This window comes from Rhipicephalus sanguineus, chromosome 9, assembly GCF_013339695.2.
Source record: "Rhipicephalus sanguineus isolate Rsan-2018 chromosome 9, BIME_Rsan_1.4, whole genome shotgun sequence".
Classification (NCBI taxonomy): Eukaryota; Metazoa; Arthropoda; class Arachnida; order Ixodida; family Ixodidae; genus Rhipicephalus; species Rhipicephalus sanguineus.
In genome coordinates, this window is record NC_051184.2 from 30,017,290 (window position 1) to 30,161,468 (window position 144,179).

Sequence of the window (144,179 nt, forward strand, 5' to 3'; positions counted from 1 at the left end):
ATTAAGGGGAAAGCATTAGACGCCTCATCAAACGTGATAATTGACCGTGAGATGCAAAAAATCATAATCACGTGATGACGTCACCGTATGACGCCATCGTGACGTCACAGTTCGCCAGTACTTGTGACGTCATCATGGCGTCATCACCTGATATCGTCGCCGGTCAAAGGTGGGCCTATCATGGAGGCAATGCATAACCAGGTGAGCTGTAGAAAGTTTGCAATGCCTCCGATCCTGGAGGCAGTACAAAATCGCGTTACGAGCAGAAAGCTTTCGGAATGGGGGCGGGGTAAGATCAATACATCTACTGAGAAGAAAAGAAAAAAAGGTGGCTTTCGCCTTCGAGTCCTCTTAGGCGAATACATGAGGGACCCTGTGAATTTCTTAAACTATAGCGTCCCACCATGTTCCTTTTGCTGCTAACCCGTCAATATCCTTCGCGGTGGATCATTGGCTACGGGGCTCGGTAGCTGACCCAAAGGACGCGGGTTCGATGCCGTCGGCGTTACCACATTCTCGTCCATGGTAGCGCGCTGGTTTGTAAATGTTCCGTGTTTCGAACGTGTTGGTAAACTCTCTAGCCTATAGATGTTCTACAACAGCTGTAACACTGAATAATAAAAAAAAAACGGTCTGCTAGGGATAAACCGCGTGACCTTGGATCTCCACGTAACTGGGGCAACGAGCGAAGAGCGGCGCAGGGTTCACGCAATTCTGGGAACGGTGGTGACCAACACAATGGCGTAACACGATGGTCTGACATAACCAGGTCAATGTTGGCCCCTTACAATATATGTGCTGCTCTGTTGCGCATAAAAGGAGTCGAGAGCAATCCTACATAGCGGGGATGGCGGAAACGGCAAAAAAAAAAAAAGATATGGACTAAACCCTATAGCGTTGTTTGTTGCTTCGCCACCGCTTCCTCTGTGACAGTGCCCTTGCAGTGCGCGCCACTTTCCTCGCAACAAGGGCTGGAAGGTCAAAATCTGGGTGCCTCGCATTATATGCAAAAAAAGTAAAGCAGAAAAAAAGGAACAGGACAAACGGTCTGCTGAAACGATGTGGGAACTGGTTCATGACTGTATCACATAGGTGAGCTTGTTTGTTTGTTTATGCCTCCGAGACGAGAGAGAGAAAGTCGGCAGAAATAAAATTTGAAGCGGCGTAAACAACCCACCCTGAACTCACAAACATCGCCTTTGTGCTCAACACACACACACACACACACACACACACACACACACACACACACACACACACACACACACACACACACACACACACACACACGCGCACACACACACACACGCACGCACGCACACACGCACCAAATAAAGGCAGGGTGTGTACTGTACGGATGAATGGATTTCGACGCGTATATACCGGAAACGGTACACGGTTAAGCTCTATTTTGGGGTGGGACTCCGAGATCCGTCAGCCAGACGACAAACAGACGGCATAAAATGCGGGCGACAGACGGCAAAAGCGAAGCAGACGACGACTACAGAAGTAAACACGTAGCAGTGTGTGTCTGGGTTATCTCGACAAATACGGCACGCGGAGTTGCGTTTGAGTTAAAGAAAAAAAAAACTTGGTCAAATACCGCTAAAGGCAGAATAAAAACGATCCCATTGGAGTTGTCGGGTGCTGGAGGTTCTTTGACAATGTCGAGTTGGATAATCGCTCACCTCACGGTTTTCTTTCATCTTTCCCCGCACTACGGCTACACCCTCTCGCCCCTGCCTCATATTCATGGATACTCTTGTTCTGCAACGGTTGCGGCAGTTATTTAATATTGTCGGATCTCGAGTGACTCCCCACCGCAGACGGGTATTTTCTTTTTCTTCTTCTTGCTCCTTTCAGACATGACACCCTTTGTAGGAGAATAAAGCCGAGGAGGAAAGGTTCCGACAGTAGTAGTAATACTTAAAGTGAACTGAGGCAGCACGCCCCTTAGTGTGACCTCCCGTCCCTACGTATGTGGCTGTCGTCTGTTACAACACCTCCCGCGTAGCAGACGACAGCCGCACAGCGTGCGTAAAGTACGTAACTACCCCGTTTTCGAGCCTTAAAGTAAAAAGACGGAAAGACGGAAATACAAAACAACGAACAAGTACGCGGACGATGCTACTTAGATATTCGCGTTTATTTGCGTTTGATCCCTCGCTTCAGTGTGTTTACTTTGTCTGCCTCATCCCCGCTGACAAGCCACCAGAAGCCAAGTGCGGGTCTTTTTTTTATGCAGTGGGTGTAGACGGGAACCGTAAACGGGGTCACATCGCAAAACACGAAAAAAAGCAGGGGAACAATGGGTAAATACGGGGCTGTAAAGGCTTCTTTTGATGTTGTATTTAGGCGGGGTTGGCATGAAAAAGGTAATAAAGATAGACGCAATGCGCGGAAAGGTAACCCTCCAATGTGCCCCCGCGTTATCTGTAAATGACAACACGTAGAAAAGCGCAGACACTTTCCATATGAAAGCAGACGAAACGTGCCCTGGCGAGTTTCTTTTCGTCTGCTTGTGAAAAAGAAACGGCAATACAAGTGGGGTGGGACGGGTCGTAGCGCGTAGCTGGAAGGGGGCTGAAATTCTTTCAAGAAACGGCTCGTGGCCGGGGTTTTCTTGAAAAGAAGGATGGTTGTGCGGAGGGGAGGGGGGTGCAAGGAGTGGCTCTACGGTAACAAGTAAACAAAGTAAACAAGCGCCACGTGTATGGATGCCTCCACTCGGTCCTGTCAGACTTCCGCTATGCGGAGGGGTTCCGTAGCAGACGACAGGAAAGAAATCACAAGCAGACGGCGGGCAAAAAATAAAGCAGACGACACGCAGACGAGGAGGAGAGAGATGAGGGGTAGGCGTCGATACACCACGTAATAAAATAACAAAATGGTGTGGAAGGGGCAAGGCTGGTAAAAGAAAAAAGGCGAGAGCTTCGCGGAGTGCACAAACAACAAACAGGAACTCGACAGTTGCGAGAGCACGGGTTGCTCTTCTCTCTAAACGGGGAAGCGAGTGAGAGAGTAGCGTGATAGAGTACGGCACCGAAAAGAAAACAAAAGTGGGGCGTCGGCGGAAAGGAGGAAAGGGAGACTGGCGGACGCCATTTTTGTTTCTTTTTCGTTACTCGCTTCCGTACTGGGCCGCGTGGAATATGGGTTAAGGTTACGCGAACCCGGATGGAAGCTAGAACTTTCCTACGCGCTGATCGCGCGTGGAGTAAGAAAAAGTAAGAATGACTACAGAGAAATAATAAAAACGGAAGTCGCACGCGCCGACCGTATTGCCGCGAGTTCTTGACCCGCTAACGATTGCTCGGTGTTCGTCCGTGAATGACGTGACCCAGAAGGCGGGAAATCTTTTCTCTCCCCGATCGTTTCCTCCCATCTTAACACTTGTTTACGGCACCGTGTGTTATCTATTTGCACTCTTTCTATTCCCCCCTGTATTGTGATTGGTTATTTGTGTTTGTCTGGCACTGTCGTCGCTGCGGCGCATTCTTCGCACCACCTAAACTTCTATGTTGCTCCGTTCTTAAAAAAAAAAAAAAAAGGTGGAGTTTTGAAGAGAGTAGAAGAAGTGTCTGCGTAGAAGCCAACAGGCAAGAAATACGGGCAGTACGTGACGCCGGTCGCTCAAAATGAAACACGTAAGCCTAACTGGGTCACGGCTACGATCTTTAATTCCCGTTTTTTTCGGAAGTGGGTGGCCCGGATGCTCCCGAAGCGAACAAATGCAATACACGAGGGAGTGGTCGTTTCCGATCAAAAGTAGGACAGCGGGGACGGCATGTGTGTGGTGTGTCGCTGTTGTGTGAGCGGAAGGATATTACTTCGGTGTACGTGGCTGTAAAGTGAAAGACAATATCTATAGATAATCCTGGATACTGGTCGTATGGGAGAGGTCCGCCAGTGTATGTACGTGTGTAACAGGTGTGCCCTAGATTCTTTCGCTTCGGCCGATCGGTCGCGACGCACGTCAACACGCGGCCGTTATGGTATTTGGAGTATCGCAGATAACGTCTGTCGATAAGGTAAAAAAAAAAAAAGAGACAGAACAGCGTGCTGTTGTTCCGAGTAAGTTGACTCAGTGCCGTTGCGTCTTCCTCCACGTTACTGATGCCTTACGAAAAGTTTCGTCATGAGTGGTTTGTCGGTGCGGCTTTCGTTTTAGCTCGTGCAAGTATCATCTTCACCATATTGTACCAAGACGAATTTTTTTTGTCCACTCAGAAGCTTTCTTTCCGGGAAATCTGCATATATTTCCTTTGTACCAAATAACGAACTTTGCCTTGCGGAATTCCGCGGAGCTGAATATCCATCATCATCAGCATACTTCATGCCCAACAGAAAAACGAAGGCCTCTCTCGGTTACCAAATTTCCTAATTTTGTCGTAACACCTGAAACCGTAAAATTCCTGGTGTTTTTCGCCCCGAAAGATGCACTGTCGGGTGGTTTATGAGGGAAGTCGTATAGTGCTGTATTAATTCTGCAAGCAGCTGGAGTTCTCTAACGTGCATCTATCTAAACTGTAGCACGGAAGCGATACTACTGCGCTAGAATCGGAAATCGCACCCGCAGCCTCGAGCGCACTGCGAATACACCGTACATCCATTTGGCGACCGTAGTTGGTCTTCACAACAGCTAGTGTTTCCCTGCTCCATATTCAACTTCCGTTTTCTTATCACACATTATCTTATTCCATCGCAGCCGCCCTTATCTACTCCATGTGGCAAATCAATTCTTCAGAAGCCTGCATAGGTGTACGCAGGGTTCCCCATCAAAGGGGGGGAGGGGGGAGATGATGTCTTATCGCAGCCCCCATCCCCATTCCGTTGTTGAGTTCGAAAGAAAACAATCAAGCTTCGCAGTGGACGCAAACGTGAAAATGAAGTGATTACGTGCTTGTCACAACGGCCTGCCTTTGGTCCCTAACTTTCCGGGGGTAATGATGGTGGGAAGTGAACAGCTCTTGGAGGGCAATTGACATCAGTGGTCCTCGGCCGCAATTATCGACAAAAACCCGCATGGTCCTAACCTCGCACTTTAAACAAAGATGGGGCGGGTCCGTCTGAGTGGCGCCCCCCTCAGATGATTAAGGGGGGTGCCCCCCCCCCCCCCCGCTCCCCAACCACCCTCTGTCCTTCTCGTGCGCACGCCTGTGGACGCCAGCAAGGTGGTGGAAGGTTCGTTCGCGCGAACTTACAGAGCGGGCCACCTTAACATATGGCTTTGATTCTGCTATATTGGAGGACCTACAAAGGGATACGCCCACGACATACAATGAAGTCACCAAACATTACTACCTGGGAGGGAGGGAGTTTGCACCCCCTCACATTAGACTAAATAAAGCACAAGCGGTCACACTTAGACAACTATAGACATAGACTTATTATTCATGCCACAGACAAAATAATCGTGTGAGATAGAAGACATGGATACTGTTTGCAAGGCATTCAAGAAATAAATATGCACTCTTGAGCGTATGCTCTAGGAGGGTGGGTCGCTTGGCCCGGGCATTTCCCGGGATGATCAAATCACACGACCATATCGCCCAAGTCATGGCTGTCGGGTACGCCCGTGACAGGGCTAGGAGGCTTGACCTCCTGGTCCCGACGGGGGATTACTGTACAGGACGTGAATAAAGTTCTTTCCATTCATCTATCCACATTCCGTGCAGCTGCTTCGAGTTTTCGATTCATCCGCTTTTTTTTTTTTCGCGGTACCACGGCGCATGTGCTGTTCCCCTAGTGGGAAAGTAGCCAAATGCTTTGGTAGGATGGCCGCACGCCTTCCGATCTCGGAGTCTTTTGTTCTGGTGATCGCGGTTGCTCCGGATCACCCCGCAAAGCTTCGACCCCCTAGAAAAACGGCAGAGAGCAGCACAGGAAAATGAATCTTCTTTTGTTTTTTCCACTATCTTTGGCCTGGAGTCAAGTGACACCAGCCCGTTACAAAAGGTATGGCCACATCATCATCAAAATGGATTCGTCCTCACGCTTCCAACCCCAGCAGTTATCTTGTGACAGGTTGTTACTTTTAATTATTTACTCCATCTATTAGGCACATGAGTCACCCGAGGCCGCTCATGAAGACGATGGTTAGATTGAATTCTTGAAGACACTGGAAAACGTCTTCAGATGAGCAAAAACTTATTGAGAGCTGGTATCTGACGTCACGGACGCAGGTTCTTAACATACTGGTACTCCAGCATGGCGACTTGGATGACGTCAAGGCAGATAATCGCGTGGCGGTTAATCGTGCTTAAGAGTGATAACGACGCCGCTGGAACGGTTTTGGTCTGTGCGCATCTTTAACGAAAGAACCTGCATGCAATTTACTGATAACATTAAACGTGACATCACAAACTGCACGTCCCGTCATGTTGGTACTCCAACATGGCGCCTTCAGTGACGTCAGTGCAAGTCATCCATATTAAATAGGTCTCAATGGTGGTCTCTTACACATTGCGTCACAAGGAGTTGCCAGTGACTCAACGGTATTTTGCTACAAGAAGTCAATAGTCGCGAAAAATGGTTACTACGTTAAAGTTGGTAATTTCAACTAGCATGTATTTTTAAGTGCGCGTAGTCAATTCCTCTCTTTGTGCCTCGTGTTAGCGCTGAGTTTTATTTAGTACTATGTTTGACTCTTAAGTACGAGACACCCGGCTGCGGCTGTCGTATTTCAAAGGAGACAAAATGCTAGAGGCCCGTGTACTTTGATTTAAGTGCACGTTAAAGAACACAAGGTGGCTGAAATTTTCGGAGCCCACCACTAAGGCGCGTAAAACTCCAGATATTATTAGAAAGTTATGCACGAAACTCGCAAGAAGGGCGTTGTCGCAAAAGCCCGGCTATTGTTTCTCGAAATTTGCATTTTCAAAGAGAAGCTATGGAACTTCGGGTCAGGGACCGCGTCGCTTTTACATTGCGGCGACCGCTTTTTTGCGGCACAGAGAGCCGAAATCCGGTCACATCGATACGTCGTTTCTGAATATAACTTCGAGGATTCTTTCCTGCCCACCTGCCCGTTGTTAGGTTAAATTCCTCCCGGCCCTTCCCTTTTCGGGAATTGTATCCCCTAGTTACAGGGTTTTGTGAAATAATCGTTTCGCAACCTGCTAGGTTCACAGAAAACGGTTCTAGATCGCGTAACAGGTTGACAAACGCGTTTCTTTTTACAAAGGAAACACCACAATAGCGGAATTCGGCAACACCCCAAAAACGGACAGAAAGAGTGGGAATTGGAGTGAGAATTTTTTGGGGGGTGTGTCGTAACTTCGGAATTCCGTTTTTTTTTCTTCGTTACGCGCAAGTTTTACAAAAGGAAGAGTGAAGAATAGAAAAAAGGAGGACATAAGGGAAAACGAGAAAGGACACGAATTGCTGGAGGAATGAGGTCACCACTTGAACGAGGGAGGAGACGGAACGATTTCTCGCTACAATTCCCACGTGCCAGTTCTCGTGCAGGAGAGATTCCCGCGAAGTGCAGGGAGCGGGTAAAGGAGGGCGCCACCTACCACCCCTCCTCTGCCACCGGCTGCGCCTTTTCGCTGTCTTTGTTTCTTTTCGCGGCGGTGTCACCGCACGTGCACCCAGCGCTACATTGGAGGGGACGACGAAGGCAAGATAGATAAAGACGCAAACGTGGCGAATGAAGCGCTACGGGAGTAAATAAACCCGCAAAAGGGAAAGCGTGCGCACCGCATTCTTCTCCTTTCCTTTTTATTTCTTTCTTTTTTACTTTATTTTCTTCCCTTTCCGCGCCTATTCGACCGCCGAACAGGCGCGCACGTGTATATATTTCTTCGTACGTAACTGCCTTTTTTTCATTTTTGACTTCCAGTTTTCGTCTGCTACCTTTTCCCTTTTTTGCTTTTCTCCTTCTGTTCCTCGTCTGCTTCTTTACTTGTTGCCGTCTGTTTCCCCAAGCACCGTTTGTTCTCTTTTTCGTCTGCTACATTTAGCTTGGTTCACGTTATTCTACTTGGCCTCCGAGACGCACCGTCATCTGCTTCTTTGCACTTTCTTATCGTCTGCTTCACGTGGCAACCCCTCCTTCTCTCTTTCTCCTCTCCACCCTCTCTCGTTGTTGGGCTCGCCCGCTCTTCTGCTTTCTTCCTTTCTGCCGTCTGAATCACCAAACACCGTTTGTTCTTTTTGTTTTTTTGTGTGCTACGTTTACGTTCACGTTTTTCTACCTGGCCTCCGAGATGTCGTCTGCTTCTTCGCGCTTCTTTATCGTCTGCTTCACGTGGCACACCCCATCCCTCTCTTCCTCTCTCCTCTTCTCTCACTGTTGGGCTCGCCCGCGCTGGCCCTGACTCGTTGAGAAAACGGGTCATTCCGGCCAAGAGGCCTGACCTAGATACTCCCGTATTTTCCCCGTTTCTCCCCCCTCCTCCCCTCCTTTTCCTTCCTCCCTCCCTCCCTGGCGTGCTAGTGGATAAAGGGACACGTTGTTTGCCTTTGGCGTACAGCTTGATAGCTGCTGGACTGTTCCTTTCTCTGTGGCGTATTTCTTCGCCCCTTCCTCCTTTCTGGCCTCTTTCAAGCTACGCGTTTGTATCTATCTATCCCTTCCCTTTCTGGCCTCTTTAGAACTACGTGTTTGTATCTATCTATCCGTTGGATGGCATCCGTGGCCTACATTGCGGGCGATCTGTTCCCTTCCTTCGCGGAGTGTGTTGAAGCGCTATCTCTGAACTGGAATGAGGTTGTCGCTTAAGTTTCTAGGAAAAAAGAAAAAAGAAAGAACGGGAATTCATTGGCGAGGAACAGTTTAACCTACTTTAAAGAGTTTGACAGCACTGACGTGAAGGCGTGCCACCTCTAAATGATTTCCGGAAACCGTTTGAATCGGGTACGCGGAATTTCCCCGCTCAGCATGAGGATTGTGTATTGCGGATTTATCTGCAGGTTCCAATTTTACTGCATGCATTCTTACTTGAGTAATTTTCGTCACAATTGTGCATTTTAAAGTTTTCATTTTGAAACGTATCAAGTGCATTTTTACCTGAAATGACGGTGACAACGTTGCTTATTTTATTTTTTGGCAGCTCCAGAAGTAGAACACCAGTCAAAGTAAAATCATTAATTGAATGCCTGTCCTGTATGGGCCGCGGGGGAAAAGTGATGTCGGTAGACGTGGCCTGCCGCGTAATCGAGCCATATCGAAGCTATTGCTCGCGAATACAGCGCTGATTGCTCCCCTTGCGGCCAAACGCTGCTCAACTCGGTCGCCACACAGCCGCCGACGCGACTTAGCAGCCGACAACAGTTTGTACCTTTCGTCTCAGTTGGGAAAGAAACATCAGTGATGAATCATGAGCAATTTTTGTAATGTCCGATAAGAAGCACTGTGTCACTTGCGATGTACGAGGCAAGCGACGCATTTTAACCCGTGGCGTCTAGAGCACTGCAAGGGCCGTGATTTTCGGCCCGGGCCCGGCCCGGGCCCGGGACTCGTTAATATTTACCAGCCCGAGCCCGGCCCGGCGGCTCAAATTGAGACCCGGGCCCGGCCCGAACCCGATAAAAAATTTCGCCTACCCGGCCCGGCCCGGCCCGACCACAGGTCGGGCCCTACAGAGGCCCGAGCGAATAATCTAGGTGGTGTTGCCCGAATATAGAATCGACCGCAAGGCGTTTTAGGTGCCAAATATCTACGCACGCTGGGCGCATGCTTCGCTAGCAAATATACCATAACCTACGGTACTTTCCTTTAAAAAGGGCCTGGCTCACCGTGGAAACAGTTAACGTAAAGTCCCTGAAAAATTAGTTCAACGGACATACTGGGTACGATCAACGTTTGTTCGGCAGTGGTATACTGTACCAAGTGTTCTTCGAATACAATCGGGATCAAGAGCGTTTTGTAGTAGATATTGTAGGAAGTGATTTGCGGCATGAGTCCGGTTTCAATAAGGAGCGCAATAAAAACAGAGGGGACAGAGAACAGAACGTTCTATTCACTTTGTTTTTATTGAAATTGAAAGGGACACGAAAGTGAAAGAATGAATCCGCTTAGGTTGATAAATCGTACTCTGAGAAATGTAATATCGTTAATTTCGCCAACACGTATGCATTAATAACTGAGAAAATCACGGTCAAAGTTTCGTTTTTAAATCTTGAGCGAAAATATCCACGTGTGACAACACAGATGTCAAAACGTATTTTTCGTATTTTGCGACTTTGGCTAGTCGAAATTTCTGGAAGCTTCGTATGTTAAGTCTATGGCCCCCTCGGTAGACAATGCACGTCATTTTTTCCGATTAGGAACTGCGTAGGCCCTAGTGGACGCCGTCAAAATCTATGATATTCCGGCGTTTGATGCGGGAATTTCAAGGCGGCGTGACCACCCGTAATGTCTTTTTGCGCGTTTTCTCGCAGCAGGCGTGGTGATCTTGGAATTGTGAAAGAGTAATTTACTAATACGACAAAAATCGTTGTTCCCTTTAGTGTCCCATTAAAGCGAGCTATAACGACAAAGCCAACCGTGCACCGTTCTGGATATGTCGCAGCTGTCTTCAGCATAGTAGCACCTTGCCACATCGACAGAAATAGAGGAAAAAAGCCAAATTTATTACATTTGTTGTAAATACACTAACCTAGATAAAAATGATAACGAACCACGCGCACCACGTGCACTTTAGAAATACGTATAAGAAGCTGAATGGAGAGAAATGAACTATTTGTCATAGCATTCTTTTCATATATCACACTACTGCTATCATATACAGCCTCTAAGTTTTTGTGGCATAGTTTATAGCTTATTTGCCTGCATGTTATTGTACAAAAAATCAAATTATAAAGAGATTCCGCTACAAGCACACCATGCGCCGTTGCATCACACGTCCTGCCGCGCTGAAGTTTCTTGCACTGCTTGCGCTAGCAGCAAGGGTGCACATCTGCTTTGCGAAATGTGAAGGCGTCGGCAGTCGTAGTTCTTAACTTCCACCGCTGGAGCAAATTTAGGATGTCTTTTTGGACCCCTCCAGAATGAAAATAGCTGTCCAGCTCATTCCTTCATTTTTCTCGTTTGCGAACGTTGTGCCACTCTTCAATATAATCTATAAATGTCTCTGAGGGCTTCTTGCAGTTTTCAGCAGTGTTTGTTATACACGGCTTGCACAGGGCTCTTTTTTATATTATAATGGCGGATGCCTTCCTAACGATGTTTTACCGGTAGAAGGTGGCCTACGCTGGTAAGACTACACTAGTAGGACTGGCAGTAGGTGGACGAAAAGATTGCGACCTATTTTCGGGGTTCTTTCCAATTTGGTAATAAAGGTGCGAATAAGCTTCTCGACGCTTACTCATTAGATGCATATGATTCGAGGTAAGGGGACATCACCCGCATGGAATTCTTGATTCTTATTCCAAGCCAGATATTTCGTCAAGCGAGTATACTTTGCCTTTAAACATGAATATACATGTTGAATGGACTTATGTTATTCCTGCACATTCCAACGCTGTTGTGGCAGTATCATGTAGCTCTCGCACTATATACTGCAGGGGTCTCAAGCACGCGGCACGCGTACCTCAAGCTAGCGGCCTGCAGTCCGCATATGACTGTCTTCGTCCCGTTTTTTTTTTCTTTATAAGTACATTCTTGAGCTACCCAGGCATGACAGGCCTAAATAATTTTTGTTCGTGAGGCACCGCCTTGAAGCCATCATGTGTTGGTACATAACAGTGAAACAAAACTCTATATTGCAGAATTAAAAAAACCAGATTTTAGTCATTTTTGGAGATAGGTATCGATATGTTGGTGGAATCTTGCCGACAAATACCCTTCAGAAATGACCCATATATGAAATATTAAAAAGGTCTTTCAAATGACAACGTTAGCTGACACCTGGTACAACCTCCCCCCCCCCCCCCCCCCCTCCTCCTCCCCTCCACTCCTACCTTTATCACTGTCCGGGCCCTTGCGGAAGTAAATTTTCTTGAATGCGGACTGAGGCGAACTTGAGACCCATGATATAGCGGAACAAGACGAAAGCTCAGATGTTAAAAATGTAGGCACAGCAGGCTGTGCATGTCCAGCAGGCTGTGCAGGCTGTGCATGTCCAGCAGGCTGTGCATGTCCATATCGCGTCACATGACCTGTGGGAGCCGAGACGGAGCCACGGAAAAAGAATGTCATTATAGGGATTTTATGCAACGAGACTCCGCGCAGTCTTTTCGTTTTAGTGGAGGGCTGGAACTTTTCAAGAACGTTTCCCCGCCTTGGAGTTTCATGATAGCACTTGCGATGATAAGGTAAACGCAGTGTGTCTACTAAATTTTGAGACTGGCTTCATCAAAAAATAATGCAGAACAGATTTTCCCTGATCTGCTGTTATTCTTCAATATATGGCCCTCCTTGTTGAACACAAGCAATTGTACGGCTGTACAATTTCTGGATTCTTTGAGGACCGCGTATTTAGATTTAGGTGCACGTTAAAGAACCCCGGGTGGTCGAAATTTCCGGAGCCCTCCACTACGGCGTCTCTCATGATCATATCGGGGTTTTGGGACGTTAAACCACATATATTATTATTATTATTATTATTATTATTATTATTATTATTATTATTATTATTATTATTATTATTATATTATTATTATTATTATTATTATTATTATTATTATTATTATTATTATTATTATTATTATTATTATTATTATTATTACTGCAATTTCTGGATTCCTTTCTGGAAGTCCTCTTGCCCAACAGTGTTGAGATCTTTCGTCACCACCTTTTGGATGTCTGAAACTTCAACGAAATGTTTTCCTTTCAGCGTCATTTTGACTTTTGGAAGAAGAAAATAGTCCGTTGGAGCAAGGTCAGGTGAATAGGGCGAATTATGGAAACACGTCACCTATTTTTTCCCCAAAAATGTCTGTACTTGAAGTGCTCTGTGGCACGGTGCATTGTCGTGCAACAAGAACCAGTCACGCGAACGAACCATTGTCGGCGAGACCCATGGCATTCTCTGCAGCAAGCGTGCTAAAATGTCCCTGTACACTGTAGTATTCAGTTTTTACTTCTGGAATGAATTATGTATGCACAACACCTTGCCATTGAAAAAACACCACAAGCGACTTCACACGCGACTTCTGGATGCGATGTCTGTAGGGGAAATCTTCCCCACCCATCCTCCTGATTGTCTCTTTGTAGCAGGAGGGTACGCATGGAAGAGTTATTCAACATGAGTTATAGTTTTTTAAACCGATCTGGGTCATTTTCAGCCAGTTTTGACGAAGATACCCAGTGTTCTTTTTCCTCTGTTGTCAGAGCAACTTGATGCGCACTCGCTGCTCCCCTTTGCTATCCATGACGAACAAGCTAAACACTGTCCACTGAAATCACTGTAACTCACAAAATTCGAACCACAACTTCGTGATTTTTTCACACAATGCACAGCATACTCGCCTCTAAAAGCTACAGACAATAGCCACTTGGTGGTTGTATCAGCTATCTTACAGTGTCGCCAGTCTCGAAACTTAGTAGACACAGTGTGTAGGTATAAATTTATTTATTACATTTACTACTGCGATTACATAATAACATTTCGGAAATAAAACAACAACGAATGCAAATAAAGTAAATAATAGTGAGATATTACCTACATAAGCGCCTGGTCTATATACTTTTAGCTCACCCGTTTCAGATAAATCAAGTAGCCCCATATGCAAGAAGCAAAATAAGGTCAGTACTGGTCGCTAATAAACTTCTCCAAATTGCTTTCCGCACATAAAAAAAATAGTTTTATCGAGATAAAATGTGAAACGCATACGTACGCGCAACGTATGAGGAACACACTTGAAGGGACACTAAAGAAAAAAAACAATCCTTCTATTTTCAGTCTTGCATATCTTACAAATGTTCGTAGTGTATATGTCGGGGTAAATCTTGTGATATCGGGAAAGTGACGGGTAGCATATGCAAGATATGGTAGATATGCAAGACACAGGTATCATCGCTCCCTCACATGCTGTGGGAATGTCCCCGTCCAGTACCAGAACGTTACTACCGAGACCCTCTCGTCGAGATGGTGCGCTGCTCTGCGCAGCTCCCACCTCGACGATCAGCTATGGGCCATCCAGCAAGCCCACCAGGCGGCGAAAAGGCAAGACCTCGACGTCCCCACGTGGGAGGCCTAGGCCAAGGCACTTAAATTGCTGGTTGATAATAAAGTTTATTCCTCCTCCTTCTCTATTTTCAGTAAACTACACTTAAAATTCCATGATCACCACGCTCGCTGCGACAAGAGTCTTGTAAGCAAGAAAACGTGCAAAAAGAAGATGCGGGTGCCGACACCACCTTACAAATCGTGGAACAAACACCGTGACGTCATAGATTCTGACGGCGACTAATGGAATCTACGTAGTTCCTAATCGGTAAAAATAAGTACATTGACCTCTGAGAGGGCAATAGACTTAACATACCAAGTTTCAAGAAGTTTTGTCTCCCTAATGTTCCCAAAATACGACAAAGACAGTTTGAAATCCATGACGTCACGCGCGGAGATTTCGGCGCAAAAGTTAAAAATGGAACTTTACCCTTGATTTTCTCCTTATGAGGGTGAAACTAGTTACGTTCGAGTTGTAACAGCATATTTTATTAGTCTTAACCGATTCATTGTATCACTTTAGTGTCCCTTTAATAACAGAGGAAAGTGCAAGCCCGGCCCGACCCGAGCTCGCCACCTCAAACCCGGGCCCGGCCCTAAGCCCGGAGCTTTAGACCCGAGCCCAGCCCGGCCCGGGCCCGCCGAGAAAACTACTTTACCCGGCCCGGCCCGGCCCACGGGCCGGGCCGGGCCCGGGCCCACTAGAGCACTGCCCGTGCAGTGCTCTAGTGGCGTCATTATTTGGCGATTTTGATCGAAAAAAAAAAAGAATTGCCGAAGCTTGCACTAAGCCGCGCAAGGCTTGAAACAGCGAAACTGGACGATTCTTAAGACTAATCTAGTTGCTTCTAGGTTGCTTCTAAGCCTTAGCTAGGTGATGCAGTTTGTTTCTAGGTTGCTTCTGGGTCGTTGCTAGGGTTTAGCTAGGTGATGCTAGGTTGTTTCTACGTTTATTCTCAGCGCAGAGAGCTTCGAGTTAAACCACAGACATTCACAGACACGGCACGGATGTCCAAACTCCCGAGGCAGAAACTCGCGCTGAAATCACGCGTTCGCATTTCTCATAGATCTACGGGCACTGTCGTCGTTGGCGTAGGCCTTGCTTCGCTTCGGGGTCTTCTCGGAGCCGCCGTTGCCTTTCCCGTTACCTAATATACTCTCGTTGTACGTACTTGGGGTTTTCGGCTCGCCGCCGCCCCTTCGCAGTTATTTGTTGTTGGGCTAACTGTTGCCTTCTTCATTTTTAGTGGACCAGTGGTGAGTAGCGCAATTTACCCAATTTCTGTGGCACATTTGTTGGGCTAACTGTTGTCTTCAGTTTTAGTGGATCAGTGGTGGGTAGTGGGGATTTGCCCAATTTCTGTGGCCCATACCCGTTCATGATGATGATAGTCTTTTTGTTCGTCGGATAAGGAACGACGTGCTAAACAGCTTCACTGTGAAAAACGTGATGCCAGAAAAAACCTCTGGCACCAACTTGTGACCCAACACCCACAAGACGAAACACAGTGAAGATATAACACATGGTACACATACACAAAGAGAATAAAAAGATCATACATGTCGGGAATTTTTATTACTTATTCTCCGTACCACTCCCTGATTTGTGGCGCAATCGCGTCATGTAGAGGATAGACAATAAAGTTTTTAAGAAGGAGATATACGGAATGTTAATAAGGGAATATACTTAAATCTATATATGTGTATATCATCTTTGATCATGCTGCAACAAAAAGACTAACACCATGCCGATTGTGATTAAACGGGTAGTGACTCAAAAATTTTGGCCTCGCATTTTTTTTTTCTGCAGTGTGTTGCTGGGGGCCTGTTAGTGATAACACGACACATCGTTTGCTGCAGCGCACGACAGATAATTAATTGCAGGCTCCTCCTTACCGATCAGTGTCAGTTTCGGTTTCAAAAACGACAAGCCTCCGTGTACAACTTTCACCACCTAGCGGGTGCTGCGCTCCATCGCGTCATCACACAGAACTGTGACGCGCTTCCGCGCGGTTCGCGAGCAGCCACCGAGAAGTAGACCGCTGCAGCTTACAAGTTCTATCAACGTTGGCTGGAGCGAATGCGGCAAAAAAATAAAAATAAAAAAATAAAGCGGCTATGATTTTATCATAACTTCTTGCAGCGTGGTCACGTGAGGGAAGTAGGGGGGGGTCACCGAGGGTCACCATTGAGGGTGTCAATAGCGCCAGGGTGTCCATCGCTCACGCAAACTTCAAATATCGTTTAAAATACCTTCCAAGCTATATTCGCTGTGGATATTTTCCAGATGATGTACGCACGTTCACGGGTATCGATCCCGCAGGCTATCCCGGCCGCGAGATATTGTGTCAGTACCCCTTTAACGTCATATATCGTGGGCAGTTCCCGTTCAAAGAGGCTTCGCTTGATGTCTTTATTATTAGTAGTAGTATTTGTTATTATGATCGTGATTCCTTCAACTGACGTAATCGGAGAAAGGCTGTGTTCAGTCCCCGGTTCTCTTTCCTCCTCCTTCTGATAATATGCGACACAGCGCGCTATTTGAACCGAGTACGGTGGATGGGTCACGTGGTTGATTTACGATCCCAGCTGCTGCGCTAAGCTTTCAATGAGTCATGCCGGACACGAATGTGGGCCAGGGTGAACGTGAACGCCTAGGGCTCCGATCCAGCTGTCCAGCCGGGCACCGTTTCCGTGTGTATTGCGGCGCACGCCGTAACTTTAATGCCTCATTAGCATTTCGTCTCTGATTAGTAATTACAGCGTGCACAGAAAGTTCAGTTTTTGTGCAGAAACTTTCTGAAGTTTAGTTTTGCAGTTTATATCAGCGGGGAAGTTTGCCGCATCCACAAAGTTGCACATGCAGAACACGCGTACATAGATGCATACACCAATACATATGCACACACACGCGCTCACTCACTCACTCACTCACTCACTCACTCACTCACTCACTCACTCACTCACTCACTCACTCACTCACTCCACTCACTCACTCACTCACTCACTCACCTATCACTCACTCACCACTCACTCACTCACTCACTCACTCACTCACTCACTCACTCACTCACTCACTCTCACTCACTCACTCACTCACTCACTCACTCACTCACTCACTCACTCACGTCACTCACTCACTCACTCACTCGCTCACTACTCACTCACTCATCACTCACTCACTTCCTCCATCACTCACTCACTCACTCACGTCACTCACTCCTCACTACTCACTCACTCACTCACCTCCGTCACATTCACCTCACTCCTCACTCACCTTCACTCACTCCCTCACTCACCACTCACCCTCCTCACCTCACTCACTCCATACTCACTCACGTCACTCACTCACTCATCTCACTCACTCACTCACTCACTCACTCCCCGATACGTGAGTTTACATGTAGCTTACGTAAATTATTCACAATTCTTAAGTGAATTCTGCAAATGTACTCGCATATTGGCGGTATAAGCTTGAATGGTGCACATTACATATATTTTGTTTGCGTTTTATATGGTACTGTTTACATTAGGTATGGTTTAGAAACTTGTGATACAACCTCTCACTGTGAATTTGAGCATATGTAAACGTCATTTCTGCTTCAGTTGAGAACTTAGCGAATTTCAAGGATCTTTCTTTAAAGTGATGGAACTCAACCGCTTTATATATACACAATGCTAAGAGAAATAAACATGACCATATATCGTGCTTTTGGCACACACCCAAGAGAAGCTCGGATGATTAACTCGCACACGCTTTGACGGTCCGCATTCAACTTTCTGCGCTTAACCGATTTGTATTCGAAGACGCAGAGCTGAACAAAGGAATTCGCCGCTTAAGCACTCGTATAAATCTCCTAAATGTTAACTATACGTCACAGCACACGCACAAGAAATCCTTTAAAGGGGCGCTAAAGAGAAAAACTATTTTTCTCGTATTAGTAAATTAATCTTTCACGACACCAAAAACACCACGCTTACTGCGAGAAGACGCTTGTAAGCGAGAAAACGCACTAAAAGAAAGTGCGGGTGGCGACACCACATTGAAGTCCCCGCACCAGTCGTCATGACGTCATTGATTTTGACGGCGTCTACTAGGGCCTACGTAGTTCCTTATGGGTAAAATGCAGTACATTATTCTGAGGGAGCCAAAGACTTAACGTACCAAGTTTCAGGAAATTTCGGTCGAAATATGAAAAAAAAAAAAACACACTTTGAAATCAGTGACATAACCAGTGGAGCTTTCGGCGAGGTATTTGAAAGTGAAAAGTTACGGTTGTGAAATTAATGACACTACTGTTTGCAGAGTGTAGTTTATCAGCCTAAACTAATTTATTGTTTCACTTTAGTGTCCCTTCAATCGAGACGCGATGGCGACGCGGGGTTTCATGGGATACTCGCACACAAACACGCGGTCATTCGTTTAGCCTTTAGTGCATAGCGTGACATTCGAGCGCGCTATGTACCTCGCTTTTGTTCGTAGGCCTAACAGTTTCTGTCCTTCCGCACTACACAGTTCTTCGGGGAGCCTTCTTCAAGGTCAGCGGAGTCGTTAAAGCGCGCAAATCGCGGAAGTCGTCTGACGAAACGACTCGCGCGCGCGGTCTTGCGCTCGTTGAAAGACTTACAGTGTAGCGCGCAGCTGCCGACTCAGTCTCCCCAACAGCGACGGCCATTTTTGCACTAGCCGCTGGCTTCGAAGATGGAGGGGGGGGGGGTCTCTATAAGCGCTGCTGTGACTCGTAACCAGTGGCGGGTTCCGAAATAAAACAGCGACTTGTGGCGCCACTGGCGTAGCAGCTTGTCTAACGAAAACGGAAACTGTAACGAAGTTTGGAAGCGAAACCCATGGTGCATATTGGAAAAAGAAAGCGCTTTGGAAAGCGCGTGCGCGAGAGAGAGAAAGAGAGAGTGAGAGAGTAAACAGACGATACTTGAGGAACAAAGCAGACGAAAAGCAAAACACCGGACAGACGACGCAAAGGGAGTAGCAGACGATGAAAAGGGCCGGCTTTCTTGCGCCGATAAATCTTGTCGGTCCATTTTTTTTTTCCATGAGTGTTGCGTTCTCTGTTTATTTGTGTTTTCTTTGAAGCTTCTGTTTTAAAGAAGTGCCCCATAGGAGCGCCTCCTTCGTAACTTTCGGGCGATGAGTGGACCTCTTCAGAGAATGTTTGCTTTTTTTTTTTTATGTTTCAACAAGAGAGAAGTGAAAACAACAAGAAAAGTACCAGGAAGGCGGCCGGCAGAGCACCGACTTGAAACTGAGTAGCGAAAAGCTGATGCTTGAAGGATCGCTTTTGGTATGAAGAAAGAGTTGAAGTCGTGTAGGAAAAAAAACAACAACGTAAAATGTGGGCAGCGTTCCCAACGATGACGTAAACTAGCTTCGGGTTCCGCCACGTAATAGCCGGGCATGCGTTGAGAAATGCTGTACACCGAAGTCTCCCTAAGAAAAAAAAAAAGAGAGAGCGAAAGAAAATAAAGTTTCAGGAAACGAAACCCCGGAAAGGCTTAGAGGAGCCGAAATAGCAGACGGCACATACCTGTGCAATGCAATGAGCTGTTCCCTGTACGTCTTGCATGACCATCCGTCTTCTGCTTGGGCAGCGAGTAACATATGACGACTGGGGAGTGGCGCTGCAGCCTATACGCAATTTTCGTCTGCTACGGCCAGCGAGGTAGCCAACCAACCAATCACACGAAAGTGAAACAGTTGGCTTCAGGGGTCGCTAAAGCAGACGATATGGAACTGTAGTGCGTTGCTAAGCCTATGCTTTCGCATTGGGGGTGGGGTTGCGAACGAAGTTAAAAGAGGAAGATTAAAGATGGCAGGCGTGAAGGTAGAGGTGCCAACGTTACGTAGTAGTCGACGACGGCTTGCCGCCTTAGAAGTCGTAAATAATCGCTCTTTCCTCCTTCCGCTCAGCGTCAGCTTGCGCGCATGGCTGCCAACTTGGCTGGTCAGGATGGAGGCGCGTTTCAAAACAGGGCCTGTCACGAAGGCGTAACTCTTTAGCACCATTTTATAGGTGAGTGAGGTGTGGTGTTTTTGTTTGTCGAGTACTTCCACGAGGCTCTCCTCCGATCTTCGTCAGATGCGGAATCGTCTGCCGCAACGGCGGAGAATTGCCCAATGTACGCTCCTCGATAATGGCGGCTCACACGTGTGTCAAGGTTGACTGGATGCCAGACGGCCGTCCGGAATCACCTAACCCTTGTTGAAGATGTCGGAGTGGCGTAGCCAACTTAACGCCGCTGTTTTACGTCGGCGTTAACGCAAACCAGCCAAACCGTGACACGTTTGCTGCGAGCGCCTGTCTCTCGGTTTCCGACAAACGGTCCATTAGGAGTTACTTCGTTTCGCTGCCGAAAGACGGGAGTTCGGTAACCCTGATTCAAGCGAAAACGTATACCAAGACATAATACGAAGAATTCGAACCCTTTACGTTGTTGATCAGGTCACTAGCGTGTTTGGGTGCCCGCCCCTCGCTTACGGTTTCGAAATTCTAAACCGTAACCAAGGTACGCTTGGGTTTGTGTTTGACATAGATGAGTTTGGTAAGTTCTTTGTTGTCCAACTTTGCCGCGTTCTCTCTTCCAGTATGCGAAAGGCGTGCAGAAAAGAAGGGTCGTGGGAGCCGAGGCATTTGATCATGTTATAGTACCTATATGAAGCCAAAGGTAAGCAAGTGAAAGATCAAAGGAAATATAAGTATGACCCGGCTTGGAGTTTTCGTGCGTGCCTGGACGCAATATACTGGCTTCAAATAAAGCATCAACAAAACTTGCTCTAGATATTTCCAAGCATTTTTTTTTCAGGGGTGCGTACCGATATTGCTTACTGCATTTTCCTTTCGTTGATTAATCCTTTCTTGCCCATTCTGTCGGTGGTCTTGCTTCGCTTGCCATTTATGAAAAGAACGAAAATGAAATTTATGAAATGATGTTCTCTAACGCATTACTCTCCTTGCTATACTGTTCCACTCCCCTGCTCACACCTAATTCCTGCGTAGGATATTTCGCAGTTCTGTGGCGGCGACGCTATATGGCCGCAATTTGGAAAAATAACGCAGATATCGGATTACAGGGAAAGTTCGTGTAAACGATGGTTAGCCTGGGTAAGACGCCGGTGTTTTATTGCGATAGCAATTAAGGAATTATATGGATACTTCAGGAGCCGTCGGCGTCGCAGTCGCCGTGAGGTTCCGTATAAAGTCCAAGGGCGATAACGTCGTTCTGCGTGTCGTATGTTCCATGCGCGAGTGCGTGGAAGCGTGCGCGACGATCGCGTCTGTCTTAGTATGTATGTCATCCCCATGATGATGACGATAATAATAATAATAATAATAATAATAATAATAATAATAATAATAATAATAATAATAATAATAATAATAATAATAATAATAATAATAATAACTTCACTTCAGCGCAAAGGCATCTCCCATGTTCCTCCATTTAAAACGGTATGTGCTCTCTGCGGCCGCGTTGTGCCCGCAGACATGTGCCATCCGGAAGTTAGGATGTCACATGTGCCGTCCTAACTTCCGGCCTCCCCATCACTTGCTCGCCTTCTCTTGGAATGCAGTCTGTAGGCACGTACTATGTATGTAATATCTTTCAGGAGTGGATCGGCTGCATCATCACTTTTGTACCAGCGCTGAATCTCCGACCAGCGCCGACCGCGAGAACATCCTAAAGACAGCCAAAGACAGCTATTAGGTTTAGAAAATCTTTTCCGTGCAGCAGCAGTCCTTCGACCAGAGACGCCATTTTAAGTTGGAAAGCAGAAAAACTGTGCTGATTTTACAGCGGTACTGTTAAGCTTTCGCAATGCCGTTAGTCGTCGACAGCTAGCTATCATCATCATGAATCGGCACGCGATCTCTTCGTCCTCTTGCTCTTCGCTCCCTGAACACGTGCGCCGATTTGTCCGGCGTGGGATGCGATAACTCTGGTGGGCAAGAGGACGAGTACAGAGAAAGAGAAAGAAAGAGATAAAGAGAGAAATCCCTGGCGAAAAAAATGTCTTGGTGAGGCGAGATTCGAACCCGCGTACCCGTGATCTGAAGGCGCGCGTCGTACCATCTCGGCTATCCGCACGCTAGCAGCACATAGCATAACCTTGTACAGTATAGTATAGTATAGTATAGTATAGTATAGTAAGGGGTGCGAACGGGAAGTGATGGTGAGGAGCAGGGGAGAAAGTAAAGCATAGCACAGAAAGAAACGGAGAGAGAGAAATAGAGAGAAGGAAAGGGAATAAAGACAGAAATATATATATATATATATATATATATATATTATATATATATATATATATATATATATATATATATATATATATATATATATATAGAAAATAGAAATAGAAACAGAGAAGAATAGAAAGAGAGAGAAGGGAGAGCGATAAATATAAGATATATATATATATATATATATATATATATATATATATATATATATATATATATATATATATAGATATATATATATAAGAAATATAGATATATAAATATATATATACTATATATATATATATATATAATATCCGAGAGAGTTGAGAGAGAGCAGAGAGGCAAGAGAAAAGAAATAGGAACGATATATAAAAATGCAGATACAAATGCTCATCGGAGAGAAGAAGGATCATCAAAAGAGAAGAATAAATCGATAAACAAAAGAAGAGAAGAGAGAACTTCCAAGCATTGAGCTTGCCATAAGCCGAAGCAGGTGTCTGGCACACGCACATTTTTTTTAAAAGTTACATAAGTATGGCTTCAGACGCCAGTTGTATGCCTTGGTTAAGAGTGTATCAGGTGATCCAGCGATCGTCTTGAAAAATGAAACTACACTCACAATAAAAGTGGCTATACACTCACATCGCCAAGCTTAGCACCTCGCGTAATTGGCGCCTAATCAGCATGGCGATGTCCTCAATCAGGGAAGCGTGGTCAACACGATCGGTAGAATACCGTCGAGTTGGACGCCTTCCCCGGACGGTGCGTAGCGCCGGCAGGTAAGCGGGTGTCGAGGAGGCTTGGACGCCGTCAACTGTGCTTCCTGCGGCGGCAATGTCCTAGGAAGCGTGGACGGCGTTCCTTGACTGGCGGCTTAAACGACTGCGCCATTGTAAAGCAAAGACACAGAGAAATAGACACAACGCCTGTTGACTAGGCCGGCTGTTCTATTCTGCTCGCTTCGTCGTTCTCTTTCTTCGCCCAGCCGATCTCGCGCCCGCGCCCGAGCGCCGCTGTCTTCTTTACAATATATATATATATATATATATATATATATATATATATATATATATATATATATATATATATATATATATATATATATATATATAGAGAGAGAGAGAGAGAGAGAGAGAGAGAGAGAGAGAGAAAGATAGAAATAGAAACTAGTGCGAAGGTGCCTTACCTTTTTTTTGTATCTGACTGGTGTATGCGGTTAGAGTGTACAGGTGATCCAACGATCGTCTGGACAAAAGAAACTACCCCGCAATAAAGTAGCTATACATACAAGGCGCCAGCACCAACACCGCGTAATCGTCTGCATGGATGATCGGTTCCTCGTTCGTGCCGCTGGGGAAAGGGGGGGGGGCGCAATGCTGTATTGTATGATGTTCGTCCAATCCTTCTTCACCCCCCCTCCCCTTGCTCTGTATGCCTTAACCCATATGGCGGCGGCTTTCTCCGAGAGCGGAGCGGGGCTCATTTCCATTTAAAGCGTCCGAAGTAGAAAGTATATAAGCAGGGGAGAATACGGCCGACCTGGTTGTGTCACACCCCCTAGCGGTGCAACGACGTTGATACTGCAATAGCGTTCACCTCCCCCCCTCCCTCCCCACCCTTCCCCGTGGCGCAGATGAGGCGTGCATATGCGCCTGTATATGCTGTGCACGCTCGTTTTTCGTCTGCTACGGCGCCGCGTAACTTCTGCTTTTGTTGCGATGTTTCCTTATGTGTCGTCTGTTTGGGGCTCGCGGAGATGCAAGGCGTGCCGTGGTTGCGAGGTCGACGCTCCGTGTAGAAGTATATGCGTACAATACTCGTTTATTTTTCGCCGCTGTGTCGTTTTTTTATTTATTTATTTTTGGCTTTATGAACTTATTATATACTGGATGGAATTTGCAATCATATTTTCTTCCTTGTCGTCTGCATGCTGCAATCCTGCCAAGTTTTCTGCCTGTTCTGGGAGCGTTGCACCTGAGGTTGGCTGTATACTTTGGAATCTCGTTGATACGATTCTGAATAATGTGCTTTTCGGCCTAGTTCCTTTTTTCTTTTTATTCCGGGCCAACGTTCCTTGGAAATAGTGAATTTTCGTGCGTTTAATACGACCACATCTTTGCCCAAAATTGGATAATACGATCTCTAAAGTGGGTTTTGAACGATATATGTGGAAATCGTACGTTTATACATCGGTATAATAGCTCAAACCGCATTCCTACAAGTCACGACGTGCACGCTGCAGAGCCGCGAAGGCCGCAGCAGCGTCGGTTTTGCAGTGAAAGGTCGCTGCCATGCGCGGCCGCTGCGTCCAACGATGGTGGTAATGCGCCAGGCGAAGAATTTTAGAAGAATTAAGAAGAATACTTTTCAAATGAATTGACTCCTAGACGTTGAAAAGAAGCAGGTGCAGCGCAAGTTGACCAGCTACTTCAATGTGGTTCAATAAAAGCGAGTTGCTGACGGAGTATGAATATCTTCGTCCTTTCTTCACCTCTTTGGTTAATACGATTTTTGCGTAATACGTTTTATCTTCCGGTTCCCGTGAAAGATGTATCAACGAGATTCTACAGTGTGTGTATGTGTCCACACACACACACACACACACACACACACACACACACACACACACACACACACACACACACACACACACGCACACACACACACACACACACACATATATATATATATATATATATATATATATATATATATATATATATATATATATATATATATATATATATATATATATATATATATAGAACCAACTTTCCTTTGCGAGGTTCGATTGCTTGAATAGGTTCTTGGTTTGTATGCCCAATGACCAAATCATGCAAATTATATGATGGGTCGACCGTCATCCAAAAGGCAGTTTTAGAATATAGGTTACGCGAAGCTTTGCGCTAGCGTTCGTCGCCACTGCGCATGCGTCGTACCCTATCCCCCAGGACACCCGCGTTAAGTTACGAAAATAGCGTACGTAACCAACGAACACTATCTCCTGAGCGTGCCCTATTCTAAAACTGCCTGTTTCAACGTCGTCTGTCGTGCCGTTATAATAGCAGACGACGCGTTTTGTTTATAATCACGCCGCGTAGTAGTAGCCGACGAAACTGCGTGCTCTCGCGTTTAGTGTATGCGGCAGTGGAGAAAAAAGCACGGTGACCCAACCATGCGGTGAAAGGTGTGCAACCAACGGGCGGCTGTGTGCGAGGCCGTGCAGCGGCGGCGGCAGCGGTCGCTTCCTAAAGTGAACGAACTTGAACCAGGGCAGCGACCGTCGACAGTGAAATCGCGCTAGGTCGTTGACGCCGCGTTGCGGCGCTCGCGACCGCCGCGGGAGGCCACGGACCGATACAGTAAGGACGAAAGGGGCGTCCTTGGATGGCAGAATGCCTTGAGACGCGGAGCTCATTCCGATGCTCGCCATTAGGGAAATCTGCCGCTAATAGTATAGCATTAATCGAGTGTGAGCAGAAAAAAATGGCGCATTCACACACACGCACGCGACACTCGTATGAGCACACGCTTCGCGCTTCCAGCGATCCCTCTGGACAGATGCAAGTCACCAGTGTACACGGACGTCTATACAAAAGTGATCCTTGGCAAAGCGCGACTTGTGCGTTTCGCGTCACGAAAGCGCTGTTGACGTTCTTGCGGGCCACGAGCTTTAACGAAACTTTGTATAAAGTGTAAACTATATGTGTGTGTGTGGCTATATGTCGTGTTATGTGTTTATCAGTGTATATATCATAATCACCACACAGCACCTGGAGTAGCATGTTAAGCGAATAGTTATCTTTCTCAACAAAAATACGTGTGCGTGTGTGAATGTGCCATTTATTATTTTTTTTTTGCACCAGAGTAATTTTATACTAAAATGAACTACCAATTAGCCGAACGACAAGCCGAACGAAAAGTGCTGCTGATAAGGGAACGTTGACACAGCCTACCCCAAAACTGTTGCGACGCTATAAAATTACGGGCCAGAAGGACGCAATGAGTTGGAGAGAGAGAGAGAGAAATGAACTTTATTTTTGGCCAGGCTCTTCGTACTTCAGCCAAATCTTGATTTTATCAGTGAAATTAACCCGTTTCCTCCTCCGGATTGGATGATAACAGAGAGTCCGCCGCTGTTGTACAGTGGTTACGGTATACTCAGCTGCCAAACCGAAGGTCGCAGGCTCGATCCCGGCCGCGGTGGTCGCATTTTCGATGGAGGCGAAAAGCTAGAGGCCCGTATACTCTGCGATGTCAATGAACGTTAACACCTGATGGTCGAAATAACCGCAGCTCTCCACTACAGCGTGCCTCATAATCATATCGTTTTTCTGGCAGATATTGTTATTTGTAGCTAATAGAGAGCTTTGGGAGATCCCATGAAAATATGTTGACACGATGGAACAGCTTGCCCTAGGTGATCATGCGCAGCACGTGGGCAGTTGTCTACAAAAAAAAAAAAAGAAAGCGTGGAAATGCTTACTAAATCTTTCAATCAGAAATTTTGCGCTGAGAAGAGTTGTCGTGGCGTGTGCTTTGCAATACCAGATAAAAAAAAAAATAATCACACGGTCCTTAATGCATTCGCCTAAAACGACTCGAAGGCGAAAGCCATCTTCTTCTCCTTCTGAGTCGATGTACTGATTTTCGTGCTAGACTGTTGACCCGAGGGTCGCGGGATCGAATCCCGGCTGTGGCGGCCGCATTTTCGATGGCGGTGAAAATGCTGGAGGCCCGTGTACTTAGATTTAGGTGCACGTTAAAGAACCCCAGGCGGTCGAAATTTCCGGAGCCCTCCACTGCGGCGTCTCTCATAATCATATCGTGGTTTTGGGACATTAAACCCCAACAATGATTAATATATACTGATCCTCCCCCACCCCACGCCGAAAGCTTTCTGCGCCTAACGTGGTTTTGCACTGCCTCCCTGATCGGCCCACATTTGACCAAGCGATGATTTCATGTGATGACGTCATCACGTGACGTCACGTTATGTGCCGTTATAGTGACGTTATGATGACGTCACACAATTTGGCGATCTTTGGCGTCGTGATGACGTCATATGGTCACGTCATCACGTGATGATTTCTTGCATCACTCGTGCTGACGCCGCCGACGGTAAATTTTCACGTTTGATGAGGCGTCTAACACTTTGGTCTTAATATCGTTGCAAGAAAAAGCAGGCACACGAGTGCAGAGTATTTACAATACGAATAGCACTCAAGCGGCGGTAAGAGTCGTCGTCTTCCTCTAGTTCGAGTGAGCTGCATCGCTCTTTTCAGTGCATCATTATGAGGGTGTCCCTTGCATCCATTATCATATAACTGGTGTAAAGTTTTTCACGCTCTGAAGTTCGAACACCGTAAGGTGCTTCGCGGATTACGCATTCTACAATGGCTGCAACAGGGTGGCATAAATTTAACCCATATTTGTAAAACACCTCGAATATTTTTTTTTCTTTTAAGTTTACAGCGACCGCCTGATTAACGGAGCAAATTTCGTTCCCCTTCGTTGCAGGTTTGCTACGAAGCTGTTTTCATAGAGACGGGTTAAACTACGTTTAGCGTCCTAGTGGAATCGTGCGTGGCCTGGTTTAACGAAACCCCGAAAGATGGAAGGGCTGCGCTTCGTACTTTTTATTATCTTCTTGAGTACCGCTTCTAGCGTCGAATGTAGACGTTGCATGATGGATGAGGCGCGTGGTCGGGACTGGGCACAGGAAAGGGTTGGTACTGTCGGTACCGAACGTGCGGTGTCCAAATTCACGCCTCAACGACCCGTGCCACACGGGCGCAAGAAATTACGTTCGTTCGTTACTGTCGTAAGCTTGAAAAATGTTGGAAATGAAAATGCTTTCGGGGCTGAGCGACCGCGCGTCCTTACAGTTCGACACGACGATATCAATGGTACGACAGTTTAAGAACCCTGTTGGCGGTATGGCGTCTGTTTTCGAACTATTTCTGCATTGTTTTCGTCATTATTTACTATTGTCTTTGCTACTTTTCTACTTGTCACTGCTCCTGAGGTTATATATGGGTGGATGGACCTTAGGCAGAGTTAATCGGCCTGTAGTCCTTTCAACCCACACAGTGCGTGTCTAAGTAATCTCAGTAAATAAAAAAACAATGATAATAAGAGCACGTCCTGAAGGGAGAACTGGTAACGTAATAATTAAAACAAAAAAGTGTGCATTTAAAGTTTATCCCGCCTTCAAGGCTAGTGAAACGTGGAAATAAGCAAACTATGGTACCCTTATCTTGAGTTTGGTCGTGGAGTATGCTTTTGTGACGTTTCGCGTTATCGAAGGATATACTGACATCGAAAGTTGCACGCTACTGTGTGAAGTCATGTTAGTCTCTGTATAACAAGTCGTTACTGTGGTCTAGTGGTTATGGTGCTCGACTCGAAGGTCGCGGTATCGAATCCCGGAGGTGGCCGCTGCCTTTCGATGGAGGCGAAATGCTAGAGGACCGTACGTCGATATAGGTTCTTGTTAAAGAACACCGGGTAGTGAAAATTCGGGAGCCCTCCACTGCGGCGTCCCTCATGATCATGTCGTGATTTTGGGACGTAAAACCCCCACAGTTATATATGAGGAATGACTCGTTATTGTCAATAATGACGGTTGCCTTTCTTCACCTGAGTCATCCTTAACAGTTCAAGTTTTTTTGCTGTCTTTTAGGACGTTGCAGACGACCGTATAGCAACTTCGGCCACTTCGTGATGACCGAAGTGAATCAAGAGGCAAGGCGGCGGCCGTCGCGTCGTAGCCGTTGCAACGTCCACCCGAAGAATAGTTCGCAACTTTGCAAAATAGTTCGAAAAATAGCTCGCAAACTTCAACTTCTCACATGAGCTTTGTTATTCAAAGTTACGTATAACGTATTTCTCCCGTAAGAAGGGAAGTGCCTTCCGTCGTACCCCAATTGGCCGAGCAACGGACGCGTAATTCGAAGGTTGTGGCTTAGGAACCCAGCGACGGAAAAGGTGTTTTTTCGTCCACTTTAATTCGTTTAGATTTACGTCATAATGACTAAACTACAGGTAAAGACAACAATTAACGTACCCCAGGCTTTCGCTGGCCTAATTGTGTGTTGGATTCACTTGGTTATTTCTTGCGTGATAAACACGATCTGAAATGCCCCTTATTATACTGCACTGCGCAAGTAAAATATTGCATCGAGCGTACAGATTTCGCTGTCGAATAAGTTACGTCGAATGCATTAACACGCAAATAACATTAAAGCAAATTGCATTAAAATTGTCCGTGTGTCATCACGCAAATTGCATTCAAACTTAAGGCATTAGGAGGTTAATGGCATTTTGTATGCCCCTGTGACACTGGTGTTGCAGAAAATACTTACTAAGAATGCTGACACCTTTACCGGCATGAAAGGGATAATCGACGACCACCCGTTTGTAGCACGAAGCCGCGAGAAAATCTAATACGGATTTCTCAGGAAGGAAAGCTTCTTAGTTGACGGACGTCCAGAAACAGGTGGTTGTCAATTATCCCTTCCTTCCTCCGGCTTGCTGGATTCCGCAGGACTCATTTCCAGTATCGTGTGTCCATGGGCTTCGATTTATTGACTAATTCGCCCTCGCGCTGCCAATTGCTAGCATCCTGGTTAGCTCAATTGGTAGAGCGACCACTCCGGAAAGGCGTTGGTCCCGGGTTCGATCCCCGGACTAGGATTAATTTTTCTTCAAGAACAAATCTTTCCTTTCTGAGAAATCCGTATTGGATTTCCTTGTGGCTTCGTGCTACAAGCGGGTGGTTGTCAGGTATCCATGTGGTAGCCCTTCCGCCACCTTGCGGAATTTCGCGGAACTCATTTACAACATTTACGGGTTTCTGAGTGGTGTTTGGTTGTTCCGTGGCTAACGTCCTGAGGTGTCTAAGGGGCAGTATTGAATCTTAGATACAGAAATATCGGACACGAGAATTCGGCAGCGACAGCGATGAAAATTTATTTATGGCACTTTTTCGTAGCCTTTTGGTAGACGTCGTCAATGACCTGCATGATGATTCGTTAAGGAAGGAAATTTCATCTGTTCCTATAGTTCTGGGAAGACACATACTTGGCACTCGCCATATTATCGGCCGGATGATCACGGACTTCTGAGGGTTGTGCCGAGAGATTCCTTTGCAAATCAGCCCAATAATCGTCGTCTGCCCTCTTGTACAGCGCGAAAACTCACGAAGCGATCAAAAAACGTCATAGCGCTAGCACAAACGGACGAGGAAGACACAACAGGACAAGCGCTAACTTTCAACTGAATCGCGCTTGTCCTGTTGTGTCTTCCTCGTGCGCGTGTGCCAGCGCTATGACACCTTTTGATGCATTTAACCAACTAGCCCAAAAAAGCGACGTTCACAAAGGGAATCGATACGAATTTCTCGGAAGGGAAACATCCGAGTTTACGCAAAATTCTGCGTGGCGAAAAGTCCCGAAATAGGACGGATTTTTTGGCCAACTATTAAGGTGCTTTCTTTCTGAGAAGTGCGTTCGGATTTCCATTGTAGTTTCGCACCGTACAAGAGGGTGGGTGATATTTTTAAAATTTTTTGTTAGGGATGCATTGCACGGCAGTGGAGCAGAGCCATTGTCTTGTCTGCACACTTGATCTTCATATGAGGTACATGCAGATCCATCCCACTGGCGCTGGACGTTGAAGAAATGGTAGGCACATAGGCATGCGCTGGGCTCTCCATTAGTATGGGCGAGGGCGAAGGGGGGAGGGATTTTTCTTCTCGCCTGGGTTACAACCTAAGCTAGGTTACAACCTAAGAAAACGTGTCAGCTCCGGCCACGAAACCGCGGCGGGCCTGCCCCTCACCTGCGAAAGACAGTCGTGCTAGCTGGTTTCCGCTCGAACTGTAAGTACTTCCTCTCGGCTAATATGAGCACTACGGATATTAAGAGCTAAAGGTTCGTCGTTACGACCTCAAAAAATGCGTTTAGCGGAGGAGCGATGTCAGGATCCCTGACGAAATTTACCGGGACGTTCAAGTTCCCGACGTAAAGCCAGCGACACAAACGTGCGTCTGTGTTGCCAAGTCAACTGTCTGAAACGCACGAGACGTGCATGACGTCACAAAAATGAATAAGCGTGGTTGTGTGGAGTATTTATGCAAATTCTATGTACCGCTGTCCCTCCTACATAGCTGATATGCTTGCTTAGGTTGTAACCGAGTATTGTATAGCTTTCTCGAACAGAAAGCTTTGTGGTTTTGTGTAGCAGAGTGAGTACAGTTTGACCCGTCACTTCTGCCTCGAAAGAAAGGACACGACAGGAGTATTTGCGTACTCGCATGTACAGATATACATATAGTTTTAACTTTTTCTTTTTTATTTTCGATCCGTCGCGAACGCGAACAGGAAGAAAAAAAAATAACCACGCTGACAGACTGTGTACAATACAGGTTTGGACGAACGGTTATTTCATATATGGAGGGGAGGAGGCGTAAACCACACGCAGAAAATTTCCTTTCTGTATTTTTTCTTTATAAACAGAGACATTGTCGAAAGACAGATGCATGGAGGGAATGATGAATGGTGAAACAAATTCGAGAAGCGAAAAATTTTCTTCTACAATTTCCGCGTCACAACACTTCCCACGACATGGCAAACAGAAAAATTTTATGATATCAGCTTTTAAAGTGACAAGATTGAGAACACACATTGGTGATTTATTACGAGACTGACGGGCATTCCGCAAGGGGAAGAAAAAAAAAATCGGACGATTTTTTTTAGCGCGTATGAAATTTTGTTAGCTGCCACGTGTGACCGACGTGCCTGTCACATTTTTTTCTTCATTTGTTATTCAAAATGTTGCTGAAAACAGTCGTTCTGATTTCTCGTCTGGCTGTGCTGAAAAAGCGCGCTGACACTTAAAAAAAACTTCAAATATATGCTACTTCTGCGCATGGATTAACCCTAAACGATAAAATGCGAATTTGCATAGATTCCATTTTAAAGCAGTAGTGCGTTAACCCAATTATGAAAGTCTTGAAAAAAAAAAGACAATGGCAGTTTTTTTTTATATTTGAGAGAAGTAAACGCCGGGTTATCGACGTTAGGGTTAATCGCGCCATGGAAACTGCTGGATTTCTTTTTTCTCCCTTTCGGGCTCCGTCAGTGGTCGCATGGTTTTGATCGAAAAACGCATCAAAAAAGGACACTATAAAAATAAACAGACACACTCCTTGAATTAATTATGTGACAGTGCAGAACAAAGTGAACGCGCGATCGATTACAGAAAGGCACAGCAGCAACGTTTGGTTGAACACAAAAAGCACAAGAAAAACTGCCAGGAAGCGGTATTGCCGTAATGTCGTCTGCAACGCTGCATGTGAATGTCGCAGACGTGTGATTGGCGGAGCGCGGAGACCACGCGCTCTGGACGTCTGTTTTACGTCACAATATCCTCGCCATAGCGCCTTGGCCTGTTAGCAGACGGTCTGTCACCTGCGGCGATCGTCTGCTTGATTGCGAAGCAGACGAACAAAATAAATATCGTTTAAGGGGGAAGGGCTTTTTTAAAGCGTCTGTACAAAAAACAGGCGATCTTGTCGTCTGCTATACACGTCTGCTGCAACCGCTGGGGCTTTTGCAAACAGTTCGACGGTCAAGCTGCCTGTTGGAAAGGCCTCGTGATCCACATCACGTGATAGCCGGGCGTGGCGTTGTTGGCTCGCAACGGCTCCGCCTTGGGGGATGGAATAATCGTCACAGACATCGTCTTAAATTTCAGTCGTAAAAAGATAAGCGGTAAGCTTTTGTAGTTATCTCCAGACTTTTCCAGAAAGTCCAAGTTTTGATCTCCCGAGTGTTTGGGGGCGACGACCTTTTTTTTTCTTGTTACAAAAAATAAAAGTTTTAAATACGCCACGGTGTCTGTCCTGTAGCACCATACGGTGAAATCGATGAAATGTTAAGCAGGATGAATATTCTTAAACTTTAGACAAAATTAAAGAAAGAAATAGCTCGAAAGAAAATAACAGCTGTACGTTTGGACACAAGAGAAAACTCCAAAGAACTTGTTTAACTTAAGTATCTGTAGCCAGCATTGTTTATCTCAAAAAGAACTACTAACGGGTTGCCTTAACTTAGTCTTACTGTGGACGTTAAAGTTACAAAGCAAATAAGAAAATAACGATGTCTGTGAAAAAAAAAAAGATAAAAGCTATAACGGATTTGCTATGAGAGTCTGCTTCGATTGTTGAGATCAACTTGAGGGTGCAGTTTATTTTTTATCTCTATAATCACGCGTACTTGATTGACACTCGCGTGCTTGAGCTACGCTCACGAATGCTCAGGCCACACTTTTGATGTCTCCAATGCAAAAAAGATATGCGCATACAGCTTTTCGTTTTAATTATGTTTCTATTTATTGTAGTGCAACACGAGTAAATTCTTATACAGATCACGCAAAGAATGCTTGCATGAAGAGCATCTAATATAACTTAAAAGTACAGTCCTGTACAATGGTAAAGGGAACGGTCAGTCATTATTAAAACCCAAAACAACTTAATAATTTATGCACGCCAATTGGTAAAAAAGCCCATGATACAATCAAATACGTATACCTTTACACACACAAAAAAATTTATTCTGGTCCTTGCGCCACGTCTCGGCTGTAATCGATGGTAGAAACCAAAACGGAAGTGTTCCCTTTAACAGTGGGCTGGACTGTACAAGCATACAAGAGGTTCAAAACAAAAAGACTAATAAAAAACTTGCACCCATTCTGTCGTGTCGTTAAACGTACACTGAAAGCCAAGGGAGTGCTTGTGACTTTTTTCGCCGGGAGTAACTGCTTTTACCACATTTGACTCCCTTGAGGGAGTTAGTTCACTCCCCCGACGCGGAACGTTCACTCAGCTTGTGCGAGTAGGGGAGCGAGCATACTCCATCAAGGGAGTATAAGAACCCGAAATGCAGGTCATACGCTATGTAACTAGTTGTTACTCCCACGAAAGGAGCCAACAACACTCCCTTCTTTCGTCGGGTACTCCCTTTTTATCGCTGCACTCGGTAGCTGCGCGTTGCGATTCAGCATAGCAAAGCCGGCTGAGCCGTTGTTCGCTATAATCGTGTCTTTACGATCTCAAACGAATGAAGAAGGAATAATAATAAAAAATAACTTGGGCAGCAGGCGAACGAAACAGAAGCAGCTGCTTATATATATTAACGTGGATACGACACAGCAGTGAGGAATAGTGAAGACATTTGATAAAGTGTGAAGAAAAAATGTTGCTATAAACAGGCAAACAAAGCGATTCAGCAGCACCAGCACTGTCCGTGTGCATTGTCCGTGTCGTTTTCTCTTTACAGTACAATAGTGGCACAGTCGTCACTCACCGGTCAACACACACACACAAACACTCACTGACGAGTACACAATCATCATCATAATCACAAGCATCCGACAAAAAACCCAGCATTTGATATCATCTTCATCTCTCTCTTCCAAAAACAGAGACCAGAACAGGTCCGTTCAGCAGGCAGACTTAACTGCAATATAAACAAAACACGTCAATGTCTCTTGCCTTCGCGCGACACTCTGAGAAGATGTAATGAAGAAGAAAAAATAGTGCTGTCTCGCGCGCCTCTCATGTTCTTATTTTTTATCTGCACAAAACGAGACCACCAACCACCCTGTTCACTTTTCTGTCACCGCAGTTTCATCTTGTATAAGCTCACTTGGCCGCTCGTCATATTACCGATTGCTGCCTAGGCCTAGCCTAGGCCTAGTCAGGCACCAGTCTTTTGAAGAAACAGTGCCACTTCTCTGAAATGTTTAAGTGTCTGGCCACCGTCGACACCGTTAAGCCAAAGAACGACCACATTTAAGCTCTTCTCTTTTTGTCTGACAGCTGAGTTCGTGTCGAACGTGGACCGCGAGGCTTAGCATAGAAGTCCACGTACGAGCTGTGACTGTCGTTTCTCATATCGCTAGTTAGTGTAGTGGTTTAAGGACAGTGCAACTTGTGTAGAAGGGACGTTTCGAAGTTGTTGACTTCCACGCAGAGCAAGAAACGACCCAGGAATGACATTTTAGCCCTTCGTCTGCAAGATTGCATTTCTTGCCGTCTGTTTTCAAGCGCGTCGATCGCGAGGCTTAGCGCGGCCGTTGTGTCTGCTTTGGCTAGCTAGCATTCTCGAATGCCTACTCCGCCGGGCGCAGAGCGCAACGTCATACGATAGGGAGATCATGTATTGTTCTGTAGGCTTCGAACACACCACAGGACATAGCCTCGTATCGCCAATGTTGCAAGATTGCGTGATAGGTCAGCTTCTGAGGAAGATAGGTTACGATAACTCTATCCGGCGCGCGGGCATCCCTGAACAACGTCTCGGTCCGAATGCCAAGCTGACAGCAACGTGACCACAGTGAGCTTGATGCCTCTCAGGACTAACTGTAAGACTATTTTTTTCATCTGCTTTCTCAACGACAAAGAGGTGATGTCATTATCAATAAAGTCTGCAGAAGTTTGTCGAGACATTGCCAATTTCTCATTTGCATACGCGACAAAGCTTCTATTCTTAGCTATTTTCATCGTTTAGCTATGTTCAGATCTTACGGGGCATTCGTGGTTTTACATTTGTGGATGCTCTGGTCACCAGAACCGCTCTAGATATCTATGGAGCAAAGAATGTTCGGAGAGTGTACGGTAAGTTTTACGGATCTCTGTAGACTTCTGAGAGAGTCCCTCCCCTGAACATTAATGAAAACATTGCCTTTCACACCTACATCAATGCTTACTGTGGTCAAGCCGCCGAGAGCCTTTTTGGATATGCCCCACTTTTGGATATTTATCACTGTGTTCCAGATACTATAGACTTGATCGCTGTTCGCCTGGAATGGGGCCTTAACCTTTCATTACTCGGGTCTTACACTGGGCTAACTGAGGACAACAAAGCTTTCTTTCGTCGGAACTTCAACGAAGAAAAAAAAAGATAAGGAGGGTTCGACGCCTTGTGATATAGCAAGGTTCATGACATCAAGGTTATGGTTGGGCCCAAATTGCACGTTTGATTTTTTGCTCTCCTGAGGAGCTTGTCGCTGTGTCAAAAAAGAATTCGGACTGGGAACTGAAAACCATAAATGGAGTCAGGAAGCTGAAATCGTCTGAGCTTACATATGTTTTACTGATTGAGAAACTCTCTTCTCCGCAAATAATTATCATCTGTCTTGCATGCTTTTCTTCTCCTTAAAGCTTTGCGCTTGCTAATATTGTTTGCTGATCAGATGCGCCTCAAATTGAGTAAAATTTCCTGCTGTCCAGCATACAAGCAAATTGAAGTGCTTTCATGACACAGCGGCTAGCTGTAGAAAAAAATGACAATTTCATGGATGGCAAGAACGTACGAACATGTCGTGGTAGCGGGTGGGAATAAAGAAAAACAAAATGTAATCAAAAGAAGCATTCCTTATGGGTAGGTACGAGACCCTGCTTGCTGCACCCAACACCACTGAAAGTGACAATGTGGCGTGCACACTCCAAAGGTGCTGACAGATGACGTAGACACCGGCAACACGACGTCAAGAGGTCGAAGCTACCATACTGCAGGCGTATGCAGGGTTGCTGGCCGGTCGTACAGCAGCACCAACATGTCCGTCACGGAAATCAGCGGACAAACTAAATGGGTGACGTAGCGTCGCTGACAGAAGATTCAGCCTTCTCCGGTGACGTCAGAAGAGCAGCCCTATACAGGCCCACTCTGCACGCTCTCGAGGCCAAGGACCAGAAAGTGACTGTTGCTTGTTTGAGCCGATGGTCTTGGCCCAGCTGCCGTTGGTGACCATGAGTTGGCAGACAGACAAGGCACGACGCTGACTTGTCAGAATGTGTTATCTCGAAGACTCGTCGATGTGGGAGTGGCGCGCTGAACCGCTGGCCAGTTGTCCTCTGGTCACGGGAGATGAAGATGGAGGCTGGCTAACTGGCCAGACAGCCAGCCATCCAGAAGGGCGACCACGTCAACACGGGACGCTCCGAACGACGCACCCACTTAAACGAGTGACGTATGGCAGGGTGTCAGTGCGCGTGAGCAGTTTGCCCATTCCTGTTGAGGACCACAGCGTAGTCGGTCTAGCGAGGACCGGGCAGTCGGTGGTGGAAAACCTTGCACACATCTACACGCTCGCGCACACTGCTAAGTTTCTTACTATCACCGCACGAATAGATGGCATCACGTGACAAACTTTGCTACTCATGGGTCAGTCCAGTTTTCCGACATGGCATAGCCGCAAGTCGGCATAGACTCGTAAAACGGGATTACGAAACCGCAGAAGATGACGGGCAGGCGTGTTTCGGTCGTGCTGCGTGACTTACTAGAGGCGCTCCGGAAGTGACGCCCGCGCAGGCTCCGCCTCTGCGCGCATGCGCAGTTCATTCTCGAGTTCGTACTTCACGAGACGGCGGCGCGCGATGGGAAATGAACAGGGCGGTGGAGATAAGAGAGAGCACCTTGGCTTTTCTTCATCTTCGCGAGGACGGAATGGTCCGTTCCGTCAGTGGCTGGGGTTGTCCTCGCGGCTGGAGCCGCCGCCGTTCATGGTCGGCGTCGACGCGCCGTTGGCCGAGCCGTTCTCGTCCGTTGAGACGCGTCCGTTGGTTCCGTTGTGCCTGTGGTGATGGTGCACGAGCGGCGGCGGTGGCGCCCCCTGGGCCATTGACTGCAGGTGCTGGAGGTGCGGCGGCGGTTGTAGGTGCGGCGGGTGGTCGGGACCGTGGAGTTCGGCCGCCGAGCCGTTTGCGTTGGCCCCCGCCTGCAGCGGGTGCAGATGAGGCGGGGGCGGCGCTCCGTTGTGTGGCGAGGGCCCGCCGCTCATCATCATGTCTCGCAGGTTGGCAACCTCGGCGGCGAGCCGCTGCATCTCGGAGCGCAGTTGGAAGTTCTCCGTCTGCAGGTCTAACCGCGAGTGTGCCGACCTGCACGAGAAGATGGGTGTTTATAGATATGCGTACGAGCAGTGATCATTAGATCGGGCATTCATTCAATTGCCCCTACACCATACTTCTGGACTGGTAATCAAGTGCCGAGCAAAGGCCTTTTGTTGGCCTCCTTCATGACACTAAGTACAGACTAGTCTCATCCTACTCTTTCTATTCAAGATCTTGGTCTTGAAGTGTAAAATGCGGCGATGCGGTGCTATGTTCTCCAAACACATCTCGCCATATATATTCCATCATCACAATCGGCCTACTGGACAACCACTGGTCTACTGTAGCACCAATACATCGCTGAGTCGGCATCACTTTGTGCACGAACACTTCATAATCCTGCCCCACCGATATCATCAGTTGTGTTTGAATGTCACTGCGGGTCACCCTTGAAAGGAAGGCGTGATTCTAGCTCAGTTGCTTATTCTTCCTGGCAATCGTGCACTCGGCCCAGCTTACAAGAACCTTGCAGGGTTCGTTACAGCATCGCTTTTTTTTTGCAGTCAAGTAAAGCGCGTTTACTTATATTCGGCTGGTACTTGCATCTAGAGCGTCAGAAATGTCATGGTCACATGATACGGTGTTTTAAATAATCCATTTCCCGCGATACCGGTGACATCGGTCTCATTCGGCAGTCCAGAACGCGATGCCGCGAAAGGTTGCTTGAGCCCGCACCTGTGGTGGTGGTGATGATGGCCCGAGGACGTGCCATTGCGGCTCTTGCGCGACGAGGAGTCGTCCCTGCGCGGCGAGGGGGCGTCCGTACTGGACGCGCCGCTGTCACCGTCCGACGAGGCGGTGTCCTCTCGGCCGTGGAAGGACGACGAGGAGGACCGCAGCTCGGGAGACGAGGAGCCGCCTCCGCTGCCGTTGCTACCGGCGTTGCCGTTTCCGGACACCATGGCGGCGGCGGTGATGACGACCGCGGCGCCGTTGGGCGGCGCCACGCCGCCCTCCGAGCCGCTGATGTGCCACTTGTGCCTCAGCTTGTGCGGTAGGCAGAAGTGGTGAGCCGGTGGACTGTCTTCCGCTGAGGACCACGAACCTACGCAGAGGAAACACCAACAGAGACGTTATAGAGGGCAGGGAAAGTTTGCAAGTTGAGTGCCGATGTGGCCTTAGGTATAACCCCCCCCCCCGCCTTTCTCTTACCTAGTTATCTAAGGGAGGCGCCAAGTCTGCCCCATACCTTTACTCAGTCGCGTCTTTTCCGTCATATCTTAAAGTGCAGGGTTGCCGCAATGTACGTTTTAACGCGGAAGTGGTGTTTTGTGCCGGGGTCTACCAAGACTTCACTGACGTCATTTCCGTGACGGAAATTACGTCGGTAAAATGCACACAAACAGACAAAGCAAACCTGGAAGAAGAAGTTTGGTTGGCGCGGATGATCGGAGAGTGAATCTTCAGGCAAACCCAATAACTTAGTCATCGCCTTTATTCGATATCAATCCCATAACGCTCTCGCATATGTACCGATAATAACCTCAACTGATTCTTCTCAACATCTACGACGTATCTGCGCGTCGACAAAGCCCGGCAATCGGTACATCTAAAGCACACTCACTCTCGCACACATCTCAAGCCGGAACAGTCGAGTTATCGAGTATGTGAGGCTCACCCGAAGACAGAGGCGACGACTCCTGGTCCGTCGCTGCCGTCCTGTGGTCTTCCAATGCCGGCGGCGGCGCGGCGCACAGTAGCGCCGGCTGGTGCTGTTGGCCGTTCAATTGCTGGCTGAGCTGCTGGTGGTGATGGCTGTGCAGGTGGTTCGGACTCTGCGCCAATAGGTGAGCCTGGTGTGGCTGCAACTGCTGCTGCTGTTGCTGTTGCTGCTGCTGCTGTTGAGCTTGTTGCGCTTGCTGTGCCAAGGACGCGGCCGTGTAAGGCGACGGAGAGGTTGCCAGAGGCTGCGGAGGTCCCGCCGAAGTCGGCGACTGCGGCACCAGTGCCGGAAGTAGCGCGGAGAGCAGCTTGTTCCGTCGGCCTCGTAGATCAGTGAGGCCCGCGGCCGCCGCGGCGGCCGGAACCGGAACCGGAACCGCTATTTCGGGCGGATGTTGGGGCGCCTGTTGCTGCTCGACCACGAGCGAACCGCGAATGCCGAATTTGTCCCTGAGGGGAGAGACGTAAATTTGGGGAGAATTTTGAGCGCTGAAAAAGAGAGAGAGAACGGGGGGGGGAGAGAAAAAAGGGGGAGAACGTTGTAGGACGCAACTCAAGGCGAAAACGAAACTTTGCGCGAATGACTAACACAGTAATAGATACGAGGATGGCTTGTTGGGCTAGTATCGCATCTTAGAAACTTTACATCCCACACAGACGGTGACGAATTTTGTTTTTATTCTGTCCCCGTCTGTATTCGCCGTGACGTTATCTAAGTAATAGATAAATGAATGATTAGCCGTCGGGCCTTAAAGGCCCTTGCGGCTGAAGATATCGAATGCGGTTGTGGGACAGGACAATTGGGCTTGGAATTTACGACGCTACGTGTAGTTATGCCTTTGACATGCACTACCACGCTGTCGATCTGCAATAAAAAAATCGCCGCAAGATCGGAAAGCCTACAAAACGTCAAAGCAGAAACATAACAGCACGAATTACGTTACCACGCAATTATGCGCGGGAAGTACAAGTTAGGTGCATAGCCCTTTTCTTCGAAAATGGAATATCTTGAGACGCGACAATGTCATCATAGAATGACCTGAGCTTGTCGGTGGGGATTCACGATAAAAGACGGTATGTGTGCAAACACGAAGTCAGGCGTTTGTGTTGTCCCGACTCCTCTCTCGTGTCCGTGTTTGCACGCCCAGTCTCCTTAACATGAATACCTAAGATGGGAACGTCGTGCGGAACGTTTCAGTATATTTATTTCGGCAAACGACAAACAGTGACTCACCTAAGCGCAGCCAGCTCGGCCCGTAGCACGGCGTTCTCCTTGGCCAGCTCGAGGACTCTCGTCTCGAGGACCATGTCGTTGAGGCGCCTCTTCTCCCGCGACCTCTTGGCCGCCTCGTTGTTGCGTCTCCTGCGGTCCCAGTAGGTGTCGTCCTTCTTGTTGTCCGGTATGAACTCGCGCTGCTTGCGCGTCGGGAAGAGCGGCTCGCGGTTGCGCAGGTCCACGGCTGCGGCGGCCGACGCGGCCACGGCCGCCATCGAGCACAGCCACTCGCCGGGGCGAGGCTGCTTGGCGATGGGCTCTCCTTCAGTGACCATCATGGCAGACGCCCATCGGCTGCGCCGCAGACCGGAAATGGAAGAGATGACGCGAACGTCACACACACGCACATTTCCCCTTCGTTACTCGAAGGTTACTCATTGAGTTCGTTCTATAGAAAAGTTCGGCACATAAAGACATGCGGTTGTATCGAGAACAGTGGTAATGAAGCAATGTTTGAGATTGGGCTAGTTGGTAATCCTTCTTCAACAAACAGCTTAGGAGCAGACAACGGACAAGGAAGGGAACAAAGACAAGCGCTTGTCTTGTCCCCTTCTTTGGGTTTGCTGAAGAAGTGGGAATGAGGATGTCTGTGAAATGAGAGATTAGGCACGTATATCACTCACAGTATACGCATTTCCCCGTTTGTTACAGGCAGGCTACGATCTAATAGGGTCGTTCAGTAGAAAATTTTGTTATATAGAGACACGCTGCTGCGTCAAGAGCAGCGGTAATGAGAAGGTGGGCTGTGAACTGGAAATTAAAAAACAGGCACGCGACAGACCTATCCCATGCGGTACGCAAGTCCCCGTTAGTTTACAAAAATGTTACAATGTAAATAGCTCGTTTGATCGAACAGTTCGTTACATAGAGACATACTTTTGTATTGAGAACAGTGTTAATGGTGTGGGCTGTAGGAAACAAAAAGAGGACGCAAACGTCACACACACGCACCGTTCCCCTTAGTTCATCATCATCACCATCATCATCATCATCATAATCTTGAATAAGCCTACTGCACGGCTTAGACCTCTCCCGTGTTTCTTCAGTTAATTCTGCCCCATATAAATCCATCAAGTAACCCTCGGCACTAGTTCCCCCTTTGTTACGGGAAGGTTTCTCATTGAGTTCGTTCAATCGAGAAGCTCGTTATAGAGAGACATGTCGTTGTATTAAGAACAGCGGTAAGAGGAAAGTGGTCTGTGAACCGGAAATGAGAGAACAGGCAAGCAACACACGTATCCCTTACTACGCACTTTTCAAGGTTACAACCTGATAAGGTCGTTCACTCGAAAAGTTCGTTATAGAGAGTCGTCGTTCTATTGAGAAGAGCGGTAAGAATAAGGTGAAGGTAGGCAGTGAATTGGAAATAAAATAACAGGCGCGCCAAACGCCACTTAAATTGACCTCCCCATTTCTGTGGCAAACAAATTTTTGTGAAATAAAACGTTGAATTTCGTTAAACGAAGAAGGTCGTTATGTCGGGAAATATATCACAGAGGACAGTAATCAACCGTTGGCAGACTGTCAGCCGACGTAGCATAAACATGTTCGTCATAACGAATTTCGCTAACTCGAGAGGTTCGTTTAATTGAAATCATACATTGGATACACAGAAAGAGAGAGAGACTTGTAGCACAAGTTATCACCCGGCTTCAGACAGGGTCTGTCCTTATACCGTCATCAGCATCAGCATCATTATCATTACATTATGGACGTGTGATGAGCACTTGCGCGTTCGTATTATTCTGATGAGCTGTAGTTGTGGGATATGTCGTATGAGGGCGCTCTCTTAGCTTGTACCGCTGATACAACTGCTGCTACAACTACTGCTACAGCCACTACTACAACTGACACTACTGGCTGCATACTACTGCTGTCACCTACGATACTGTTATTGGCTGATACTCCCATTACTACTCACTGCTCGTTTAGCAGCGGTGATTGCAGTGGCAGGGCCAGCAGGCAGTAGTAGCGAAGCGGTGATAGTTCTCTTTGTCCTACTACTAATAGCAGCGCTTGTAGACGCAGCGGCGGCAACGGTATAGTAACTACCCGTAGTGGCTCGAGATGACCTTCCTTCTCGCTCTAACGGTTGGTCGGTGAGCTACCGCGAGGCGCTGTTTTCTCCATTACGGGCAAAATCTACCCGAGGCCGACAAGGATAAGCCTTCTTCCCTCTTCGGCAACGTAGATAAGAAGCGAAAGTAGAAAAAGAAAAGAGAAGGAACGACCTAAAATGAAAAACGGAGTCAGAGAAGCAGCTAAGACGGTGGGGTGGCGAGACTCACTTCCTCCTCGCCCTCTAGCGTGCCCGTAATGGCGGCGGCGCGTGCGCACGACCGAGCAGACGAAAAACGGCGGCTTTCTCGCAGAAGGAAGGTCGCAATTTCACTTTCGTTCGCTTCACGGTCGTGAGTCATTACCGTGTGTGCGCTGAGAGCGACTCTAACCGCCGCGCCCCCTAGGGGGCGAGAGGGTAGCGCTTATTACTAGAGGTTACGACCTTCGCTGATTACGGATAATAGCTGGCCTCAGTGATGCGGCTTCCGCTACTGGTTCTGCGAGAACGATTCACAACGAGGACTAGAGAAGCGTACGGGCTATAACAACTATAGACACATGACTCGTTTCGTCGTCTGGTTTTGTTCCGCACGCCTTCGAAATGGTGGTGCTTGCCGGCTATTGGCTAAGAATCCAACGCACTTAGAATCGAATGTATCCGTCCTTGTTCCTCCCTTTAATTTAAAGCATTCCTTCCTTCGGTCGTTTCTTATTTCGCAATCGGCAAGTGTTCATTCATTCATTTATTTTGTGATTGCGTGTCCGATACCTGTGACATTTTGTGGACTATGGACACTTAACAGCTTCACACACAACTCGTTAGAGATTGATTGATCGATTGATTGATTGATTGATTGATTGAATGATTGGTTGATTGATTGATTGATTGATTGATTCATTTATTCATTCATTCATTTTGTTCATTCTGTTTTACACGTCCGATGCCTGCGAAATTTGGACGACTATGGCCGCTTTAATAACAGTCCCCAAACACTGCTCGTTAGATGTCGATCGATGATCGATATCGCCGACGCTGAATCGATTCATTTGGGGATATCTCGTAGATTTCTTCATTGTCACACCGCCCCGCCGTTTTTTCACTATCGATGGCCGTTCGAGAAGTAAAATGAATCGAGTAGGCGATGACATTGAACGATCTAGGCGTCGTCAAGGCGCCCTACACGGATGTCTCAGATAACTTCGCAGCTCCGTCGCAGTTCTTATCTTTCAGCTGTGCGTCAATCTTCAGTCACCGCCCTTTTCAATGCGCTCAGCGTCATCTGATTTAACTGCTCCCCCTGCCCAACTAAGGCCCGTATTTACAAACCAACCCTTCAGTGTGCCTTGAGGAGACTCCACGATCGGCCTTTTACTGAAGGAAAGATCTTGGGAGCCTTGCTTCACATCTCATCAGCCCATAAATCCGCACGAGCCCTCCCGCAGTTCTTGAAGGCAACGGAATTGAGCCAACGCCTGTGATACGCTGCACTGTGTGTGTGTGTTGTGAAATATGTGCACTGTTGATTTTGTCTCTCTCTTTTAAGGGGAAAGACTTAGATCCCTCACCAAACGCGAAATTTGACCGTCGGCGTCGGGGACGAGTGATGCTAAAAACCATCACAACCTGATGACGTCACCTTATGACGCCATGACTACGTCACAGATCGCCAGAACTTGTGACGTCATTATGACGTCATCGCGGCGTCACTGTGACTTCACGCGACGTAAGGTCACATGATGGCGTCATCACGTGACATAGTAGCTTGGGTCAAAGGTGGTCCGATCACGGAGGCAATGCAAAACCAGGTGAGGTGCAGAAAACTTTCGAAGGGTGGCTTTCGCCTTCGAGTCGTCTAAGTGAATGCATAAGGGACCCTGTGAGTTTTCTCTCTCTCTCTCTTTATTTTACATTCTTATTGCCCTCCCCATGCGTAGGGTAGCAAACGGGACACAGTGCAGTTAGTCCTTCTGCCTTTTCCGTATTCTCTCTCTCTAAACTTATCTCTTGCCCTCCTTGTGGTTTTTGCGCCCTTAACGCACGTTAAGGATAACACAAGAAATGTTGAAGAATGCAAGAGATAAGTATAGCCTTGGTTTTGTGAATACGTGCCGAGGACAGGAAGAGTGTGTACAGGGTATTCCACGAGCCCGTTAATTAAGGGCCGCCATGTTGCGCTGTGAACGTTGAGGTTTTTTTATCTTTAACAGCTGAATGAAAGGTACTGAGGTAGTAGGCTCACTACGCATGGAAATGGCTGTACGGGAGCACTCGGCATTTTGTGACCTCGTTAATTTGACGTCACGAGATACGAGACTGTAAATGAATCGCGTAAAAGTCCAAGACATATGCGCGCCCATGGAGTAAACGATTAAATCGTTTGTAAAGAGTAAGTAAAAATCACCGCCCGAACACTTCGTACAGACGATTGACCAGCGAAACTGAAACGTACGGTCCCAGTGCTTGTCACGAGCTGGGATCTATCGAAATGTTTTTTGTTGGGTTTTCCTATCTCCACATTGAAGAGTTCGTGCTTCAAACTTTTCATTTGGTGACGTTAGCTTAAGGGTTATTAGGAACAATTCAAGGATTTTATGGGTAGCGATTCACGCTGCGGTGGGTATCATCCCTAGCTATATATGCTGACAAAACATGAAGAGAAACTTATGCGAGCTCGGAGACCCTTCGAGGTAGCGCATGCTAGCACTGCTGCTTCATTACAGTTTCTGCGCACTCACGGACTCACGGACCGCCACATTTCCCCACCTAACCACATACAGCTTAGTCGTAAAATGGTGCGAATTCGAAAGAATGGTTACATCTACAAAGGCCTGCCCTTTGGCACACGCAATGTGTCGCGTTGACGCAGCGGTTAAAGGAAGCTCGAGGTGACAGCAGCTCGACGTTTGAAACTAACAAAACCGCCCAATGCCAAAGAAAAAAAAACAGCGAAACGAGGCGACACCTCCGTCAGAAACAGCTCAGCCTCGATCGCCGCGGACGTGTTGGTAAACAAGGTCTTCGGCTTCGGCAACGGCTTTGGCTACATGCCGGCGGCACGACCTGCTAATCGATTCCGATACTGGCCGAAGGTTTCGCTTTCGACAAGGCGGCCGTCAAGGAAGCGGACCGCGAGGCACGCCAGGATGTCAAGGAGAAGAAAGTGGTGTGCACCACGGAGTCTATATTTAGCCCCTCTCCGTTCATGCCTTATCCTTCTTTTCTTGTTCTTAACGATTTTACCTTTCTGCCGTCTTCTACGAACTCTTTCTAGAAAGAACAGGGTCACCACATGCGTGAGTCAATGTAATTGGCACGCGCTGATCGCCCTTGCGATTGTTAGTGACCAACTGTCAGGTAATGTACAGGTGAGCGCAATATGAGTTGCAATATGTTGTCCGTGCTCAAAATGGTGCCAATACTGCAAGGCGGTGCCGACATAGTAAAAATGACTCAAGTAGACACGGTTTAGTTACTGGTATTCTCTAAACCGATGTACCGTTTGCTGGGGTAATCGTTCAGGCTTGGGGCCCCTTCATCTGTGGCCCAGGTGTTGCAACACATATTGAGCGCGACTGTACGTTGAGTACCAGCGCGAACCAAAGTACATATGCAGACTGAAGGAAAAACCACAGTGTTCCCTGCAATATTTACTAGACGGAACTGTGGCGCTGCGATCATTCAGCCACCATGGGAATGATGGGTGGTACGTGGATTTGCCTAGTCTTCGTGCTTGCGGCTTCGAACGCACTTGTGGCTTAGTCTGTCGTTGTGTTTTGGCTTTTGTTTCGGATAAACGAATAGCTCGTTGCGAACCTCATAGGCTGATTTGAATCGGTGACCTTAGAACGGTCAAGGTGGTGTAGTGGGACTGCTGAACTTCTTTAATAATTAGCAGTTTTTGAAAGCCAAAGGCGCACGAAGCCGAAAAAACGAAGCTTGGGCAAATCCATGTACTAACCATTATTCCCATGCTTGATTAATCGCCATGCGTTGCAGCACTCATAGACACTAGCGCCACTTTTACCTCTAACGTATTATTATGAAACTCCACAGGGGAAACGAAGCGATATCAACTGCATGCAATGAAAATTGAAAAGCCCAGCGGCCTTCAGACTTAATCTTTAAATCATTGTCTGTAACTGCCTACCAGCAACAGCACAATACTGAAAGTTTTCCGCATAATGTAGCATCACGCGAGTTCTAATTTTGAGATCGGGCAAAAGATGGTTTCGCCCACATTTGTCCCTTCAGAAAACAAACAAAAAAAAAGGGTATGGTCGGCCATATTTGTTCGCGCATGCGCGGACGTGTATATAAGTCTGCGCCTTGTCGTCTGTTTCTCTCGTTTCGCGCGCGCACACGTTGTCGTCTGCATAGCCTCGACCTGATTGGGACTTTCACTCTCGCTTGCCGTCCGGAAGGCCACGCGCGCCTCACGCCCGAGGCTTCGGTGCTTTCACTATCGCCATTTTTGTTTCGTTATCTCTCTATTTCTTTTCTTACCTCCTCTCCCGTTCCCCTTGAAGCCAGCTCCTCCTTTCCCTCTAGTACCTCGCCACTGTGTAAGCGCGCAAAAGAAAGCAACAAGCAGACGACACACACCGGTTGTTTTCTTTCGTGTGCACGCGCACGTTTGCTCGCTGGGGACAGGAAAACAAAAAAAAAAAGCAGACGACGTTTTTCTCGCTTTATGGCGGTCGTCTGCCACGAGCTCGTTCGCATCTATTTTGTCGTCGCGAGCGCGTCCTCATGCGATATGTTTGCTGTTTCCTCGCATTGTTCCATTCCGAGTGGTTTTGTAGGCCTACGGTGGTCCTTTCCTCACGGAGATAGTGAACCTCTCTACAGAACGAGATCCTCGCTTGAATGTCTTTCACCGAGGTCTTCACTCTTTTGTCGTCGTTCTGGCACTAAACCCACGTGAGTTTAGGTTGGTTTAGTTGGTCTACGTGGTTTAACGTCTCAAATCCAAAATAAGCCAGAAGTCCAGGGGACGATGGAAGCTTGAAGCGAAGAAAAATTCTTGAACATGTGTATGTTTTAAGCATTCTTGCCATGTTGCTGCTTGCTTTTCACGGGAAGGTGGGAATGGTCAAGGTGCCATTATGCTGCTTTTATCCTGCAATCCTCGTTGTTTATCTACGTTGTGCATTTGCGGTCATAGCAATAAATTCAATTCAACACGGGGTATCGATGGAGCCACCGATTCTAAAAGTAGTCATGTCTTCTTCAAGGCAGTGTCCAAGGCCGTGTCCAAGGATTGTTCGTTAACGTTCCGAAGCGATTCAGGCTAGGACAGACGGCGGAGCGGAGGGCTCCGGAAATTTCGATCGTCTTGGGTTCCTTAACGTGCACTGAAGTCGTACAGTACATGGACCTCTAGCACTTCGCCTCCATCGAAATGCGACCGCCGCGGACGGGGTTCGAACCCGCGTCTTTCGGGTCAGTAGTACAGCACCGTAACCCCTAGGCCACCGCCGAGGCCAGTTTAAGACGTTTATGAACTAACTTTATTAGGAGTGATACTAGCGACGGAAAATAAAATAAAATGCTTTCTCTGAGCTACGTTTTAACTGAGTCGTCGTTTTCTCGTCTTAGACACGCATGGAATTATATTTCTAGCAAAAACGGGTTAAGTATTTTAACCAGCTGTTTCACACAACCACAAAACAAAAGGCGACTCTGAGACCTCGGTCAGGTATTGGACATGTTTGAACAGCATCGCCTACTAGGAGGTGATGATTGCATTAATGCAACCATCGCTCCGCAGTACAGAACACATGTAATAAATAACTGATTACGTACATGTAGTTTGCTTTACAACACGAAAGCTTCGTAACGCATTAGCATGATGACACCCAGCCACGAATTGCATTCCTCTAATAATCGTTATATATGCTCGTGAAACATTCTGCATATTCTGCGGCCGAAGTTGACGATTCTTATACGAATGTTTCGCCGTATTCGGCTTTCACAGCATGGTGGCCACACCTTTAATTACTGGGGACGTTCCACTTTTATCACTTGATCAGTTAGGTATCGTAGAAAAACCAGTCAATCGATTCGTACGTTACGATAACGACGATTCAGTTTCTGTCGTAATCGAACGGTGCTAAAAAAATCACGCTATATTTCCGAAGTGAATAATGATTGAGGAGCTGGCTCAGAGATAATCGGGTAAACCGTGAATGCTCCGTACAATTCCTCTACTGTCATATAAAGACGTCACACGCTGTTATAGTAGCGATTGTGTTCAGGTTGTTGTCGAACCACAAGCGGTCGCAGACCTTGCAGCTGTGGCCGAACATGTGGTCGAGGGAATCGAGGAAATGTGGTTTTGCCTGCCTCAATGTCATCATCAAGGCGCTCGAAGAAGAAGAGGACTTCTCTTTCGCGCGAGCTGTGCCTGTAGCGGTCGCCTATGGAACTAAGGTTACGCTTACGGCGCGGGACTTTGCCCCAGCGTAAGAACCTGGCGAGCCAGCTCCTAATAATGTAATTGAAGATATATGCTGGTTAAGTGCGGTGCAAGGGACCCATGTATAGCGGTAGCACAAATGAAAACGGTTAACTAACTTAACTATTTCCTAACGAAACGCGCAAGTCGGCTGTTCCAGCACGCACCATCGCCGCTGCCTGAAAGCTTGCTTCTCCCTGTACACACTAACCATGCGGTGAAGCGTCATTTCCGGTACTACTAGTAAGCTTGTTGGAAAGACGTTATCTGCTGTCCGACAAAGTTGAGGCACGGAAAGGCAAATACATTAGGTTTGCACGAACTCCGCGTTTTTGACATTTCCGCTTACCTTACGTTTACCGCGATTACCTTAGTATGGTGACGACGCATTGCGCTCACAGCATCGGTGGGGTACAGCATGGTACGTTTTCAAATGGAACAGTCACTTAGTATTATGTCACCGACCACAACTGAAATATATTGTTGGATGCATGAAGAGATCAAAGAAATTTTGTGGGCTATGCAACTGGGCGGGCCTAACACGTTGCACCGGAACAATTTGTTTTCGATTACAATTAAGGAATTATAAGACAAGCACAGCGCAGATTGCCAGTAATGGATGAATAATGGATTGTCGACGCGCCCAACCTTACGCCCAGAATTGCTTCGTTCAAGCAAGTTCCCAGTTTTAGAACTCTATTACGATTTTAAAGTATACCTAATAATTCAACAGGCCGGAGCGTTAAGAGTGAACTGAACCACTTAGCAAAGCGATTAGTTTAAGGTTACAACTTTATAGACCTGACCATTCTGTAGACCATACGGTTAAAGTAAACGGAACCATTTAGCAGAACCAGTAATTTAAGGTGAACGGTACTGGTTTATAGACCTTACCACTTAATGAACATTGCCGTGTAGGTAGAACGAATGGTATAACAAAGCAGCCTTCTAAAGCGGTGTAACAAAACTGTGTACAAAAAAAAAAGAAAAAAATAAGGTTGATTCATACTTGAAGGTATAAGCTCGCATTTAATGGCGCATTTATTGGGGCTGATCGGTGAAGTTGCGTTTGTATTTTGAGCAAGATACAATCACGAACGTTGATAAAGCAACTTATCAGGCCACGCATACTTTATCTTAAACTACCCTTGCGAAGAAAAAAAAATACCAGAAAATACGCGCTTCTTTAAACGGATATGGCTTTTGAGTCACTCCTATTCTCACTACTTTCTTAACCTTTCCATCCGGGTCTCCCCATGCATCCATCATCAGCGCGCGCTTAAACACGAGACGGGCGGGAGTTTATTTAAACTCCTCCCCCACGTGGGAGGCGTTCGTTTTGTTCAAGGCCCTCTTATGAAACAACAAGCTCTCTAAAAAAAAACAACTTCTCTTCTAAAAGGCCGCCGCCGGGATCTTTCGCTTTATTTTGCGTTTTGTGTGTTTGTGTTTGCGTGCTTATTTCTTCATCCTCGCCATTTTCCGAGGACTTCGGAGGGACCGCTCATAGAGCGCGGCTTCCGAAAATACTCTCAACGTCTTTCGAAATCATCGCCTCGTCTCGCCTCTCTTTGTCTCGCGGCTTTTTTTGTAGCGATGATGCGAAAGGCTTAAAGAGACATCGGTCTGTCTTTTTCCTCCCGACATCACTGCCTGCTTGAAAAGAGGCATGGTGGGTGATCACGTCCACTTGTGCTGATTGTTAAGTTTGTGTTTTGCTTTTCTATTATATTTAGCGATTGAAGAGACTCATCTCAATGTCCTTAATGTATGTATTTTGTTGTTCGTTGCGGTTACGTTTATACCAGATGTTTTTTTTTTCCTTTCTGGTAGATCACCGCATTTATTTGCCATTTACCTATAAACGTGGGCTTCGTGGACGCTTGCACTTTCAGCAAAGCCGATTCCACATAGCCACATTAAGTAACTGCATTCAATACGAGGCGACTCAATGGATCCAGTGTTTAGCAGACAGACAGTGACGTCCAATAAAAAAAAGAAAAAAAAAGAAGGCTGTGACGCCAGACCTCGACGTACCCACGTGGGCGACCTAAGGCCCGGTCGGTGAAAGCACTGCAGGACTATCAATAAAGTTGTTACCAGCCAACCAAGGAAAGTAGTATGTTTTAGGAATAAAGGCTACATATCTGCGGCGGAGTTGACTCTCACGTCACCCCCCTCCCCCTTATCCGGCTCCCTCGTTCTCTATCCGGTACTCTATCACAGCTTACTGTGATATAATTAGAGGTGTGTGACATAATCGCGCACTAATTAAGACTTATCAGGCGTTCATTAAAAGTCAGCTTAACCTCCGTGTTGATTAGCGACGTACCCCCCCCTTCACCCCCCCCCCCCCTTTCCGTACTCCACAATTTACTAGAACCCGGATGCGTCCCAACGAATCGGTCTGCGCATTTCTACGAAAGAAATTTATTTCAACACACTAATTAAACAGCCTTTCGCTTAATGTGATACAATTAGACGCGCGTAACGTAACAATTAAGCTCAGAACGATATTTCAAGTCCGTGTTCATTAAACTTCGTCTTAGACTTCGTGTTGGCAACGATGTGACGATCCCTTCATACACTATACTGCGGATGTGTCTCAGCGAATGTGCCCGTGCGTCTCCGCGAAACAATTTTAATGGTGGTGTCGCTTACGTAAGCAGGCAGGCCCGCGAGGTAAGACAGCTGTAAGGCAGGCCCGCGAGGTAAGACAGAAGAAGCGAGGGTGAGGGTGTTGAAGGAGGAGGAGTCACGCAATTTCGCGCGTAAGCTTTCCTCGATGCGTTGCAACGACAACAAACCGCATGCGTTCATCGGAGAAGAATGCAGCGCTATACAATAAAACGAGAAGTCGCGGGCGTCCTCAAAGGCGGCGTCAGACCGTCGCCTGAACCGCGGCGCCGAGGTCTCCTCTGAAGATGTAAGTAGACTTCGCGCAGAGCGACGCCGAGACCGCGGTCTCCCGCCGGTCCTCTAGAGGGTTTCGGACCTTGAGCACGCGAGAGGCAGAGGACCTCGTGATGGCGCACAAACAGCGACGCACAAATACGAGCAAACACGCTTACAAGAACGCTGCACCAGCGGAAGCGCAAACACACACACACGCACGCGGGGTTGTTGGAGTCGCATTGAAAACACGACGCCCTGAAGGCGCCCTACAAAGGACCCGAGTCGGCGGTTACAAGGATGCCTCCGGAAGCCTCGACTTGAAATAGGCTCTTGTCCCCGCGATGAAGAAGAACGGAAGGTGTTCGTCGGGCGCCACAGAGAGAGAGAAGAAATAGTAGAGAAGGAAAGGCAGAGGGACGGTTTGCACCCTACACATGCGGGTGGGGGAGATTTAAAGATGAAGAGGAAAGAGAGAGAGAGAGAGAAAGATAAAAAGATAGCCAAACACACATAGCTGTACTCTTGCGTGGTACATAGCCTGGTCGGTCACTCTTGTGTGTTGGTCACTTCTGTGGTACCGACATCTCACAGGCGCTTGGCCAAGTTTGTCGTCCAAAAACCTCAGTGCCTGTGCCTTCAGTTGTGATGTCTTCTGTTGACAACATGAAATTGTTTGAACAGACATTGGTCTATAAAGGCGCGCTAAACGGACGCCAATACTGTCTCTGAAATATACCGAACGCACAGGACGTGTATTTGCAGACAACGAGAGCGTTGTCGGCCATTCCAATTCGAAAGGAATAGGATTTCGTAAATGCCACCCCTAGCCACAAGCGATAAAGCAGTGTGGCCTCTCTTCGGCGGAGTCCAGTTGGCATACAGATATGCATCAAAGAGGACAGGTGGCGTTGACGATTAGTCCGAGGGACGCACGCGACCAAACAGCTGTAACCCTGAAGTGTGACGTCCTCTCTTACGAGCGTTGTGAAAGAAAAAAATAAATAAATAAGAGAACGTGTATTTGCAAAGAACGTGAACAATGCGACGAATGTGTGTAACGAAAATAACATTCATACGCTCAAAACGTTTGTTTTGTATTTGAGAGTCGAATAGAAGCGAATGCGGAACCATCTGATTTGGGCCCCGACCGATCTGACACTTTGTCACTTTGGAATTTCTTGAATGTCGCGGGCTTCGCCAGTGTGGAAGAGACTACTGGTGTCGCTCAAGTTATAGGGGTGACGCAAGGTGACGTAATGAATGCCAGCCGGCGGTAAATAATGACGTAATGAATGCCAGCCGGCGGTGGGCGGGACAAGTTAGTCATATTTCACATCTATGTGGGGCTGATGTAATCATTTAATCTTAATTGTTGGGGTTTTACGTGCGAAAACTACGATATGGAAGCTGTAGTGGAGGGCTCCGTAAATTTCGACCACTTGGAATTCTTCAACGTGCACCTAAATCTATTTTACAGGGGCCTCTAGCGTTTTCGCCTCCATCCAAAATGTGGGGCTAATATAGTTTTAGTTGCAGACATAGGCTTCTCTAAGCTTCCATTGTTGTCTAATAAAGTCAATAACATTTTGAGTGACGATAAGAGCTATTCCCTAAGAAAGCCTGAATAACTGAATATGTTAATAAAGTCTGAGAGAGGTACCGGCATCAGAGCGCTAAAATACCACTTCTGGTTGACCATTTTAAAGTACCACCCAAAGCGATACAATGCTACGTTCTGATCAACTTATACAGCTGAGATGTAACGTTAAAGCCTGAGCACTGAAGTTTCTTGCCTCGGAAATGTAACCGTACGTTTTGTATTAGGAAATACTATTTTTTTTTTCAACATTGGAATTGAAGGTGAGCTGCTGACCTTCGTGTTCGTCTCGTTATATGTGATTTATATGTCCCCTTTGACAATTGACGACACTGTACACTACGCTTGTGGTGTGATGTTGCCGAAGCGCGCGGATTACTGCGCCATCAGCGTGTGCTGAAAGGGTTGCAGTTGGCTTTAACGCGTCGCTTTGGTTTCTTTTGTTTGTACGTAAGAATATTACGAAATGATTTTCACAGCGTTGTGCTTTCCCAGTACAAGCGTCTCGCGCTTCGGAGAGGCCTCGTTATGAATAAATAATAATAAAAAAACTTCCTGTTGACGTCTCATCTGCCAATTCCAACGGGTGTGGTTATGTTGTAATTGAAGAGTACGTCTTTAAGTTTACGCTCCTTTAACAGTTTATTCTTTCGTGAAAGAAGTCTGGAACGTTTTCTTCTGCTTGTTTTCGGGCCTGCATTTGATGGGGACGGGAAACGAGTAGTTAGGCTTAGTTAGGACTTAGAGAAAGCAAGTTAGGCTTAGCGACAGCGTAACGGCAACAAGTAGCAACGCTTAGGCTTGACAATCAGCTCATTAGTCCGCTGTAAATGGACATTATGAATAAAGCTTTATAATCACCCTGCTATGCCCTAATCGTTTTATTACGGAACGCAGCAGTTGAATGTATGACGTCAGCCAAGAATTTCAAGCTCGAACGCGGGATGTATAGTTTGTAAAGTAGAGCCCATGGCTTTGCGCAAGGAGGAAGAATAGTCAAGAGAAGACGGGTGCGGTGCGAGATAGAATTGTTGCACAGCTACGCATGCCCTGCCTTCTAGCTAATTTGCCCGAACAATAAGTTAAGACATCGTAGGCACAACGTTGGCCAAGAATTTAAAACAGGCTCTGTGGGGAAGACTGCAGCAGAAGATGTGGACAGACGACATAGCGTTAATTGCTGGAACCAAATAATAATAAAAAAAAGGCTTCGCTGCACGAACAAACGCTGTGTCGTCTGGAAAGCATTCAACGTGTCTGTCTGACAGTCGCCCGCGCAGACGATAGTCGTTGCCAGCAAGAAAAGCATGAAAAAAAGTGAAATGTTGCCAGAAAAACAATAACAATAAAACGTGAAAGGAGACCTTCACTGGTCCGTGACAGCTGTCAAGTTGACAAATTTGGACAGATTTAGCCCGAGGCAAAAGCCAAAACAATCAGGCGAAGGACTGGCTCTCGTTTCTGCAACCACACGAGACTTGTGAATGTACAGTTGTGAAATGGGGGATATTGTGAAATTTTGAAGGGGAGGGGGCAAACGCATAAAAATTCACGCATTTCGGTCGGCGTTGTCAATGTAAAAATAGTATAGCGCAAAGCTTGCGTCAGGGATAATTACGCGCGATTTGGAAGCTTTCAGGGTAGTGACGCGACCGTATCTCTACTGGATTGAGTTGATAATGAAATATTAGGGTTTTACGTGCATGTCAAAACCACGACATAATTAGGAGGCAAGTTGCAGTGGGGGGGTCTGCGGATTAATTTTTTTTTTTTACCACGTGAGGTTACTTAACGTGCACATAAATAAAGTACATGGGTGTACTTTGTTTGGTCCATTTAAATGCGGCCTCTGTGGCCGGGAGTCGAACCCGCGTCCTCGAGATTAACAGCGGGACACCTTATGCACACTAAGCTATCACGGTGGGTTATAATTGACGTAAAAGCCCTGTTGAAATAGACCTGAAAATTGATTGTTTTACTGTACCCGTGTCTACAGAAGTCCTGCAGAAGTATTTGCAGAAGTACTGCAGAAGTGTTTCGTAGAAGGGTTTAATTGCACTCAGCAGTGCCTTATTCAACTCTGAGGAGCGGAAATCTCCATGGGGGGTTGAATCAGCGTGAGTTAAATTAAGAGAAGCATTTCTACCATCGCGCTGTTTCTTGGCAGCGCACCAGTCTGTGTGGTCGCGTATAACTAAAAAAAAAAAAGAAGCTTTATCTGTTCCGCGTGGGTATTTTCCCCCCTTCACTGCTTTCGGCATCGCTGTGGGTAACCGCTGCTTTGTATGTATTCTGCTTCGTCTTCTGGCAGTTTTTTTTTTTTTTTATGCAGCCACTTTTTACTAGCACGTTTCCCGTCATACACACGTGAAACATTACAAATAAAATCACGTCGACAGTGGCACATTGTTGGCGCTTTTCTTTGCCTTATCCGCCTGATTGACCCTGATATCCGGTGAACGTGTTCAGTTAATATAGCATGCGACATTTATTCATCAAGTTTGGTGATGAGGCCATGAATTTCATGATATGAAACAGCCTTCTTGCGTGTTGTAGCTCCATGTAGCTCTAGAAATCAGGTGTTCTCAAGAACACTGCCTGAAGAAGAAGGCATCTGTGTCTCTCCTACTCATAACCTGACGTTGAAAGTCAAAGCGGTAACTCACATACTGCATGTCCACACAATGCACATCTCTCCAGCACGATGAAGAGTTAATATTAACGGTGATGGTACGTCAAAAAAGCTCACTGACAAGCCATAGGGAAGTGAAGAAAACAAACAAACAAACAAACAAACAAACAAACAAACAAACAAACAAACAAACAAACAAACAAGGACGCATAGTTTAGATGGAAGCTATTGAGAACAACGAAAATGGTACGTGCTTAAGATGGCGGGCGAAAAGCCTTGCGTGCAAGACGAAAAACAAACAAAAACAAACGTACAGCAGACGACGCTATACCGCGCAGACGACCGACCGAGCAGACGCCGTTATACGGAAGAGGAAGCGAGAAAAAAATGGCATGTTTTGAAAAGGACAGGAAAATGGAAGGGGTGGACAAACAAGCGGGTGGGTGACAAGCGTTTCCCCGCGAGCGGACGCACGACGCCTCAACGCTCGCGACGCGAGCACGCGGCGCGCACGGCACGACGCCAAAAGATGCTGCCGCCGCCGCCATCGGCGCGCCGACGCAAGGTTAGCGCCGAGTCGGCGTGACCTCATCAGCACTTTCCGAATCCGGGGCAAGGCAACCGCCGTCGCCGTTGATCCGGCCGCTCGGTTGGCTATACGTACAGGGAGGCCGGAACCATTTTTAAATAGTGCCGCGCTCGCGGCCACAAACATTCCGCCATACGTTGCCGCGCCCTCGAGGCGACTTTTTATAGACCGAGAGAGAGGAGTGTTTGGTGCTCGTGCACGTAAGAAAGCTTTGCAAGCTGGTAAACATTGTTGGTGGGGCGCCCTTTCTTGCGTCATTGTCTCGAAAACATTCCAGAGGGTGACGAGTTTCGTCTGCTATAGACTCTTATAGCAGATGGCGCCGAGCGCGAACCAGACATTTGGTGTCGTTAAGGGAAGTGCGGAAGGCTGAGAAAGACTGAGAAAGAGAGAGGAGTGTTTGTAGCTCGTGTACGTAAGAAAGCTTTGCAAGCTGGGAAACATTGTTGGTAGGGCACCCTTTCTTGCGTCATTGTCTCGAGAACATTCCAGAAGATGACGAGTTTCGTCTGCTATAGTTCCAGCAGACGGCGCTAGCGCGAAGCAGACGATATTCGGTCTTGTTAATGCGGAAGGCTCGCTTAGCTGAGATAATGAACAACGATGCCTGGCTACCGTAATCTGACATCGTGTGGGCTTTAACAAATTTAATTTAGTAGGCTTCCGGAGGACTATGCTGCTGCGAGTTTCCCAATAGATCCTTGAACACAAGAAAAATCTGTAGTAGCATTATTTTTTTTGTGTGTGTAGAAAAGCAATACATTCTATATTTCAAAGGCATCAAACCTGAATATGTTCCACTAGGACCTTCAGAATTCAAGCGTTATTGAAAATTTAGGTGTTGTAGATGTTCAAATACGCTCTTGAATCAAGCATGTATAAGACAAACCCCGGCAAAGGCGCGTACGATACAAAGCACATCATATTTCGGAAACATTCACTTCTTCACGAAAGAATTTTGTGCAGCGTTAGGTTAGCCGTCGAGGATTCTCGCTTAGATTACTTGAGAACGTCCTCGCACCTTGAGTGCATGTTAGAGGCAAGAAAGAAGGAACTATGACGTACAGATGGCATCGATACTATACTATACTATACTATACTATACTATACTATACTATACTATACTATACTATACTATACTATATTATACTATAAGATAGATAGATAGATAGATAGATAGATAGATAGATAGATAGATAGATAGATAGATAGATAGATAGATAGATAGATAGATAGATAGATAGATAGATAGATAGATAGATAGATAGATAGATAGATAGATAGATAGACAGAATTATGATGACTCATGCCGACGGCAGATCTCGCAAAGTAACTTTCTTTTCGCAATTATCAGCAACAGGAACTGATTGCCTCCATTAGTGAAGCAGCCTGTGCAAACAGACCAAAGGCGATCCTGGAAGCGTTTCCAGGTTGATTCGCTCGGTAGCTTGCGGTACACGGCTTCCTTTCATCGATTCCCGCGGCTACTCGAAAAGGCGGAACAAATAGGCTTCACGAAGTAAGTTATTCGCGCCGCTGTCCACTAATCGAAGCGCGCCCTCGCGGCTATTCCCGAAACTTTGTGTAGCCTCAAAAGGCACGCAGTAAGCAGACGATAATGACTTCTGGCAGGCGTCGTCTGTCTGGCTTCCGCGTTTGCTTCCAGCAGACGATATACACATTCTGTCACGCGAAGTTCTTGTGAAGCAGACGATGTTACGGTGATTTCCATTGCGTTGCGCAGAAGCAAGGTCCCCTGCTCATGCATCGAGCTCTGTGTAAAAGGCATCGAAGGTGCGTGTGTGATGGCTGTGTGTGTGTGTGTTTTTTTTTTTTTTTCGAGGGACGAATTATGCAGACGCACGGTCGGGAAGCAGGAAGGCGATAAATCAAAGAACAAACAATAAAAAAACGGAGGCGAGGCCTAAAGGGAAGTCGTGGTGGGGCCGCGGTTTAGTTCACTGACCTTTCTCTCGCGCACCGTCTGTCTTCTTCCTGGTTTACCGCCCTACTGACGGTGCACGGGAAGCGAACCTGCCTTGTTTCGTCATTAGAAATCTCGCTTGCCACGAGACGCGCGTTACCGCGGCCTTTATGTAAAGTGGGCGCTTTTAAGTTACCCGCTGCAATGATTTCACCGGTTCCCGAATTGCTGTAATCAGATGAGAACGAAACGAATGCGGGTCGTTGCACAGTGATGGAGACGCAGCGGCTCAGTTGATTTAATAAACCTTGTTTCTTTATTCGTACGCTGTTTCGAGGTGAATGACCTCCTGTGCAGGATTGACTGAAATGGAGTGTCAGTAGTGCCTAACGTAAAAAAAAAAATGTTTGAACTAGGATGCTTTGTCGTTATCATTTGCAGCAGGATAGAAATAACTTGATCGCGCGATAAGAGCACTGTCGCAGAACGACACAAATATTGTTGCAAGTAAACATACCCTGCGACGCCTTCTAGCGGCAATCCTCGGCTATACTTCGCGAAAATTCCCTTGAATTAGGATCCCAAATGATCAAAATTCCAAGCACAAAGCTGAAGTTAAAGTGTTCAGCTGGCTCCAATTGGCTCGTAATTTGCCTCGATTATCGACAACGCCGCCTCACGAGTTTCGACGTTAGCGTATACGGCGTAGTTGATAGCGCACTCTGCTTCGCGTTTCGTTCGCAGCACGCTGTTAGCGAACAACGCCGAATACATATACTCATTTACCGTTCTAGCTTCGCTCCTTGTCTCAAGGCTATACCCTACGGCAATAACTAGGGCTATTTAAAACGCACGTCCCTTGCACACGGTCGCCCGTTAAGTGCTCACGAACTAAAGCGGCGGGGCCGGGCCAATTTCCATTTCAATGGGGCAGTGTGGGTGCCTCGTTTCGGTAAGACACAACGAAAAAAGAGGCGAGGGACAAAAGATCAAACGAGAACATTCATGCTCTCGTTGCTCCCCCTGTCAGCGGAGGTAACTGACCGACAGACCCCTTACCCGGTGCATCATGAAGCGCACGGACACACATCGCAGCAGAATCAAGCGCCACCGGTCAGCACGGCGGGATGCTAAAGAACTACGAAAAATAAAGGCAGAAGTGGCGTCGAAACAAGCAACCACCAAGCGCGAAGCTAAGACAACAACAACGGCTTCAAAACAGAAAAACAGAAAACAACCGACAGTGGAGACAAAAGAAGCGGGGCATGGCGGGGGAGAAAATGGGTTTGTGCGTGCATCGACCCGCCTTCTCGTACTACGTGCTGGCGGTTTTCGCGTTTGTTTTTGTTTTTGTTTACCGGTTTGCATCCAATGACGCAACCGGCTCACTTTTTCCTCCTCCTCTAACGTCGTCGTCTGCATTCGCAGCGCGAGAAAGCAGACGACGACGCGGTTCAACGACCGGCTTCGGCTCGTACCGGCTTCGTTTTGTGCTACGAAAAGAAGGTTACGCGGTACGTGCGTGCACCTTCACCCTTTCCCTTTTGTGCCGTCCCTCTCCCGAACGCAACGGCATCAACGGCGCGTGTGACTTCTGATGAGGTGGAAGGGGGGGGTGCACAACCTGGTGGCAGCGGTGGGAAATAGGGGGAGGAGGGTAACGATAACCGCGCTGGCATATACGCTGCCGGCCGGCCGTCAAATGTGGACCACTGCCGCGTTGCGACGCGGCCTTCCCTTCCGCGAGTCAAGGAACCCTGTATGGAAGAGGCGACCAGGGGGCGTTGACCGCGTACCGTTACACGGCCTGAGCGTCGCTTGCAATGTAGCGCGACGTTTTAGGCGGAGGGATCGCTTTATGGAGCGATGACAAAATGTGAACGGGTTCTGGCGTGACACGTATGGGAATTAGCGTTACGTCCGTTACAGAAGTCACGGAAATACGGGCGGTAATGATGATAATGGTGATGGGCATCTACTTCAAAACGAGGTGGAGACAAGTAGCCATCTATGATCATTGGGCATACATGACGGCACAATGTTGCTCATCTTGGTGAAGCACTTGGCCCACAGGGTGCAACTTCCCTGCAGAAGCTCATTTGTTTCATCCGCGAGCTGCGCGAAAATCTTCTTTTGTGTTAAGTTTTTCCTTCCATCTATCCATCCATCACTATGAATTAATATAGCACTCCTGCATATGCGTTATGTACTTAAGTGTAATATTGTTGCCAGAAGAAACAAATGAGCGAATGTTGTCCCTGACCGTTAACGTTTAGGACGCTGATGTCTAGTTTTGCGTGCAGGTCATAACGGCGTTCTTCGAAGCGCGTAAGGATGGTCGACCATATTTAGAGGAAACAGGCCCAAGAGCTCATGGCAATTACTGTTTAGCATGCTATGATGCTATTAAGAAAACACATTTCCCTAGTGAAGAAGAAGTGTCTTCCTTTCACAGCCATGAATTCGGGTCGCGAAAACAGGGAATCGAACCAACGACGTTGCGATCTATAGCGAGTACGCCCTATACAGTGACAGAGATGCGGCTAACAGAGGTACCGCGGTAGGTCCAACGTAGATTTCGGCACCCTACGAAAGTGACACCGTTTTTTGAGGCGTAATCCTCGCATCCACAGTGGATCACTGTGCACTGTGCCCTCTATGCTGTGCCCAGCGAGTCGTATAACCCTTCGCATACAACGCTCGAATAATTACGCTCGTACAAACAGACAAACAAACAAAGCGCTTGTTACACGTGAATCGAACGTGTCGCCCCTTTTACTGAGAACTTAAGTGGTTTAGGGGGGGGGGGGGAGTGGAAGTTGCGAGGAGGGGAGTCGTGGGCGTGGCAGTGCAGGAGGCCTGAGAGCGCTTATTATGCGACGACCCTGACGCGTCAGAGGTGGTGCGCATCCATTCTGCGTCTCAGCGGGGGGTGGTGATGGCGGTAACAACGGCCTTTCGCGGCGGTCCGCACGCTCCAATTGTTATTCGCTGCACGCGGATACACCCCGCTAGTGACATCGCCCGAGAGCTTTTCTTGTTCATTTGTTTGTTTGCTTGTGTTGTTTTCGCGAACAGCGTAAGCAAGGCTTTTTTCCTGGTGTTACTACTGACGTACGACTCGAAAAACGGGTCCACAACAGCGTGCGTCGGCACCGTGCAAAACGCGTAGCAAAACTTCGACCTCCCCGAAAGACTTGATGAATTAAGGCGCGTGGTGGGCAGCGTGAGCTAATCCAGGTCGGTGGGATGTGCTGAGACGTAAGGCTGCTACAATGTAAGCAAACCGGCCGTTTCGAGCTGGCTACTCTGCATGGGAGGGACTAGAAGAACAATACATGAAAAAAAGAACAGGTCGTTATGCAAATGCGCGCCCATACAAGTAACGTTTGTCTTTATATGTCTCAAAGCGGTTGAGATGGGTGCAGCAGTACAACGAAGAAAGAAATCGCATGAAAGAAATGGTGCTTTTTGGGGCTAGGGCGACCATGAACTAAAGGTCACCGACAGGGGTCGGCTGAAAGAGAGGTAAAAAAAAAAAGAAAATTGCGACCATAATTCTTCTGCGAATTACAAAACAGACGAAACGCGGCAACCGGTTTATGAAGCGTGAGGAATTATGTATCGTCTACAAGCCAAAAAAAAAAAAAAAAGAAGAGAAGGGCGTTGTCTGCTAGCGCAGAAGCAGACGACCTACGTGCGCTGGAATGGTTGTTTTGTAAAATAACGGACGAAATGTACGAAAAAAAAAAAACAACAACTTCATTTTAGCAATGCGAAGACGGGAATAGGGTCGCGCTCAGTGGGTTTACGAAAGAAAAATTTGCATCGTGAGAACTGTAAACCAGACGAAAACACGGCGCAGTTTGTTAACCTCTTGATGTAACAGATGAGTCTGTGTGCCTACAAAAATGAAGAGATGAAAAGATGGGAGTAGTCTGTGCGCAGTAACAGATGATGAATGCGTGCAGTGCATGCCGTACGTTTACTCACAGTGTCACAAGGAAAGTACAAAACGGCAGTGGGCAGTTTGAGCACCGTTTTCGGCTAGTGTGTCGAAACCGGGCGGGAGATCCAGAATTTTTAAGTGAATTATTTGCTTCCCATCATAATCTTTTACCGTTGCCCTAAAGTACTCTATTTTGTCCTGGCACGATCTGTGCTACATGCTGATAATGTGATGTTCTTTCATTTCGGTATTTGCAGGAGTTTTATATGCTGATCGCTTGAAAAGCAATGCCGAATTGGTCACTCAGAATGCAATCCCGGGGACTCCATGAGGTAAGCGAATGTATAGTTTGCAGCGTTTTGTATGCCTGAGTGTTAAATGTTACAGTGTGGACAGCCTCGGCGTACATATGTACCTCCAGCTGTGGTACTAAAGCACAGCGTTTAGGTTGAAAGTCCCAAAAGACGTGGTCAAATCCTGCACTTGCTTATGTTTGGAGCTTGGACTATAGGTACACTATTACGAGCACAGTGTTACTCTAGCTGCCATTAATTTTAGCGAGACAGATGTCGGCCATTTTGTATTCAGGTCACTTGCTTTCATCAACGGCTGATTGGGTATAAAAGCTATTTTGACAAGTTATCTACCGCACAGGTTAGGTTTTCGAGTGAAACTCCGTGCGGCATTGTGACACTTTTTCGTGGGTTTCCGAAGCCTTATCAAAATGCAGGTAAGTCATTCAAGGTACGTGAAGCGATCTTGTCTCCTAAACCGTAATACATTGAAAGCATGTGCCGATTTTCTTTGCATAACGTCTTCACAGCGCTTCAAAGTCGGACGTTATGTTTAATGACTGGAAGATGAAGTGGAAGATGAAGAGCCAAATGTGGAGATTAAATATAAGTTTCAGTCTAAGCATCATGTTAAAAACTGTCGGTCATGGTGACTTTCATCACCGGTTTAGTGTAAGAGCTCGCCTTACGTGGTCCACAGTCATCAGCTGCTCGGCACGCTGGCAGGAAGGTCACTGACCCCGTGAGCCTACGCTCTAGCGTGGATGCGCCGTTATATATAGCGCCTACTTACCAGTGCACCTGCCTCCACAAATCGCCATCTGACGGGTAAATTCGCGATATTGGTACGTTCTAAAACATAACTTCCAAGCACGTTTGTGGTCAAATTGGGGAGACAAAATTGTTGTGGGGAGAACCTGACTGACCCGCAACACGTCATGAAACACTATCGAAGATGGAGGAAATGCCTGACTGAAATCCGGAACGAAAGAGTTAACAGAGGACCCATTCGTCAGCATTGGCAAAGGCGTAAGCTGCTAAGCCTAAGTATAAGCGAGCACAAGGCTTACGCGTGGATGGCGAGCTTACAAAAAGCCGTTCGTCCGTGGAAGCAATCGGGTCTACGCAACTGATCTTGCAGCGGTGCCTAAAGTTAGACGTAATTACTTGAAGGCCGCACAATGAATGAAACGCAAAGGAATAACCAGAAAATAAAAGAAAAGGAAAACGGCCACTAGCTCAAAACGCGTCTGGAAATAGCCCTCGCCGTTGCAGACGACAAAAAGAAGCGCGAAGATAACTGCGCGCAGACACAGTTTGCCTGTTCCTAAGTAAGTCAACAACGCGTCGTGAAACGAACACCTCGAAGAAAAAATGTTTCTTTCTGCTTTGCTCGCTCAAGCAAAAGCGAAAAATCAAGAACCTGGCGACGACGGCATAGCGCGGCGAGCAGTGATGCGAGGCCAGTGACCGTGCTCCCCTTCCCCACCCACTTTCGGTTTCAAGGCTTCGGGCAAGGCTTGACTTGGCTTTCTCCTCTCTCGACCGCTAGAGAGATAGCACGCGGGAGAGAGTAACGCGGAAAGGGGGTGGAGAAGGCCTAAGGAAGGAGGCAGGAGAGATAAAAGGAGGGAACAAAAACAAAGAGAAGCGGAGAGTTACCAGGAGGAACGCTCCGTTGGATTTTGCGAAAGGTCGTCGAACCGCCAGCGCTTGCCGCAACGGGACTTTGCTGCCGTTGAACGCGCTAGCGCCAAGTGCAACGACCTCTCACAGGGAGCGGTAGCAGACGGCGCGCTGAGCAGACGACGCTGTTGCTGTCTGCCATACGTCTGCTACGCGGCAGCCTGTTGCAGATGACGCGTCGTTTCCCACGGGGGTCGCCAAAGTCTGGGAAACTTGCGGAAGGATTAAAGAACTGCGCGAATCAATATTTGATTTAAAAGCGATTCTCGTCGAGTGACATCTTTCTTTTTGCGTCCTAACCGAAACCTTCAAATAGAGTATCGGCAGAGTTACGAGGAGACCAAAAATCGATCGAATCAATTGCTGATTGCCAGACGAAATAAATAAATAAGGAAGTGTGATGGCGGCGGAGCACTTGTTGCTCTCTTCCGAGACCCCCCCTGTGATGAAACCTGGCGCGACATGTTGACACATTGAGCAATGCGTTTTTTTTTTTTCTTTTTTCGAAGCTGCGATGAAGCGTTCAACGACATCATTTTGCTGATTATCGTCGCACAAGCACGGAAAGTGCTCGCTTGGTCATAGTCTCTTGACTTTGCTTTTACTCAAAAAAAAAAAAAAAAATGTCTCGCCGACAGGTCTGGCCGTCTACACCGATTTCGAAATCTATCATATCGCCAAGCTTTTAACGATGAAATGGTTTAGGGCGCTTGTCATTGCATGCCCGTAAAATAAACGATAACAGACGAAAAGATGACGGCGACTGAGTCATTCGTCGCTACAATGACAAAAGAAAGTACTGAGTGCGAAGATTTGGCAAGACGACTGTATACTATGCACGTACACAGAATGGTTATCTGTATGTGAAAGAAGAGGTGAACGCACGTTTTCGCAATAACGAGAATTCGCAAAGACAAGAGGTATATCTATATCGATGTGGGGCAATATCAACTATAACGTCGTAATAAGAACGCTCGGACCTTTTGCAGGGCAGTCGGTATAGGCATAGGATAAGTGCATTAGAGGGCGGCGAAAGCTGCAGCATGTAAATTCGGGCCAGCGGACAGTCTCTTACACAATGGGCAACGCACGATGGTCTGCAGTACACGAAATTCTACAGTACGTCTGAGTTGGACTTCGCGTTGCGCAGACAGACGAAGCGGTTGCTTCACATCCGAGCAGACGAGTAGAAGCAGACGACGCTGTGAGGGCAACAGACGATGCTATCTACTTCTGCTTTTGCGAGGACGTGTTTATAATCCGAGGGACTTCATAATGCGAGTAACTTTCAGACTAGGAATTTCAGAAATAACGCCGGCGCAGGCAATTTATAGACCTATTGCGTCAGCCTGTACGAACGAGACGGGGCGTTTTTTGAAGAGCAACGGCGATTAAACGAAAAAGTGGTCAGGTTTCAGAGCAGACGGATAGGGGAGACAAGCGCGACATGTTATGAAGGCAATGTATTTATACTCGTGAAAGCGATGCCTGGAATAAGCGTGAGGAAAACTTGGCGACTACTTTGGCAGTGATGGTGAAATGAACGCTGCTGTCAACGTCCTCCATACCTTTATGAGATGCTTCTGTTCTAAAAATATCAACAAGTAAACGCAGCAGGCAGCAACTATTGTGTTTTCTTGTGTCTTTCTTAGGCCTTGTTTTGTGTGCTGCTTAACCCACACGGAATGATGAACAAGTAAACGATTTCTAATGCTTAAAGGATATCTGACTGAGCTTCGAATTATGCCAGACGGCGTTGGCCTTTGTTCCCGCAAACCACAAAGGCAGACGACACACCTCACTAGACGGCACACCTGATTAAGCTTCGAGCTTCAACATACCGTGCATCGTCTGCAAATTGTTGCTATCGCAGATCACTTCACCGAAACAGACGACAGGGCTGGCAGCTCGTCTGCTACGTTTTGCTCAGACAGAAGTGAACGCGAAGAAGAACGAAGTTTATCCTGCGTGCGCACGAGCGCACGAGTGACAGGTTGAAAAAAGAGAGAGAATGAAAGAAGGGTGAACACAGAGGGGCGGCATGCAGACGTGGAGTGATGGAGCCCGCAAAACCCGGTGACCCAGTGGCGTTACAAAACCAGTAACACCGCGCAGCGGAATGAAGGGAAGGGGAAGGGGGAGAGACAACGGCTCCCCAGTACGGCGGCACTCAGACAATAATACCCCGCCACAGAGAAAGACAGGCAACACCGCAAGTTATAAAAGCAAAAAGACAGGTGCCTCACAGCGAAGGGAGGAGGGAACGGAAGACGAAAGAAAGAAACCCTCCTCTCTCACCCTCGGTTCTAAGAGCAGCCGCAAAAAACCCGGGAGCGAAAGATAGCCGGAGAGAAGGAAGTCGAGAGAAGGAGAGCTTTAATGTGGAGAGGGTGGAATTCACTTTCGCCTACGCGCTTGGCCTGCGTTGCCTAGGCGCTTCCTCTAGCGCTCTCCTCCCCGAAGCGCTCAAACAGGTGTGTGAGTGAGCGAGTGCGCTGCAAGTTCGCACACCGTTACTCCCCGGCGCGGTCGCGACTCCTCTCCCTCGAATCTCGCCCTTTCTCGTTCCCGCTGGCGTTACGGTACGACGTAGGCCAACGGCACCGTTGTGCTGCGGCGGCCCTGTCAATGACCTCGACGCCGAGTGCGTTGACCTTCGAGCGTAGGAGGTCTCTGGCGTGTTGCACCGAGGTGTAGTCGACGGCATGCCTCGTTGGGTGTTTATCCGTCGAGCTGCTCCGAGGGCAACTTGTTGCGGGGCTTCCGCGAATGTTACACGAGTGTTGAGCGCGGCAAAACTGCCGCGTGAATAATTATTGTGCTAATAATAACGCTGCTGGCTGCGTCGACAGTTTCACGATGCCACAGGCCTCGGCAAAATGAATTTCGATAAGAAATCGCTCACGTCCGTGACAAACCAGCTTACGTCTGCTGATGCTCACTCATTCGCGCCATTAATCATTTAGTGTGCCAGGATTGAATAGATAGATAGATAGATAGATAGATAGATAGATAGATAGATAGATAGATAGATAGATAGATAGATAGATAGATAGATAGATAGATAGATAGATAGATAGATAGATAGATAGATAGAATGCTTATTATTGAAAGGTAGAGTGATTATCCAACGCATATGTATGTCCCGTGGCATCCACAGGTATGACTGCCACGTCACAATCCTACGGCTTCCCTCGCCTTTGGGGACCTGAAGTCAGCCGCAAGATTTCGCTGCAAACATGAGTTCCATGGCAGAGTTGAGATTCTTTTTATGGCACGGCGCTTCTAATTGAACCCCACCAGGGCCCCAAACACAGGCCCCCAGTGAATAAACTTACAACATTTTAAACTTCATACATCTATAGGAAAGGTATGCATTCGGTACAAGAAAACAATTCGAACTTAACGGATAAAAATAGACTATTAGACTAGTTAAGACGGCAGTCAGTCGTCAACTACCCACAAGTGAAGACTTGCTCAAGGACACTGAAAACTCTATGATAACTGTAAGGCTTGCGGTACGGCCTGTGGTGTAGCGCCTAGAATATTCTAGGCAATATACCTGTGGTTCGTGTTCGGAGTTTGCGCGGGGCGTGGAACCGTATAGTTACGCGCCCTGCGAACTTCTTTGACCGACTGTGTTGTGACAAGAGGTTCCACAACCAGTGCGGCGATCCGGGTTTCTATGACTTTACCGGTGTGTGCGTAAATGCTAATAATTTCCAGATTCGCGTGCTTGCTAGATATACGCAGTAGCACTAAACGTATAGCGTAAGCATATGTGCGAATGCAGCAGCAGTGCGAATGCCATTGCCCAGGTGTTTCCTAACTCAGTAAGACACTACGTAGGTGCGTTTATCGATGTGCTGGTGTACAGTCGCGTCAAACGTTTAGAGACCATGGGACGCAAGAAAAAGCTGAATATTTCCGCTGCATCTGCGAGCAGCCTTGAATTTAGATTGCCAGCCTTTTTTAAAACGCGCTAACAACGTATAGAGTGCAGTTCGACCGAATAGTCACAAATTTCTGGGAAATTCCAACTTTTCTGAGGCGCAGTGCTTTTTCAACTTCCGACACCGACTGTACGTATTTCCAGAAACCGCGCAGCGAACAGCTATGTCACTATTCCATATGCCATTTTGCAGAAAAAGAGATTCATACAGGTTTCGCTGTATAGAATGTGGGCAGGTGACACCTAGCTGTTCCACAAAACTTTACAGGCATCAGAAACGTTTTGCTATACCTATTGAGATGTTGGGTCTTGTGTGATTAGCGAATGTACTACAGCTATTTAACCGTCCAGTGTGCGCGTTTCGTAACGATGCTTTTCGTATTTCTTTCAAATCATTTTTCGGTTTACGTCAATGACTGTCACGCTGTCATGCCTCCGCTATCTTTCCTTACAAGCCATTCGACGGGAAAACGTGACGAAAGGAATTTAATCACAGAAAAATATTCATTAGAAAACACGAGCCCAGGACCGGTATTTTTTAATGATTCATTTTCTTTTGTTTTTCGCCTACCTTCATTGGCTGGGATAAAGCGGCACCACTGCTATCGTCCGCGTGCAGCCCGTCAATTCCATAGAGTTTCATAATAGCAGTACGACGAAACGAAAGCCAAAACGCAACATTAAACGAAGCCACAAGTAAGTTGAAAGCCCCAAGCACGAAAATCCGTGTACTACCCATCATCCCCATGGTGGCTGAACGATCGCAGCGCCCCACTTCCCTCTAGTAAATATGGTAGGAAACTGTGGTCGGTGCGGCCAGTGATGTGAAAAGAAGGAAGGTCCATGAAATCTATTGTGACAAAATACACGACCATGCCTTGTACGGCTGGTGCACTCCAATCCGATCATTGTGCGGGCTCTGAACTTCTGTGTGCCCTTTATCTCACATAAAAAAAAAGAAAGAAGGAAAGAACGGGGAAATGATGTTTATCGGCAGACAAGGAAGCGGCAGTATAGAAAGCAGTGGAAACGGCCAGTCTTAGGCGAGCGACATCTGTAAGCCGGAAAGCGAAACCAAAGCCGCCCGTTAGCTGGCGGAACGCGGAGCAGCATCTGGAAAGCGAGAGATGGCGGGGGGTAGGGTCTAGCGGCGCGACGGGGGTGAAACGGTACGCGGCGGAAAGGAAAAGAAAAATGGATCCAAGGTCGTTTTACACTCGCACTTTCGTTTGGGCTCGCCGCGCGCGCTACGCGGCATACGCCAAGGACGCTCAAGGCCACTCCCCGCCGCTCCGCTCGCGTGCACCGCACCGGCGGGCGCGTTTGAAACCACGTATAAGTAACGCTAATCGAAAAGATGCGATGGAATGACTCGCTGGCGTGTATCCAAAGTCAATACCAGGCGCCCGAGTGGGGGATATTCCCATTAAACGTCGGAATGCGTCACGATCAAACCGCCCCTCCAATCTTCAAGCGCCGGTGTATATAGCCAATGGTCGCTCGCAGTAGTTGCCTTCTGTGTTTTGGTTGCGTAGCAGACGACGTGCGCCAGCGTTTACTTCTGCTCGCCCTACGAACTTGCAGACGTTCCTAAATGCTATGAAGCTGTGCCTGAAACCCGCCGACGTTCATTGTTGTCCGAAGCACTATAAAGCGAGCCGATCTCGGAGGCAGTTTTATCAAATGCCCTGCTGGACTGCTTGTTACGCCGGTGCCATGGTGTACCTGCTCTGAGACGGCTTTAAGCTGCTTTCAGAAAACGGGCGTCTGCGGAAATTGGTCACTTTAATCGTAATAACTCGAAAACTACTTCGTTGTCGAGCATTTTCTCGGTAATCTGAGTCTGGGAGTTGCGACATTTGATACTCAACCTACTTGAGCTGTCATTTACGTGCGGCATTTGAATTCGTCTGTAAATGTCAATCGTGCAGCATGGCTGACGTATACGAGTCTAATCTTCGACATTTTGGTTCAAGCGCAGCTTTTAAAACATGATTTCGTAAATTCGTTACATGGTTTCGTAACTGGCAGTGTTACATAATCTGTTCGTGTATACAAATAGAGCACAGGCAAGGACGTTATACAAAAACTTTAACCTCCTTAGGCGTTGGCATCATCGCGAGCTCTGCGTCCGCCATGATCTGCAGAGCCTGGCAGGCGGCTGTCTTATCTTACTACTGTCTCGTAGTTTCGCAAGCGAAGAGTCTGTGCTTGTCGCGCGTTATCTTGTACATTGCAGATTAAATATGGGAACAAGCGTGTAAACAGAAGGCAGGCAGAAGTAAATTAAGAACAGCGCAGAAGTGTGTTTACAGTCATCTTGAAGGTTTCTCTTCTGCCAGGTAGGTTTCTCTCGTGACTTTTTTTAATGCGAAGTTTTAACGGTAGACGGCCGCAGGCGCCGTATGTGCAGCGAAAGGTAATGAAGGAGCGAAGGATTGAACGGAGCGAGAAAGGGACGGTGGGAAAAGGCAGCGCCGTATAGGCATCGGCATTTTAGGCCAAGGTGAGGACGCGTCAAACGTATCTTTCATTCTTCTTGCGCGTTTGTTCATATTTTCTTTCGTTATCACGCAACGGCCGCGTTGCCGTGTACTTGCTGTAATCGTCGTATAACGTATGCGACGTAAGCTTCGCGCCCTAATTGCAAGAAGGGCGAGGTTGTGTACCGCCGGTTGGAGACAGGGAGCTAGGTGAGCTTCTGTTTAAAAAGAAAACCGTGCAGCAGACGTCAAGCAGACGGCAGACATACGACCAGCAGACGATAGACAGACAACGCTTATTTTCTAGTATTTTTCCGATATACGGCATGATAGTGTGCTTCGTCTGATCCAGCCTTATCGCAGTGAACTGATAGCTATATAAAGGCGATCTGAAGCAAACCCTGGTTATTAATTGATTGGCCTAACTTGGCCAAACCAACATGAGGCATGCGCCGCAGTGTGGATGGGCATTCGCATTAAATCTAACCAGTTGGCGTTTTCTGAAGCACGCAAACATTAAGCACACCAGTGTCCTTAAACTCCGTCCACACGCGAAAGCGGCTGGCAATCGAGCCGTCGACATTTTCCCGCTTTTGTTTGCCTGTAACACCTTTCCAAGGATGGGAAGCAATTGGAAATGATATCACGAAAGCTCTGCATACATTGAATTTCTAGCGCCTCTCACCTGTGGGTGACACAGCACTACGTGATAAAGAAATATTTTTCTCAGAACGACGGAAAGTTGAGCTAGTTGGTAGGGATTCATCATAAAAAAATGGCGGACGTGCAAACACAGAAGCAGTAGCATAGTATAGAAGAGAGGAGAAAAGCATAAGAAAAAGTAGAATACAAGAGAGAATAGAAGACTTGATAATAGAGGGGAACAGCACAGAAGAAAAGAGAGAAGGGCATAGAAGAGAATAGTACATATGATACGAGAGAATAGTACAGATGATAGAAGAGAATAGTACAGATTGTAGAAGAAAATAGTATAGAAGGCAAGAGAAGAGGATATGAGACATTAGTATAGATGATAGAATAGGCTAGTATAGAGGAGAATAGGACAGAAGAAAGAAGAATAGAAGGCAAGAGAAGTGGATAGATGATATTAGTATAGATGATAGAAGAAACTAGTAGAAATGACAGGAAAATAGTATAGAGGAGGATATGACAGAAAAAAGAATAGAAGACAAGAGAAGGGGATAGAGGATATTCTAGTACAAATGGTAGAAGAGAAGAGCATAGAGAATAGGACAGAAGAAAGAAGAATAGAAGACAAGACAAGAGGATAGAAGATATTAGTACAGATGATCTAAGAGAGTAGTAAGAATGATAGAAGAGATTAGTATAGAGGAGAATAGGGCAGAAGAAAGAAGAATAGAAGACAAGAGAAGAGGACAGAAGAAATTAGTGCATATGATATAAGAGAGTAGTACAAATGATAGAAGAGAATAGCATAGAGGAGAATAGGGCAGAAGAAAGAAGATTAGAAGACAAGAGAAGAGGATAGAAGATATTAGTACAGATGATATAAGAGAGTAGTACAAATGATAGAAGAGAATAGCATAGAGGAGAATAGGGCAGAAGAAAGAAGATTAGAAGACAAGAGAAGAGGATAGAAGATATTAGTACAGATGATATAAGAGAGTAGTAAGAATGATAGAAGAGAATAGTATGCAGGAGAATAGGACAGAAGAAAGAAGATTAGAAGACAAGAGAAGAGGATAGAAGATATTAGTACAGATGATCTAAGAGAGTAGTACAAATGATAGAAGAGAATAGCATAGAGGAGAATAGGGCAGAAGAAAGAAGATTAGAAGACAAGAGAAGAGGATAGAAGATATTAGTACAGATGATATAAGAGAGTAGTAAGAATGATAGAAGAGAATAGTATGCAGGAGAATAGGACAGAAGAAAGAAGATTAGAAGACAAGAGAAGAGGATAGAAGATATTAGTACAGATGATCTAAGAGAGTAGTACAAATGATAGAAGAGATTAGTATAGAGGAGAATAGGGCAGAAGAAAGAAGAATAGAAGACAAGAGAAGAGGACAGAAGAAATTAGTGCAGATGATATAAGAGAGTAGTACAAATGATAGAAGAGAATAGCATAGAGGAGAATAGGGCAGAAGAAAGAAGATTAGAAGACAAGAGAAGAGGATAGAAGATATTAGTACAGATGATATAAGAGAGTAGTAAGAATGATAGAAGAGAATAGTATGCAGGAGAATAGGACAGAAGAAAGAAGAATAGAAGACAAGAGAAGAGGATAGAAGATATTAGTACAGATGATCTAAGAGAGTAGTACAAATGATAGAAGAGATTAGTATAGAGGAGAATAGGGCAGAAGAAAGAAGAATAGAAGACAAGAGAAGAGGACAGAAGAAATTAGTGCAGATGATATAAGAGAGTAGTACAAATGATAGAAGAGAATAGCATAGAGGAGAATAGGACAGAAGAAAGAAGAACAGAAGACAAGATAAGAGGATAGAAGATATTAGTACAGATGATATAAGAGAGTAGTATGAATGATAGAAGAGAATAGCATAGAGGAGAATAGCACAAAAGAAAGAAGAATAGAAGACAAGAGAAGAGGATTGAGGATATTAGTACAGATGATATAAGAGAGTAGTACGAATGATAGAAGAGAATAGCATAGAGGAGAATAGGACAGAAGAAAGAAGAATAGAAGACAAGAGGATAGAAGATATTAGTACAGATGATATAAGAGAGTAGTACGAATGATAGAAGATAATAGCATAGAGGAGAATAGGACAGAAGAAAGAAGAATAGAAGACAAGAGGATAGAAGATATTAGTACAGATGATATAAGAGAGTAGTACGAATGATAGAAGAGAATAGTATACAGGAGAATAGGACAGAAGAAAGAAGAATAGAAGACAAGAGGATAGAAGATTTTAGTACAGATGATATAAGAGAGTAGTACGAATGATAGAAGAGAATAGCATATAGGAGAATAGGACAGAATAAAGAAGAATAGAAGACAAGAGAAGAGGATAAAAGATATTAGTACAGATGATATAAGAGAGTAGTACGAATGATAGAAGAGAATAGCATAGAGGAGAATAGGGCAGAAGAAAGAAGATTAGAAGACAAGAGGATAGAAGATATTAGTACAGATGATATAAGAGAGTAGTACGAATGATAGAAGATAATAGCATATAGGAGAATAGGACAGAATAAAGAAGAATAGAAGACAAGAGAAGAGGATAAAAGATATTAGTACAGATGATATAAGAGAGTAGTACGAATGATAGAAGATAATAGCATATAGGAGAATAGGACAGAATAAAGAAGAATAGAAGACAAGAGGATAGAAGATATTAGTACAGATGATATAAGAGAGTAGTACGAATGATAGAAGATAATAGCATATAGGAGAATAGGACAGAATAAAGAAGAATAGAAGACAAGAGAAGAGGATAAAAGATATTAGTACAGATGATATAAGAGAGTAGTACGAATGATAGAAGATAATAGCATATAGGAGAATAGGACAGAATAAAGAAGAATAGAAGACAAGAGGATAGAAGATTTTAGTACAGATGATATAAGAGAGTAGTACGAATGATAGAAGAGAATAGCATATAGGAGAATAGGACAGAATAAAGAAGAATAGAAGACAAGAGAAGAGGATAGAAGATATTAGTACAGATGATATAAGAGAGTAGTACGAATGATAGAAGATAATAGCATATAGGAGAATAGGACAGAATAAAGAAGAATAGAAGACAAGAGGATAGAAGATATTAGTACAGATGATATAAGAGAGTAGTACGAATGATAGAAGATAATAGCATATAGGAGAATAGGACAGAATAAAGAAGAATAGAAGACAAGAGAAGAGGATAAAAGATATTAGTACAGATGATATAAGAGAGTAGTACGAATGATAGAAGAGAATAGTATACAGGAGAATAGGACAGAAGAAAGAAGAATAGAAGACAAGAGGATAGAAGATATTAGTACAGATGATATAAGAGAGTAGTACGAATGATAGAAGAGAATAGCATAGAGGAGAATAGGACAGAAGAAAGAAGAATAGAAGACAAGAGGATAGAAGATATTAGTACAGATGATATAAGAGAGTAGTACGAATGATAGAAGATAATAGCATATAGGAGAATAGGACAGAATAAAGAAGAATAGAAGACAAGAGAAGAGGATAAAAGATATTAGTACAGATGATATAAGAGAGTAGTACGAATGATAGAAGAGAATAGTATACAGGAGAATAGGACAGAAGAAAGAAGAATAGAAGACAAGAGGATAGAAGATTTTAGTACAGATGATATAAGAGAGTAGTACGAATGATAGAAGAGAATAGCATATAGGAGAATAGGACAGAATAAAGAAGAATAGAAGACAAGAGAAGAGGATAGAAGATATTAGTACAGATGATATAATAAACTAGTACAAATGACAGAGGAGATTAGTATAGAGGAGAATATGACAGAAAAAAGAATAGAAGACAAGAGAAGATGATAGAGGATATTCTAATACAAATTATAGAAGATAATAGTATCGAGGAGAATAAGACAGAAAAAGATATAGAAGAGAAGAGAAGATGATAGACGATATTAGTACAGATGATAGAAAAGACTAGTACAAATCATAGAAGAGAATAGCATAGAGGAGAATAGGACAGAAGAGAGTGAAACAGAAGACAAGAGAAGCGGAAGAAGGTATTAGTACAGATGGTAGAATAAACTAGTAGAAAGGGGAATAGGACTGAAGAAAGAAGAATAGAAGACAAGAGAGAGGATATATGAGAATAATATGGGGTTAGAAAATGAGGATGTAATAGAGAATAGAACGGTAAAATAGAGAACAGAATAGGATGCAAGATCTGAGAAGAACATAGAAGTTAACAGAATATTACAGAAGACAAGAGAAGAGGATAGAAGAGAGAAGACATGAGAAGAGGACAGAAGATGATAGAAAACAGGAGAACAGAATAGAACAGAAGAGGCATTTGTGTGGTCTTATTCTCTTCTCTTGCATCTGTGTTGGCACGTCTTTCGTTCTTTTGTTTTTCTCGAACGAAAAAAGTTCTTAAGAAGTAATGTGCGAGCTCTCTTTGATTTATCTTTTGCCCTGGTGCACAGGAATCACCATCGGGCACCGTGAATAAGTTGCTCTCAGTGAAGCACTGCGAAATATTTATCTCAACTGAGTGATGTTGATAAGCTCGGGCTTTCGGAACGAAATGCCTGACATATCCAAAACAAACTTGGCATAGCTTTCTTTCTTGCACTGTAGTGGAAACGGAGCAATTTAGTCAAGACAGTGTCACGAAACGAGCCAAAACGACTGCCTGCCGTCCAACACGTGCTTGTTCACTCTAGAAAGACGCCAACCGCTGCCACAACTTAGCGAAACGCAAAACACACACATTGATCAAGGCAGATGAAACTTGACGCCAGGCGATTGCATGGGCACGACCGGCCAATACACTATAGTTGCCGAAGGAGGCCTCGGTTATGCCAATGCAATCCATGGCAGCAGCATTCGATCACTTACGCAATCGCAACCTCCCCTTGCCAGCTTCTCCACCCCCTTCCCCTTTAGACTTTATAACTTGCTGCGGTTCTCGAGAAATCCAAAGTGTTGTCGTGCGCCAAAAAGGAAAACGTAATCTGCGCTCACAATCGGCCTTTTCTCCGCGCCCGTAATACGTCGATCGGAGCCACCGTATCGGCGATTACAGCACGCATAGCTCTCAGGACTGAGCTGAGTGTGATAAGGCGATTAGAAAAGCAAAAATATCGACAACGGAACAGCCGTTCGCGTTCTCTTTTCGTTGCCCGTGAAGTGTCGATCGCTTTCGTGTGTATTTGAAAAAAAGAATTTCGATGTCAAGGCAAACGTGCCTCGGAGAACGCCTCGTGTGCCAGTCGTCTGCTATACTGGGCTCTATGTTGCAGACGACAAGTCAAGTCTCGCTCGCTAGCGAAAATAACGGGAGCATGACGTCGCATTTACGAATACTCGTTTTAGCCGAAGGTCGTCGTCTGCTACTGTGTGAAAGAACGCAGACGACTTTAACTGCAGAGGTTTCGCAGGCCGCCATCTTGGACTATGCATGACGTTTAGATCTGCGCGATAAGCTTTGACGCCCTCACTGGGTAGATAAATCGGTCGGTTCATTGTAAACTTATGCAACGATGAGGTATTTTAGAGACAAGTTACCTTATGGCTTGCGTCTAGCAAGAACGAAAGCGTGTCATGATTGAATGGTTCAACTGGTTGGGATGCGTATTGTGAGCGTATTGCAAAGACTCCGTAACAATATACACATGAATCACATGCATCAATTTTACTTCAGGTCCTCCTTCTCTTCGAACACTTATCCACTGAGACACGTATCATGATGGGTTTGCATTAAACGTCAGACTTCTTTACGAAAAACTTCAACAACGCAAACGAATCGCAAACCAAGACGTAGCACTACGGCAACTGAAGCTTTTGATGTCATTGAACGTACCAGCGTGGCAAATTAATGTGAAGTCTTAACCCTCCTAATTTTTTAAAATATTGTTGTTGTTAATGCTGAGAATTTTCACGTGGTATGCTTTCTTCAATCCATATTTCTTCTTAATTTTTAAAGCTTTAACAATGTACATTTCTCTGATCTGGCTGCCCAATTTACCCTCGGAATGACGCCTTCACATGTGTTTAAAAGTTATTCTTAACATTAGTTGTCTTTTTTAGAGATATTAAATGAATATTAAGTTACCCACTTTTTGCCAGTGTGGGTGCATGCTATGGTTTATATGAACATCATCATCATACCGACCATCATCAGCAGCACCACGACCAACACCACCATCAGCCGCACCCAATATTCTTGGTAAAACGTTTTGCAACGCGAGGCGCTGGGAAGCGTTCAAGTTATTAGTGGATGATAGTTGATGACATAAAATGAATTAGCATGCGGAAAAACAACCAGATGGCAGATTGAACGGAAAACGTGTACACCCTGCCCATCAGCGCGAATGACAAAACAATCGCGCGTAATGTCTTTCGACATTAAACATCATATCGTTACAACAGACGACAGCAATCAGAGGAGCATTAGCAGAAGGCCTCGTGAAATGGACGGATGAGACAGCGAAAAAAAAAGAGACATGTTGATCGCAGAGTGCCGTATGATTTATGTCGATAAGTTCGCGTGAAAAGGTCACTGGGACGCAATAACATGCGCTTAAATTTGTCACGCTTAAACTGAATAGCTCCCGACACGGTGGTATTGTGGTTATGGTGCTGGACTGCCGACCCGAAGGTCGCGGTATCGAATCCCGACCGCGGCGGCCGCATTTTCGATGTAGGCGAGAATGCTTGAAGCCCGTGTACTTAGGTTTAGGTGCACGTTAAAGAACACTAGATGGTCAAAACTTTCGGAGCCCTCCACTACGGCGTGCGTCGTAATAATATCGTGAAAAGTAATCCAGATATATATACACTACGCTGCGCCCCTACGGTAACTATAACATAATGATAATATTTATTCTGTAGTTATTTGGAAGTTGAGAAATTACACTCATCTTCGAAGTTTGCAAGGAACTCAGTTTTAAAATAAAGGAACGTACCATGTATTTTACTAAAACATTAGTGGAAACATACGGCGCAAAAGGGGTCACCGCGTCAACTTGGCCAATACCGTCGACGCTTATAACTTTTTTTCAGCGAGAACATTTGAAACAATTCGGCTGAGAAGTACCGATAGTAGGCGATCTTTCAATTCGCAAATTGAACAAGGGCGTCTCAGATCTAAAATAGTAAAGTCACATTTCCAAAATACTCTTAAAAGTTGTAATTGTGAAGTCCACAGCTGAAACTCTTCGAGTTATATTAGCGATGTATTCGCGCATCCACGAGTGGTACCGAAACTGACATTTCTGAGGTTTTGACAGAAAAGCTTCGACTAACTTCGCGAAGTGGGCACTTAATATTTAGGTATGTTGGCTACACGCAAAAAAAAAAAACTAAAAAAACTGGAATTTTCTCCGAGTCCTTAACCACCGGTGAAATACCATAACGTCATCATTTCCCTGTAATTAGAAAAAAAAACATATAATCGCAAAATTCAGAAACGCAGGCACATGGTCCGCGTCAAGTCTAACGAACTTCAACTGCTTATGTGGAACTCAGGCAAAATTAACATGGTTATCGTTATTAAGCCGAAGATAATGTCAAGCTTATGATAACGGCGATGATAATAACGTGCGGCGAATACATAACATAACAGTAATAACAATCGCAACAACCTTCAACATGCGAATGGAGCGCTATGGTGTCATTAAAGTTTCCCAGACAACGCAATCATTGCACCTTGATAAGCAAGGAGGCAAGCCGCTAAGCCTAAAGTGGGTAATAATAGTTTCTGTCACGTGATCTCACTGAAGAAAGATGGAAAGCTATGACAGTGTGGCTATGTTGGAATGATCGAGAAAGAAAAGAAGTGTTAATAAATACAACGAAGTCACTGAGTAAAACAGGACCAGCGGCGGCGCATTCGGGATTTCGAAGGTCATTCAACTGGGAAGCGGCTCTGACGTCACGGCAACTCGCCGGCGCTACCACGTGGTCAGGAAAGCGAAACGAACGCCCTCCCCTTTGCCGCAGCTGCGATAATTTTTTTTTTCGCACGGTAGGCTTCGAAATGATGTCAAGCGTAATGGGATGTTGTCAGGGTCGCAAGTGTCGGTGCAATTCAGTGCTACACGAGTTTTTTCAGGAACAGGTTGTGATCATAATAACACCTTGCGTTTAAAACGTTGTAAAAATTCAGGGAGAAAAACAGAACTGGGCATTATACGTTGACGGAAATGTTCGCTGCGCCAGGCTGTTACACTTAGTTTGGTAACGGTTGAGAAGTGAAAATGCCAGCGAGGCAACGCGGCTCGTACAAGCTGGTCAAGACGCACATTGATCTATCGGCTTCCTCTGTTAGCGCTGTTTATGATCTTGCGTATTCATGCATTAACCGACGCATTTCAATGAACGCCATCTGAAATTTACTCAATCTATATGCATTTCATTCTATTGAAATTGAAAGAAAAAAAAACTGGTTAGCGATTTCTCGTGTTGAAGTATTGTCGCGAAATTATCGTCTGTCTGTAAAGTTTCGGAATGTACGTGCACCAATCGCTAGCAGTATTGCCTTGTGCGCAACGAAGTAATTTTGGATTTGACCCGCAAAATGCATTTGAAAAAAAAAATTCCGTTGCGTAAGAGTGAGCGTTGCAAATCCAGCGCGTGGAATCGAACTCACCTTAAATGAGAAGAATCGATGACTGTTTGAAGAACGGCGACACAGAAGAAAAAAAAAAGTAGTACCGGTGTTCAAATCCTCAGAGAAACACCACGATGGAGATATATATTGCCACGAAGACTAGGTGCTGTCGGTTCTGTTCTCCGGTCCCTAGCACTTCACATGTTTGACGAGCACCACAGACAACAAACACACTTCTCGAAGTCCCTTAAGTTTCTACGCCTGCACTCAACCGTTAACATCGAAGTGTTCACTTTCGAAACGGTACCTTAAGTACATCTCTTCACCGAACGTCACGCGGCACAGCTATTCGTTTTCCTGACGCTGGAACAACCACAAGCGGGATCACTCTCCACGGAAGATTCTCGAAGCAAGCATTCTGGGTGCAGACGGACGATTTGACCGCAGCCGACGAACTTCCTTTAAGTCCAGGCACATGCGAAGTAAGCGTCGTTTGCTGCACAAAGTACGTTTTTTTTTTTTTTCGCTCCTTTAAACCAAAGTGGTCGTTCAGATGAAACACGTTGCGGCGTTGAGAAGATTGCGGACGATCACAGGTTGGAAGCGCACGCTGCTAGCAGACGACGCACACACACACCGGCGTTGCAGCAGACGACACGCGCTCGCCGCCTAGCAGACGGACACACAGTTTTTAGCAGACGACGGAAAATTAGCACGAGAATTCACTATAGTGCTTCAGAGATGACGACGGGTTTTCGCGGGAAGTGGAGGGCGGTACCCGATTGAATGGAAGACGTTCACGTAAACCACGATCACGGGTTGCGAACGCCGGGCGCCATCGAAGAAGCGGTGAGGCGCGCGGCCGATCTTTTTCTGGCAGCAGCCGGGGCCGTTTCGCGAGCAGCAGGCACCCAAAGAGAGCGAGAGCTCACTCGGGGGGCGCGTGTGTGTGCGTGCTCCATGACCCAGTTTCGGGGGTGGCGGGGAGAAGGGAAGCAGGTCAGGGGAACCGGCGCTCGGCACCCCCACCCCCCTCCGCTCGCAAGCGGGCCAAGGCCCTCGCTCGTTGGTGTGTTGCCGCTGGCGGCAGCACACAACGCCGCCGCTGCGCGCTCCTCCGCGGCGCGCGAGGGAAAGAGAACGCCGAGAAGGGCTCGGCAAGTGAAAGCTTTTTTGCTTCGTAGAGGTCACTGGTCGACGGCGCTTCGCGCAGCTTTGCGCCGCGGGTCTGAAGCGTGGTGGTAGTTGGTGGTGCGGACCGTTGTTGCCGCCGCTGTACGCACACCCTCCTCGCACATCGCGATCGCGAGCAGACGATGACGCCGCCCCGGCGGCGTCGTCGTCATCGTCTGCTTGTTTCGTTGTTACTTTTTTGTTCCTGTTTACCGCGGAAACAAGGGGGGCTGGGAAGAAGATTCCCGCTGCTTGTATTTGTTTCCGATAGCTCGTCCTCGACCCATAAGGATGGTGACCTGTTTCGCACCGATCTTAAGGAAGGGCGGTGCAGGCCCCTGATGAACCGGAAGTGGCTTGCTCGCCTTTTGATCTGGTTCCTCGCGTTGGACCTGTTTTCTTGTCGCTGTCGTCCACTTCCGGTGGCAGAACACGTGCGCATTGTCGTGTGACGACTGTGATGCTAATAGACGTTTACTGGACGTCTCAGTGTCTTCATTTTCTAAACTTCTTGTAGACATCTATATACCGGACTGCCATCCAACCCGTTTCTTCATTTATTTGTCTATTAAGCGCACGTACGCCTTGAGCTGATATTGGGTTGATCTGTCGTTTCGGACCTGTGTTCTGAGCGGTTGCTGCTGCTCGTCCGCGCTTCCGACTACAAGCAGACGAACACGGGCGCATAGTTGCGCGGCTACTGTGTTGCTAACAGACGTCTAATGGACGTCTGTTCCGTCAGGCGTATCTTAGACGTCTGCTAGACGTCTACACCTTGGGATGGTATCTATAATATATGTAGCCTTCGTTTGTTACACGGACGTCCAGTGACAGAGCGATGACGCACACCACACATATAATAAGCGTCTATTAGGCATGTGCGTCTAATAAGCGCTCATGAGAGGTTCGAGGTCAAGATTTGTCGTACGCACAAAGGAAAACGAAGTTAACCGCCTCATAGAGTTTTTATGACGTTTTACTTATGAAATAAAAGTACGCTAAGGTCCAAAATATAATTACATCGGTTTTGTGCAGTATTCTTCTAAAACATCATTTTCACTTGTCTGGCATTGATTACTCGGAAAATGTATATGCGATAAAGTTCGTGCGCGTCGCTGTGACGTAGTTGATTTCACTGTAACTTCCCGAAGAATTTCCCTGCCGTTATCGCGGCATTTCTGTTACCGCGTCGTCATAATGCAGAGTTATAGTCCCCGCCCAAATATACATTAACACACATTTTCTTGTAAGTTAGGCAAGATATCTCGCACTCAGTATTTGGACTATGAAACCTCATCCGGTATTTCTTCTTTGGTGTGCATCTTAGTAGCATAAGAAGAAACTTGAAATTTAAACGCGCAGTCCGAAACAGCGAAACCGAAGAACCACGAGTAACTGTCAGTTGCCACTTTATGAACAGCTCAAGACTTGAGATTACCTGAAGAAAAAAAAGAAAAAGATTGTCAAACAAGGCAATGAAGCGGCGATTGCTTTCATTTACCTCTTTTTTTATCGCTTTAAGCCCGTCACTATATCGATAAAGAAGAGATGCGCCTTATATTGACACAAACGCCGCGGAGCTGTTTTTTCCGCTCTTCCCAGGAGTCCCTTCGGGATCAGTCGATGACCTAGATTCGGGGAGAAAGTTCAGTGTGTCAATTCATGCCTGCGTCATCATTACTGGCCTTCTCTCTTTTCTTTTTTTCGTCTGTTTCCGCCTCCCTCCGATTTTCGTCTGCTAGCTCGTTATCTCACTCTCTCGTGAATGCCCGCATCGGAAGCAGACGACGCGCAACGTTTTCGCATTTCCCAACGCTGATAACCGCGTACAAAAAACAGACGATATAACGCTTAAGGCCAGGTTATGCTTTGAGGTGGAAGGGAGGTTCCTTATCTCATACGGGGATTTCCTGTCTCTCCACTGTTTACTTCACTGGTTTTGGAGGGTGGACTACTTTTGGCTTCGCCGGAGAGATGATAAGCGCTGCGGTGTGCCATGATTGCTTATCGTGGCGTGCCAAAGGATGTCTGACACGATTTTTTAGCAATCCGGTGTTCTACGTTCGTTGGGCAGTTCCTCCTCCCTTATTAGAGTATCGGGGAGATAAACGAAACGAGGGCTGAGTTTTAGAGAAACGCCCCAAGCTTCTCTGATTGACAGGTATAAGGATTGTGAGGAAGGTTTCCATTGGCATTCCGGGCCGCCTCTCAATATTCTCGATAAGTTATGCGGTGATTCTGGAACATCGAGTTCAGTTAGGGTATCGCTCCAATTAACACGTAATTACGAGTGTCAGTTTCACTAAAGCGCAACCTAAAGGGACACTACAATGAAGCACGAAATCAATTTATACCAATAAATTATTGTTCGCGAACAATCAAACAATCTCTTATGATGGCACGAAACTGTAATGCAATTGGACGCCTCGCGTCTCTCGTTACGGACTGATTCTACTATTTTGCTACATTTATCATTAATGAGGCGATTATAAACTCTTTCATTTTACTGCTCGTAAGTTTTGAAGCTTACTTCGCTTTGCTTGTTACACAGCTGCAATGAAATGTTGAACAGTATTACGACAGTCATATTTCCTTTTTTTTTCGTTCTTTTTTTGGATCGTTATCCTTCAAACATGTGGTAGCCACACAGCATGTTCTCGTTATGAATGTCAATGCGATTGACCAGGCTAATGACTCCCACGTATCATTAACATTGGCTTATCTCTCTTTCGCTATGCATGAATGGATGAACAGTCGTACGAACAAAATGGTATGTGACCGATCGATCAGACCACTGATCAATTGTCGACTGGAATGACTGCCAAAGTTATTCATTCCTGCACCGACGTACGCTTTGATTTATTGGTAACCCATGCCCGGGGATGATTTTCAATACGATATTGTCACAAGTTACGTTATACCCATATTTACAGCCAATCATTGATCGCTTGGGTAAGTTCGCCGGCAAATGTTTCTTTTTCCAGTGAAGGCCGCTTTGCTGCCGAGCTGTCCAGAACTTTATTAATAATTGTTGGGGTTTTACGTCCCAAAACAACGATATGATTATGAGAGACCCCGTATTGGAGGGCTCAGGAAATTTCGACCACGTGGGGTTCTTTAACGCGCAACTAATCTAAGCGCACCGGCCTCTAGTATTTTGTAGAAATGTCCGGAACCTCCGTTCTAGCGCACCTTGACAATAGAGAAATGTTTGTTGAAACTATTCTTGCATGTCGTCGACAGAAGACATCGCAGCTAAAGGCGACAGAACTACTGGTGAGGTTTTTAAGAAAAGCGGACTTGGACAAGCGGCTGTGACATTGATGTCGCGCGGTAGAGTGACGGACTGGGACTGACTGTATGTGTGCTGTGTTATGCGCTTTCTTTCTTTCTTTCTTTCTTTCTTTCTTTCTTTCTTTCTTTCTTTCTTTCTTTCTTTCTTTCTTTCTTTCTTTCTTTCTTTCTTTCTTTCTTTCTTTCTTTCTTTCTTTCTTTCTTTCTTTCTTTCTTTCCTTGCTCTTTAGGTCCCCCCCCCCATCCTGTTCCCATGTGTAGGGTAGCAAACCGTTTGTCCTAAACTGGTTAACGTACCTGCCTTTCCTTCTCTACTATTCCTTCTCTCTCTCTTAAGCTTTGAATTCATTTCATTATATATGTTAAGAAACGCACAGTACGTAAAACTGATTAGACCCATAGAGGCACAAGCTCGTCCTTCCATTGAAATGCCTAAAGGGGTAGGAGTCGGAGTATGGCCTTCATTTTTTTTTTTTTTTTTGTAGTGTCCGCAGCAGACAAACGTGGGCCTTTCGGAAGGCGTTGGCGCCGCTTCTCGATCGACAGGTCTAAACTGGAACACTGACGCGTTTCTCGCGTACTTCTCATATGCGCGCTTTCTCGCGAAAGACGTGAGTCAGCGTGGGCAGCGAGGCGATCGTCTGCTATACATACGATGACGTGCGTGGGCAGGCTGGACAGCAGACGACATGAGTGCGGTTTTCCATTCTGGGTGGGCGCATTTTGTTTCCGCCTGGCAGGATAAGGTTGTAGCCGAAGCCGAAGTCAAGTTTACATCCACAAGTGGTGACTTGGATAAGTTTGCTGCCAGATTTGTTTAGTAGGCCGTATCTCCCACCTATTTATAGAGCCATAGGAGTAGCCGGCGCTACATTTGTGCGCCAACATCTCCTTCTATTGTATGAATAATAAATTTTAAAAAAACTGACAGTACTTCTCATGAAGTCATATTATCCATGTTTTTTTGTTTTTTTATCCTGTTTTGGGTGGCCGCATTTCTTAAAGGGCGTTTGTGGTTGGCAGCTGTGAATGTAGCTAAGTGAAGCGCAATTTAAGCCTAAAAAAGTGTGAATAACATTTCACTCTTACTTGTTTCTTTCGGAACGAACAATGCATTGCACTACATCCAGCGTTTCGGTAGGGTGAAACGTGTAATAGGGATTGGGTTCAGGAAGTGACGCTTATCTCAGCAGCCCGTGGGAGCACGACGCAACGATTCCTTGAAAAGTAACTCGGCTCCTTCACTCTGAAGGTACCCTCTTTATTTTTTCTTCTTTTTTTTTTGTTTAAGTGCGGTGTACAGTAACTGTCGACCATGTCGGAGCCTATACATGTGCTGAGTTTTCAGACTGCGGAGAACATAGTTGTCCTTGCCTTTTTTGTTTTTTTGCTTTTTTTTATAGTGTGGCGTACATAAGTGTCGTCTGCTACCCGTGTCCTGCATGCCGCAGCCTGTAGCCTATGCTATGCTGAGTTTTCATACCGCGGCGAAGATTGTTGTCTGTCACCCTTTTCGCGCACCTCGCGTAACTTCCCGCATGCCTATACCCGTTCATGTGTGGGAGTGACCGATCTTCATGCATAGCAGACGATAGCCCGAACTGAGGTCACGCGTGCAGACGGCAACCGGCAACCGTGAGCAGACGGCAACCGTGAGCAGACGGTATCCCGAGCAGACGAAGTAGCGTCTGCTCGCTCGCGTTTCTTTGCTGCTGCCGATCGGTTGCTAAAAAGTGAGAGTGGGCCCCGGGGCTGCTGATATTGGCTGGGCGAAGGTAGTGGGGGGGAGTCGAAGGTGTCCCTCGGAACGGTGCGCCGGGTGAAAGCTGTCCTCGGCCCGGCGCTGCAGAAGTCACCTTGCCTGCAGTAAACAACACACACCGAGCGCTGCTCGCTTGCCGCTTGCAGCCACAGAAAATGGGGTCATACGTCGTAGTCGGAGCCGCGCTGCCGCTGTCTCTCTTGCCCCTCCTCTCCTCTTCTCTTCGACTCTTCGGACGGTGGCTGCTGTGCCTTTTTTTGTTTTGTTTGTTCTTCGTGCCCAGCTTTATATGAACACACACGCATACATACACACGCCTTAAGATTGGGCTGAGCTGCTCGCGAGACCTTTATCACACCTGCATCCCGGCACCCGATGACGCAAGCCGTGTCCCCGAAGGGATAGGTGCATACTTGGCAGTGGTGCGGCTCGTTTTAGGGAGTGTGGGCGTGGTCACGTACACCGTTCACGTACTACGTCGGGATTGTGAAGCTTTCACTCCATCCTGTGCCGAAGCAGTCAAATGCAGGGCAGCGTGATGCAGCTCGGTCTGGGAAGTGATGAACACGTTGTTGTTGCACGCCTCGACGACCATGCCTCTTTCCTAGCGATCAATCTTGGAATGCCGGAACGTACGAGCTTCACGCCAGAAAGAGGCGAAGGCCTTGGTGAAATCGTTGCTGTGGTTTTCGTATTAGTGCTCGTTTATCACGCTTGCGTGGCCGGGATATATAAAAGTTGCCTCCATAAAAATCAATTTGTTAGTCCAGCGTCGTCCCGTACGTTTCTGTTGGTTCATGGGCTAGCGTGTTTGTCTGCTGGAACGTTCACACCGTCATCATTTGGCCGCTTTTCGCCTGGCGGGACCCGCCAATATTATATGAAAGTACATTTTTATTTGATTGATTGATTGATTGATTGATTGATTGATTGATTGATGATTGATTGATTGATTGATTGATTGATTGATTGATTGATTGATTGATTGATTGATTGATCATGCACCAAGTGGCCCAGCAAGCCACCCTACTCACGCTGTTGCGATAAATGACGCCTTGTTGCGTCAGTCTCGCTTTCAGGGCTTTCCGATGTTAAATATACGTTCACGTGGCTCCTACAAGTGCGTCTTCACTGATTTCTTTCGCTCATTTAGATAATTTTGATAGTTGGCTCCATACTACTAAAATAAGAAATAATTAGAAAGTTAATCAGTGAAACCTAGGTAATTATGCACAATATTGTGTAAACTATTTATTATCACAGGCCGCCAATTGTGATAACACTGTTGACAATTCATAAGTTGCGGTCCTGAAGCAGACAAAGTCGTCTAGTCGAAACATTGGCTTCAGCGACGTTTCGTTTTCAACGTTTTTTCATCACGATAATTTACGTGAGCCTAAATTAAAATTGTTTTTGCATCTAATGGAGAAAAAATAAAGATAATGGAAGCACTCGTTATGTAGATGATGCTTTCGTGGTGAACGCCGTTTGTAACCGGTGCACTTTCGATGATGCCTTTCAGTCCGCGAAATTTTGGGACGCGACCTTTTCCGCATCACAGGCGGGCGATGATACGTACGCTGGTGGTTGAGCATTGCGGAGAAGCCCGCTTCAACTTTTCGGAGGTGGGCAGGAAAGCTGAATACGTTACGGCATTTTTTTTTTGTTTTGCGCTTCCTTTCTCTCTTTTGACTCGTCGTTGTCTTTCTCGCGTGCGTGTTCTCAGTATAAGTTACCCGCCACAGTGGTCTAGTGGTTATGGGGCTCGGCTACTGACCCGAAGGTCGTGGGATAAACTCCCGGCCGTAGCAGCCGCATTTCGATGAAGAAATGTGGATGAGCCAGGAGTCTTTTTTCGGTTAGGGTTTGTATGTGTGCGTGTACCCACGCAATGTTGCAGAATTTCGGGGAGGGGTTAGAACCCCCCAACCCCTCCTGGCTACGCTAGTGCGGGTGCGGGGTAACATGTTATTCAAGCTGCCCCCTAGCTCCAATCTTCTCTGTTGTCCAGGCGCTTGCGGTCAGTGGCGTAGCCAGGGGGGGGGGGCACCCCCCCCCCCCCCAATTTTTTTGCCATGAAATACAGAGCTCAAAATGACACTCGATAACATTTGCTTGCCCGACCCCCACTTCAGATCAAGGAGGTGCCCCCCCCCCCCCCTTCGAAAAAAAATTCTGGCTACACCCCTGCTTGCGGTGACTAAATTTCGTGACTGCAGCTCGCTAGCTGAGGTGAGCTTGAGACCCCTGGTCTATGCAGTATTCGGTAAGGAAGTTAGGGTTGCCGTGGTGCGAATAGGACCAGGCCGACCGAGATATCCCTGCCCTTAAGTGCTTCGCATGTCTAAACAAATCACGTATAGATATGCGCCTTGGGCCATTACGAAGGCGTCTCGGGCCGAGTCATTTTCACGCCTCCACGGCGGTGCAATTATGCGGCGCTTTTTACACTCGCAAAAAGAAAAGCTGTGCGCGCGCGCGCCTATAGCTGCAAAGGCTTTTTAACCATGCAGAGAGAAGAGGGGAACGTGTACGCGTATTACAAATGCCCTTGTCCCACAAACGAGTTCCTCTTTCGCACCCAAGGACCGCAGTGTTGTTGTTATCAAGGACCTTGTGCATCTTCCCAAAAAACAGGATGCAGACAGCTGATTAAGCATACGAGGCCTCCGGACGTTCTAAAGTATTAACTCCTTATTATAATCCTACGCCGCTGTTCCCGCCTTGATAAGGAATGCCACACTCTCAAGTGTGCCTTGAGCACACTCGATTATCGGCCTTTTACTGAAGAACATGTCTTACTGAAGCAGGCCCGTAGCCAGGGATATTTTGGAGGGAGGGGGGGGGGGGGGCACTTGCTGAAAACATTGACTATTTGAAAAAAAGAGCTATTTTTATTATTTTTTTGGTAAAACACCTACTTCATCAAAATTTCGGGGGGGGGGGAATCTAGTCCCCCCCCCCCTGGCTACGGGCCTGTACTGAAGTGAGAGAGGAATTTCTTACAGGGGTGCTGACACCAATTTTGGAAATTGAGTTTACTCTGCCGTACAAATCTCCCGTATACAGAGACTGTTCTGAGCAAGTGTGAAGCTCTGTTGATAAGATATTTTATGTGGACATTAAAGTCTGCTTTCAGCATACACTCACGCTTACCAGTACATTTCCTAGGCTCTTGAGGGCTTGGCCTTTCATCTGACGCAGAAGACAACAATCGACAATTTTTGTGTCTTTACCCTTCTAAAATGAAGACTGCTTGGTTACTGAGCATCTTTTGTCTACGGAGGCGATTCGCGAATAACGGCACCAACCACCACAGAATTTCCCAATATTTACTGGAGGGAACTCTGGCGCTGCGATCGTTCAGCCGCCATGGGAATGATGGGTAGTACACGGATTTGCCTAGTCTTCGTGCTTGTGGGCTTCGAACGCACTTGGGGCTTTGTTTATTGTTACGTTTTGGCATTTGTTTCGGATAAAAGAATTTATCGCTTGTGAACTTCGCGACCCGATTTAAATTGATGAGTCTAAGAGGTCAAGGTGGTGAAGTGGAACTGCCGAACACTTGCTGAACTTCGTCTTGCGAAAAAGCGGCTGCAAGCAGGGGCGTAGCCAAGGGGGGGTTTGGGGGGGTTCCACCCCCCCCCCCGAAATTGTTCAATTTTGCTTGCGTATATAGGCACGCACACATACAAACACACGCACGAACATACATAAAGCATGGTTGAACCCCCCCCCCCCCCACCCCGAAAAAAATTTCCGGCTACGCCCCTGGCTGCAAGCGACACAGAGCCAAACGGAGCCAAAAGAACGAAGTTCAGACAAATCCGTGTACCAGGGGCGTAGCCAGAAATTTTTTTCGGGGGGGGGGGGGGTTCAACCAAGCAATTTTCTTTAACCTCCTTGGGTTCAACCATGCTTTATGTATGTTCGTGCGTGCGTTTGTATGCATCGCGTGTATATATACGCAAGCAAAACTGAAAAATTTCGGGGGGGGGGGGTTGATCCCTCACCCCCCTGGCTACGCCCCTGCCGTGTACTACCCATCATTCCCATGCTGGCTGAAGAGCCATGCGTTGCAGCTCCCATAGACACTAGCGCCAGAGTTCCCTCTAGTAAATATTGTAGGAAAGTATGCTCACCTATAGGGAGCCTTGTGTACCTGACGACGTTGTCTCGTTCGGCCTCGAAACACATGGTGAACCTGTCAACCTCGTTCAGCCATGTTCACCTGCTGGACAAGGGAGCCGTACAGGAGCCGAAATGCCGTTCGGTGTCCCTTTAATGTTTTACTTTCATGTGTCTGCTTTTATGCACCATGACGATCCCCACCTGACAAGTATTTATCAAGCAGCTGATTTCAAGAAAATATCTTGGGCGCATGGCCTCGCACCTTATCGGCCCAGGAAACTATACCACCCCGTCTGGCGTTTATGAAGGCGGCAGACGTAAATGTGAAGCATTTCATAAGTTTAGAATGATAAATTATTCCAAAAAAAAAACGCCACTGTCGTGAATTTCGTTATCGTCTGTTGACTAATAAGGGATAACATGAAGGTCAATGTTTCATTTTTGAATATGAGCACGTAGGCGACGTAACGGATTTTGTATGTATGGGCACATTGGCTCAATTGAATTTCCTTAAACTTGCTATGCCAGCTGTATGCTTCCCTTAGAACACGATGAAACGATTAAATGAACTTTTACGGATTACTAACTCCCCCCCCCCTTTTTTTGCCATAAGGGATGGATCCCTTATATTGTGTGATAACGATATCTCGAAGGCCACGCTCTTTCTATACACCAGCCAATGAAAACTGTTGACAATATCACAGCGGTCACCTTTTTTTTTTTTTTCTTCCTTTGTACGTTCGCTATTTCAGTCTATGGTGATCCCATACGGCATTTGTACCGAAGCGCAGGACAGTGTGATAGGCACGTACTTCAGGCTCACATACCCTAAGGGTGGTGCTGGAAACGCAGTTCTTTATAGTGTATGCGTTTATTAGCCACATCTTCGTTCTCTATACGTGTTCATCATTCTGTAGCGTTCTTCTTCATCATCGCGGTTGTGGGCACTCGCCTAGCCCGTGATCTGTGCCTTGGGTGTGGTCGCTTCGCCGTGTCATCGGGGCCTAATGAAGGTCGCTTTAACGGTTGCGCCACACGTGGTGGAGGTGCTGGGTAGCGCCATAACGTCTTCTCAGGGCAGCTAGCGTTACAACCTGACGACACAGTCTTCTCGCGTTAACGGAAACGAAACGCAAGGGCAGTGCATTTGCGTCTTGCGAGTTCCAGAAGCTAATGCAGGCGCCGGAAGCGGAATGATGGCCTCGAACGTTTTGAACGTCACTTTTCAATTTCCATTTAGGCAACACTGGGATCATGACATGGCTTTGTGCTGTGGAGGACAGCGCGGTCCACACTCCACATAAGGGAGAAGAGTGCTGGGTGTGCTTGCTTAAACATCGATAGAAAAGAAAATTGCTAATTATCGATAGCAGCGATACTCTAATAACGCTTTCTCGTTCGCGTGTCCTACACAGTACCCCCACTCCGCCACGTACAGCTCTAGTGGTAAACCCTTCTCCTCTCCCGTTCCTAAACGCACGTGTGGCTATATACAGCGTGTGTGTTGTGCGTCGATGCAAATCGAGCGAGTGTTGTCAGCTCGAACGGCAGGCAGGCATTTTAGGGTCAAGGCGCTCCGGCGCCGTTGCGTCGGCCAGGGTCCCTCTGACCTAGGCCTAGTCAGCGCCGCCTACTAAGCGCCATCTCACCGCAGCAGTGTACGTGTGCTGGTTGCGGGTGTGACCTTCCGCTTTCCGCAACAAACACCCGTGTGTGCCACCCTCTCGCAGCCTTCTCTTCTTCTTCTTCTTCTTGGTGATGATGGTGGTCGTCCCTGTGCACAGTGTTGCAAGTCGGTGTTGTTTTTTCCCGCCGCCGCCCCGTGGTATGCCACCATTGGCGGTTGAGCTGTACGCATGGCTCAATAATGTCGGGATCGCGCTGTTTTATGTACAGAATGAAATGTGCAGTAGTGCTATACTGTCCAGTGTAGTGTAGTGTAGTGTAGTGTAGTGTAGTGTAGTGTAGTGTAGTGTAGTGTAGTGTATAGTATATATGGTGCCTAGTCGAACTGTACTACAATATACTACATGAGACATCATATCATAGTGCAGCATCCTTCGATTCGTTAACTAACAATCAGCGGTGGACGGTGGTGTTCTGGCCCATGCCGTATTTATTAGCGTACTACCAGCAGTGGTTAGTGCTGACTGTGGTCTCAGCTAATGATGTTGGCTAAGTATGTCTTAATGATTACCCATTACTATTGACTAAACGATTAGATGTGCTGGCTAATTTTCGCTAATGTGGTCTACGCGCTGTCTTCATTCAATCACAATGCCATGATGTTTTTGCATATACACGAGCAGCAAGCTGTTCTGCTCTTCTTTCAACTGTCTGGTAGCGCGAAAATGCATTCGGAGTGTTCCGAGACGGCCGAGGAGAATGGCAATTCCAGCGGCGCGTTCTCCGAAGCCGCGCCAGCGTTGCGGCCAAGGCCAACTTTCTCCGCCCGAACAATCGCCACTGCCCAAAATGCCGCGCGAGCAAAAATGCTCCGACAAAGCGACCGGTTACCCTTTCCGAGCTTCGCTACCGGTACGAAACGGACTCGGTCAGCCGAACGTCGAACGAAAACGACCGTGCAATCTGGGTCAAGCGAGACGGCTAGCGACACCTCTCGACAAGCGGACAAAGCGTTTCACCATCGCGACGCGGCTTTGGAGACGCCCGGCAACAATGTTCCCCCGGAGCCTCGTTTTTAACATAGCCTCTGCAATCGACGCAATTAAAAGTTGGTATCTCTGAGGCAATGCAAGGAAGTCCTTGTTTGAGGCGCGGAACGCCGCGGCGAGGCGCAGTGGTCGCTGCTGTCGAGCGAAAGTGAAAGGACCTTGTTTCGGTTTTGCTTTCTTTGTTCTTTGGCTTCTCGTCCCGCGGCGGCGCGCTTCGATTAGTAAAAGCTGACCTAGCCAGGGCGCAAACGTGCCGAGATAAGGGAGGGAAATAAAAGAAAAGTTAAGCACGTAGTTGCAAGGTCAAAGGCTTAAATGACCTCGCCGCTCGAATGGCGCGCGTGTCGTCTGCGACTAAAAAAATAAAACGATCGCGCGTCGTCTGCTCCGCGCCGTCTGTTTTGTAAACAGTGTTTCAACACTGCGCTATGTCGCGCATTAAGGGAGACGAGACTTAGCGCGGCTTGGGCTTTTTTTTCCTTTGCCCGTTAGGCTTGTCTTTGCACACGTAATCCGCAATTTATGGTGTCGTCAGCATTGCGGGCGTTATCGGCTGCCTCCCCAGCCGGAAGGATTTAGAAAAGCCATTGGATTTCCGCATACCGCCGAAGGTCGGTAAATATTTCGACAGTATCCTCCAGTATTTCTTTGTCGCTGCTGGCGTCCTTGAATAGAATTGCGGCGGACGTACGTAAACACAGAATCATAAATCTAGAGTAGAATGAGTTGACTGATATTCGGCCATAGATCTGGATTCATTTCTAAAGTACGTACAGTTAGGCCGACATTTTCTGGAAAGACCTCATCAATGTTCAAGCTAGTATAACTTGAACATTTCTTCCACATTACGAGATAAATATGCTTTAAGTGCTGCATAATGATGACGTTGATGAGGGAAAGAACAAATGTCTTCATTTTGCTAGATAATTAAGCTATGCTGCTATGAGTTTTCGAATTCTAATTAGGTCTCCTAATTAGGTGTTGCGCAAGTTTGGAATGCCAATGAGGTGCTGCATGTTGATATTATTGTGTATGCTGATGTTTTTTTGATCATTTTAAATCTTTCTGCAAACCATCTTTTTGTATGTATGCGTTGTATTTGGGAAGATATCGCGTGCAGAAGGGTGTTGAATTTGCCACATTGTCGCATCTATAATTCTTTATTTGTGTAGCGGTCAGAAACTTGCTTTATGGGTAATTATTTCGCGTTTGTAGTTATTGTGATTGCTTAGGGCGAATTGTACGCATCATGATGCTACGCGAAATCCTCAAGACGTCCTTTCTTGAGTTCCGTTTCTTCATTTTCCTTCGTACTTATTTACGTTAATTCGGGGGCCGAATAGATGCATACAGCAAGGAGCGGTACTGTATCACTACAATTTCATAGAGATCAAAATGGTCATACAAATCAAAATAACCCCACCCATCCCATCCCAACCTAACAGAACCGGGGGTTAGGTCTACGTTCTCAATGCAAATTAACGAGCCCATCCTACGTTTTGCGTTTGGTGGAACGAACTTTGTGCTTTTTGCTTTATTAAGTTACCGTAACGCAAATCCTCCTCATGACATATACTGCTGAGCTTATCCAGCTCATCATGACACAAATAGGCGATCAAAGTTGTAAAGTATAAATAATCGAATTTCTTACAATATATAGTAGTTGTTAAGGGCAGATATCGTGGCTGACGACCATAATGAGAGCTGAAACAAATTGCCATGATCATTAAAGAAATTACCCAATCGGAACATTTATGTGGAGAACTTGCATTTGAACAAAAAAATTGCTTTCGGGTTGGAACAATGGTTATCATAAGTGCTGGCTCCCAGTCCTGTTAGCGTGTGTTTTGAATGATCACTTAGCAGTAGTTGAGCAACTTCAAACATGATCGGGGTTTCACTTACGCGGATAAAGTCTAATTGGAACGCTACCTCGCTGTTCAGGTCTATTGCGAAACTATAGGCACACGCGCGCGTAGGTTTTGTCTTCTTTGTCAATTTTGTCTTTGCCGCGTCTTTCTTGGAGACTTCTGCACGTCAGCAAGAAAGGCGTGACGCTTACAGTTACGTCTCGCTATGGTATTGAAATGGTTAGACTGCGCTCGAAACTGAGCGTCAAATGCAATCGCGTAATAAGATTGCCTTATTTCGTATGGAAAAATAACGACAGTATAGCAACCCTACGCGAGTGAACGCCTGCTGACGCTTTGAAAATTTCGAAAAGTTTGCGAATTCTAGGTCCTTCTGTGGTTTTACGGTTGTTGAGTCGAGTTTTACGAAAAAAAAGACAAATATTTAGTGTTTGAGGTGTTTCGGCGCGCGCAGTGGTGTTTCACGGAATAACGGGTTACCGCTAAAGTTTAGGTTAGCGCTAGAGTTACTGTATATATCGTATACAGTAACTCTAGTTAGCGCATGCTGTTAGCGACATCTTGCGACGCTTCGTCTAACTACACTCATATACACCCGCGGTACGTGAAATCATTTGATACATACATACATACATACATACATACATACATACATACATACATACATACATACATACATACATACATACATACATACATACATACATACAATGAAAGTGGCTGAATGTTCTCTGTGGAGTCGATGCGAGATCTCGCGTAGGTACACGTGCGCGTTTCGTAAACGAAAGCCGAGCGAAACCCGGCATTATACCACGACAAGAAGAAGAAGCCTTCGCGTAGGCGTTGCGGTGAAAGCGGTGGGCGTTTTCTTTCTTTGTCTTCCTCTTTTTATTTATTTTTTTCTTGTTCTCGCTCATGCGCGCCGCCCGCTTAACCGCTTACGAGCCTCCTCGGTGGTGAACGATCTGTGTAAGGCGTAGATGACCGCAGCGGCCAGTCGGGCCACGTGAGTGCTGGCCGGGGCTATTGCGAAACAAGTCAGCGCTGAGGACGAACGAGTTAAAAAAAAAGAGCAATAAGAGAATAAGTAAATGAGCGGTGGGGAAGTGAAATGAAGGACCATCAGAAAGTAATGCTGGCGCGCATATACGCACACACACGCACGCGCGCACACACGCAGAAGGAAGAAGAACGTGCGCGGATGTGGAAAGGAGATAAACGAAAGGACCAAGTCAAAAACAAGAGCAACAAAGAGAACGCCTACGAGAAAGAGGTGACGACGACTGGTCTCACGCCAACAGCCACGTGAGTGTCATCATACACCGCCAACCCCCTCCCAACTCTGCGCCCGTAATCCGGCCTTTCTTCCCCTTTTCTGCCTTGTGTTGAGGCGTGCCATTATTCCATACCTGCGGGATGTACGGCGTCTTCGGTGTCTTTCTTTCACGCTCGTGTGCGTCATTCTTCGTCGTCTTGGGCATTCTGTCTCTCAGTGTGTGTCGATAACAGCAGTTTTATAAGACTCATATATCGTCGCTGCACGACATTTTTTTTTCTTTCGTCAGTTTTCGCTCCGCGGCTGCACACGGCTTTGTGAAGGAAATGGAGTCCGATGACAGCATTGCGCAACGACGTCCTTCTCCTTACTTCAACATTAAACGCAGCGGGATCTTTTGTAATGATGCTGGCACGTTGGAGAAGTCGCGTAAACAATAGCACCCAGCAATGAAAAGAACAAGTGCTCCATACACGATTGTTCTTTTCGACGCGAAAGTGTTTTATGCCGGTATCCATCAAGAAATTACGCTCGTCAATTCCGTCACGGAAGTGACGTCAGTAAATGGGTTCGCGGGCAGTTTAGGAGAGAATACAAAAATTTTTGACCGAGTTAACCCGACCGGGGAATCGAACCCTCAACTCCACGACTTTCGAGTATCACTTCCTCGTTTAATTCAAACGGTTCCTATAAAAGAAATATCAACAGTAATTTTTTCTTTATTTGTTATTGCACTGATCACACTAATTGCTTTATGCAAAGTACGAAGTACAGGCAAGCAGTTAATAAAACCAGCCGTAGACAAAGCGTGATTAACTAACATTAAGGGTTCTCGATTGCGGCCACGCGTGCATTTCTTACACGCTAGAGGGACGGGACGATGACGAAGCAGGTTTGGTGTAGCTGAGTGCTTCCTCCCTTGACGCCGCTTTTAGCGTCGTAATATGTAATAAGCGAAGTTGTTTAACCCTGTAGCCAGTAGCAGCAACGATATTGTGACGCCAGCGAATGTCGTCACACCGAGTGCTAAGGTAACTTATTGCGTCTCCGGCGTTACGAAAAGTTGGTACGTTCGTAAAAGGCTATTCTGGTGTACTGGCCGAGTATGAGCATATAGCTAATTTTGACGTATGTCTAGCGGGCCAAGAGTTGGCACGGAATACGGATTCCTTGAAAAGAGGAGTGACCCGCCACGGTGGTAGAGTAAATACGGTGCTGGACTGCTGACACGAAGGTCGCGGGATCGAATCCCGGCCGCGGCGGCCGCATTTGGACGGAGGCACTATGCTAGAGGCCCGTGTACTTATTTAGGTGCACGTTAAGGAACTCCAGGTGGTCGACATTTCCGGAGCCTTCCGCTACGGCGTCTCTCATAATCATATTGTGTTTTTGGGACGTAAAACCCCACAATTATTACTATTGGAGAAGAAGTCCAAATCTTCGTTACAGAAGCTTTTTTTACAGCAGAGTTGTTATGCTCGAGGTTTGACGTGTGTCGTAGATAGAAAATTATCATCATCATGAACCGGTACGCGCTCAATGACCGCGCAAGCATTCTGTGCAGATGCAAGATAAGCTGAAACGTGGCTACCAGATCTGCTGTGACCCATCCTTGCGCGAATTAATGCAAGCTGCGCAATTTTTTTTCTGTGTGCCTGTTCTTCCCGCATTCTGTAATATGACACACGATGAATATTCGTGACCGAATTTAAATGTTTCGGAGTTGGTTGGACTTGAAGGACAGCCCCGGTCAGTATGATCCGATAGTCCTCCGTCCCCAAACTTCTGAGTTTAGTCTGGACACCTACTCATACAGGCCTAATGGGCGACGAAACGCGACCCACGCAAGTGCTCGAGGTTTCACGAACCGAGCGAAGGCTAAAGCCGAGGGGACGGTTCAGAAGTCGATAATCTCCTCCCCCGCATTCACTTATACGAAGACGGAGGTAGCCGAGCCCTCCCACCTTTAAAGCGTCTGTCCTCACGCAGACGCCAGGTGGCGCAAACTACCGAACTCGCGCTTTTCTTTCTCCTGCCTTTACGTCACTGATTTCACCCGGGAATGTACCGTATACCTTGGCTTGTCCGTTTTGTCGTGTTATCAGAGCGCACCTAACCGACATTAGAGCTTTTTAGCTTGTCCGGTGTTTCGGTATACGAAAATGGTTTTACGGAATACCGAGTTACCGGGCGACGGCACTGACATCGTGTGACGCTTCATGCAACCGCAAGTACGTTTGTTTGTTCAAGCCATGTGTCCTTGAGCAAAACAAGTTTAAAAAGGGGACTCATTCGGTATAAAGCCGCACCCTAGAGATTACAGCAGCAGAGAAGTAGAATGCACTACGTTCTTGCAATAACAATTTTGTGCTTGTCTGGTTGATCTCAGCACCACCAGATGGCACCACCTATATGGCCTCTCACGTTTACGGCTACCGTATCCGGTATTGCTGTCTTGTGTCTTTCAGTGTCTTCCTGTGTCAACGGCTAGTTGTCCTAGCGGTTGTCGTGTACGTGTCTTTCTGTGTGGTCCTAGCGCGTATTCGCTGGTATTATGGAAACATTCAATATAGGGCAGCTGTATAAAAGGCATATGGACTCCATATGGATCCCGTAAGGAATTGTTCAATTATTGCAGAACGGCTAATCGTGGCTAAGGGATGCTAAGTATTGGCTGCTGTTGTTTACTCTTGGATATTCGGCGTTATAAGCGAAAGATTGTCTTCGTTCAAAGGGTAAGTTATCCACCAATTCGTTCCTGATGTTTTTTATTATTATTTAGTGGCACAAGCACCGAGCGATGCTCTTTGCTGTCTTCCAGACCACCCTGCTTAGTGCCGGTGCGAATTGTCCGAAAACCCTGATCAAAATAAAAAGGTATATAAATGGGATGGAATGGATTAAGCTAAGGGTTGCATAGGATAGAGTGGACATTAAGGTATGTGGAAAGTTAAAATTGGATTCGCATAATTATTACAAATTAGTGCAAACAGCACTTACGTCTCAGAAGCCCGTCGCATGGGGCTCGTTGCGGCACCTGACGGATGAAATCTCAGCCAGGCGCTTCCTTCTACGTTTCTTCGGCAGCACGCGAAACACCAACGCCGAAAACGTATATAATAGGGATGCTCAGTGCGAATGCCACAACTTCTAGGCCTATCTGATGGTTAGGCCTTGCTTCTTTTAGTGGACCCTGACTGGGGTTCGTAAACTTTTAATAAAGTTGTTCTCTCTCTCCCAGACACCTGAGTCTTGTATTGAGGTCGCCTTATGTAAATCTTCCGCGTTCTTCGTTTATTCAAATGCTAGGGAGATTCGAACCCGCGACCGTGCACTCGCTCCTCTCTCTCGAATGCCTATCAGCTAGCGCAGTCGTACGGCGTTACGTAACATCGTTAGCGAAAAGTTGGGTAACGAGAGACGATTCTCTTTTCGACGTCGGCGTAATGACGCGAGAAAAAGACAGGAAAAAGGAACAAAAACGTGATAGTGTCGATCGGAAAAGGTAACGATGTCCAGTCCTGGCCCGAGTCGTCTCTTTGCGACATAGTATCACCACGACAGGGAATTTCGTAATGACAGTCCGATCAAATTGTCGACCGCGCTTTCCCTCATCCGAACAAAAAGAAGCGAGAAGGCGCGCATATGGGTGAGTTCGCAACAACATTGATTCGTCGTGCGTCTAGACTCTTGTTAGAAAAGCAATACGCGGTTGCTTTAATCTTTAATCGTCTCCCCCCCCCCCCCCCCCCCTAAAGTGCGCGTTTCGGTTACGCTGCTTGGACGCGTTATCTCTATGAGCAAGTCGCCACGGGTCTTCGATAAGCAGTTCTCACATTTTCCCTCGCAATGTCTGGCTAGACAGAACCTAATCTGGATCTGTTGGGGTTTTACGTCCAAAAACCACGATATGCTCATGAGAGACGCCATAGCGGAGGGTTCCGGGAATTTCCACCACCTGGGGTTCTTTAACGTGCACCCAAACCTAGGCACTCTAGCCGATAGCATTTTGCGTCCTTCGAAATGCGGCCGCCGCGGCTGGGATTCAATCCCGCAACCTTCGGATCGGAAGTCAATCACATCAGCACTAGACCACCACGGCATGTATCTTGCCGATCCTGACATGCGGCCTTGAGCAGCGGCACTAGCGATTCTAGTAAGCGGCGTAAGCATATTTCGTCGCGCATTTTGCTTTTACAACGATTGGGCATCACAGTTTCAGCCGGACGTTCTATACATGTCAGCTTGTCGAAGAACCTACACGTTGCCGGGATCATCACCGCCGCCACCACCACCACCACCACCGCCGCTACCACCATTTTGATCATCAGTGGCAGCGATTGTAGCGAACTCTTGTAGCGCTTAGTTCACCGACAGGGCCTCGAAGAAGTTGCATTTTATCATGTTCTACTTGATCAATAAAATTAATGCATGATTATTTTACTGCTACTATAAGTTTATTCCGCAAGCAAAGCCACTTGTGAAACAAGCTTTGCCTAACCTAACGGTGTCGCAATACAGCGGCACCGGCGGCGCTGTTGATGTCGACACGTCCAGTATTTCGTAAACTTCGTAGAATATGCGGGCAAGCCGGGTGTAACGGACAGTCGAAAACGGGCACGCAAAGCGCCGGAACGCAAGCCTGAAGATCTGTTTGGAGAGAGAGAAGTTCTTTGTTGAGTACTGGAGAGGTTTGAGTGGCCGTACGCCTATTTAGCACGTCATTCTAGGTGTGTATGAGACCTTTCCCAAAGGCCTCTCCCATGTTCCGCCAATCAACTCGGTCCTGTGCTTGCTGTGGTCACGTTATCCTCGCAAACTTCTTAATCTCATCTGCGCCTAACTTTCTGCCTTCCCCTCGCGCGCTTGCCTTCTCATTGATTCCAGTCTCTTACTCTTAATGACCAGCGGTTATCTTGACTTCGTGAGACATGCCCTGCCAATGGCCATTTCTTCTTGATTTCGACTCAGATGTCCTTATAGCACGCGTTTGTTCCCTGAGCCGCTCTGCTCTCTTCTTGTCCCGTAAGGTTACACCTATCATTTTCGTTTTTATGGCTCGCTGCGCCGTCCTCAATTTAAGTTGAACCCTTTTCGTAAACCTCCTGGTTTCTGCCCCAAGGTTTATTCATACGGTTAAACTCAACGTCGCAAGATGGCGCAACCGGCGCTACCTTTTATGTCGACGTCACCGGTATACAATGTGTAATAGCGCGTATTCATGGGTCAAAGCCTTTAATAAGTATCCCGCAATGACTGCCCAGTGTGACGCACATATGACGTGGGCGCCGTTCGTTTTTCCCTTAAAAGTCGTTTGTCGTGTATAGTAAGCGTTACGAAATCTGACCCTTACGAAATTGATCCCGAGAATGCGTCACGAAAATTGCGCATTGCCTGTGCGGAGAGACGATGCCTCCTTTAGCAATGTCGGCCCAACACACGTAGCTCTTTAACACCTAGGTATTATCGTCCGTAACCACGATCAAGGTGACGCACATTCGCATCTGCGTGCCATAACCGCGCTATGCGGCGGATCTTCACGTTACGCTCACTGGGCACCCTGGCTCAGTGGCGTGACGTCATTTGATGGGCTCCCGTGTTTCGTAAGGACTATTTCTTCGTAGAACGAAGGCCTGCTCGCGCAACATAGCGTCAGGGGATGATCGCATTTCCGGTTGGGGCTTCTCATAAGTGCCGTTCCGTCATAACTTATTATTATTATTATTATTATTATTATTATTATTATTATTATTATTATTATTATTATTATTATTATTATTATTATTATTATTATTATTAGCGCTATTATTATTATTATTATTATTATTATTATTATTATTATTATTATTATTATTATTATTATTATTATTATTATTATTATTATTATTATTATTATTATTATTATCACTGCCATCACTTCACTGCCGACGAAATCGCTCTGATCTCTTATTTCTTTACAAGCTAGTCCACGGTATCATATCCTGCCCTGTACTTCTCAATTGTGTAAATTTTCGAATTCCGCGTAAGTTAACCAGAGAGAACAGACCGTTTCATGTACCCGCCTGGTTCTGCCAACACTCTACCGTTCACAGAATACAAAGTCTCTATAATGTTAATTTTCTTGATCTTGACGTTTTTCATAGCCCACAATCATTGTTTTTATCCGAGCTTTGCACTGTTTTGACATAGTGTGGCACAATGTACAAAGTCTTCCCTTCTCAGTCTTTCCACATAGTTGTATATATGCAATCTAATTTTTTATGCCCCGTCAATATTTCTCGTGTTGTCTTATTTTACTCCTCCCCTTTTGTGTTCATTTCTCTTTGTCTACGTGTTTTTGTTATTATTATTATTATTATTATTATTATTATTATTATTATTATTATTATTATTATTATTATTATTATTATTATTATTATTATTATTATTATTATTATTATTATGAAAGATTGCCTTCCTGGGCCGTCTCCGCCCACATTCTGTAACGGATTACGATGTATATCTCTGACCCAATTCAACTACCGCATTCACTCGCATGCTACCAGCACTGCTTGTTACCGCTGCCTTATGTCGGCTGGTGTTGGCTAGAGAGAGAGAAAACAACTTTATTACAAAGAAAAAAAAAACGAATTCTAGTCCGGGTCCAATGAAAGAAGCAAGGCCTAGTTATCAGACAGGCCGAGAAGTTTCAGGTGTTTCAGTAATACCTTCATGATGTATGGGGAGCAGTCTGCCAGCCACTCCTCCAGGGTCGCAGGTCTTAGTTTAGTTGGTATGTCGCTAGATGTCGGCTCTTGTCGGCTGGAGGTTGCCTAATAGTGACTAGCGTATGTGCTTGCACACAAGTACGACTCTTCAGTACTCACGGATTGAAACGCGACATCGTTTCTTTTTAAGTATGACGAGTGCTATCAGTGATTCCTCATGATAGCCGCGTCATGTCGTTCCAAACCTGGCAGCTAATGGTAATGTTGTTTCTGATGTAAGCGTTCGAACCAAAATTACGCCGATATGATACGAACTGTAGACGCTGTAAGCAAAATTACTTACATTACTTAGCTGTAAATTTTCTCGTTTCAATCCGTGGGTACTGTACAGCACTGATCATGTGGGTCAGTTTTCGCCAAACGTTGGCAAGAGTTTGCTATAATGTCGGTTCTAACGATGGCTAAATTATTGCTAACTTTAGCTGACAACCCGCCGTGGTAGCTTAGCACCTTTGTTACACGCTGCTAAGCTCGAGGACGCGGGTTCGGTTCCCGGCCACCGCGGCCGCGTTTCAATGGAGGCGATATCCTAGGACACCCGTGTACTTAAGTTTAATTTCACATTAAGGAAACCCCAAGTGGTCATAATTAATCCTGACTCGGCCACTATGGCGTGCCTCATAATCATACCGTGGTTTTTTGGCACCTAAAACCCCTGCAAGTATTGTTAATTTCGGCTAACTATTAGTAAATGCCAGCTAGTGCAAAGCGAAGCTCAGGCATATTCACATGGCGTGCGCACAGGGGGGCAAGGAGGGGGGTGGCCGCCCCCCCTAATAATCTAAGGGGGGGGGCGAAAAATCTGCCCCGCACATTGATCCTTCTAGTCACCTAAGAGGGGGGGGGGGCGCAAAATCTGCCCCATACATTGACTTAGTAGGGTGGCGGGGGCTGCGATGAACATTCGCCCCCCCCCCCCTGATGGGGAACCCTGCGCGCGCCTATGCATATCCACATACTAATGACCAATTCTCACGCTGACTGGACTGCCACGCGGGCAGCTGCGTTGTTCTCTCTGATTAATTCCCAGTATAGTAATGTGCAGTATAGTAACGGGCGATGACACCCCACCCCCTAACCCCATGGCTACGCCAATGGTAACGTCTTATGTACAGTAGACCGCGTCTTGATCACAATAACGCCTCCTCCTTCACTCTATGGTTACATGGGCTTTGCAGCTAAGGAAATTCATGTCTGAATAAATGCTACAACGTGAGCACTTCCGATGGAAAAATCAACAGCCGGCTTTCCTGCAGATCGAAAGTAGTTGCGTTGCCGTGGCTTTGGGAAACAAATCGGCAATTGCGGTGCAGCCTTTTACGTTAGGTTCAAGGCACGAGAGAGCCCCTTCTTGTTCGGTGGGAATGCATTCTGTAGTCAACATGTCGAAATTGCGCGGATTAACTCGCGCCGTTAACCAACACCCAAATAAGCGAGGAGCGAAATAAAACCAATCTCCGCTTGACGTGTTACCGTTATACTCCTCTGGCTATTAGCCGAGCGGTGTAGTTAAGCTAACCAGGGGTAATGGCGTACGAAAGGGGGTGGGGGGAGGGGAGCGAGCAATCGATGGTCAACGTCCGGGTGTTTTGCAATTTAGCGCTCCCATTGGGCGAGATGAACGAAGGACGGGAAAGTGCATGGCGTGCGGGGGTGGGGGGGTGGGGTGAGGTCGAGGGAAGGCGTGTTATACGAGCGGCGCTGATTGGTCGAACAAAAGCCTCGTTGTTGCACAAAAAAGTTTCCTGATTGGTTACTGTAAAAAAAGTGTTTGGTGACGTCACACGCGCCGTATTGATGTCCGGTACGCTGCCAGGGTTGCCAATGGTGGCTACTTTTCGCCAAATTGGCGAATTGGAGAGGCCCGTGGCGACCTAAAATTATGAATGGCGACATGGCGAATTTTTGGCGATTTTCAGCTTAGGTCTCCACTGAGTTATGCATCCTAAGCTCAGTGCCTTCCCAATGAATGAGCGGCACTATTCTCTGTATTTTTCTGCGTTTTGAGGTGCACATTGCGCTCCGTTCTGTATGTCCGTCCTCTAACTCGTGTGTATCTCCTCAATTCATCTAGATGCTTCTAACTCAATCCATCTAGATTCATCTAGATGCTTCAGAGCTTCGCTAAAGTTTCGCTTCTGAAGGGGCTAGATGACGGGTTGGTCGTGTGTTCCGGCCATTTGTTCCGCCAAAGCTCCAACTATTCTGAATAGCTTGGCGACCTATTCACCGCTGCAGTATCCCATAATCGAGCTCGTATAGCGAAGATGGGCGGATACAAGGGTGTTCGTGCAATAAAAAATTATTTATTGAGGCATTTTCTACTGTTCTCGGTGAGCGTGTGCAATGAAAACAATTGCTATATAACATTTTACAATGTCTACCTGTCCAATTATAACGCACTGGATTGACGCGGGCAGATATAAGTGATTATATATGAAAGGGACAGTGGCGTCCAGTATCATATTAGTTCACACTGAAAGGTATAAGACTCACTAATGAACGATACCTGTAAGAATTCTGTCTTACTACTTTCATTAAACCTGTTAATCCTTTTTTTCATATAAGGGGATGTTAAGCTGTCTACAAACAACGCCTTCGCGGTTTTCGCCCAAGGTTTACCACACTTTTACCTTTGAAACAAGCGGACCGGGATGGAAGTATATCACGAGCGTTTTATCCTTTCATATTTGCGCCGCCGCGCACATCTTGCGGCTAGTCGGAGAACCAGGTGCACCAAGCACTCCCGTGGTGAAGGGGAGATGCGCCTGGCATTGAGAAATGTCAATATACTTTAAGGGCTTTGAATGGCATTGTATTCTACGGGGCTATACATCAGTGGAAGTTCTTATTACTAGGATATGCCGCACATATCTAGAATGGCGACTTTTTTGGCGAAATTTGTAAAAAAATGGCGACTTTTGGCGACTTTCTGCTCGTCGTTTGGCGACATTTACTCAAAAGTCAGTGGCAACCCTGTACGCTGCTGTTGTATGTAGCTGCCACTGTTGTGATAAACGGGTCGATTGCACGCTTGAGATCGAATGCGTATGTATAGTGTTTGGATTATTCCTGTTTTATTTGTTCGCTCTTTTTTAGCTGACCGTCGATGTCATGATATCCCCCCTACTGTGGTCTAGTGGTTATGGTGCTCGACTGATGACCCGAAGGTCGCGGGATCGAATCCCGGCCTCGGCGGTCGCATTTACATGGATGCGAAATGCTCGAGGTCCTCGTACTTAGATTTAGGTGCACGTTAAACAATCCCTGGTGGTCGAAATTTCCGGAGCCCTCCACTACGGCTTCCCCCATTATCATATCGTGGTTTTGGGACGTGAAACCCCAACAATTATTATTACTAATTTTTCGGGCGGCCGGAAGCTGCTTAACGCCTACACGTTTTCGCGCGGGGCTTTGCGCTGGCCGGGTGATAAGCGGGCGGCTTGCAAGCGCGTGCAGCGATGGTGAACTCTTGGTGACGTTAAGGACGTTAAGCTTCGAAAGCGGAGTCGCATTAGGGCGTGCTAAACTTTGTTCCAGCGATGCATTGACGAAGCGTCGACGGCACGCCGCGGCTTGGCAGCTTCGTGAAACGCAGCTCTTTCCGCCGTTGCGTAAGGTATGTCAAACGGATTAAAAGAAGATTAACGTTATTTATTTGTGAACAATGTTATCGGGGTAAGAGTTTCCGTACACTTTCTTTTTTCAAGTGTCCCGCCTATCGCATATAGTTGTAAGCTCTCCTTTCGACAGTCGCAGTGTTAAAAGGATGCGTGTAACATGCCTTGTGACGTAAGCGGTGGCGTTAGGTGAGCTTAACGTTAAAACATCGCGGCAGTCGACTGCTCAAGGTGTAACCTTGCGTGGCAGTAGCGTAGCCAGAATTTTTTTTTTTTTTTTGGGGGGGGGGGGGGGGGTAGTGGTTCAACCATACTTTATGTATGTTCATGCGTGCGTTTGTGTGTGGGTCAATCCCGTAGCCAGGGGGGGGGGGCGCCCCCCCCCCCCCCCCGCCGAAGTTTTTCTTAGACATGGTGTTAACGAAAATAAAGAATGAAAATAGGTGTTTTTCTCAAATAGTCAAGGCTTTCAGCAAGTGCCCCCCCCCCCTCACCCCGCTAAAAATATTCCTGGCTACGGGCCTGGTGTGGTTGTGGATATATACACATGCAAAATTGAAACATTTGGAGGGAAGGGGGCGTTTAACACGCCCCCCCCCCCACCCCCCGGCTGCGCCACTGTTGCGTAGTAATGCTTCTAGATGTCGGTAAGTAATGTTTATAACAGTGTTGTTCGTCAACACTTACGCATTGACAGAGGTGGCGTGAGCTTTGTTGCGCTCTTTCGCGCGGTATCGGGGTGGTAGGACTTTTTCGATTGCGAGACAAAATACCGCCGTGCAAATAGCGCTTACTCTTGCGCAAATTAGTTAAAGTTCATAAAGACTGTCAGCCTCAGATTCGTAATGACATCCCGAACGCACTCGACTGCAATGTCGTTCCTCGAAATGACAGACGTCTTTTGCTTTTGTTTTCGAGAGACGGTCAGTGAGTACCGCGCAGACCAGTGGCGTTGAAACTCTGCTGATCCAGTCAGCTTAAATGAGATGCTCTTGCGGCAGTGGCCTTATATCATCAGTCGTTGTTTTCGCGTTCTGGAGTGTGCATCGCTTCATTTCATTGCCGGGTTCTGCGCATAGTGATGCGGAAGAACGATCAAACGTTGCTGGAACTGCGGTACACGACAGTCGCGAACCGATTTCATCGCCGCGGTTGGAGCAAGATGGTTACTCCAGGGTCATATGTAGAAGATGAGTACACCAGATTCATGGGTGCAAGGTGGTTACCACTGATTCATGGCCGCTAGATGGTCACTCCAGATTCATGGGCGCTAGATGGTTACTCCAGATTCATGGGTGCAAGATAGGTGCTCCAAATTCATGGGCACAGGATGGTTACTCCAGAGTCACGGGCGTGAGATGATTACTCCAGAGTCGTGGGAAGTCGTTTAATGGTAAACACTTGTAGCCCTTGGAATGGCGTACGTGCTTTCCAGCGGTACTACCACAAAGCAATGTGCTACATCATTACCGACTTTGTTCTCTGTACCGTGGAATCAGGCAATGAAACAACGAACGCTACCAAAATATCTTCACTACAACGAGCAAACGCCTTCAATCGGACATTCATCTTTTGTGCGTAATAAAGCTAGTTGGGTTATTCGCTTGCATTGGCGAGCATAGTCACTGATTTCTTCGCAGTTATTTTTTTTTATGTGGTCATTGCAGGGACGAAGCTAGAAAGTGTGTAAGGCCTGACGGCGGTGGTAAGTTGACAGTGACGTCGACAGCTTAACGAATAGAACGAAATTGCGTTGCAGAACGAAATTCAAGTTTCTAGCTTCAATGTCTAAAAAAGCAAAAAAAGATTCTTCCATGTCGTGCTTCAGCTGCTAACGCTTAGGTGTGTACCTGTAGTGTCCGCGGCAGCAGCTTCCACGGAGTCAACTGCTGTCGCATCGTAACGACCTTAATTGCTGCACGTGCGCTAATTCAAGATACTAGCAATTTCAAAACGGCTCTAATGCGTTTGATTAAAATACTGCGCTACCTGGGACAAAATAAGGGAGGGAGGACACGCGTTACGAAGTGGACACGACAAGCGCCCGATACCTCACTTTGCTATCTAATGCGTTTGGTAGCAAACCGGTCCTTCTAGACCGGTTAACATCCCTGCCTTTCCTTTCTCTCCTATTCCTCTATTCCTAATCCGTTTGTTCCGTTCCCCGGTTGGCGTGAATTTGTAACGCTGTCTCGATTCATGTTCAGGAGACTTATGCCTGTGACTTTTATATGAATAGAAAGCGGCAAACTCATTTACACTTCAAACTGCTGCATTCTTGTAAACCGTCGTCTAAGCGATTGTGGTTAAACGGTGCATTTATTCGTATTAACGCGTGACAGCCGTTTCGATCAGTCGGTTCTTTTATTCTGCTACGTTCAAATCTACGGTGCAGTTGTGCCGGTAAACATGCCGTTACTGTTGCACAACAAGTAAACTATCTCGTGAGACGTAGTATACGCAGCGTAAGCAAACCATACTTTTGCTAAGCTCCAATAAAGCTGGTTAGCTTTTCAAGATATGCAGTGTTCAGCATATCAGCATATGCAGTGTTCAGCCGTTTGCCGGTCGTCTTGCATAGGTGAGTGTCCGCTCCCTGTGGCTTCTATGCGCAAGTGAACTCGTACCAAAGTTTAAACAATGCGGTTCTTTTTTTTACATGAAGCAAATGTGCAATACCGCCGCTGACACGCTTCTCATATGTGAGTGCCAGGCTGTCATGATAACCAATGACACGACAACTAAGCGTGGAGGCCGTAACTTCATTTCTTCAGTGCTAATATTTGTGACGCTTCGGCTGGAAGGGAAGGCATTTCTAATGAAATGTATATATATAGGTATCCGTTACTCACCGAAGCAGGGGGAATAGAAATCTCGTTGTAGGCGGCCACTTTTTTTTCTCGACGAAGACGCAAGTCAGCTCTGTGGTTCCACTGAGTTCGACGACCGTTGTGGCAGAGCCGAACCGAAGGGGTTGTCGACAAAAGGACGATGTCCTCCGAGCACAGAACGGCGACAAAGTAGTGTTTTACTCTTCGCGCCGAATGGGCGAGTACTGAACCCGGCGCGCAAGAGTTGCGTGCGAGAGTGGAAGTGGCTTGTTTATCCGTGAGAAGCGGAGCAGCAGTGCACGGACGTCGAGCGGCGAAGCGCTCTCACAGGGTGAATGCCGGCGCACTCAATGAGCAGGAAAGCCGAACGTCCGCGGGCTGCGCCCGCTCCTGGCGGCGAGGTCTCTAGTTCCGGCGACTGCCGCGAGGGTCTGGAGGCGCCACCGCCGCTCGCCGCTGCTGCTCGACTCGGGGACAATAAAAACATCCCGTCCTCCCCTGGTCTCACTCTCCATTTTTACTCCCTTTCGCTAGGGTGTTTCGCTCGCGCTTGTTTCACTCCCTCTCGGCGTTTGGCCTGGGAATCTCTCTCGCCTCGTTGTCGAAACGCTCTGCTTGACATGCAGTGAGGACTTATTCTAACGTAGACACTGTGGTGTGCCAGAAATAGGCTGTACCTTGATGTATTACAAGCAGCTTTTAATGAAGTGCCTGCACCAACATCAGGTACGACAAAAAACGATTAGAAAAAAAAAAAGATTTCTCTTTCCTAATGCAATCCTATACTAAGCGATATGAAGGCATAGTAAGCGTAGCTTATTCGTACGTTCGTTGGATGTGAGAGCAACGTAGATACAGAAACAACGCAAGTGGGAGTCGTACCAACAACCTTCGTATTACCATGGCATGCCCAGGACCGTCGATTTCTCTTGTTTCTCCTGGAAAAAGCCGCAGTAGAACAGCGCCGGTGAAAACAACAGACCAGACGAGGAGGAGGACACGTAACACAAGGCGCTTCTTCTCCTCGTCTGGTCTGTTGTTTTCGCCGGCGCTGTCCTACTGCGATTATGAACCAACTGGCCCAAAAGTACATCTTGACTGGAAAAAGCTTCACTTTATAAATGTTGAACTGATGTTCCTGCGGCACCTCTAAGAGCGTCAACTTTAAAGGAGTACTGACACGATTTTGAGGCACCCCAAAATAAACATTTTTCGTTTCCACGGAGTGCACTATCAATGCTCTCCCTACACCAGAGCCACACAACCTGTATAAAATATTTTACTTTGATTTCGAAGTTTTCGTCACCGAGCGTCTGCAAGACAGCCCCACCACAATGGACATTACCACAAGTCAACAGAGTTCACTGGCTTTGCGAAATCTGCGTCCTGCGTGCAGCCCAAATCGCAGACTTCGCTATCAGAGTTTCTGCACGACAATTCACTCGTCGTTGTTTACGTGAACCACATGCGATTGACAGCAAACTGACAGCTGTTGCTAGTATGTCGCGAGTTGCAGCCTTTCCGTGACGTCAGACTTGTGTTGACACGTCACTGCGACGCCGCCCCCTCGATATCGCAATCGAAATTGCTGTTTTGAGGTAGCGGTATTAAAAATATATTCAATGCATTCCCAAGCACTATGACACTCTTTTTGGGTTCTAGACACCCGTGCTTTTATTTAGAGCAACCCGAAAATATCTAAAATTCGTGTCAGTACTGTTTTACGACTGCGATTTCCCAGTTACCATTGCTGTCAATGCCGAAGGCATCGCTCTGCGTGTCAGCTGCCCTTTTCGCACTTTGACCCGCGCCTCCGTTCCAGCCACGTGGAGAGCTTCTGAGTACGACGACTTTAGATCGCATCTGAGTTAAGTTGAGCTTTGGACGTCACCCGCTATACGTCAGGTGCAAGTGCGTGTCATCTGATACAACGTACTCGTTGAACCCCGTGTTGACCTTCGAGGGGGCCATAATGAACTAAATGCGACAACACCCGTGCCTTGGCATAAGCAGTGATTATCGTCTTTCTCATTATACTCTGTTTAACTACGTATAACGGCAGATATCACAATACTTTGTCAAGTATGTGATCGCCTGGATTGCCGTCATTGCCGGCTGCGACTAGAGAACAGCGTCGCAGGCTTTACAGTCGTCTCTACGCTGTCTAGTATGATTTATGTAACAATAACCAATGCTCAATGTGTCCCCTATAGTTTGACGGCTCAACCATATCAACTTGAATATCGTGTTGTCGTTCGAGTTATGCTTGGCTTATACTTCGTGAGGCACAGCCAGCATCCATTACCACAGCTGAATCACACACAAAAAAAGATGCCCCCAAGGCTGTAGGCAAGGCAGATAATTCTGCATCATATGGAGCGTCTGAAGTACCTATGGGATGGTAATATTGCCTTCGTGATCGGCTGATTCACATTGTTTTATTGCACAAAGCGGCTGTTTTTTATTATAACAATTACCGGCAGTTCTAGAAGCGCTGATTCAGTTTCGCCTCAGCTAAATTTAAAAACAGTCTAAAATGCACATTCTGAACTACCGGCTTCGGCACTATTCGAATTGGCTCCAGCCAGACTTATGCGGAAGGTGTTCAAATAATATAACGTAATACATATAATAATATATTGTGATAAAGTATGAGATGACATATCAATATACTTAATAAGATTTCACGGTATGATACGTGCTCCACTTAGTATATTCTCATGTGTCATTATCTTGGCTTGTGTAAAGGGGGGTTTATCGTCTCGAAGCGACTGAGATACCACTTCTGATAATTTCGGCCACCCGGGGTTCTTTTAACGTCCACTTACATCGCACAGCGCACGGGCCTCTTGCATTTCGCCTCCATCGATATTCAGCGACGGCGGCTGGGATCAAACCCGTGCCCTTCGGGTCAGCAGCTGAGCCCGTAACCGCAGTGTCACTTAAGCGGCTGTTCATGTTCATTTGAATGTTCCCTATGGTTTATTCTTTAAATTTAAGGGCAACTGCACACATTTTGCTTCCACGGAACTGTGTTTTATTGTCGTTAGGCCTAATTCCATTGCCATTTTTTTTTTCCTCAAGCGGTTTACGTAAGTTCTTTAGCCGTTGTTACAGTGTACATACAGTCCGCTGCATTGCAAGTTCGCATGTAATTTTGTTACGTATCTTCGAACGGCTTCACTTGTGTAAGTCAGCTGCCGCGACAGATTTATACATCATGTCACACTGTTCGATAATATTCCATGTATGCGTTCTCTTTTTCGAGTAAGCGTCCAATCGACCAGCATAACGTATGCCGCTGAGCTGCCGCGTGATCATATATGTAACAACGGCGCTCTTGTAACCTGTCAATATCGAATCAATTTTCGCCCATGCACGTCGTGAACGTAAGTTCATGACAGCGTGGCTTATACGCTGAAGAGCGTTGTAAGAGGGAAACGTGCAATCTATTTCGAGCTATCGCGTTACGCAACGGTCTCACGCCCACTTCTAATATAAGTAAGCAGCACAAATCCCGGTGCAGTCGCTTCTTAATAGACGCGCTACCATTCTAAAGAACACCGTCGGTCGCGATCAACAGGACGCGGTAAATTTGCCGAGTCAGGCTTGATGAAGATATTTTCGCGCGTTCCCTTTATAGAAAGTCAAGAATAGAAAGGACTGGGACATCGAAGATGTGCTGGCTTTGCTGATTTTTCCGTTCGCTCTCCGTATTTTTTGTTTTGCCGAGGGGAAAGCCCCAAGCCCAGGTGGGATATTAATATAATCCTTACGTCGCGCCATCGAAAACGCTCGATAAAAAAGTATAAGCGAGATGAAGACAGCAACGTGTCTATGAATGCACGTGTTTGTACCGCGTCAGTAGTATTTTGCCTCGCGAAGAAACGTGACGACTTCGCTGACAGCGATGAGGAGAAGAAGAGAAAGAAGCCAGCTGTAAATACTTCCTTTTGTTTATTTTAGTGCCCCAGCAACGAATTAAACTCTTGTTTTTCTTACAAGCACTTCTGGTCTTCTGTATAAAGAACTGCGCTACCTTGCTAAGCGTACTTTCTCATGAACTTTTTTTTACGCGTGAGTTTTACTTATGATGTCGTACGCGCATCCACTCCGCTTGTTTGCAAACTATTCAATCAATTTTAGTTGTAAGTGAGGGCCGGTCCTGTCCACAGCGTTGTTCACGTACTGTTTTGTTTCGCTCAGCGAGTTCACAGTGATGCACCAACTGGCGCTACAGTGAACGCTTTCAAAGAGATGGATTTAGAGATTATTTTTGTAAAAGGAGGAATGTTAATAATAATAATTGTTTCGGTTTAACGTCCCAAAACCACGATATGATTATGAGAGACGCCGTAGAGGAGGGCTCCGGAAGATTTGGCCACCTGGGGTTCTTTAACATGCACCTAAATCTAAGCACACGGGACTCAACCATTTCCGCATCCATCAAAAAAAAAAAAAAGCAGGAATGCTAGCCTTAGCTATGGTGTGCTGAGGTGTGCTACAAGAAGCGGTTACACTCCAGTGGCACCCCCGCTCCACCCCACCAAAAAAAAAAAATGATTACGGGAAAGGCAGGGGATGCACCTACGTTCAGCAAATAATCACGTTACATGTTTTTAAAGAACTTGTATAATTTTGTGCAGTGTTTTGAAAATAAGGGAAATGAGTTGCGTGCGCAAGCAAGAAATCAGTATTATGTATCTGCCGCTATGGAGAATTTTCTGTGTGAATCGACTTCATAAAGTAATGATTGCTTTAATTTAGTGCTCCGAAACCACTTCTCCATAGAAAAGTGGTTAGCTCCTTGCGTTATAACATTTCGAATATCCGCCCCAGACACAGGGATAGCGCAATCTCGTCCTTCATTCGAGGCTTTTTTGGCGAGTCTGCCTGCCTCTTCATTACCTTTTATTCCAATGTGGCTGGGTATCCACTGAAATGCGATATTGTGACCCTGCGCTGAGGCATATTCCACAGTTTCTGCAATACATCGGGCTATTTCGCCATTTTGGGTAGGCGACCTCGCATGTTTGATTAGATCTCCCATGGCACATAGAGACGTTGTTGCGCAGACTTCGACTGGAAGTACCTTGCACAAACAGCTTCCTGCACGAGGTACACCGATCCAGCTCACCGGAATGCTACTGTGGTCACGAAGATGAGAATGTTGGGCATATTATTTTGGAGTGCGTAAGGTACGCAAGTGAAAGGGAAAAATAAACTAGCAAGTTTGGACAGACGCCCCCTCACATTACAGAAATTACTTGGACCGTGGCCTGAAGCGCATCTTCAGAAAAATGATAACACCTTCCTGAAAGACTTCTTAGTAGACACCGGACTAGAAAAGCGCTTGTGATGAGCAGCTTGCTATCTACAGAATGATGTGTTAGTCCATATACTGTGTACAGAACTAGAAATGTGTGTGAGTGGACGCTTTATTGCAATGTGAACTTCTGCAAGCAAACTGTGCATTATCATGCTATTTTAACTTGTTTCAGTGTGCTATATGATTTTATTTTTGGTGCTAAATTTTTGTTTTGGGTAACCCCCCCCTTTTTTGCTGCAGAACTTATAGAAATGGAGTAGCCGAGGTAATATAAACCTCAAGTTCTCCACAGCAAGCCAGTTAAAACAGAACAGAACAGAACAGTATTATGTATCGGACAGGACAAATACGCATGGAAAGAATTCGGGCAAAGGTGAAAGAGCGAGGATTTTTTATATTTTTTTTCTTTATCGCTGTTGCGTCACCGCAGGTTCGTTGAAACGTGCCGGCAGATTGGAACCAGGGATATAACGATGAGAGAAACCTGAAAATAAAGTCTGCCTAGAAGAAGACGCCACGTTAAAATGACAAACGAGTAGGCATGCAGGTAGTCAGCCTTTACCAGAAACATGAATGTAAAGAAAAAGCAAATACTACGAAACGTGAGGAACCGGCGGGATAAATTACGTCCCCTGGAAGCGGCTCCTCGAGAGAGAGAGAAAAAAAAAAGAAGTGACGCATAGACAGTAAGGACAGACGCTGAGTGGATTAGGATGTCTGAAAAGAATCAAGGATGGTATTGAAGTAAGCAGCCACAAGGGTATGAAGACTTCCTTTGAAAGCCCACTGACTATGTCGGTACAGTAGAGGACGCGTCGCTATTGTGTGCTGCTCTAATTGTACTTTTTAATCTGCTTCTTTGTAGTCGTTCGAAACTTTTTATATGAAGCTTTGTTCTGTTGTGTGTACTTCTAGTCTGTTATTTCCGCATCTCTTTTTGCCACATCAATGTGATGTTTTGAAACATTTGGTACTGTATCTGGATGAGAAGTTCATGTGAGGCGTGGCGACGTCTTAGAGCAGTCGGCCTTCGGATGACGTTCCTTTTGTTATTGAATAATGAATAGTTTTTCCGCATGATTTAAAGATAACATCAGTGCACTTATCCGTCTATCTATTAATACACCATGATCTCCTTTTCTCTCGATGGCCAATCGTCCGTCAGTCCATCCATCTCTTTATCCGTTTTTTCGCCAGTTAGCCCAGCTGTCTATCCACCCATACGGCGGTCAGTTAAGCGATCCATCAGTCGTTCCATCTGTTAGTTAGCTTGTCCGCCACTTAGGTGATCCATCCATCCATCCATCCATCCATCCATCCATCCATCCATCCATCCATCCATCCATCCATCCATCCATCCATCCATCCATCCATCCATCCGTCCATCCATCCGTCCATCCATCCATCCATCCATCCATCCATCCATCCATCCATCCATCCATCCATCCATCCATCCATCCATCCATCCACCCATCCATCCATCCATACGTCAACCGGTTAACCCACTTGTCCGTCACTTAGTCCATCCACTTGCATGTCCATCAATTAATTGTTTTACCATACTGTTATTTCATACATCCGTCCTTCTGTCAATCATTCAGTAGTCCATTTATTTATCAATCTATACGTCAATATGCCAGTCAGTTATTTCATCCGTCAGGCAGTTAGCTGGTCCATCAGTCAGTTAGGTCGGGCATCAATTCATCCACCACCACCACCACCACCACCACCACCACCATCATCAACTTATTTTACATTTACTCTGCTGGAAGCCGGCCTCTCCCAGTGTTCTCTAATTTACATTCAATGCAAGACCACTATCAAAAAAGAAGATCCCGAGACGTTGGGCCACGTTTTCGTGCACGCACAAGGCCACGAAAGCCGCCCTATTGCGCTACTTGAAGACGACCGGACTTCACGAGCGTCTGTGAACTACCAGCGCGAGTTCGCCTTGTGTGTGTTCACACTAAATTTCTTTTTCTTATTCTTGTTCTTTCTTCTATATCTTACCTATTATTCCCCCTTTCCCCCACCCCACGTGTAAGGTACCGAGCCAAAGCATGGTTGACCACCTTGCCATTCCCCTTCGTCTTTCTCTCTCTCCAATTTGCCTTCTTTCACGCGAGCTGACTCTCCACTCGTTCATAACTGTAGTAGAGGAGTCTGACGCCACTAAAGAAAGTGAAAGAGAAACGTGCTGCAATGTGGATCCCGCGCGAGACCCGTAAGCACGCGCCTTCGCCGTCGACGCTGGGGCTGCGTGATCGCTCGGGATGAGGGTCGAACAACGAGTTATATAAAGGTTACGCCCCAGCGAAGAACGTACACCTCCTGTCGGTCGTCCGCGCGCTGGAATCTCCCCCTCCTCCTCCACCTCCGAAGCTTCGGCTTTCGTCGCTCACGTGTACGGCGAGCACTCGTCGACAAACACCGACTACGCGGCGTGTGTCGGTGACACACTATAGCCGCCGGAGTGTGGCTTTCGTGTCGGACAAGTAGTTCAAGTTCGGAAAGGGTCGTTCGCGGGCTGTGGTTACGGAGAGCTTGCTCGGCCCCTACAGGAAATAGTACACCCGTGTCACGAGCCACGTTGCGCGTGCAGCGCGTTGTGAGTAGTAAGATGCGAATGGCTGCGTGTAGCGTAAGGATATACGACTCTGTTGCAGGTGGTAACGTTCTCTCTTTTTCTTTCATTTCAAATGCGCCAAATACCTTAAAGTGTCGCAGATAACACGAAGTTCCCTTCCTTCCGCGATTTGAGAGTTTGCCTGTGGCGTAAAACGTCGTCGTTGTTTCTGTCCTTGTTCATAAAAAAACCCTGTGATCTTAGCAAAAACAAAAAAAAACAAAAAAGGTCACCGCAAGGCAGTGTTCTTTTTTATTTATTTATTTTTTTTTGGTGCCCCGTTGGAGCTTGCATGCGAGTAAATGACGTAGTGGAATTCAGTCAGCGGCATTCGTCGAACAAAACGCGGATGAAAAACGCGTCTTCAAGAACATCGCGAGACGTGATAAAAAGCAATGTAACGCGGTAGAAAATTGTTCTCAGAAGGTAAGGGGATACCTAAGACAATTTCTTTTAAAAGGAGATTTCGGGAAGATTTATGCTATGGTCTGTTCGCTCAAGAACATGGGTGGGTGGCCTCGGGTAATGGGATCGTCATGGTAACTTGTTGGGAGATAGTGGAGGGGGGGCGAAGTCATTCAAGTGGTGTTTAATTCCAGCCTGGGACACAAGAGCAGTCGTTCGCGATGCGTATAACCATCCGCCTTTATGATGATGAAGGTTTCGTGACACGAGATATAAGGAACGATTTGCTAAACAGCGTCGCTGTTAAAAGATAGCTTTTAGGGCAGAATCTTCGAACCCTCTCAGTAGCTTCCGCGTAGGGGAGCGGTGGTCGCGAGTTCGGCTCCTGGCCGTGGCGACTGCATTTCTATGCGGAAGAAGTTCAAAGACGCTCTTTTTCTTAAATTCAGGCGCAGATTAGAAACAAGAACAGAAACACGTAAGCTGAAAATTGATGTGTAGTGCCTGAACAGTCACCAAAGTTCAGTCACGAAACTTCTCTGAATGCTGTTTTTTTTTTTTTTGGGTGGCCGGAAATGTCACAGAATAACAGAGAGCTGAGCTAGTTGCTAAAATTTCATATTAAAAGACCCGACTTGACGTCTCTCTTATGTCCCTGTTTTAAACGAATCCTTTAACATTGTCACAGAATACTTTAAGGTTTTCTGAATTCACACAGACGTACGCATCTTCTACGGTTTTGTGACGTAATTCAATGAGACATATCCCCACGTGTTTTCTGCTGTAGGAATGAATTTCTTCATTTTTTGGGGTCTTCTGCATTTATTTTGACTTTTTGACGGAAATAAGAGCAAAACTGAAAGTTGGGAGAGTTGGCGATACATTTTCGCAAAAAAAAAAAAAAAACCGCGCAAACCGACGGGACGAAGAGAGGTGACACAACACAGGCGCTGTTTTTAACACAACACAACACCAGCGCTTGTGTTGTGTTACCTATCTTTGTGGGATTTTGCGCGCTGTTTTTTTTTTCTATACTGTAGATAAGATTTTCGATGCAGCGCGTTGCCTGACTAAAGGGTCTGACAGTATTCATACTTAGTGACTGCACCCTCCATCTTTATTTTTATTAGCTAATACAGAGCACAAACTGTTTGTACATGTGGGCATTCCACGAAAAAACCCGGAGGGGTCAAAAAGTCATTCAGCGACGTCATTTTATTTTGCAATTTTTAGTAGCGCCTCTATCGCCTTTTGGTGAGAAGATCGCATCATCCGAGCCTTTTTTAAAACCTAAATATATGTATTAAATGCGAAGCATTTCTTAGCGAACTTCTGCGAGCGTATCTATCTATCTATCTATCTATCTATCTATCTATCTATCTATCTATCTATCTATCTATCTATCTATCTATCTATCTATCTATCTATCTATCTATCTATCTATCTATCTATCTATCTATCTATCTATCTATCTATCTATCTATCTATCTATCTATCTATCTATCTATCTATCTATCTATCTATCTATCTATCTATCTATCTATCTATCTATCTATCTATCTATCTGTCTGTCTGTCTGTCTGTCTGTCTGTCTGTCTGTCTGTCTGTCTGTCTGTCTGTCTGTCTGTCTGTCTGTCTATCTATCTATCTATCTATCTATCTATCTATCTATCTATCTATCTATCTATCTATCTATCTATCTATCTATCTATCTATCTATCTATCCGCCTACGACTTTGTGCTCTCCTGGCCGTTTCGTTAATCGGATGTATACCAAAATCGGTGTGTAATAACATGGCCTTATTACGAACATAACTGACAGGTCATATCATGAAAATTATGACACGCATGTCATGAACAGCATGACTTACATTCCACGGCATTTGGGCTCTTGCGGCCGTTCCGTTAATTTCATATATAACAAAATTGGTATGGCGTGACAAGGGTTCATGACGAACATAATGACAGGTTCTAACGTGCAAATCATGACACGCACGTCATGTGCAGCATGATTTACATGACATGATATCGGGGCGCTAGCGGCCGTTTAAATGAATGTATATATACGAAAACTGGTATGGCGAAACTGGTATCCCTCTCCTGAAACCCTCTCCACTTTTCTCTCCATTTCCCCTGTCCCTTTCCCCTTCTCCACTTTCCATCTCCTCTCCCCCTCTCCACTTCCCCTCTCCCCCCCCTTGTCACTCTTCCTCGGAAACGCGGGCTAGACATGCCGAAATTCTCTCCTGCGCAACGCCGCGATGACCACCAGCGCATGCCCGTCCCCTCCCCCTCTCTTTCCTCTCCTACGCTGCCCCCCTCTCGCACGCCTTAATTAACGGCCAGGCTAGAGGGAAGACAAGACACGCGTATCGTTTCTCTTCGCGTTCCACGACGCGAGGTCGGTAGCATGCCCAAAGAACGCCAACGGAACGCGATCGTGCAAGTGCTCCGGCTTCGCATCGCCTCATGGTCCCCTTTAGCGGGAAATGGTGTAATTTTCTTTGTTGCCTTTCACATTCTGCCCTTACCCTTTCGCGCAATGCAGGGTAGCAAACCGGATATTTACCTTGCGGTTAACGTACCCGCCTTTCACATATTTCTCTCACCGCGGTCGTTCCTAAAACGGAAGCCCGAGAAAGCGGGCCGCCCACTCTCCAGCCGCGTCCTCACGCTCCTGCATTTACCCTCGACGACGCTGGGATTGCGCAGCGCACTTCCTGATCCTCCTACCCAAATTCGGGAAAAACTTCCTTCGTTGATTCTTTTTCCCGAATCGCGTCAGCTTAAAAAAACAATCCGGAAACGCACGCGAGCGTAACGCGAGGAGGTTACGACTGAGGTACGAGGAAACGCGGTTCCGACAGGCTCCCTCGTCTGAATAATCGAAAAATAGGGACAAACGCTTCCCTCATCGCGAGCTTGTTTATTATCTTCTCGGTTGCCTTTTAGCACGGAAACGGTAACTATAACGGTAACGAAAACAGAGTGACATCTGGTGATGGGCGACGGAGCAAACTCGAATCGGTTGCGAGAGCGTAGGCGTCGCCGCGCGCGAGAGTGGAAATGGGAGAGGGGGAAAATGAGAGCGGGTAGAAGGGAGAATCGGGGAAGAGGGACGTAAAGAGTAAGAGGTGCGACAACAGGTTTCGTCACGCCGCGGGGATGGAAGGGTTGGTAGGGAAAAGGAACGCGTCGTTGCGCGCCCACCATACTGGCGCAGCGAGTGCGGGAGACAGACGTTGGGAAGCGTGGAATTAGGGAGTCTGGCGCGAAAGGTTTTTGGGGAATGAGACGGCGACGCCATACTCGGAACTGCGCGACAGGAAAGTGAGGGAAAGGGCAGGGATTTGGCTTTGTCGACGGTACTGGGTGGGTTAGGGATGGAACCGCAGCGTCATCATGGTGGAGGTGTTCAACTGACAAAAAACGAAGTTACGTTGCGGGAAGCTCGGATTTAGGGAGAGCGGTGCCACCTGGCTCGCGCACGTAGAATAATGGGGAGAACAGTGACTTTTGTTCTTCGTGTACCTGTTCCAGCTGCTCGAGCTAACTATATCTGGTGTGTTAAGTTGTGTTAAAGAGGGCTGCGTTAAGGCTTAGGGATAGTAGGAAAACTGCGGCGCCGGAAGATTTTGTCTTTAGTCAAATTGATTTCCACTGATTGACGTTGGGTAAGAATAGGGAGAGGAACGTTGTTAGTAAATGCGAAGAATATTGTGTTCGAGAAAGAGAGATAGGAAGCGATTGGGGAATCAGTGAAAGAGAATATGGAAGTAGGGCAGTGGAAAAATAAACGAAAGTAACAACAACACAGTGATCTTTCAGGGAAGAAAAACGAGGGTTGAGAATCACAAAAAAGCAAGGAAAAACGGACTTGGGCAAAATGGGAAGTGACGAAACGTGTCGTGACAAATGAGGCTCTTGCCGCGGGCCGCCCCCTGTTCTCTTAAGTCTGAAGGATTCTGTTCTCCGCGCGGAAGCTTGCAGTTTCCGCGATTGCTGGAACAAAAATAAGAAGCAATATTGCATGGTATAGGCACCTACTACTGTCTATAAAAGAAAGAGGAATAGCTCAGCGACCACTTATGGAAGGTAAGAAAGGAAAAAGAAATGGGGAAGTTGTAAGAAAGTAAACATGTCGGCGGGAAATGCATCACTGTTACCCTTAGTTCTGTCTACCTCTCGCAAGAAACAGTGTTGAAACTAGCTAACCAGGAAAAGCGGAGCAAAGAGAGAGAGAAAGAAAAACAATCCGGTCCTGAAACAGGGGACTGGTTAGAGCTAACTATAACGCAACTCCGAGTAGTATAGTAAAAGTAAGATATCCACTGGAGACGTAAGCCCGGGAGCGGAAAAGGAGGAAAATGGCTCGAAGGGAGTGCAGGTTAGGAAAAAAATGGGGAGGCGACGGGAGAGGAGGAGCGGTGAGGAGTACAGAGACGTTTCTCTCTTATTCACTGTCTCCCGGCGACGGTTGCCAAGGTAACAGACACGCGTCCGGGCCGAGGGCATTGCGACAGGAAACGACGGCGAGCGATCAAAACAAGCGCTTTTTTTGTTTGTATTTTTTGCATGTGTGGTGGAGAGGTTGTGCAACCGCGTGCTTCTCGTGGAGCGGCGGTACGCCAATAATTGCGTGTCGTTTAGTGTGGTTGAACGCGTCTCCCAGCTTTTGAAAAAAATTGCAAATGAGCTTCTGCGGAATCGCTCAAGGCGGAGGAAAGGTTATGAAAGGGATAATTGATAACCGCTGGTTTGAAGCACGAACCCACAGGGAAACTCATACAAATTTCTCAGAAAGGAAAAGCTTCTTAGTTGAAGAAAAATTCGTCCTGTTCCGGGGATCGAGTCGTTGACTAATTCGCCCTCACGCGGCCTGATGCTGACATCCTAGTTAGCTCGATTGGTAGAGCCACCGCCCCGAAAAGGCGTTGGTCCCGGGTTCGATCCCAGGATTAGCACTAATTTCTCTTCAACTAAGAAGCTTTAATTTTTGAGAAATCCGTATGGACTTCCTTGTTGCTTCGTGCTACAAACCGGTGCTTGTCAATTATGCGTTCAAGAGTTTATAGCAGTGTGATATTTTTTTGTTGGTTTTCACATATGATTATTTCTAACTATAGTTTAGCCCGTCCGAGATATCACAGGAAAGGGGGGAGGGAACAGTACAAAAGCTAAGCAAACAGAATAAAAAACACTTTGCTAAAACTTTTCTAAAGTGCGACTGGTGGTCATGTCATACTATCATCGTACAAGGGAATGAAAATATCACTCAGTGCTTCTGGAAACTAGATAAAAACGAGTCGTTTTTAAGTTCAGCTAACATGAAAATTTTGGGGGCTTTGCATAATGAAATCACGATATGGTTATGATGCACGCAGTGTGAAGGGCTCCAGAAATATCTACGATCTGGTGTTTAACATACACTGTCATCGTACAGTACACGGGCATTTCGCCTCCATATGAAAAATCAGTTCTGAAGAAGCCCAAAAGATGGAGGCGTTGGTCTAAGGCTCGTATCCTGGACAAAAAAAAGCAAATTTTCGCTAACTAGGAAGCTTTTTTTTTCTGAAACCCTTACGTATTTCCTTTACAATTTATTGCTGCAAACGGGTAAATGAATTGTTTTCCTTTCGGGGAACTATGCTTACTTATGTCTGCAAACGTTTCATAACTTCACAAGCGAGTGAGAACACATATCGACAATGTAGAGTGTAGACTATCACATGGTGTAAGAGTTTTTGACTGATTAGTGAGTTATGTTGAAACGTGACAACGTGCACACACATTCCTTAAAGTATAAAAGTCAGAAGCTTGACGAAGTTCAAGCGGTTGACACTTTGTTTAGGTTTCTCCTAGTAAGGACGGACACCAAACATTTGCGATGTTTTCGTTAATTCGTGCCTTGTTTGGCTGTAAGCCGGCCTTGACAAAGTAGGGAGTGAGTCGCTGAGTAGCCATTTTTCTTAATTCGATATTCCACACCTGGTGAAAGTGTCCTGAACTATCCCCGTAAAGGTGTAACCGCAGCTTAATGTCAATTCCCAACGGAAAACCGATATTTCGACTAGATTTGCATGCATTATTTCTTAGCAAGCTTCATAACCATTTCTGTTTGTATTTAGCCGAAATAATTCTTTCTGCGAATATGGATAAAAGTATATCTTTTCACAGGAAGAAAAATATTTAACGTTTTATAGCAAACTTTCTTTTGTTTCTTTTTCCTTCTCAAGACATAAGCTTTCATATTCTGGAAATTCCGAAGATGAAAGCTCGTAGATTACCTGAAATAGGCCCCCGGCTCGAATTTATTCGTTGAAATGCGCATACGTGAAACGCGAGAATGCTTCGCTTGCTCTGGACCAATTTAAATGAGATTTCCCGCGTTTGAAGTTAACATCCCGGAAGTGTTGCAACCAAATTTTACGTGAAACAGCGTCGTAATTTTACCAGGAACGAGCGCGGGCGTTGTGTTTGACTCTCTGGCGGAGGACGACGGTGTATATTGTCTTCAGTTAAACTTGATATGCTCATTGGGGATTTCCGCAGAACTGGTTTCCTGAAACAATATTTTATGTAAGGCACTACAGCCGCAGTGAATAGAAGCGCTAAATATATATATATATATATATATATATATATATATATATATATATATATATATATATATATATATATATATATATATATATATATATATATATATATATATATACCACAGGACCCGCGATCGAAGAAGGACCTACTGCCATTTCCATCTCATCATTCGAAGCTCGTTAAACGCGCCATCGCCTTGACCGCCATGAGGAATGCCCTGGGTCGTTTCTGTCGTTTCTGTGCCCATCAAGTCGCTTCAAGTTTCGCCATTCAACTGAATAGGTTGACAAGGGCTGGCTGTCCAGAACCGTTCCTCGCAGGACTGGCAGAAGTGGTGCTACGCGAGTCTAGGTTGCAAAGAAAAGAAGCCCCACCGCAAGTTGACAAGGCCAAAGTTTCGGTCATCTCCTACCTGCATGGCGTATACCACCGGGTGAAAAAAGCGGCTGCGCGAGCGTGAGTAAGATTGGTTTACTCGGCGCCTATAAAACTAAGCTCTCTCTGCAAGCGAGTGAATGCGGCAAGCTCTGAGAAACCCGCGTGCAAGAAGAAACATGCAACTCGGTTTGTTCCCTGCAAAACAGGAGTGGTGTACGAGATCCCGACGTCCCGTGGAGGATTGTACATCGGTCAGACAGGCCAGTGTGTGAATAACCGCCTACGAGAACGCGCCAGCAATCTTAGAGCGAAGACCGGCAGCAACTTGGCAATTCATTGCGCTAGGTGCGGGTGTAGGCCCGATTTCTAGCAGACGCGCATCGTTCGCAGTTTCCGAGATTCCCGAGACCGAGAAATCTATGACGCCTACGAAATGCATAATGTCGGGTCAGCGTGTGTCAGTTCACCTCCGATAGCGTTAACAGACAAAGAGATTAGCTATCTGCGCCGTTAATTTCATGCGTTGTATAGGGTAGGGCGCATGCGTTTTTCAATATCAATCCTCCTCCTCTCATGTGAAAAGCCTATTTATTCGTGTTCGCACAAATAAAAAGCATTGTTGGTAGTTCAGCGCCTGGTCCTGTCCGTTTCTTTCTGTGTCCTCGTAGTTCGCGCGCTGTTTCGAACCCATGAAGCCTTACCAACAAGCTCAAGCCCATACCCTTTTAAAGTTCGAAAGGAAGTCTTTCCATGGCAAAAAGACAAAAAAAAAAATGTTGCCCGGGAATATAGAAGGCTGACCGAATTTCGGTGCACAAATATGCACTTCCTGAAACTCCAACCCAAATTCGGGAAAAACCTCCTTCGTTGAATCTTTTTCCCGAATGGCGTCAGGTTAAAAGATCAATCCGGAAACATGTGAGAAGCATATATATATATATATATATATATATATATATATATATATATATATATATATATATATATATATATATATATATATATGCCACAAAGAAAAATAATTCAGAAGTACTTTCCGACGCGCGGAATCCAACAGCCGACCTCTCGCTCCGAAACGCGCGGCGTTAGACGGCTAGGCCACGAAGAGTACCGTCTTTCAGCATGCTAACGGCGAGCTATTTATATACACAATTTACTTCAGCGTGCTTTCTAGCAGCGTGGGTCAGTCATTCCACGCCAAATTGAGATGGTCGCCACTTTGGCGACCATTTCAATTGAACTCAAAAATAAATCCTGCTCATTTCTCGTATTATAAACAGTGAACTGCTAGAATATTTCGCGGAGAAAAATTTTTTTGGTTACGCTGGAGCCTTCCGAATTTCACAGATTATCGTCTGTGTGTTGTTTGTGAAAAAAATATTCTGAGAATATCGTTTCTTCTTTCAATGCCCAATTTAGTTTAGATATTAAGCAAAAGCGTTTGCCTAAGGTGTTCGAAGCTCAATAATGTTACTGCAATTTTTCAGTGTCATATACGCCCCCTGAAAATTTGGCAAAATGTCTCATGTTTTCATTTTTTTCTCTTACAATATTGCGCTATTTCTGAATGTCTGAGTAATGAATACTTACACTACAGAAGGTATATTTCGCATTAAAAACATTTTAAGGCCACTGACCTTTCTAAATTTTACGAGCAAAAATAACAAATTTGAGAAAACCATCATTTTGGTCCACATTGAGAATCAATTTACACTACGTGGTGCTCCAATTCGCTTTATACCTCAATCGAAAGCAAATAAATAGTTCTTTTTATAATTTTTGAAGTTATCCTTTGGCGGCTATGGGGAACTTCAGCGAGGACGCTGCTGTATGAACAAATGGGAAGATAGCCGTCAATAGGGACCTTCAAAAATTATTTTCTTCATTAAAACAAGAAGTCTAACAATAAAACTTCCGATATAAGACGAACTATTTATTTGTTTTCGATTAAGGTATAAAGCTGATTTATAATTGGAGGACCATGTGGTGTAAATTGCCTTTCAATGTGGGCCAAAATGATGATCTTCTCAAATTCGTGATTTTTTCTCATAAAATTTAGAAACTACACTGGTCTTACAATAATTTGAACGCGAATATACCTTCAGCCGAGTAAGTATTCATTACACAGACATTCATACATAGCGCTATATTATAAGGGGAAAAAATGAAAACATGAGACATTTTGGCAAATTTTCTGGAGGCGTATGAGACTGAAAAATTGCAGTAATATTATTGGGCTTCGAACACCTTAAACGAATCCCTTTCCATAATATATAAACCAAATTTGGTATTGAAAGACAAAACGATGCTTTCAGAACAATTTTTATGACCAACGACAAAATTGACATAGCAGGGAATCCGTGCATGACAGTGATTCCCCTCCTGCGCCAGCTGCGCCAGAGTGCGCCAAATTGTATTTACTGCGCCATCCTGATAATATCGACGAAAATTGCGCCAAACTGCGCCAAAGTCTCGGGTTTGGGGGCGTCTATCACCGGCAATCGCACGGCCGGCGCGTCAGAACATGTGCAGCTTGATCTTGGGGCTGCCAAAGTCGCAACCATGGACCAAGAATTATTCCGTTGAATAAGTAGCGCACGCGCGTGCGTCCCGAATAAGCCACGATGCCATGCACGGTGCCGACGCAGCTTCTGTTATGCAAGTCGGCTCGACAGTAAAACGCGCTCTCCGCAGAGGCTCGTGACGTCTAGGCCTATCGGTAGCGAGAAAGTGCGACGGCGGCGATTCATCGGCGGACGTCGTCTGAGACGCTGCTGATAGCTCGTTTCAAGCGTCGCACGGCACGTAAGGACAGCAATGTTCAGTAATAACTACATGTGTCCTCTCCCCCCCCCCCCTCCCTCCGCTCCCCTGGCGTTGGCGTCCTTTCATGTTCCTTACGAAAGACGGGCAGGGCGTTTCCTCTCTGTTTGATGAGCAATCGACGGCAGGCCCGCACGCGGGAAGATGTTATCTCATGCGCTGTCCGTGCGACGGAGACAGACGGCCGGCTAGCTCAGCCGCGTTCGTCGCCAGCGCTCGCGAGCTTTTACCCGCGGCTAGAATGCGCGTGGTGATGTTATTAATTTGGTATTTATACAGAAAATTACGGCAATGGCGACGGCAAAAATCCGCGGAGAGCGCCCATATAATTGTTATCACAATAAACATTTAAAAAAATCACACCATTTCCCGCTAAAGGGGACCTGAGGCGATGCGAAGCAGCGTATCGGCATATAGAGCCAGCTTTTCAGAGGTGGAGGGGAGAGAGGCAAAGGGGAGAGGGGAAGTGGGGAGGAGAGAGGGGGAGTGGAGAGGGTGAAGGGGAAGGGGAAATGCGAATTGGAGAGGGGGAGTGGAGAGGGCTTGCGCATACGCAGTAAGGGTGGTCACGCCGCACCACCACCACCACCGGATTGAACTCCGCTATAAGATGCTTCACATCTAAAAAGTTGAGGAGCCATTTCACTCTGTGAAGTGGATGATAAGCGAAGCTGTTTCGCGCATGGCAAGGAGGTGACATGGTGGAGGACAGTTTGGTATGTAAGGCCAGGTTGTTAACGTTCAATACGCAATATTAATGCGAAAGCATCAGATGCTTTATCAAACACGAAAATTGACCGTCGGCGGCGTCAATAGATTGATGCAAGAAATAATCATGTGATGGCGTCATCATCACGTCACAGATCGTCAAAACTTGTGACGTCATCATGGCGTCATATATCGTGATGTCACGTGATGATGACGCCATCACGACATCGTCGCTTTACACTGCTTCCATAATCGGTGCGCCGATCATGGAGCTAGCGCAAAACCAGCTGTGAGGTGCAGATAGCTTGCAGAGAAGGAGGGGGAGGCATAGGCGTGCGCAGGGTTCCCGATTAGGGGGGCCAAAGGTTCGTCGCAGCGCCTCCCCCCGCCCCACTGTACTAAGTCAATGTATGGGGCAGATTTTGCGCCCCCCTCTTGGCTGACTAGAAGGGTCAATGTACGGGGCAGATTTGGCGCCCGTGAATAGGGGGGGTGGCGGTCGCCCCCCCCCTGCCCCCCCTGTGCGCACGCCTATGGGGGGGAGGATCAGCCCGTCGATCGAGAAGAAAAAGAACCTGGCTTTCGCCTTGGAGTTTTCTTAGGGGAATGCATTAGGGACAGTGTGGCTCTTTGGCATTCAGGCACTGCTGTACGTCACGGCGTTTGTCTACAATGTCTGCTGATAACCACATAGATGTATTTAGAGTGTTATTTCATAGAGTGCAATTTTATTGATCTGGTATTCTGTTTATTTGCTAGTGTCGAAAATAATCGCCGATGAGGTTAATTCAGAACACTCAACTGCATGAGCCCTTATTTTATCATTAGCGAGTGAAGTATGGAGTTCTCTTGAGATGATTTTTTCCATGAGATTTGCAATGAATCGAAATATTTCTAGCCTTCATAAGAGCCCCATAGTAATATTCCGGTACTTGAATGTTATTGCAATATGCTTCTGTAGTGCACTCCAGGATGTAAAATTATCTGCTCCAGAGTGCTCCCAGATGCAAAATTATCTGCTCCAAAGTGCTCCAAGATGAAAATTTTGCTGCTCCAAAGTGCTCCAAAACGGAAATTTTGCTGCTCCAAAAATTGCTCCAAATCATAAGTCCTCGGTAGCATCACTGGTGTATGACGAACTCGATGACGAACATGAATAACACAAAATGCCTGTCGCGTACGTCATGAAACCATTTCCCTCGGAAACATGTGGCACATACCACAGTTCATGTTATGAGGGTATGCGCCACAGTGGATTACAGTCTCAATCAGGACATTAACAGCGAACGTGCACATTGAAACGCAAAGCAATTGGGAAAGTTAAGGCAGATCACACCTGGAAGACGCTCGACTATACCATCCACTCGTCTACGTGGGCCGCCAGAATGACGCAGTGTTCTCCGCATTTCTTACGAGGCTGGGCTATGGCCTCATGCTGACTGAGGATGACGCTAGATTGATTGAGAGCCGCTTTGTGACACGCGAAGAAGCGGCCGCTAAGTGCCCTGATTGCATACGGCTATACAGCAATGCGGACGTCGCATATTGCCTCGACGCTGCGGTCGACGTTCTATGTCATACCGCATGCGATAACATAACTGGCTACAAGAGTGAGCTGTTATTCAGGGATGTCGTGGCCAAGGTGGCAAACATGAACGCAAGCGACATGGGTAGGCCTGTTGGCCTCTCTTTGCTTGAGCGTAGGCTAGCCCTACATGATCACGGCCAACATCGACGTAAGCGACGGCCTCGTTAAGGGAAACATGAGCACCTTGCGGTACATTGAGCGTGACGAACACGGCAACCTTGCGCGACCGTAGCTTGAATTTCCGACGTCCGCGGTAGGCATTAATTGTCGTCGCAGCCAGGATGAAACAGCTCGCTAAAGCAGACCCCTCAATACAATTGAAATGCCTGTCCGTGTGAACCACCGTAACCTTGATATAGGTTAGACAAAACATCTCGCGTAAGAGGACAGTTTCCCCTCGTGCAAGCAAATGCCATAACTATACATAGGTCACAAGGGGCCACAGACGGCGAGGTAGTCTTCGAATACGATAAGCGATATTACGCCGCAGTCACTTTCCCGCCGTATATGCTTCGCATAACATCGATTTCCATGGTACGTGGGATCTGCCAAATTTTCACCTCATCTTTAGCATCGTTTCCTAAGGGACAAGAAGTGGCCGCTGCTATGCTACACGTGATAGGCTCACGAAACGAAAGATGCATCTATGCAGTTTATATCGAGAAGAACGAAAGGCCTAGAGCGGACGCAATCATTTTTTTTTTATTTGCGATATGCTCGCAAGCTTTGTGACAAAAGGAAAATAAAAGAATACGCAACTAAACAACCCATAAACGGCGCTCAGAACAGTGCATTACCGAAGGTGGCCGTGACCCATCGCTACCGTGGTTTCTTCCTAGCCATGCAAAAAATGCCTAACGCGGACGAGGTTAAACTACGCGATGCCAAAACTGCACCGTCATCACGGCTTATTGCGTTACAGCGCTGCACGAGTTGCAACTTGTTGAGGCTTTATTCCGCAACCATACAAGGCTTCTCCTTGTGAGAATTAACCGAAAGCCTTTGCTCCCATGTTTACAAAGGCCATTCAATGTAAAGACATTTACGAACGGGTGTCGTTGTAACGCTGCGGTTTTTGTGAATAGCGTCTTCCGGAACACTGAGTTGCCTGAACGCGACGTGCGAAGTAGCTATAGCGCGCTATTTTATTATAGTGCGACCGTTCTTAAAATGGCGTTTGAACGCGGCCTCTTGGCACAAAGCGCGTTGCGTAAACCAATGTTTGGTCGCTCGGAAATAATGGATTATGTAACTTGGCCGGCTGGTTTTTACCGAGTCTTGCGTTGTCACTGCAATTTGTCTTGCATGCCGTTCTTGTAAAATATCCCCTGATATAGACACGAAATTAACTTACACAAGAAAAAAAAAAACATTCTCAAGGCTTGCGCCAGTACAGCTTGTGGCTTTAAGAAAATTTAAAGCAGAAAAAAAATGCTCTATTGCGAGCTCGTTCCGATGGAGCTTTAATATTTTGTCTCGAATACATTTATTTAACAAAGTTGAGAAATAATCGCTGAAAGGTGGCACTGTTACGGCTCTTTCAGGTTGATTGCTGAAAAAAATGGGCATAAATAACTATTTGAGCAATATCTATTTCGAGCGTTAAATAAAATTATTGACTTCCTCGAAATAGATATAAATGCGCGTTAAAGATCTCCAGGTGGTATAATACTCCGAAGCCCTCCACTACGGCGTGCTTTATAATCGCGGAACACCCCCCTCTCCCCCAGATTATTATTGTTATGACTTCCTCGAAATACTTTCTCTTAGAGAAATCTTGGTATTTCTAAATTAAGTTTACCCGCCGTGGTAAGCTTAGCGGCTGAGATGTTGCACTGCCAAACTCGAGGACACGGGTCCAATACCCGATAGTTTTGGCGGTATATTGATGGGGACGAAATGCAAAGAAAAAAAAAAAGAAATGACGCCCGTGTATTTAGATTTAGGTGCACGTTTAAAAAACCCGGATCGTCAAAATTATTTCGCAGTCTCACACACTGGCTTTCCTCATGATCGTGACGCAGTTTTTCCCTCTAAAATACCAGAATTTAAGTTGATCAAATTAATATTTAATGTAATAATTGTTGGGTTTTCACGTCCCGAAACGGCATTATCATTAGGAGGGACGCCGTAGTGGCAGGCTCCGGAAACTTTGACCATCTGATGTTTTTTAACGTGCCTCGAGCATTTCGCCTTCGTCGAAATGCGGCTGCTACGGCCTGGATTTCATAACGCGACCTTCGGGTCAGCAGTCGAGCACCATAACCACTCGACCACTGTGGCGGGTGAAATCAATGTTTAATGTTGAGTTTAGGAGACCCAGTGATGGAAGTGCTGTTCGAATTGCTCCAAACTGCTCCAAAAGGGAAATGCTGCTCCATGCTGCGCCAAATTGTAATATTTGTTAGTAACTGCTCCTAACCTGCTTCGAAATGGCATTAGAAAACTGAAAAAAAAAAGAACTTCAAACATGTGATCATCCAGCGAACCTTAACGAAACCAAAAACAAGCTGTATACTGGTACGCTATATGCAGCTTGTGTACTAGCTGCATACTAGCATATTGACAATGCCAGAAGTACTGACGCTATATACAGTGTATATCTTAGCTGCATATTTGAGCCTGAAAAACAGACTATTTTGGTAAATGTATTTGAAAAACTTCGATATCATAAGGATTATAAACTCTTGCTGTGAGAACTTTGATGTGTGACTGATTACATTTACTTGGTTGTCAGCTTTGACCTCATTTATGTGACAAGAATTGGCATTTTAAGTGTATAGCTCATTTAGCAGCTTTTTACATGCTTGCTATATTGGTGAAATATCAAAATAACATATTGATTTGATCTTGTACCGATTATAAACTGCTGATTTGGTGAATGTGGCTACTTTTATAATTTGGTGCTCAGCCTTAACGCTGTTATATCATTTCTGCCTCAAGTACTTGTGTGTTAAATATATGTAGCTCATCATACTTAGTATTCAATGGCCATCCAACTACTTAATTATTTGTTTCTTACAATTTGCAGTGATTGTTCTACGTCCAGTATTTTTAATAATAAATAATAATATTTATACGGTGCTTAAATGATGCTTTAAACTCCGGGAGTCGTTCGGAATATTTTGCCATCTGCTCCGAAAACGCCAATTGCTGCTCCAAACTGACATGCTCCAAACTGACATTTCTTCTGCTCCAAAAACACTTATGGCTGCTTCTAAGCACCATTGTTCTGCTCCAGAGTCTGCTCCAAAAAGCAAAATATCGGTACCATCACCGGAGACAGGTGACTAAGTACTAAGTTGAGGGCGAGTTTTGGGGAAGCCATGTTCTCCTAAATGCAAAGGCTAACGCCTCCCTTATATGTACTAATAATACATATTGGGGAGATTTTAGTAGGTATTTGGGGATGTATTCTCCCCAACATGTGCTTAAATATTTCGGAGCTGCAGTTTGGTGTTTCATGTAGCGGAAGCCTTACGTAAACATTAACCGGAACGATTGTGTTTGTTTTGCAGAAATTGAAGAATAAAACGATTAGAATGCCACGTGGTCTTTTGAAATACCGTTGTGTTTTGCATACCTACTGTTTGAATGGCTGCCGATAACGGTATTCTTTGCTAAACAGTGCATGATCATCGGAAACGTTAAATTTAATCGACTTATCTGTTCAAGCGTACATAGTTTGATTAAGCTGTCGATAGATATATGAACGTTTCCGTGAGCTTTTTCTCACGTCTTTTTCTCAAGGGCAAAAAAAAAAGTTTAAAGCCCAAACAAAACATGTTTCAACTCTAACTAGAATTTGCTTTGTTATAATTAACTTAGCAGATTCAACTCAAATTGCTCCTCGAGCCACCGAACAAGAAGCAGTGTTCTACAATGCGGATTTCGATATCAAAGAAAGGCGAGGTAACGTCTGCCTTTAATTTCTCGTTCCTACATATCTCGCGTTTTTCTTTCTTTTTATATTCGTGTGTGTGCTCTAACTATTCTAATTAATGTGTACTGTGCGAAATCTGTCGGGTATAATTTGGGAACGCGTTGTTTTTTAAACTTCCGTTTTACTGCGTTTCCCGTTTCCTTTCTTTTATTTTTTTTTTCTATTTTCATCGGCGATCCTCCTCAAAACAGGTAGTTGCTAATTATCGCCATATCCTTTTTTTTTCTTACCTCCACCTGCCAGTGAGACTGAAAATAAAGAAAACACTGCACACCTGCAATTTTGTCGAGACAGTTAAATTATGAAAATAGCGGTAGAGCTAGCAACTAGGTAATTGTTAGCTTGTTCTGCGGGGCGTTTGAAGAAGTAGACGGGAAACATGTACAAGGTTTGTCCGAAACGTAATGTCAGTGAATATATTGTAAAGTATCAGTACATCACAAAAGGCTAGGACCGCTTGATATTGGTTGAGGGGGAAGTTAGCTTACGCACATGCGGTCGCGCTGTCATATGCTACCGTCTGGGGAGTAAGGACAGACTTCCGTGAATCTCGTTTCCGTTTCCCGTGCACGCCACAATGCAGCGCTCGTTGGAACAAAGGATTGCCTACAAGGTTTGTGCGAAACTCTACAAGTCCGAAGTGGAAACTTTTCTCGTGATAAAGACCATTGTTAATAATTATTATTCATAACGTCGAGTGGCCCGGTGGCGCTGCACGGGCGTCAACGACCATTAGCGATGCCAACGAACCAGTACACACCGCCTTCGTCTTGACCCGCTTTCTTGTCGATTCAAAGGTGCTAAGGGTTCCCCGTCGGCCCTGCAGTCCTCACATGGCTCCTCCAAACTTCCCTTTGTTTCCGCGCTTGAAAACTCCCATAAAAGGACAATATTTCGGAACAGTTGACTGAGTAGTGATGCAGAACTATCGGTAAATTGACTATCGATGGTATCGATAGTTTTTTTTTGAAACTATCGGTAGTGTAGACAAACTATCGATAGTACTACTATCGACAAACTATCGATAGTGCACTCTGTAGTACCATGGTAAATATCACTAGCGATATTACTGTCACGCGTGTTGCTTTGTTTTGACGTATTCGGGTTTCACCCACAAAGACTGTTAGCAACGTCTGACGCAGACCGCGCCGTAATGTTTGAGAAGCTTCACGATTGTTTGAGATCATTCTGTTAAGGTTACGCGGCGGACGCGAATACTCAAGGTTATTCGAGAGCTTACGCGAGCACCAGCGATAACGCTGTAAAGTTCGATGACTGATGTATAAAAGACGACGCTTTCCACCGATTATCAGATTACTCGACGGCCGACGACTGTTCTCGCCGCTCCGAGTGCGCAGCCTGTATCGCTTGTATTTTGAGTTTTGATTTTCTGGTCACAAGATCGCCCAAATAAAGAGCTCGATATTTCCTAGTCTTGTTTCAGCATTCTTCACCGTCACAACCACGTGACAATACTATCGACAGTGGTGAGAATAATGATGTTGTTGCGGGTTGGCCATATTGCCAAAATATTTGTGATAGCCTACTATCAGCTTCGCTTAATTTATGAGCAATTCTTGGCAAAAGAAATAAATTATTTCCGCAGTGAAAAGAGCGGCATACGCCCATCAATAAGTCAAATAATTCATATCCAAAAGCAACCAGTTACACCTTACAATTAACAAACTTAGTTCATGATATTTTTTTTTGTATATTGAAATCATAAAGTGCAATATAAATTTGAAGCCACGCAGTTCCACTACATGTAACGCCTTCCTTTCCGCTACAACTGAATGGTTTGACTTTAGGATCATGTGTCAGCAAAGCACTCAGGTGAAGAACACAAGTATGTCAACTTACTTGCCCTTTAGCCTGCTCCTCCCGCTCCGCTTTGTACTGCGCGCGGGGAACCAAGTTCATTCTGCAATGAGTTCGGGCTGTTGGTTTTATATTATCGATAGTACCATCGAATTTTTTACTATCGATAGCGCTATCGATAGTATTTTTTACTATCGATAGTTCGATAGTGACTCAGCTATCGGTAGTATCGATAGTGCCATCGATAGTTCTGCATCACTATGACAGAGTCAAAGAGGCTTGCACCAAGGTTTTATAGGACATTCCGGAGGAGACCTACCGTGACGCATTCGAATTCGATGCCTGTAAATCTCACTGGAAGCGATTTATAGTCGCAGGAGGAGCCTGTTTGGAAACCTTTAATTGTGTTGTGCTGATCTGATCAATACAGTTTTTTTAATCGACTCATTGACATTACTTTTTGGACATACCCTTATATGAGTTGTTCCCATAGCTATGAATGAAGAAAGGAAGTTTTGAGGGCTCGTTTCTTTGTTTGACACAACTTCCTTCACATCTACATCACAATAGCTGGAATACACTTACTAAACAGTACAATTAACGTCCCCTATACCTTCTATGGCTTCATTATCTGTTGGTTTTCAATAAGGTTCTTATAACTATGTGTTAGGCTGCCTTATTCTTGACTACGGACTGTAATCATCCGCTTCACAATGGTCTCGTTGTGCGCGGGCTCAGACGTCTCCTTAGTCGTGTGTGATCTATTTATGTTCTATTCACAAGATCCTAATATGAAAACTATATAATATACCGGACTTGGAGCTTTGCTAAGATTTGTTCAGTTTTATTCTGTACGTTTAATGAAGCCACGTTTGTAGAAGACAATAATCATTAATGAAATTCCCGGAGAGGTTAGCCTGGTTTGTCGCCTGGCTTGCTACTCCAGTTGTCGGCTGATGATTATGATATATACAATGGTCACATGTACACACAAATAGTACCCACAGTCGCAAACGCGCATATGTACACAAAATAGTCAGTCACAAACTTTCGTTAAGTCGAGTGTTCCTCAGAACACCAACAGCGCTTTTGTGTTGCGCACCGCACAACCGCTGTCTTGCCACGGGCCAAGAAGGTGCCGCAGCTCCAAGCTCGAGTCGCGTTGCAAATGAAGTGCTGCCTTCAGAATCTGTCGTTCGGCGTCGTAACGGGAACAGTTGCAGATTACGTGCATTAAGTCTTCCCGTGTATTACACGTGGTGCTCGTGGGCGAGTCCGACTGCTTGATCTTGTGCTTGAAGTATTTCGTATGGGCAACGTCGAGTCTCAGCCGGTGAGTGCGCGTTTCATCTTGCCTGGTTAGTCCTTGTGGCATATAAAAGCTACTCGTCGGCTCTATTCTGTGCAGCGATCCGTACTGTTTACTTGCATCGCACCATATTGTTCGCTGCAGATTCCGCGCGAACGAAAATACCAAAGTCGCTGCGTCTTTTCTTGAGAAAGGAATGTCAATTTTTCTCAGATGCCGCGTCATGTGCAACTCTGGCAGCGTAGTCAGCACGAACATTCCCTTCTACGCCGCAGTGAGCTGGTAGCCACTCCAGTACAACATCGTGCTGTAGTTCATGAGCATTATTGCCTAGGCGCCTGATGTCCAGGACTTGTTCATCTTGCGTACGCGGTGATTTCAGACTTGAACATTCTTGAAACAGTGATTTAGAGACCGCAGTGCGACTCGTGAGTCAGAGAATATATCACCCAGGAGTCGGGTCTCTGATCTTTGATATATGCAAGCGTCCTCCGAAGTGCAGCCATCTCAGTGGCTGCGGCGGAAGTGCGGTGATTGAGAGTGGCTGCGATAGTTAGATGACGATTGTTCCTTGTAGATAACGTTACTCTACATTGCCGGCGCCTGCGGAACCGATCATGGAGTTTTAGATAATAATCAGTTACGCGTAGCTCTAGTACTTACTAGTAACAAGCCGCAGAAAAAAATAAACTATGCTACCAACGACGTACTCTTCGCATTGATCCACAACATACAATGTTCTTACCTGTTAACATCCTCATTGGAATGAGACACTACTCTATGGAACCCAGACACAAGACCAGCCAGACATCAATGAAATAGAATCAATTCAAAGCAAAAAGCTTTTCGGGAAACGAGGCACAGCAGACACTCAGTGTCATTTGACGTTAGGCCTAACAAAAACTCCCTATTAGTGCGTACTGCGCACACATTGACTGCAATTTCCAGGCAGCCGTTTTTGGCTACACAAATCGTTCGATTGTGAAACAGATTAACATAGTGCGCGATTGACGTGGAACGCTTTGCTGCCCCAGACCAAGACAGGAACGGCAGTTAGACGCAGACAGGATTTTTCTGTTCTTTAAAGTCAGGTCCGCAGTATAGACTCTACGAAGTAAAATGAAAAACTAATCTAATTGAAACCAGTTTTCAAGTCAATAAACCTTTCACGATTCCTTCGTTATTGTCGACTAGGAATCGTCTGCAAACGAGGTTTATCTCCCCAGACGGAAAAGCAGACGGCGTGAGAAATCGGAACAGCAACAACACGCAGACGACAGTTTTAAATTGACGCGGCTAGGAATATTCGCTTCCTGCGCGGAGTCATTACAGCTTCCGTAATTTGCTTCGCTTCTTAATTGTCCGTTTAACTTAGGAAAATAAATATCTGCTCAGGTAACTTTCCGTGTGAGCCAATGAGTTTTTGTGTATGTTGTTTCCGACAGCGCTTTCACGGAGTTGAACAGAATAGAGCTAGCAGTTTTCTCTAGGGCTTTCATTTCATGCTGCACGTAGAGGCTCGCGTATTTAGGGAAAATTCGGCGAATATACTTTCACTAAATCAGACGCATCAGCAATGGCAAAGAAGTACCCTCACGTGGAAAGGAATTCATAGAGCATTTTAGTCTGTCCGGTATTCCGCTATACGCAAAATGCTTTGCGTATACCGGAATGCGGGGTGTGACCTGCGCATGTGCGCGCCCGAAAATCATGGCCGCACCGCCGAAAGTGGTTGCCGTCCACTTCGAATCTATGCGCTCTGTAGCTCGTTAGCTCCGAAGTTATGCTTTAGATTCATGTTCGACGGTAAAGTATTCGTGTCGATTCGGTTCCGTTTTCGAGTGCAATACTCAAATAATTGACGCTGTATGCTTACCAAGCGCTCCTTGAATCCTCACTTTTCTATCTTCGAGTGAACGACACGCGTTCGTCCCATAGCGAGTCCAAAGGGCAACAGCTCATTAATAACGGTAGCCCGATCTGTGCGTCACGAGATAGAGGAGCACAACGATTCGCGGGAAGTGCCACCGCCGAGTATCGCGACACTTGTGAAAGGGGCATCGGTGGTGGTGAAGGGATGAGGCGTACCTGTGACGAGGGAGCGAGGGGAGAAGGGACGAGGTTAACCTGCGGCGAGGGGAGCCGAAGGTTGTTGTTCTACGCGTCTTTTGCCTACGGACGCGATCCGCGGGGCGTAGTCATATACGGCTTCGCTGTGAAAAGGTCGCAGGGTCCCTTATGCATTCGCCTAATACAACCCGAAGACGACAACCATATTTTTTCTAACAGCGAAATGTTGCAGTAAGACGTCCGTTAACAAGAAACCCCTGCTGCGCCGTGCCTGTGCTAAAAATTGCCAAGCCGCCGCCGCGCCGATGGGCAGCCGCCGCCGAGCCGTCGCCGTAGCAACTGCCACAATTTCTTACACCGTGGCTCAGGGACAGCGATTTCAACACATTCGAAGTGGCAAGCTTTGCGCGTATTCCGGATCCGCCTGTTTCTTGGCTGCCGCTTCTTCAACAAAGCACGCTGGATCCAATCGCAGCCGGCGTTGTTGTTCCCGCGCTGCAGCACGACGAGCTCAAGATCAACCAGCTTCGGTGTGCCAAGCTCTGCGCAACTTTATGCGAACTTCCCGCATTTTCTTCCTTCTCAGTCGTACTGATCCTCCCGTGCCCCCTTCCGATCGCTTTCTGCACAATGCCTAGTTTTGCGCTGCATCCAGGGTCGGAGGCATTGCAAGCTTTCTGCACCTCGCCTCGTTTTGCACTGCCTCCGTGATCCGTCCAACTTTGCCCAAGCGACAATGTCATGTGATTACGTCGCCATGCGACGCCACGTGAAGATGACGTTATATTGACGTCATGATGACGTCATATGTGACGTCATCACGTGATGACTTTTTTTCATCACTCTTGCTGACGCCGGCGGCGGTCAATTTTCACATTTTATGAGGCATCTAAGTCTTTCTCTCTAAAATGACAGATACTTGTTTGCAGCACCAGTCTTCGAAGGAAGCGAGTAGGGTTTTCTGATGAGGAAAGATTGGTATGGTTGGACATATATTTCGGGGTACGAACGCCGGACAGGCGTCTTTCTGGTCCGCTCACTCTCCCGTCTGAGCTGACCTGGAGGCTAGCAAGCGGTAGCGCGAATTACTCGACAATTCAAAGAGTATGGTAATATTCCAAATGAGTTCCGTGGAACTCATTCATTGACCTGAACACGCGCGCGCGCACGCACGCACACACACACACAACACACACGCACGCACACACACACAACACACACACACAAGCGCCGTCACGGACACTAGGACACACAAACACATACACATGATACGCATACAACACATAGACACACTCGCGCAAAGAAACACACAAACAGACGCAGACACGCCCACAAACTCACTCACTCACTCACTGAATGGATACACACCAGACGAAAAATAAGATAAAGGAAACTCACTTCCGTATATGCGCGGCAGCCCAAGTTGCAACTTACCTAAACTAGTTACTGTTTCTGTTTAGTATTTCATCAAGGGGTTTGAAATGCGACATCCTGGGTAGTCGGAAAACAAGGTCTCGACTTCGAACGCTTTCAAATGTGCACAAAACAGGAGCGCGTCGACAAACGCATGGCACAACCTCACACACATTGTATTCCGGCTATCGGCCCATAACCGGGACACGCGACAAACGCATTCATCGACGTGAAGAACCGCGTACCTGTTATAACTAGCTAGCGGTGCCAACACTCTCTTGGAGAGGCGCTGTGCTCGAAGGCTGTGGAATTAGTTTGAGCACAAACATGGCGTCCTCCAACTACCGCGTTGCTACGGCGTAAACTTAACAGACCGGATCGGTGACGCCACGTGGCGACACGGATGATAACAAGGCAAACACACAACTAGAGATTCTTCTATTGTGAACCAGAACTGGAAAACAGCCCCCCCCCCCTCCTCATGAATCAAAAAGAACAAGGACAAGCGCTTTTCGGTGTCCTTTCTGAGCCGTGCTTTCCTGCAGCACCAGTTCACGATAGAGGTGTAGAACCAACAGTTCGCGCCCAGAGACTGTTGATTTGTTAAGACGAAAACTTTACATGCCTTATCAAACGCGAATATTCACTGTCGGCGTCAACACGATTGATGACAAAAATCATCATCACGTGATGACGTCATCATACGCATAGACGCGTGCACACGAGGGGGGCAGGGGCGACCCCCCGCCCCATTCACTTGAGAGGAATGGGGGGGGGGGGTGAGGCACAATGTCTGAGCTATACCTTTACTTAGTCGGACCTGCCCCGTCATTGTTTGAAGAACTGGGTTATGGCCACGCAGGGTTTTGACGGTAGTGGCGGCCGAATGACTCTGATGCAGCATATTCCAAGAACTGTCTACTTCCCATCTTTTATCCTGAAAAGCCAAGGACCAAAGGCACGCGATTGGGAGATGCAAGTCATCGCTTCATTTCCATTGTTTCATCCATCGTTAAGCATATTGTGTTTTTGACACGGCCAAAGGGGTGGAGGTGTCTGAGATGAAACTCTGCCCCCCCCCATCCCCCCCCTGGTGGGGAAACCTTCGCACGCCTATGACCAGATGACGTCACAGACCGCCAAGATGTTAGACGTCATCATGACGTCACTATGACGTCATCACAAACATTGTCGACTGGTCAAAGGTGGGCCGATCACGGAGGCAGCGCAAAACCACATTTGGTGCAGACAGCTTTCGGATGCGGCCGGGGGAGGATCGATAGATCGACTGAGAAGCAAACGAAGAAGTAGGCTTTCGCCTTCGAGTCATCTTAGGCGAATGCTTAAGGCAATTTTTATAAGGTGCTTAGGCTTGTTGGTTATCAATACAGTTAATCCGGACACAGCGTGAAGGACAAGGGCAAGAGATTCTACAAACACCGCGCTGGTTTACAGCACAAGTAGAAGGGATTTTATTAGACAGCGCTAGTAAGAAAATTCGGCAGATCCCGCGTGCCGTGGGAATCGATGTAATGCGAAGCATGCGGCGGGCAGGTGACTGGGGCCTAATTATTCACATCGAGCCAAACATTACGAAATGACCCTAAAGAGAGGCGCAAATGGTATACGCGCACACATATGTTTGAAGAGTCGCACATGTGTTACGTCTAAGCACTCTCCTGGTTTTTCTCCATAACTTATAATGTACGAAAATTGGCACAGCAGGGGATCAGTGTATGACGAACACAATTCACTGGTCGAGACATGAATATCGCGAAACGCCTGTCACGTACGTCATGAAACCCTTTCCCTCAGTGACATGTGGCACATACCCGCATACCACAGTTCATGTTATGCGGTTACGCGCCACAGGTGATTACAATCTAAATCAAGACATTAACAGCGAACATACACAATGAAACGCAAGGCACTTGAGGAAGCTGAAGGCAGAACACCCCTGGAAGACGCTGGACTGCCATCCACTCGTCCACATGGTCCGCCAGAATGACGCAGTATTCTCTTAATTTCATATGAGGCTGGGCGATGGCCTCGTGCTGACCGAGGATGACGTCAGATTGATCGAGAGCCGCTTTGTGACAAGTGAAGAAGCCGCCGCTAAGTGTCTTGATGCCATAAGGCTACACTACAGCAAGGCGGACGTCCACCGCTATAACGCACATTGCCGCGACGTTGCGGACAACGTGTTATGCATGCAATGACATCACTGGCTATAAGGGCGAGCAGATACACCGGGATACCGTGACCAAGGTGGCCAAGATTAATGCAAGCGAGATGGGTGGCCTGCCGTCCTCAATTTGCCTGAGCATCGGCAAGCCATACATGATCACGACCAACATCGACGTAAGGGACGGCCTCGTTAATGGAAACATAGGTACGTTGTGGTACATCGAGCGTGACAAACACGACAACCCTGTGCGACTGTGGCTTAAATTCCCAACATCCATGGTAGGTATTGTCGTCCCAGCCTGGATGAAGCGTATCATTACCGCACACGCCTCAGTTGAATTGAAATGGGGGTCCGTGGGACTGCGAACCACCACAACCACGATATACGCTAGAAAAATATCTCGTGTAAGAGGACACAGTTTCTCCTTACGCAAGCAAACGCCATAACTATTTGTAAATCGCAAAGGGCCACACACGCCCAGGATCTATACGGATATGATGAGCGCCATCGACTGAAGTTGGTCTACGTAGTACTTTCCAGGGCT

At 46.4% G+C, this 144,179-nt stretch overlaps 1 protein-coding gene across 1 annotated transcript; it reads right to left on the bottom strand.

Annotated features, from left to right (window-relative positions):
• Positions 1-37,784: 37,784 nt before the first annotated feature.
• On the bottom strand, positions 37,785-81,539 carry LOC119404884 (alpha-protein kinase 1). The gene is made up of 5 exons (XM_049419111.1): positions 81,077-81,539; positions 41,218-41,553; positions 39,940-40,433; positions 38,997-39,366; positions 37,785-38,309 (listed from the first exon to the last, which is right to left on the bottom strand). Exons 2-5 carry the CDS (start codon positions 41,532-41,534, stop codon positions 37,889-37,891), a joined length of 1,602 nt encoding a protein of 533 aa, XP_049275068.1. The 5' UTR covers positions 41,535-41,553; positions 81,077-81,539; the 3' UTR covers positions 37,785-37,888.
• Positions 81,540-144,179: the final 62,640 nt, after the last annotated feature.

Bases quoted from the DNA above. Each gene is read 5' to 3' on its own strand.
- LOC119404884 (XM_049419111.1), bottom strand. From the start codon at position 41,534: ATGGTCACTGAAGGAGAGCCCATCGCCAAGCAGCCTCGCCCCGGCGAG. The intron at 40,434-41,217 runs GTGAGTCACTGT...CTCTCCCCTCAG, and splicing joins GCCGAGCTGGCTGCGCTTAG to GGACAAATTCGGCATTCGCG. The intron at 38,310-38,996 runs GTGCGGGCTCAA...CTTCTCGTGCAG, and splicing joins CATCATCACCACCACCACAG to GTCGGCACACTCGCGGTTAG.